Genomic DNA, 139,240 nt, shown 5'->3' on the forward strand with positions numbered 1-139,240 from the left:
AATTTATTAATTTATTTATTTGGTGGCGCCGCACATCTCGCGAGATCTCATTTACCCAACCAGGGATTGAACCCAGGCCACAGAAGTGAAAGCCCAAAATTCTAACCACTAGGCAACCAGGAAATTCCTTATTAATTTGTTTTCTCTCTCTCTCTTTTTTTTTTTTAGCCCACCGCCTGGCACGTGGGATCTTAATTCCCAAACCAGGGATGGAACCCGTGCTCCCTGCAGTGGAAGCACGGAGTTTGAACCACTGGACCGCCGGGGAAGTCCCCCTATTAAATTTAAATTGGTAACTGAGTGAATGAGTAACTGTTTAACTGATCGCAGCCTGCCTTGGTCGGGGGTGCTGGTGGCAAGAAGACAGTCTGAATGGAAAGTCTGAATGAGAGTTTTGGAAGAGAATCGTCATCTTTTTCCCCATCAAGTACAGCGTGGCACTGCCTTCATCTATGTTACCAAGCAGAGACCTTGCTGGAAGGCACATCAGTGAGGGGGAGACATCTGCTGTGCAGACAGGTGTGTGATGATGTGATGGATGACCAGACGGGCTTCTCCCAGCTCTGGCCGCCACCAGTGTCACTCACAACCCTTCAAAAACTGTTAGCTCTGGAGGTAAGTGAATAATCAGTCTCCCACAGGAGTAGGTAGGACCTATTTCTCTTCCTTAAAAATAACCCCCTCCCCTGTGTTCATCAGGCAGTTAAACTCTGCTGATTGCTGTAGAGGCAGCCGCTTGTTTGCATTCCTAGAAGCCCCTCTCAGGGCTGGGCATGCTTCGGTGAGTTTTGAGTGGTGAGAAGTGCTTTTCTCAAGAGTCTGCATTCCACAAGGGGCCTAACAAACAGATAAAACGCATCTGCAATTAGCGGCATCTCTTCACACACAAAGAATTAATGTGCTGAAGGCTGTTTGTTTATTCTCTTGCATGCATCAGATATGACCCACAATCCTGTTTTGGTCAAACCTTGGCTTAGAAAGCCCCCTTTTTCTGTTCCATGGAGAGATTAAATGCACTAATACAAAAAAAAAAAAAAAAAAAAAGAATTGAGCAACCGTATAGATAAATCTTAAAAGGTTTCGGATAAACAGCAAGTTATTAAAAGATTTTGGCAGTATGATTTGCAGAAATTTAGGCCACCAGATTCTGAATTTGCAGAGTTCCGATTAATGAAGCCGTTTTGTTCCTTCTCTGTACCCTGTAATTCAGTAATTCTGTAATTCATCTCAGATACAGAGAGTGCTGAGTGAGGCTGGGGCCTGCATTATGGCTGTTCCCTCCCAGCCTCCCCGGACTTGAGGGCTGGGGAAGAGTGTGTGGGGTGTGCCCTGGACTTGGGATTTGGCATGGGGAGACCTGACATTGAACTTTGGCTCCGACGATTTTACTGGCCAACTGATCTTTCATTCACCGACATTTGTTGAGTGCCAGGCACTAGATTGTCACCAGAAAGACAAAGATAAATAAGACACAATTCCCCCCCAACACACTTTTGTTTTCGTTTTTTAACGCTGAGGAGTACTTTTAAATATGTCAGGCAATCAGAAAAGTATAAAGGATACAGAATAATAAAATGAACACCCACGATAAGAACAACCTAGCTTCTGAAAGAAAGCTAGAAAAACATTTGAAGTCCCTTGTGCATAACTGAGTCCCCTGTCTCCCCCTAAAATGGAGCCTCTGTTCTGCATTTGGGGTTTATCATCCCCCTGCATGTCTGTTATTTGTACAGCCTGGGTATGTATGCTTAAACAAAATGTAGTGTTAGGTACTTTAAAAATTTCTATGAATCATACGACCCAAATCTTTTCATAATGTGGTCTTTGCACAAAAATGTTTTCAGATTTATTGATGTGATACAAGTAGCTCAATTCATTTGTCTTTTCTATCTTAGTGTATACTTTTTAGTGAAGTATAACATTTATTCAAACAGGTGCATAAATCATTTGTACAGCTTAATGAATTTTCATAAGGTCAATACACCTGTGTAACCACACCCAATAAAGAAACAGGACACTACCAGCACCCCAGATCTCCCCAAGCCTCGCTTTTTTTTTTTTTTCCAAGCCTCGCTTTTAATCACCAAGGGCAACCTCTATCCTGACCTCTAACATAGACAAGTTGGCTGTTTTGGGACCTTCTGTGAAAATAAACATGCTATATGTACCTTTTCTGTGCTCGGTTTCTTCCCACCAACATTATGTCCGTGAGATTTATCTAAGTTGCTATGAGGAGCAGGTGATCATTTTTCATTGCTGTATAGTATTCCATTGCATGAATATCCTAAAATGCATGAATTCATTCTGCTGCTGCTGTGCATTTGGGTTGTCTCCAGTTTTGCGTGGATTATGATGAGTGCTGCTATGGAAATTATCTTACATATCTTTTAGTGCCCGTGTGCACACATTCCTCTGGGGCATATATCTAGGAGTGAAAGTGCTGGGTCGTACTGTATGCATATAATTAGCTTTGACAGCACTGCTAAATGGTTTTCCACTTCTACCAACTGAGTATGAAAGTTCCTTTGCTCCACATCCTTGGCCAACACTTGGTGTCTGCTCTTTTCATTTTAGCCATTCTGGTGGGGAAGGGCTTCCTTTTTTAAGTTAAATTTACTGTGCTAAGCACTTTCTATGCATTTTCTTATTTTACTGTCACGTCAACCTCATGTGGAGGGTACTGCCATTAGCCCTGTTTTATAGATGAGAAAACTGAACTTGAAGAAATGAAGGAACTTCCTTAAGGCCACATAGTGAGGACTAGAGCAGGGCTCCCAGGTTTCACTGTCTCCCATCAAGTGGTCTGGAACCCGCTCTGGCACAGGTGGGGGGACCCAGGAAGACAACTGCAGTAACTGAGACATCATGTGAGGTGCAGGGGTCACCCCAAAGCTGAATGAGATCAACCCCACTGGGAGAGTCAGGAAGAGTCACAGTGGAGCACTGGATTGAAGTGGATCCCTGGACAAGCCAACTTAGAGTAATAGTGCCCGTCTCCAGTGGTCCTAGTGAGGATTTTTTTTTTTGGTTGTGAGGGCGGATTTAAAGTGCTGGCATTAGCTAAGACTCCTTGTACCTCGCACAGAGCTGGTGCTCAGTGAAGGGCTCTTGTAGGCCTTAGTGATCACACAGGATTCGGAGAACTTCACACAGTTAAATGGTCCTTCCTGCAGCCAGAGGGATGGACCAAATGACCTCTCTAGGCCCCTTTCACCCCGCGTCTGGGAGTGCCGGGGAAGAGTGGGAGTAAAGGGCCAGCTCCACCTCCCAGGCAGGGGAGACCTCTGAACGCCCACCCCAGCCCCCTCTACTGCAGAAGGGCTGTGAGAGCAACTCCCTTCCACACAGGAAAAAATAACCTCACTGGGCATCAGGGCATCTCTCCACCTGCCTCAGCACCCTGTCACCCCCTCTCCATCTCCATCCTGATCCCTGGACCCAGCAGAAGGAGCTGGAGTCTAGGAAAAACAACTCCTGGAGAAAGGCCCAGGGAGGCTGGGGGTGGGCTGACGGGGTGCACAAGTTTTGAAAGCCCTGGGGCCGCTCAATTGGGAAAAGGAGGAGGGGGAGGGGAGTGAAAGGGGGAGAAGAGGAGGAGGAGAGGGAGATGGGGCAGAGAAAAGGGGAGGATTAATTTGCTGCTCGGATTCTAGGGCCAAGGACTGAAGCCTGTTCCTGCTTATCCCCTCCCCTCCTCCACCGGGCGTCAACCAAGAGAATTGCCTTTAGGACATCCAAGGTGGGGGAGGGGGTGCGGGGAAGCTGAGGCCCCCGGAGTGGGAAGTGCAAGGATGTAGGGGAGCAAGGGTGTGCGAGGCTGTTTACAGACCCCAGTGGGCTGGGTTCTGGAAAACACCCCACGGCTGACCCTCTCCAGGTGCCGCCTGAGCCCCTGCCAGGTTCTGCCAGCGCTGGCTCAGCAGCGACACCTGCTGGCCGGGCCCCTCCCTGCGGGGCGGGGCTTCCCCTCCGCCCAGGGAGCCCAGCGGGTGAGTCACTCCTGGCTGGATTGGCGACCGAGCGCACCAGCTGTCGGATCAGAAAATGTCGCGGCCGAGGCGTGTCCCCCAGCGGCGGGCCTCGTCCCTTCGGGTCGTCGTCCCCGGCCCTAATGCTGCCCTGTACACCCAGGACACCGACCGAGGGTCCGCCCTGGGCCAGTCCAAGGTCAGCGTTGGAGCAAAAGAGCAGGATAATGGGCGCTAACCTCAGGAGGCTCCTGGTTTGGGTAGAGTTTTTTGGTTTTTTAAAAGTTTTTATTTGGAAAAATTTTAAGCTTACAGAAGAGCTGCAATAAGATACAAAGATCCGTCATATACGCCTTAACCCAGATTCACCAGTTGTTAAAATTTTGTCCCAATTGCTCCCTCTCTTATTCTCTGTGAAATATATATTTAATATTTGTTTATTTATTCCCTGAACCGAGAGAAGTGGCAGCCGTCATGCCCATTTACCTGTACATACTTTAGCGGGTATTTCCTAAGAACAAGGACATTCTCTTGCATAAGCACTCTTTTCAACTTTGGGAAATTTCAAGTTGATACAATACTTTCATCTAATTTACTGTTCATATTCCAATTTTACCAATTGATTCAATAGGGTCCTTTAGAGTATTTTTTTCCCTTTAGTGTACGATCCAAACCAGGATTACAGATTGCATACAACTGTCATGTTTCTTAAGCTTCTTTAATCTGGAACAATTCCTTATCTTTTTTCATCTTTTGTGACATTTTTTCAGAGTAGACCGCCCTGCCTTTTCTTCTTTTAATTGAGTGTTCCTCATTTGGGGTTCGTCTGCTGTTTCCTTAGGGGTAGATTCAGTCTACACACCCTGGGAGGGAATACTACGTAAGCAATATTTTATGTTCTTGAGGTGGGATTCTCCACCTTAAGGAGTTCGTGGAACTCCTGAACCTCTAAGGATTAACCCATGAGTTATCTGTAAAAACTTGAACCAGATTTTCAACACAGGTTAAGAATGGCACCATAAATTATGTGTGTGTGTTTTCTGTCTGCTGGTGGCTGGCTTAGATTTTTTTTTGCGGTACGCGGGCCTCTTACTGCTGTGACCCCTCCCGTTGCGGAGCACAGGCTCTGGACGCGCAGGCTCAGCGGCCATGGTTCACGGGCCCAGCCGCTCCGCGGCATGTGGGATCCTCCTGGACCGGGGCACGAACCCGTGTCCCCTGCATCGGCAGGCAGGCGGACTCTCAACCACTGCACCACCAGGGAAGCTCTGGCTTAGATTTTGACCCTCTCTTCTCCCCTCACCTCCCTCCTGCTGCCAAACTTGCCCTTGAAATTCAGAGCTCCCATGGAAAGCATTATTCTTTTTGAAGGCTACTAGGGACACCCTGATTGCTCAACTCAATCGTCTTCATAGTCCTTACCCTCTTGACCTCCTCCCAGGGCTGGAATCTAATCCTCCTCCCTGACACCTCCCAGGCCCTGCTTCCCAGTCTCTGCCCATCCTCCCTCCTCAACAAATGATGGAGTGCTGGCTGGGCCTGCTGGCTTCTCTGGGAGTCAGCCTTGCAAGTGTGGTTTATCCGGGGAAATCTGCAGGTCCTGGTCTTTTTGTAGCCTCCCCACACCCCAGTGGGGACATCCTCCCCGTTCTTGTCCTCAGATGGGTCTCTGGACTCATTCGCCTCCCTGTGAGAGCTCAGCCTTCTCACGGCGTCTACATCCCCTCTCTTCTTCACTAACATAGGAGGGCAGGACTGGTCCAGTGTCCACCCCCTGTCTGGCCCAGTGGATGCCCCTCAGATTCTAGGAATCCCAAATGGAACTGTTTATTTCTCTCCCCCTGTGACTCCTCCTTCGTCCTTGTCCCTGTTGTGACCCACCATCTCCCCATTATGTCCTCCCCAAACATGAGCTGTTTTTCACCCTTACATCAAAGCCATGTCTTCCCTCCCTCCCCACCCCTCTGCTTCTCTCTCCTGGTCTGTTGTTCTGTTTTGTTTTGAAATCCCTAACTGGTCTTCAGTTCTTCCTCCTCTTTCTGATGTGCCCAGCTGGCCGTGTCTCTCTTGCCCCTCCTGCCCCCATCAGCCACCAGCTCAAGTCTCATATCCTTAGCATGCCCTCCAGGACCTTGAGGATTGGGCCTGTGGATCCTTCCAGACTCCCACCCTCCCCCCTCTAATCCCATGCCCCTCATTCCAGTGGCCACTGGACCTTTGCATATGCACATGCTGTTCTCTCTGTTTGAATGGCCATTCACATTCCTTTTTCCACCCCCACCCACTAATTTGGTCAAGTGCTCAAATGACACCCTCTTTGTGAAGACTCCCTGACATCCTCAGGCTGTGCGGCCTTTACATCTGGGCAAGAGGGGTGCAGCTCTGACCTCTTCCAGGTGAGGAGCTCACTGGGAGGCCTGCCTCACCGTCTGGACCAGCGCTGTTCAGTAGAACTTTCTGCGGTAATAGAAATATTCTTTATCTGTGCTGTGGCCACCAGCCACATGTGGTTGTTGAGCACTTGATACGTAGTTCAGTGGGACTGAGAAATTTTATTTAATTTTAAATAGTTTAAATCAAAATGCAAGTAGCTACACGTGGCTAGTGGCTACCATATTGGATCACCCAGGGCTAGCACATGCCTTAGGGACCTGTTACCTCTGGTTCCCTACCCAGAGGGTCCCAAGCCTGCTTCCAGGGCCAACACAGGCCACCCTCCAGGTTTATTCTCCTGAGGGCAGACTGTACAGCTGGTGTGCACAGCTCTAGTTGTACAGGTGGGTCAGAGTGCTTGGAAGGGTGTGGGTGTGGAAGGGGCTTGGCTATGCAGCCTGAGGTGTGTGTGTGTGTGTGTGTGTGTGTGTGTGATTGTGGCTCCTCTTAGTGCAGGACAGAGCTGGGGGTGTTCCAGTGCAGAGCTCTAGTCTGAGGATTTATTTTTATAACTGGCTTTCCAGGTCCTCTTGAAGGTGTATTTACAAGGGTGAGAGGATAGAATGTATTCATCTGGGTTGGCTTGCTGTATTTATTTATTTAATATTTATTTATTTGGCTGGTTTGGGTCTTTTTTTTTTAAAGAATCATCTTTTTTTTTTTTTTAATTTATTTATTTTTGGCTGCGTTGGGTCTTTGTTGCTGCACGCGGACTTTCTCTAGTTGCGGTGAGCCGGGGCTACTCTTCGTTGCGGTGCGCGGGCTTCTCATTGCGGTGGCTTCTCTTGTTGCGGAGCACGGGCTCTAGGATGTGCGGGCTTCAGTATTTGTGGCACACAGGCTCAGTAGTTGTGGCTCGCGGGCTCTAGAGCGCAGGCTCAGTAGTTGTGGCGCACAGGCTTAGTTGCTTCGCTGCATGTGGGATCCTCCCGGACCAGGGCTCGAACCCGTGTCCCCCGCATTGGCAGGCGGATTCTTAACCACTGGGCCACCAGGGAAGTCCCCGGTTTGGGTCTTAGTTGAGGCATGCAGGATCTTCGTTGCCCCGTGCAGGATCTTTGTTGTGGCATGTGGGATCTTTAGTTGCGTCATGCGGGATCTTTAGTTGCGGCCTGTGAACTCTTAGTTGCGGCATGTGGGATCTAGTTCCCTGACCAGGGATTGAACCTGGGCCCCCTGCATTGGGAGCGTGGAGTCTTAGCCACTGGACCACCAGGGAAGTCCCTGGGCTGGCTTGCTTTATAACTGTTAAACATTTAGATGAATTGTAAGTGGGCTCCAGTTGACTTCTTGTCCTGGATCCACAAGCATCAGGAGTGGAGCTGGGGTTAGTTTCCTCTTCTGTGGCCCGTGGGGCACACAGAACCTCCCTCACGCCCCCCACTCTCAGCTGTGAGCTCTTCCGAGTCAGGCCCAGTGTTAATTCTTCTCTCTTCCCCGGTGCCCGGCAGGCTGTGGGCACACCAGACAGGCTGTTGGCCCACCAGAGATTGTTATCGAGTAAAGCGGTTCCGCTGCTTTGCCCAAGGCCTTGTCCTGATCTTGGCTTTCATCACAGTGACCTCTGGGTCGGCGGACTGGCTGAGAGGGAGACCTTTGAAAGCCAGCTGTCCCTGGATTGGGAAACACGGTAGGGAAAGCAGGGCCCCAAACCTGGATTCTTGTCTCCGCTCTGCCACTTTCTTGACCTTGGACAAGTCACATAATCTCTCTGAGCCCTAGTCCCCTCATCTGTAAAAAAATGGGGATAATAACACCAACCTTAGCATGTTACCATGAGAATCAAACTAAACTAAATAAGACCTTTTCACAGACGCTGTGCCTGTATGCAGCAGGTCTTCCATAAATGTCCCTCAGTCAGCATTCATTAAACATTTACTGTGTGCCAGGCAAAAGGCTTTGTTCCCATCATAGGTGAGGTGACCTCTAGCCTGGAGGGTGGGCCTGGGTGCTCCCTGTGGCTCCCCCAGGCCGCCCTCGCCTCTCAGCTGGGCAGCTCTGGGCACCTGTGTGCCCCGCTTCATTTGGCCGCTGGTCGAATGGGGCCCCATCTGCCCCAGTTTGTGTGGACTTCAGGGCCCGGCATGAAAGACCACGTTTTGCACTTCTGGCTGGGCTAGCAGAGCTGGTTGAGACAGACCAACCGACGGACAGACCTATGACGGCTGTGGTTTGTGGCCTCTCGGCTCAGCCAGACAGCTTGGAGCTTGAGACGCGAGCAAACGCCTCCTTGGCGGACTATTTCGAAGATGAAGACAGTTGATCTGAGATTAAGATTTATTGTTAACTGACAAGCCCGTCCCCGCCTCCCTCAGCCGTCCATTCGGGGCACTGTGAAAGCGAGAGGGCCAACCTGAGTCTGCGTCCCGGCTGTGCCGTTTTCTGACTAGGTGACGTGGGCTCCCTCACCATTAGCAGCCTCAGTGGCCTCATTAGGAAAATGGGACCAGAATAATCCCCAACTCACAGGGTTGTTGTTTGTAACTCATCCTTTGGGTCTTCCCTTCCCAGACTCAGTGATTACCTTCAAACTCAGCCTTTCACACTTTCTCCTCCTCCTCTGACCTCAAGACTGACTAATGGGGACTACCCTGGTGCCGCAGTGGTTAAGGATCTGCCTGCCAGTACAGGGGACACAGGTTTGAGCCCTGGTCCAGGAAGATCCCACATGCCGTGGAGCAACTAGGCCCGTGAGCCACAACTACTGAGCCCATGTGCCACAACTACTGAAGCCCGTGCGCCCTAGCTCTCATGCTCCCCAACAAAGACAAGCCACCACAATGAGAAGCCCGTGCACTGCAATGAAGAGTAGCCCCTGCTCGTGCAGCTAGAGAAAGCCCGCGCACAGCAATGAAGACCCAACGCAGCCAAAAAAAAAAAGACTGACTACTGCCAAGTTTGTTTTACAGAACCCCCCCAAACATTCTAGATAATTTCTAATTTCTTGTATGCGTTCTTCAACGCATAAATTATTTAGAAGTGCATTTTGACATTTTCAAATTCATGGGGTCGCCTTTGGTTCTTGATTTCCTTTTTTTTTGGCCGCCGTGGCTTGTGGCATCTTAGTTCCCCCACCAGGAATTGAACCTGGGCCCCCTGGAGTGGAAGCAGGGAGTCCTCACCACTGGACCACCAGGGAATTTCCAATTGACTTCTAATTTAATTATATTGCTGTCAGATAATGAGGTCTGAATGATTTTTTTGAATTAGTGGGGACTTGCCTTATGATCTGATATGTGGTCACTTTTGTAAATGTGTGACTGAAAGCAACAGTCTGTTCTCCAGTAGTCAACTGGAGTATTCAAAATATTCAATTAGGGACTTCCCTGGTGGCGCAGTGGTTAAGAATCTGCCTGCCAATGCAGGGGACACAGGTTTGAGCCTTGGTCCGGGAAGATCCCACATGCTGCAGAGCAACTAAGCCCGTGTGCCCCAGCTACTGAGCCTGCGCTCTAGAGCCGGTGAGCCACAACTACTGAAGCCCACGTGCTACAACTACTGAAGCCTGCACACCTAGAGCCCGTGCTCCGCAACAAGAGAAGCCACCGCAATGAGAAGGCCTTTCACCGCAATGAAGAGCAGCCCCTGCTTACCGCACCTAGAGAAAGCCCGCGCACAGCAATGAAGACCCAACGCAGCCAAAATAAAGAAAGAAAGAAAGAAAAAAAAGAAATGCATTGAGAAGTCTTGCTCCCACCTCTGCCCTGTCCACCCTGTTTCCCCAGAACCTTATAGATTGCCACTTTTATTACCTTCCCTACGTAAATTCAAGCAAAGGCAAACATTTATTCTTATTTCCACCTCCTTTTCTTATACAAAAGTTAACATACTATATATACTGTTCTGCATCATAGTTTTGCTTCAAAGTATATCCTGAGGATCTTTCCATATCAGTAATTCTCTCTCTTTTTTTTTTTTTTTTTACAGCGGCATAGTCTTCCACGGGGGGGATATACCATTTTACCACAGTTCATTAAACCCTTCGCCATCTAATATAGTAGCCACATGTGGCTATTTACACTGAAAATTGCAATTAAGTAAAATTTGAAATTCACTTCCTCAGTTGCACTTAGTAGCTACACGTAGCTAGTAGCTACCATATTGTACAGCACAGAGAACATCTCCATCGTCGCAGAAAGTTCTATTGAGTTGCTGGTTGAACTAATCCCCTATAGCTGAACATCTGACTTACTTCCAGTCTTTAAGAGCTGAGGGATGATGAGTCCCATCCCTGGGATGCAAGAGAGCTAAGTGAGAACTGCCTAGGGAATGCTGGACCTTCAACCTCAGACCTCGAAATCTTGGAGGCTCCTGCAAGAGAAGCACTTTTGGGTTTTTTTGGCCACACGGCGTGGCCTGAGGGGATCTTAGTTCCCTGACCAGGGATCAAACCTGTGCCCCCTGCAATGGAAGCACAGAGTCCTAACCACTGGACCGCCAGGGAATTCTCAAGATGAGGGCTTTTGGGTTTGAGGCAGAGGCTTGATCAGGGCCTGGAAACAAGAGTGACCCTTAAGGACAGGTTTCATGCTTAACCCTAACCCTCTACTTCCCTCTCCAGTCCTACCAAAATGCAGTCCTATTTTCTTTCATTTAATATTTAAGTCCTGTGCTGGGGAGACAGGTTCAGAAAAGACACAGTGTCTGTCTTGAAGAAAGAGAAAGATCATCACCTGCCTTGTGACAAAGACTTTCAAAGAGGCCTCGTCAAAACCCAAAAGGCCTGAAAATATCCTGTTAGTTAGGATGGTTGAAACAGGTGATCTCATCCATTGCTGGAGGTTGCAAATTGGTGCAAACTTTTTGGAAGTCAATTCCAAATCTATCCAAATTCTAGTGAAAACCTATCTGAAATTTAAAAGCACATAACCTTTGACCCAGCAATGTCATATCTATAAATTTGTCTTACAGATACACACATAAGTGCAAAACAATTATATGTACCAAGATATTTCCTGAAGGAGCCATTGTTTATAGTAACAAAAGGCTGACATGCCCTAAATGTCCACTAGGTAGAGAATAGCAAAATAAATTGGGACACAAGCAGCCTAAGTGTCCATCGACAGATGAATGGATAAAGAAGCTGTGGCACATATATACAATGGAATATTACTCAGCCATAAAAAGAAACAAAATTGAGTTATTTGTAGTGAGGTGCATGGACCTAGGGTCTGTCATACGGAGTGAAGTAGGTCAGAAAGAGAAAAACAAATACCGTATGCTAACACATATATATGGAATCTAAAAGAAAAAGGTTCTGATGAACCTAGGGGCAGGACAGGAATAAAGACTCAGATGTAGAGAATGGACTTGAGGACACGGGGAGGGGGAAGGGTAAGCTGGGACGAAGTGAGAGAGTGGCATGGACATACATACCCCACCAAATGTAAAACAGATAGCTAGTGGGAAGCAGCCGCATAACACAGGGAGATCAGCTCGGTGCTTTGTGATGCCCTAGAGGGGTGGGAGGGAGATGCAAGTGGGAGGAGATACGGTGATGTATGTATATATATAGCTGATTCACTTTGTTATACAGCAGAAGCTAACACAACATTGTAAAGCAACTATACTCTAATAAATATGTTAAAAAATTATTGAAAAAAATAATAAATTGTGACACATTCCATATGCTGGAAGACTAGATTTTGTGGAGGCAGATATATTATTAAGTGAAAATAGCAAGGTGTCATGCAGTGTGGAATGTGTGCTATCATTTGTGTCAAACACGCACACACACACAGAAAATACTGTTTGTATATATCTAAAATATCTCTGGAAAGATACATTAAAATTGTTTTTCTTTTAAACTGTACACATGTATTACTTTAAAAAAAAAAAAGAGGAACCAACTGAGTAACAGTGAGCAGGGATGGGGAGGGAGGATATTCCTGGGGAAACCTGCTCAGTCACCTGAGCTCCGAGTGTGCCCAGTGACTGCACAATCATTGCATCGGAGGTGACAAGGCGACAGCAATTCAGAAATGTCACCCATGCTGTGACTCCATCTCTATCACCTCTGAAGGCCTCGCCCTGTCTTGGCTGTCATACCACCTGTGCCCAGCAGGGGGAAGCACAGACCCACCAAAGTATTGGTCCCAAACTTCAAGCATCCCTTCTAGGATTTCCTCCTCTGTGGACCAGGATTGGAAAGACACTTCCTGCCAAGCCAACCAAATCTATTAGGTAATAATTGATTAAAATTCCTCCCCCCCCTTTCTTTGTACCTTACAGTTCTGATCAGCATGAGAGAGAGATAATGTAGGTTTGTTGGGCTGATCATTTTCCACACAACGGGTCCTCCTTAGCCCAGGCTTATTTCCATCAGGCCTTGGGTGGGCAGTGGTTGGCAATGGCCTGAGCAACCCCAGGGACCGAGGGTGCAGGCTGGCAGCTATTAAGTCATTAGAGGCTCCTCACCCCCCTGGGATTTTCAGCTGTGGGGCACAACTCCCACTCTTGTCCTACCCATTCAAAGAAGTAGTTCTAAGCAAGAGTAAGCATGAACACCTGCCACCACAGGTTGACTCTCCCAGTCACTCTCCCAGATGTGTTTAGAGTGTGTCCCAGGGACAGAGAGTCTTCTCATCTGCCACAGAATCTTCAGGAGTGAGCACAGTCCTGGGCACAGAGCTAGTGCTAAGTAAAGCCTTGTTAAATGGAAAGAGATAGTCATTGAGGAGAACAGGGACTAAATTCTTTAAATAAAAAAGAAAGAAAGAAAGGAAAGAAAGAAAGGGAGAGAGAGAGAGGTCTTAGCTAACCTCAAGGGCAAGAATCCAAGGGCAAGACTGTGGTCTGCTCTAGGCTGGAGGTGAGGGCAGTGGGCACAGAATGGATCACCTTCTCAGCACACCCAAGGAATATCCTGCTTTGTCTTACTTTGTGGGTCCCTGCCTGGGACATGAAATAAGTGATGACATCTCTCACCCACCAGAGGTGCTGGTGACCTTGGCAGAAGAAAGGCTTAAATCAGGTCAGCCTGGGGGAAGGGACTGGCTCATTCCAGGGCCTTCTTTAAGATTAGATAAATTCCCAGCTCCTGCTTAAACTTCGGTGGTTCTGAATTTGAGAGGGAGGGCAGAAGGAAGAGGAAGCTATAGTGGAGGGGATATTTATGGCCCCTGCCTGGCCTAGAGAAAATCCAGGGCTCATTACTGGGCCCCCGGTCCTCAATGCCTTGATGTTGCAAGGAACGACCAACTGGGGATCCCCACAAATTATAATAGATGGGGGCTTCCCTGGTGGCGCAGTGCTTGAGAGTCCACCTGCCGATGCAGGGGACACGGGTTCATGCCCCGGTCCGGGAAGATCCCACATGCTGCCGAGAGGCTGGGCCCATGAGCCATGGCCGCGGAGCCTGCGCATCCGGAGCCTGTGTTCCACAACGGGAGAGGCCACAACAGTGAGAGGCCCGCGTACCGCAAAAAAAAATAATAATACTAAAAAAATAATAATAATAGATGGGAGTGGGAAGAGCAACTGAAAGAGAAAAGCCTCAAATTCAGGCTGGAGATTGTGCCCAGACCTGGGGTTCCAACCCCCCCCTCACCCCGCCTCACCGCAATACTCTCTCATCCTCCGGTCCATCCTCAATGAGAGGGCCAAAGGGAGGAAGGGGCAGCAGCTCCAAGGCATTGTAGATTTTGGAGGTGGAGAGAAAGGAGGCCTGTTTCTGCCCTTTATTAGCTGTGTGCCCTTCGGCAAGTCACTTAACCACTCTGAGCCTCAATTTCCCCCTCTAAAATGAGGATATCAATACCTACCTTCCCTGGTCATTGTCAGGATGAATGAAAGAAGACCTCTGGAAGTATTTCTGTAATTGCCAGACATCAGAGATTGTTATACGTCAAGGCAAGCGAGAGGCCACCGTAGGTCTCTGGAGGTGACAGCTTCAAGATTTTTTCCCCCTCTGCGGTTCCTGCTCCTTTCCCAGCGTGGATGCTGGCTTTAATCCTCCCGTTCCCCAATACCCGCGCTTCCCCTTGAGACCGCCTTGGTGGCCCCCAGATTTTCGCAGCCTGCCTTTTTCCTTGGGCGCCCCCATTCTAAAAGCACTGGGGATGCCGGCGCAGGCGCAGAGTTGGTCCAGAGTGGACAGGTCGCAGGGGTCTCCGCTGGCCTGGATCTGCGCCCCCCGCCCTGCTTTGGGATTCTTATTTGCAGATGGTTCTCTGTGGTCTTCAGCTCGGTCCTGGGCTAAACAGAGGAGGGGAGAAACAAGGGGTGGGGGGCCTGGAAGGGGGTTCCCACCTTCTCCGGCGGGAACCCGAGAGGGGGACGCAGCCCTTGCGTCCCAACGCCGCACCGTCATGGGTCTCCAAGCCACTCTCATAAGTGGTGGCAGTCCTCGACTCCGATGATTGCCCCCTCAGTCCCCCAGGCCGTGACCCCCTTCACCCAGACCCCGCCAGTCGCCCGGCTCCTAGCGAGCGGGAGCCTGCGGTTCTAGGACCCCGAGGCGCGGCCGAGCGCGCCGCCGCCTCTGCCTCGCCTCGGTTGCTCCCGCTGCGGCAGGTGAAGCGGCGCCGGCCGCCCCCTCTGCGGCAGGTGAAGAGGGTCGGTAGCCCCCTCTCCGTCACGCCATGGCTGCGGCCGACCCCCGGCAGGCGCCCGGAGCCCTCCCCCTCCCTCCAGCCCGCCCCCCTGGGGCTGGGTGCGTAGCGGCGGCGGAGGCGAAATGCGGTTTGCGCGCACAGGGAGCGACAGCAGAAGTTAGAAGATCGCCGAGGGGGGAGCCCGTGCCGCAGCTTCCTGCCCCCGGCCCAGCCCTCTGGCCCCGGCGGCCTGCAGCCTGACTTCCTCCCCCGACCCCGCAGCTCGCCGCCCGGCTCCTCGGACGGGGCCGCCCCGATGGGACGCCGCGCCCCGGCCCTTGCGCGCCGCTGAGCCGAGCGCCCGCGTCGCCGAGCCCCCGCCGCCGCCGAGAGCCGCTGCCCTCCTCGCCCCCCAGGCCGGGAGCCTCATCCGCCCTCCCCGGGAAAGCTGGATTTCCGAGGCTGGAGGCGTCTGGCCGACTGGGTGGGGACCACCATGGGCAACGCGGCCGGCAGCGCGGAGCAGCCCGCGAGCCCCGCAGCGCTGTCCCCCAAGCATCCCGCGGTGCCCAAGCAGCCGATGCCCGCGGCCGGAGAGCTGGAGGAGAGGTTTAACCGGGTCTTGGTGAGTGTGGCCCGCTGTGCGCGGGGCGCGGGCGGGGGGCGGCAGGGGCTCGCCACGCGTCCCCGCCCCCGGGGGCTCAGGTACCGCTTGGAGATCTCCGGCAGCTTGGTGGCGGCCCCTCCAGGGGGTGGGAGTGACAGTGGTTTCTTAAAGAGTGACTTAGCACTCTCCCCCCAAAACTTTCTTCTGCAACCGTCCAGTCTCCCTCCCCAAGATACCCCCTCCCACAGCGCTTCTGGGTCTAAAGGTCTAAACAAAAATGTCCTGTGAGGAAGTTGGGAGCGCAGCACGCGGGTGGGGAGGTGTCCCGGAGCACCCCCTTCCCCACTGCATGCAGGCCCAGCCACAGGGTGCAATAGCATCTACTTGTGTCTCAGGGTCAAAGACATAAGGGGTTATATTTTAACCTCCTAGGAGCTGGAAACTGAGTAGAGGTGTTTGGTCCTGATCCGCTGGTGCCTGAGCTGCTGGGAGCTGGGTTGTCAGATCATTCAGTTGGGGGTGTCTGTGTTTCTCCCTCACTGCATGTCCGGGAGAGCTTGTCTGTGGGTCCTTATCTTGTGCGTCCCCACACACCCCCTGGAGGGATGAAGGTTAGGAAGGGCGGGGTCAGGATGGGTTGGTCACTCTGGCTTGGGGTGGAGCAAAAGTCTGGAAGCCCCTCTCCCTCACTGTCACCTGCTCCAGGGGATTGGGGGGCTTGGGGACTAGGCCACCAGGGAGGAAGCCATCCACTGAGCCTGGAGGCAGTTGGGATGGATTTGGTGGGTAGGGGCTCCAGAGCAAAGCCAGGTTCTCTAAGACCTGGTAGAAGAAGGGAGGGGAAATGGCCACTCATTCTCACTTCCCTCTCCCTATCTCAACCCTGTCCCAGGCTCCTTCCCTAACTAATTGCCTGGTGGCCTGTCTGCTGTCAGCTCCCTTGCCAGACCCTGGGTGACAGGCAAATAAGGCCGTGCTTTTCCCCAGAGGCACTTCCAAGTCCGAGCAGGCTAGCACTGCAGGTCTGAGGGTGGGGGCCCGAGGTAGAGGCAGGCAGCAGAGCCACGCAGGCTGGTGGCCCTGTTGATTCTTCGTCTTCTCCACCTCCTTGACATCATTTCCCCTCCCCTGGCCTGCCTTGAGGCCCTACTTGCCAGATCCCCTGTGTGGCCCCTCCTCCCAGTTCCAGGAAGTCTTGTCTGATGCCCCCTCCCAGGAGAAAGGCTGGGAGGGATTTGAAGGAGCTGTAGGGTGGGGCGGGGTCTGAGCTGTCCCCGTGAAGGCACCTTGTTTGATTCGGGGAGAGGGAGGGACACTGAGGGACACCTCACATCAGGCTAGTCCCCAAATACCCCACCTCTCCACCAGCTTCCCTTTCCCCAAATCCATGTCTTCACAAAGCTGAGTTGAGCGGAGCAGAAGGGGGAGGGGGAAGAATGACATAGACGGTTTCTGGGGGCCATCTGGGGAGCCTGAGTTGGTGGTGGATCCCTGGACCTTGGCCAGCCTGACTTTCCCCCTAAGTGTGTGTCTATGGACGGGGGGGATGGGCTCTCAGGGTGAAGTCCAGGTCCCAGTCCGTTCTCTGTTACACACACCTAAGGGGGAGGAGCTGGGTGAGTAATTCAGACCACCGGAAAATCCAAAAGTCAAGTGGTGAGGTTCTGATGCCTGTGTAGGACTTGACTGCCGCGACCACCGGAAAATCCAAAAGTCAAGTGGTGAGGTTCTGATGCCTGTGTAGGACTTGACTGCCGCGCTCGCGTGTGTTTTGGCCTTAGCTCCGATTGGCTGAGTCTGACGCTAAGTGCCGCTGGGAGTCCCTGAGAACCGGGGCATGGAGGGTGAAGGCCCAGAGAGGGGTCCGAAGGTGTCCCGGTGGAGAAAGCGGTGGTGGCTAGGCAGAAATCTAGGGCAGCAGCGCCCACTGGGGTTCACCGCCCCCCTCCCCAAGGAACCCCAGTGTGTTTACACCTCCCCCTTCTTCCTGGTGATGGGTCAGCCTGTCCCATGTCCTGTACTCACAGAAGGCACCCAACCCAAGGTCACTTGGCTAAGAACCTCGTTCCGCACTCCTCACCACCGTGCCCTGGGACTATACCCTTGGCCCCTGCCTGAGGCTGGCGGGGGGTGGGGTGGGGGAGGTGGGGGGTGGATGCAGATTTGGCTAAAACTATAGTCCCAGTGACGGGGATTACAGGGAGAGCCTCCATCTGAGCACTGCCTCCTGGGCCAGAGCTGAGCCCTGTCCTCAGTGAATGTCTAAAGAAGAGGGCTTCCCTGGTGGCGCAGTGGTTAAGAATCCGCCTGCCAATGCAGGGGACACGGGTTCGAGCCCTGGTCCAGGAAGATCCCACATGCCGCGCAGCTAAGTCCGTGCGCCACAACTACTGAGCCTGCGCTCTAGAGCCCGCGAGCCACAGCTACTGAAGCCCGAGCGCCTAGAGCCCGTGCTCTGCAGCAAGAGAAGCCACCGCAATGAGAAGCCCGCGCACCGCAATGAAAGAAAATGAAAGAAAGGGTAGCTCCCGCTCGCCACAACTAGAGAAAGCCCGTGCGCAGCAACGAAGACCCAACGCAGCCAAATAAATATAAAATCCTTAGGAAAAAAAATTAATAAAAGGAGAAGAACCTCAGACTGCTGAGTGGTGGGCCTCCCACCCCCAGGGATCCCCCAGTCTGGAAGGGGGAAGCATAGCCCTCCCCTTGGGATCTAGTCACATGGCCCCAGGGAACCTCTTCCTTTCACTGGAGCTCAGCCCTTTCATCCCTGGTGGGTGGTAGGATCCTGAAATCTAAAACCACTCCTTGGCTTCTGGCTGTGGAACTCCTCTTATGGGTTAGGGGTATCCCGACCGAGGCCCACTGCCAGACAGGAGACGAGGGTGCTCTTCTCCCTTTCCCCCTGGGCAGGCTTTTTCCCATGCAAGAATGGGTGGTGCGAGCTACTTTCCTGGGGAGGCTCTGAGAGAGAGGGGTGCCCTTGCTTAAATGGTGGTGCGGAGGAAGAGCAGGTTGATCCAGGGTTTCCACCTGCTGCCTTAGCAACAGTGGAGGAGTGACGGCTGCCTGCCGCGATGGTGGGAAAACCTGCGCACCGAGCTCCGTGCTCTCGCCTCTCCTACGCCACGCTGAGCGCTGGGCGTCTTCCAGCCTCTTCAGGCCTTCCCCTGCAGGGGTCAGGGTTTGGGGTGGCAGGGCACTCCTTCCAGGCCTGTTAGAACTGCCAGGCTTACGGCCTGGCCTAGGACACCCCCGATGTGTCTGGGCAGGGAGGCGCCTGTAACTCAGGGGCAAAGGGATCAAGGGAAGGCGCCGTGATGTGCTCGAGGCCAAGTGATGCCGCCATTCAAGAGGAGAGGAATTTGCCTGATGGGGGCTGGCGGCCTGGGGTGCCCTTAGCGTGTGCCCAGGCTGCGTGGGGAGGTCGGGGCAGTCCCCGGCAGGGCGTGGGTGCTGGGAGTCCTGCTCTTCGGGGGGCTCCTTCCCCGCTGGGGCTGGGACTGGGGGTGAAGGGCAGAGGGGGGCGTCTCCATTCTGTAGGCTGTGACCGAGGCGCTGCCCGCTCAGGCAGCTCCCTCCTCTGGGGTGGGGCAGATGGAGCTGTGGGTCGCTTAGGCCCCGTGCCTCCCGTCTCTGGGGCCTCACGTGGAGGATCCCAGTGGGGCTGTGGCCCCGTGTCAGAGGCTGGGCTGGGCAGAGGCCGTGGGGTGCCATTCCCAGCAGGCAGCGCTGGCACGTGCTGCCCCTGGAAACACAGGGATGTGGCAGCATGACTCACAGTGACATCTGGGACCAGTTGGCAAAGAGCTGGGGGAGACGGGCAGGAACAGGTGGGGCTGCTCTTGGGCCACCTCTAAGGTTTTCCTGGGAACATGGAGCCCCGGGAGGTGGCTCAGCCCTCCCTGCCTCTGAGAAGGGCAGGGGTTACTCACAGGAGAGGCTGAGTAGCTTCCTGGGCTTCGGGGTCATGAAGTTTGGCAGTTGAGTTTTGTCTTTGCCACTTACTACCTGTGTGACCTTGAACGAGTTACCCACCTTCTCCGAGCTTCAGTTTTCCTCCCGTGTAAAAAGATAATAAAAATGGTATATGCCAGGGACTTCCCTGGCGGTCCAGTGGTTAACACTCCACACTTCCAATGCGGGGGGCGTAGGTTCCATCCCTGGTTGGGGAATTAAGATCCCGTGGGCCGTGCAGTGCAGCCCCCAAAAAGAAAAGGGTATATGCCAGCCTGCTAGGATTGTTGAAGGGATTAACTAGAGTTGAGGGGATTAAATAGAGCGCTTAGCACAATGCCTGACACAGAACAAGTGCTCAGTTAACACTGTCCACTGTGAGGACAGGATGATGTTGAGGCTGATCTGGTCCTCTTCATCTTGGGGCCCTTCGAGGTGAAGGAGCCCAGACCCTGCCTCTTCCCTCCCCCCACCTCCGTTTCCAAGACCAACCAAGGGTGCCGTCTTTAGTCTTCAGCAGTCCCAGGTCAGGCTGCCCTCCCTGCCATCAAGCACGTAGGCCACAGAGGGGCCTAGATGAAAACTGCCTGGTGGCCGGAAACCACGAGAGGGAGGGCCCACCTCTCCTGGAGGGTGGGGCAGCGGTGGCACTAACGGTAGCTGTGTGCACATGGGGAGGGGTGGGGAGGCCTCCACTTCCCTCAGAGAGAGGGTGTGCTGGTGAGGGGGGGTTCCCCAGTGAGTAAGAGCTCAGTGTGGGCAACAACAGGAAATGTAGGGTGCTGGGTGGCAGGAAATGGGGCCGGCTGTTCCTGGTTCCTCAGACAGGCGCGGGGGCCAGGCTGTCTGCAGAAGACCCCTGGGAGGCCGGGACCCATGTTTCTCATTGCTCTGAGCGCTCCTTCTTCCGAGGAAACTGAGTCTTCTTACCAGCTTGCCAGCTAGGTCACCTTGGGCAAGCAGCTTAATGGCTCTGTGCCTCAGTTTCCCGTTTGTGGCAAGGGGATTATAATAGTGTCTACTGTGTAGGCTTGTTGTTGAGATTTAAATGAGTTAATAGATGTAAAGCCCTTAACATGGCATCTAGCATGGATTGAATGTTCGGGGGAATATTAATTATTGTTACTGTCGTTATTCTCCTACCAGCCTGGATTATAAGGGCAGTGCCTGCTGCCCTGACTCCTACCCTGCTTGCCCTTGTTCCTGCCATGGGGACTCTTCAACCCTGACGGGAGAAGCTGTTAACTTTTTGGGGTTCTTAGCACCCTAGGGCCGGGTTACCCCACACCCTCCTCTAAGCCTGGGATTGCTTATAAGAGCCCTAGAAAATCCATATACCAGAATTTTTAAAAGAGGATAACGCTGATTGTTTTTGGAGATGCCCTGAGAGCTCTAAAACCAAGCTTGAAGCCATGTAGAGGTGGGCAGGGGAGATGGATGGGGAAGTGGGGCCGGGTGACAGGGCTGGCTTCTGGATCCATCAGGCTGTGGAATGCCTGTGGGGCTGGTCTGAGATGGGCTGGTGCCTAAGTTCAAGGGCATCCTGGGGCTTGAAGGGCTGGGCTTCCTAGGGAGAGGGTGGGCGGGTGGGTTGGGACGTAGTCTCAGCTCAAACTAAAAGTGAAACTGGAGGGTGTGACTGTGTCCACATGTAGCTGGAGCCCCTTCAGTCTCCAGGGACACCTGCCCACATGTCAGTGTCGGGATGGGGGGCCGCTTGCAAGGGGCTGGCCTTGGGTGTGCAGGGCTGGAGGCCCTTCTGACACACAGAGAGGGGGCAGGGAAGCAGGGGAATGATCCCCACCCATTCTAATAGGAGGAGCAGGGAAACAGCTCCTTCTCTTGGCCACACCCTGAGAGGTGAACCCTATCTCCCTCTTCGAAAAGTGTGAAGGGCAGCAGCGGGTGGAAGCTGGAGGCTCAGTTCATTTCTGGCCAAGCCTTGGAGACAGGTCCGCTTCTCCGAATGTTTTCACCAACTTCTGTCCGCCACACAGCCCTCACCTTGGGGTCTTCAGTGGACTCCCCTGACCCCCCCCCCCAACCTGTGACATGTCTCTTCATAGTGGTACGTCCCTGAAGAGTATTATTACGTCAAAACACAGCTTCTAACCTAGGGGCAGGACAGGAATAAAGACACAGACATAGAGAATGAACTTGAGTACACAGGGAGGGGGAAGGGTAAGCTGGGATGAAGTGAGAGAGTGGCATGGACATATATACACTACCAAATGTAAAATAGATAGCTAGTGGGAAGCAGCCGCATAGCACAGGGAGATCAGCTCGGTGGTTTGTGTCCACCTAGAGGCATGGGATAGGGAGGGTGGGAGGGAGATGCAAGAGGGAGGAGATATGGGGATATATGCATATGTATAGCTGATTCACTTTGTTATATAGCAGAAGCTAACACACCTTTGTAAAGCAATTATACTCCAATAAAGATGTTAAAAAAAACAAAAACAAACGAACAAAAAAACCCCACACAGCTTCTCACTGAAGGGTTCCCGGGAGCCCTGTGAGTCTGAGGTAGGAGGGAAGTGTGCCCATTTTATGGAGGAGGAAGTTGAGGCTCAAGGAGACAAAGAAGCAGTCAGGCTAGGTGGGCCCAGAGCCTGGGTCCCCTGAATCCCGCTTGGGTTCCTCCACATCACAGCCGCCCCCACCCACAGGAGGCGGGTGTTCCCCCCGCCCGCCGCACGCGCCCCCCCAACCCCCCGCCACGCACACCTGGACTTCCTGGTCCTTTCCTGTCCCATCTAAGGGCCATCAGCCAACCTTCTGCTTGTCTCCCAGTCCCCAGTCTCCCAGTCCCCTGCCTCCTTGCTAAGGGCCCCGAGTCTGGGGGTCTGTCACTGTTTCCAGGATGGCCTCACCCCACTCTGAGTGAGTGGCATTGCTGGTCCCTCTCCTGCTTCCTCGGGTACCCGTCTCCTCTGTGGGCACAGCCGAGGAACAGCTGCTAATTAGTGCTCAGCGCTGTCAGAGCTATTTCTGATTTCCGAGCCTAAATTTAGCCCGTCTGGCAGGCTGGCATGTAGGCCCGGGGGCCTGAGGAGGCCCAGGTGGGGAAGGGGCAAAGGGGTGCCCGGCCCTCCACCACTGCTGGGACGGGGCGCTGGCCCAGCAGAGACCTCCCCCTCCCCAGTAATAACCGCGGGCTGAACTGGGGGAGTGGACCTGGGCGCTGGTTCTGGGTTGGCTCAGGGCTCAAAGTCAGCCTGGCTCCCCTCTTACTGGGTTCGTGACCTTGGGCAGGTGACTAGACTAATCTTTGCTGCACCTGTGGGATGGGACTAATAGCAGTGCCAGTAATGGTGGTGAGGGTGGAAGGCTGCCATGTGTGAGAAGGGCTGGTAAGCCTTCGGGCAAAGCTGGCACCGCAGTCGTTGGAGTCATTATGATGATTAGTTGCTGTCTCTAGAAGCGCCACTGGGGCCATTCCTGGAGCCAGCAAGTCCCCAGGGTGGGTGAGAGCCCAGAAGGACCCACGTCAGGAAGCGGCGATCCCCTCTAAGGCTCAGCTGCTGAGCCCTCCCCCTCACTCCTCTGCGCCCTCCTTCCCCCGCCACCACCTCCTCCTCCTCCGTGCACTCCTCTGCGCCCTCCTTCCCCCCACCCACCTCCTCCTCCGTGCTGGCCACGGTGGCATCGCCTGCCTTCTCTCTCTGCTTCCTCCACCCCCCTCAGCCTTGGCCCCCACCCCCACCTCGGCCCTGCCCCACCCTGGGTCTCTGTAGGGTGGGGATGGATCTGGAGGGACCAGGGAGAAAGAGAGTGAGACAGAGACAGAGAATGGCCCCAGGGAGGCCTCCCTGGCCAGGTACATCCTTCTCTGGGCTCCAGGGCCCCTTCCTGGGCAGTCCCTCCCATGGGGCAGGAGCTGTCCTGGCTGTTGGCAGGTTGGGGGAGGGCAGCCGATGAGACCGCAGGCGGTTTCCTCAATCTGGGCTCACTTTCGCAACGGGGGAGAGGAATGACGTATCGCCATGCCCAGCCGGCCCGGGGCGGGAGGGCCTGGTGGATGGGCAGTTTCACCTCTCAAGTGGGGCCCTGGCCGGAAAGCTTGGGCAACCGGGGCAGAGGGTACCAAGCTTCCTGTTGTCTGGGGCCGACCTAAGGCAGTGATTTTCGGGGTGAGGTCTGGCCAGAGACCCCGAATTAGGCTTAGCACCCGGGAGGGGAAGCTGGCTGAGAAGCCTTGGGTGGGTGTGGCCCCTTCTCTGCTCCAGCTGTGGCCTCCTCTCAGGGCCACGTGACTGAGGATGTGTAGTCTGAGCCATCAGAGCTGGTGACAGGGGCCTCTTCTACCCTGGGTTGGGGCTCCCTGGGGCTCCCACATCCCCAGTACAGACTAAGCTCCTCGAGGGCCAGAACTGTCTTTTGGAGCCTGACATATAGTAGACCCTCAATAAACCTGGGGTTTACTGAATCGGGGTGAATGGGCATCATCTGCTGGTTCTTTTAGGGACACACGCCAAGTCCTGGGGGTTCAGGGAGCTCCTAGCGCTGGTGGCACCTGGTGATTCCATAGCATCAGGAGAGACACTAAGCCTGTCCTGTGGGGAGAAGTTCGGCCGGCACATTGTACCCTTGTCATCTGTGGCTGGGGGAGGAGGACCCAGGCAGAGCAGTGCTGACCTTTCTTAGCTCTCGAGGGGAGTCCCAGCCTGGGCCACCAGCACCACAGACCCAGCGTGCTGGCTGCTCTCCCTGGTTCCTGTAACTGGGTGACCTTCCCCTGGAATCCACCTGGGCCCTGCAGCCACCATGCACGTGCTTGGAACTCCCTGCCCATCTGACCTCATCTCCCTCGGTCTGTCCTGAAGTGACCAAGTGGGAGGGGGCTGGAGAGGGCCGGGGGGGGGTGCTGGAGAGGGACGGGGGCTGCTGGCTGCTGTCCTTGCAGAGGCTTTGTGGTGTTTGTGAGACACTGGTGCCCTGGGCTGGGACCACGTACACGTGTTGTTTGGTGGCATGTGGGAACGGGGCACAGTCCACGCCTGGCCACACTTGGGACTGGCCAGAGACGGTCCCTGTTAGCTTCCCATGCAGATGGGAGAAGAGATGGTACCCCCTTATCACATGTGGGGAAACGAGCCCAGAGGTGCCTGAGGTGCCAGGAAGTTAGGCTGCGAACCCACGCTCCTGCCTCCGTGCCAGTTGTGCCCCGGGGGGGGGGGCGATTTAGGGGTGACGGAGCCCAGGCCCTGGCGTCAGGCAGATTTGGATTCAAATCCCAGTGTCACTTTCTAGCTGTTGGGCCTTCGGAAAGGTGCTCCATCTCTGGGCCTCGGTGTTCTCGTGGTCTAATGCTACTTATTTCCGGGGGTGAGGTGGTGACGGGACTCATGTGAATGACAGGCCTACTAGGGAGCTGGCCTCTAGTGGGTCCCCTGACAATGCCCATGGTCCTCTCCCCCTCGGGTTAGGGCCCCGGACTCAGCATCTTTATCTTGTCGTCTTTCTCCCCAGAACTGCATGAACTTGCCCCCGGACAAGGTCCAGCTGCTGAGCCAGTATGACAACGAGAAGAAATGGGAGCTCATCTGTGACCAGGTGGGCACAGGCCCATGCCGTCATCGGGGCACCCTGTCCTGGCCAGGCTGGGGCTGGCAGGAGAGGGGACACTGCCACGCTGCCGCAGGGCCAAGACCCTGCCCAGAGGCCAGCGTAACATCTGGGGAGGGTGCTGAGGGCATGTGCAGGACTCTGGAATCCCCCTGTGTTGGGCCTGGGCCTCCCCAGGGACCTTATGAGTCACGAGCAGGGCTGGGTCTGCCTTCTGAAGAGCTGACGGGGGCTGGTCCAGGGTACTGGCCGGGGCAGCCGGGGCCGTGTCCCCATCCTCCTTGCTGAGCTTCCCGGGGCAGGCTCTGTCCACCCTCCAGCTCTGGGCTGGGGAAGAGAGGGACAGCCCTAGGGCTGGACATCTTCATTCCACCCCATGGGAGGTGGGGAGGAGGGTCAGGAATTCCTGTCCTCCTTTGACCTTGGATCCAGAGGAGCTGTTCCCCAAGTCAGCCAGCTCCCGAGTGGCAGAGCAGGGACTAGAGGCCCCGTCTCCTGGTTCTCAGTCGCTGCCTGAACTTGCCACCTTTGTGGCTCTCTTGGCTGCCCCGGCCCCTCCAGCTGTGGGGCTGCTGTCTGAGGTAGCAGGGAGGATGCCTGCTGTGGCAGGGAGGGGCCTGGCTGCCACAGTGATTCAGAGAGGGAGGGAGGCGGGCCTGTGGCCCTGGAGGCTGGGGGTGGGGATTTGGGGAGCAGGGAGCCTCTCCTGGGAGCCAGGGCTGGGCCTTCGGCTTCTGCTAGTGGACCAGGACGGGATGAGCTGGCAGGGCGGGAGTCTGGGGGGTGAGGGCAGGGCTATGGGGAGAAGGTGGGGAGCTGGCTCCGGAGGCTTTGGGGCGGGGGTAGGGGTCCCTGCCCCTTTGGCCTGGCATCTCAGGTTGAGCTCACAGAGGCCTGGGAGAAGTGGGAGGTTGAGGGGGGTGGCTGGGCATATCTGAGGGGTCTGGACTGGGAAGGGTGGGAGCTCCTTTGGGTGGAGGCCCTCTAGTGGGGCCCCTGCCTCCTGTGTGAGTGGCTCCTGGAGCCCTGGATGGGGTGGGGGAGTTAAGGATTGTTTTGTTGAGCACAGGTCATGTGCTCGCGCGTGCGCACTCACACACACAGGTGAACACGAGACTGGGGCGGAGCCCTGCGGGAGGGGCCCCCATCCTGCTAGGAGCTGGGCGCTTCCTAAGGCCCTTCCAGAGTGTTCTTCCTCCTGGTACTCCCACTTCTGGGCTGGGATGTGGCCCAGGGAGGGCACAGGGCTGGGAGGGTGCCACTCACTGGCCTGCCTGTGTCTCCCCCTCCAGGGTGGGGTGTATAGTAGGACTGACCCCTCCACACTCCATCCAGGCTGTTCTAGGCCTGTGGCCATAGACCAAGGGATGGCCTGGCCGGGGACTGGGGTCTTTTCAAGTGGCAGGCCGAATGTTTGGGTTTATGCCTTTGGTATTCAGGGGGGTCTTAAGGCAGCCTGGGACCTTGGGTCGGAGCTGACAAAGGGACTCTGGGACAAGGGTTGGCCATTTGCCCCTTGTACATCCTATTCCATCTCCGCAGGAGCGGTTTCAGGTCAAGAACCCCCCTGAAGCCTATATCCAGAAGCTGAAGAGCTACCTGGAAATCGGTGGGGTCAGCCGCAAGGTAGCAGCAGATTGGATGTCCAACTTAGGGGTATATGTCGCCCGCTTTTTCTCTGTCCCTTTCCCCCTGCACTTTCCAAGCTCTGGGCAGCTGGAGTAACTGTGTGTATAGACTTTTCTTCAGGCTTCTGTGGGTGCGTGGACGCGTGTGTGTGCGTTTTCACAGGGGACTGAGCGTGCCCTGGGCGTGCGCTTTCACGGGTTCCTCTGCAGCTCCTATTTGTACTCAGATGTGTACACTTGTGTGTACTTGTGTAGTGTGTGTGCACGTGTGCACACTGTGTGCCCAGGCATGGATGTGCGTGTGTGTATTACGTACATCCTTCTGTGTCCACATATGGATGTATGTGTATCCTTGAGTCTTTGTATAGGGGTGTGTGTGTGTGTGCGTACCCCACGTGTCTGTGTGTGAATATGTGAGTGTCTTATGTCTGTGTACCCACTGTACTTGTGTATGGATATGCACGTGTGTGTGTACCCAGGGTGTTCATGTTTGAATGTGTGTGTACCCTTTGTCCTCATATATGGGTGTGTGTGTGTGTGCGCGCGCGTTGTGTGTCTGTGTCTAGAGACGTGTGTGCCTCTTTCGTGTCTGTGTGTGGCCGTGCTGCGCACCCTGTGTGTCTGTATGGGGGGGCGTATGTGGGGCCTGAGTATGCTTATTCCGCTGGGCAGGTGTGTGGAGGTGGTCTAGACTGCCGAGTGTGAAAGGCCAGCTGTCGGGGTGGGCAGGCACTGTGGGCTGAGGCCTGCGCTCCACCCATCAGACTCCCCTGTTCTTGGCTCCCAGTTTAAGAGGAGAGTCCAGGAGTCCACCCAGGTGCTACGGGAGTTGGAGACCTCCCTGAGGACCAACCACATTGGGTGAGCAAGGGCTCAGATTTCCCTGGGGAGATCGGGGGAGGGGGAGAGCTCTGGCAGCAGGCAGCCCCTGGGTTCCCCTTTTTATCCCCCCATCCCCCCCAGAGGCTGTGCCTATGGGCCCCCTCCAGGCTGGGTGTCCTCTCTTGCCCACCCTCTGCCTGCCCCTTGAGGCATGGCTGGGCCGTGGGTCCTGCCCGAGGCCTCCACCATCATCGCCTGGCGTCACTGGGTCTTACAAGGCCGTTGTCTTCCTGGGAAAGGGCAGCCCAGGGGCCCTTGCTGTGCCCGTTCTGTGCCAACACTGGGCAGGACATCCTTCCTGGGCGGCACTCAGGGAGCCCTGTGCCCTGCAGGTGGGTGCAGGAGTTCCTCAACGAGGAGAACCGTGGCCTGGATGTGCTGCTTGAGTACCTGGCCTTCGTGCAGTGCTCTGTCACGTAAGCCTGGCCCTGCCCTGGTGCCCACCCCCAGAGTCCGTGCCTTCCTGTGCCTCGCCCACTCCTCGGGCCGCTTCCAGGCAACTTAGCCTGGGTCCACCCTGGAGCCCTGCAGTTGGCTTGAGCAAGGCCCCTTCCTGATGGCCTGCCGTGGACGGGGAGGGAGGTGGCCTGCGGTGGCCAGCTGGGACCTGCTAGGCCCAGCACAGCGCCAAGAACACAGCCTCCTCCGCCCACCCCCAGTCTCTCCTGCAGCTCTGTCTCTCCCTGGGTTCCCCCCAGCCCCTCTGAGGTGCCCTGCAGTGTTGGCCTCCATCCCCAGTCTAACCCCCACAGGTACTACATGGAGAGCACAGACAATGGGGCCCCGGGCTCCGAGAAGAGCAAGCCGCTGGAGCAGTCGGTGGAAGATCTCAGCAAGGGCCCGCCCTCATCCTCGCTGCTCCAGCCCAAGAGCCGCCACCTGACCATCAAGTATGTGGGCCCCCTGGCGGGGTGGCAGGTGGCGGGGTGAATGGAGAATTCACCCCTGGACGGCTGTACCCAGCCTGCTCCACCAGGGCCCTGGGGGTGGTGAGAGGGGTAGCCTGGCATCGGGGATCAGAGTAAGGGCCTCACCCAGGGCTCGGGAAATGTGTGTGTTAAGAAGCCTCTGGAGTGCACCTAGAGGCTGGAACCTCAGTGGGATCTGAGATAAGAGGGGTGGTTTCAGGGTCGGTGGGACCCCTTTTGTATCATCTAACCCCCTGTTTTCTCCCATGCGGACTCCAGATGCCCCCCTTCTCCCCGGTACGTAGCCATCTAGGGGCAGGTGCATGCCTGGTCAGCTTCCAGGGTGGTGGTGGGGTTGGGTGAGGTGTTCAACTCAGGTGACACCCCTGGATTCAGCTGCTTCGGATACGTCAGCCCACCCTAACTTATGACATCCTGCTGGGAGGTGGGGAGAGGGAAGGAGATGGCCCTGGAGCCTCATGTGGACCCCAGGTACCTTCCTTCCCACTCTGGGTCTAGGAAACCAACTTCATCTTAAGTTCTAAACTCTCACAATATATTTCTTTGTTCATTCATTCAACAAACATTTTTTTTAGCATTTACTATGTACCAGGCATGGTGGTAGATTCTCAGGTGACAGATTACCCTGCCCTTGGGAGCCTTCCATCTAGTAGGAGACAGTGTGTGACAGGTTGTCATGGAAGTATGACTGGGAACTCTGAGTAGGGAGGTGGCCACTGCCTGGGGCATCAGGAAGGCTTCCCAGAAGAGATGACACTGGAACTGTGTCTTGCAGATGGATACAGGCTTTAGAAGCAGTGGTGGGAACAGGGAAGGGCATTCCAGGCAGAAGGAACAGCACAAGCAAAGAGTCAGAGGCACGTTTGAGCAATGACGGGAAAAGGGAGATGTGGCAGGAAGAGCGAGGAGTGGGGCCTTCCAGTATTGACTGGTGGTTCTGCGACAATGGAAAAAATCATGTTTCTTTTAGCGAAAAATCAGCAAAACCATTCATAGAGCACTTACGATGTGCCAGGCGCTGTTCTAAGCTCATTTCATAGTCCCAACAACCCTATCAGGAAGGCACTATTATTACCATTCCTATTTTACAAAAGAGGAAACTGAGGCCCGGGGAGATGAAGTAACATGCATGCCTAGTAATCAGTGAGCTGGGATTTGACCCATGGCTGTCTGAATTGTCAAGATGCAAGGTAAACTCACGTGGCTGTGAGCGCCACCTTGTGGAGAGTATTTTCATGGCCGTTCACAAGCTTTGGCGGTCTTTTCCCTCTATAAGCTCTCCATCCCCACAACACAGCAACTTTTTTTTTTTTTTGCCGTATTCGGGCCTCTCACTGTTGTGGCCTCTCCCGTTGCGGAGCACAGGCTCCAGACGCGCAGGCTCAGCGGCCATGGCCCACGGGCCCAGCCGCTCCGCGGCATGTGGGATCCTCCCGGAACGGGGCATGAACCCGTGTCCCCTGCATCGGCAGGCGGACTCTCAACCACTGCGCCACCAGGGAAGCCCCAGCAACTCTTTTTAATACCAAGTCGCTGTTAGGGGGTCTTTGCTTCCCTGACCCCCGCCTCTTCACCTCCGCCCCGGAAATGCCAGGCCCCAGGCCTAAGAACTGAGGAAGACTTCCGGCCCTCAGCTGGCCTCTCTGGTTGGGTGGACGGGAAGCAGACGTTTCCAGATGTGTCCCCTCTTACTCCAGTGGCCATCTGAGTGGTGGGGGGAATAGGAAGCTGGGTTTGGGACTCTGACCCCTGCTGCCTCCTCCCCACCTGCCCAGGCTGACCCCGGCCCATAGCAGGAAGGCCCTGAGGAATTCCCGCATCATCAGCCAGAAGGATGACGTCCACATCTGCATCATGTGTCTGCGTGCCATCATGAACTACCAGGTTGGTCAGTGGGCCCGGGGCATTGACACTGACTGTCCTCCCTGGGGGCTGCCTAAGCTGCCGAGGTTCTGGGACCAACTGTCCCCCACCCTGTCCCCGCTGGAGAACCCTGGGGATCTGGGCTGTTAGTTCAGGGTCTTGAGGCTGCTGAGTCTTGAGGGGAAGCCCAGATTTCTGCACCTTCCTGGTCAGGTCCCTTAGAATACCCTGGACATGGCTGGGGGCATGGCTATGCCTCACGTGGGGACTTAGGCACCCCACTAAGAAAGGCTGCACACCAGGGAGAGCAGCCTCTGGGTTATTTCATTTGGAGGGGTGATTGGTGAAGCCGTTCCTCCCTCACTCAGCTGGCCTTAAAGGACTCACTTTGTCCAAGGTACTGAGTCTTGACACTGGCTTTTGAGCAACAGCATTTATTTATTTATTATTATTTTTAAATTAATTAATTAATTAATTATTGGCTGTGTTGGGTCTTTGTTGCTGCGTGCAGGCTTTCTCTAGTTGTGGCGAGCGGGGCTACTGTTCGTCGCAGTGCGTGGGCTTCTCACTGCGGTGGTTTCTCTTGCTGCGGAGCACGGGTTCTAGGTGCGCGGGCTTCAGTAGTTGTGGCTCGTGGGCTCTAGAGCTCAGGCTCAGTAGTTGTGGCGCACGGTCTTAGTTGCTCTGCGGCATGTGGGATCTTCCCGGACTGAGGATCACACCCGTGTCCCCTGCATTGGCAGGTGGATTCTTAACCAGGGAAGCCCCAGACAAAGGTATTTAAAAAGAGGGACCAGGCTTTGGCTGCCACCCAGGAGGTCGTGGTTGGATATAAAGAACTTCCTGGGAATTCCCTGGTGGTCCAGTGGTTAGGAATCCACGCTCTCACTGCCGGGGGCCCTGGGTTCATGTAGCCAAAAAAAAAAAAAAAAAAAAGAACCCTGGGGGTCTGCCTGGAGGAGCTGACCTCTCCTTTCTCCCCAGTCTGGCTTCAGCCTCGTCATGAACCACCCAGCCTGTGTCAATGAGATTGCTCTGAGCCTCAACAACAAGAACCCTAGGTGATTTCCAGGCCCCTAACCTTTCTCCATGTCTAGTTTCTCCTCCTACTTCACCCCTTGCCTACTCTGTCCCCTCAGTTCTCAGGACCACTACCCAGGCTCATTCCCACCCCATCAGCTCCCCTGTCCTCCCCCCTAGCCAGGCCCACATCCGCCTTTGCTGTGGGGCCTGCCTGTTCGCAAGGGACAGCCTGCCCCTTCTCTCCCCAGAACCAAGGCTCTGGTGCTGGAGCTGCTGGCGGCAGTGTGCCTGGTTCGGGGAGGACACGATATCATCCTTTCCGCCTTTGACAACTTCAAGGAGGTAATGGAGCCCCCACCCAAACATGTACTTGCCCTCTAGTGTTGCTTGGAGCCCTGTTGCTGCCAATTGTGGCTTCTGCTGGGGACAGCTAGGGACGCTGGGTGGGTATTTGGGGAGTTTCCTCATCTGAAGGGAAGGTACAGGGTCACGCAGGGGCACTGCCTGGGGCGACAGGGACAGCTATGGAGATCTGCTGAACCTCTGCCCAAACTGGCCTTGATCCACACATCTCGGAGTTGCTGACTCTGGTTAACAGGCTCGCAAGAAGTAGCTGCATGAGAATATGATGCATAAGGCAGCACAGGATCAATGCATCCCTTTAATGAATATTCGTCAAGGGGCTACAATGTGTCAGGCACAGAGTGGGCACTTGGGATACATTAGTGAACAAAAGAAACAAAGAAGGCAGTAGAAGACAGATAATCAGCGATATAATAAATAAGCAAATTACACAGTCTATGAAGAAATCGTAAATGCTCTGGGGAAAAAAGTCAGGGAAGCTGTCAGGGGAGGGGGAACTGGTTGCCGGGTGGTTAGGAAGCCTCATTGAGAAGGTAAGATTTGAGCAAAGTTGTGAGGGAAGTGAGGGATTGATGTGGTGGCTGTCTTGAGTAAGGGCACATCAGGCAGGTGGAACAGCAGGTGCAAAGGCCCTGAGGTAGGAATGTGCCAGGACGCCAGTGTGGCCAGAATGGGTCAGTGTTGGGGAGGGCTGTGAGAGATCAAGAGGGAATTGAGGTTTTGAGCAGAAGAGTGACATGGCCCGACTTAGATTTAACTTGAGAGGCGCTCACAGAGGCATAAAGGGGGCAGCTGGAAGATAGCTTAGGAGGTGTGTCACTGGGACCTCAGTGACAGCCATTCCTCCTACCCAGGTATGTGGGGAGCAGCACCGCTTTGAAAAGCTGATGGAATATTTCCGGAACGAGGACAGCAACATTGACTTCATGGTGAGCTCAGGAGCCCAGCCTGGGCCAGGTCACCCTAGGGTGCCAGGAGCAGTTAGGAGCCTGGGTATCTGGGATCTGGGCTCAGCTCCTGCAGATATGAGGACTGAGTGGTTGGTGGGGGAGGGGCGGATGTCAGTGAGGGGGAGGCTGGGAGGAGGGTACGTGGGAGAGATATGGGTGGGACAAAGCTGGATCAGTGGGGTGAGAAATGTGGCAAGGGTGGGGGACTTGGGGTTAAACTGGGGGGGTGGAAGTCACTGAGAACCCCCCACCAAAAGGATCACAGACCTGCTCACTGCCCCGCCTCCCAGGTGGCCTGCATGCAATTCATCAACATTGTGGTACATTCGGTGGAGAACATGAACTTCCGCGTCTTCCTGCAATATGAGTTCACCCACCTGGGCCTGGACCTGTACTTGGAGGTGAGCCCTGCACTCCCCCCAGGACTTAACCACTTGCTTGCTGCAGAGTATGGCTCAGTGGTTAGCACAGATGCCGGGGTCAGGCAGACCTGGGTTCAAGGTTCAAATCCTGACTCTGCCACTTCCTAGCTCGTGTGACCTTAGATAGGTCTCTTCTCGCTAAGCCTCACTTTTCCCATCTGTAAGATAGGAGAATCGTAGAAATAATAAAGACTGTAACTGTATAGTGCCTGCCGCAAAATAGGCACTCAGACCATGGAGCTGTTGTCGCAGGTGCTAGAACGGGCTCTAGGTGGCCCTCGGTCTGGCTCTGGGAGCACCAGACTCAGATAGGCCTACACTGGGGAGCACAGAGATACTGGGCCAGAGCAGGAGCTGGCTCATGCCGTATGGGTCTGGGTCGTGGGGGAGTTCCTTGCTCTGGGGAAGATGGGCAGAGGGGCTTGGTACTTCGTGGCTCAGCCTGAGCAGAGAGGTTGTAGCTTTCTTCTGATTTCTTTGTGAGGCGTCCCAGAGGAGCAGGGCCTTCGGGATTGGATTTTTGAAAGCCAGGATCCACAAAAGGTGAAAAGCAGGCTAGGGTGATATGTCCATTCAATGGAATATTATTCAGCCACGAAAAGGAGCAAAGTAGTGATACATGGTAGAACGTGGATGGGCCTTGAAAACATTACGCTATTATGCTCAGTGAAAGAAGCCAGACACAGAGGCCATATATTGTACGCTTCCTTTATACGAAATGTCCGGAATAGGTAAGTCCGTAGAGACAGAAAGATTGGTGGTTGCCAGGGGCTGGGAGAGGAGAGGATGGGGAGTGACTGCTAACAGGTACAGGGTGTCTTTTTGGGGTGATGAAAATGTTCTGAAATTAGATAGTGGTGATGGTTTGCACAACCTTGTGAATATACTAAAAACTACTGAATTGTATGCTTTAAAATAGTGAATTTTATGGTATATGAATTATATCTCAATAAAAAATAAAGAAACAAAAGTGGGCTAGGGCTCAGGCCCCTTTGTCTGGGCTCTGGTGGTGATGGGGGTACTGGAAAGATCCCTCACACCAGGCCTCAACCTGAGCCTTCCATCTGGGGACAGAGGCTTCGGCTCACGGAGAGTGACAAGCTGCAGGTGCAGATTCAGGCCTACTTGGACAATGTTTTTGATGTGGGTGCGCTGCTGGAGGACACTGAGACCAAGAATGCTGTGCTGGAGCACGTGGAGGAGCTGCAGGAGCAGGTGGCCCTGGTGAGAGCTGCTCCTGAACTTGGCCCAGCACAGAGTAGGCCCACAGAGCCCCACACGGATATCGGCCACTGGTTCTAGGCGTGAGCTGGGGGCCCCTGAGTTTCACCTGAATCCTTTGGGTGCCTTTCTCCATGAATGAATATTCATTGAGCTCCTCCACTGGGCTGGACCTCTGAGGAAGGCAGGTCTCCTCTTCTCCAGGTGCTCGGACCCCAGGCCCTGGTTTGGGTGGAATTGGGTGCCTGGGGCCCCTGCCAGCTCCCTCCCTCATCGGTGGTGCCTTGGTTTCCCCTCCTGAGAGCACTTCAGTGCTCTCAGTACCTCACCTACTTGGGTTCAAGTGCCAGGCTCAGCTGCCCCGCGGCACCCCAGGGCTAAGCACATCCGGAAGCCTCCCCCTAGCCCTCCAGGCAGGCATGCCTGGTGCCGCCCCCTCGGTGCCCATGCCAATGCCCGGCTGCGGGTGGGAGCTCACCATGTGCTGGTGCCACAGCTGACAGAGCGGCTTCGGGACGCGGAGAACGAATCCATGGCCAAGATAGCAGAACTGGAAAAGCAGCTAAGCCAGACCCGAAAGGAGTTGGAGACCCTGCGGGTGAGGTTGGGGGGACGGGGGGTTGGGGGGTGGGTGGGCCGGGCCAGGGGTGGGACGGACTTCCAAGAACAGACCATTTGGGGCTTCTAGGCTTGACACCTCCCTCCACCCCGGCAAGAAAATGGGGGCTCTGTGCCAGGCTTGCCGGTGGTTACTAACCCCCCACCGGCGGCTCGCAGGAGCGCTTCAGCGAATCGACCCCCATGGGCACCTCCAGACGTCCCTCTGAGCCTGAGAAAGTGCCTGCCCCTGCCCCGGCGCGGCCCTCAGCGCTAGAGCTGAAGGTGGAGGAGCTGGAGGAAAAGGGGTTGATCCGTATCCTGAGGGGGCCCGGGGATGCCGTCTCCATCGAGATCCTCCCGGTCGCTGTGGCAACTCCGAGCGGCAGCGATGCCCCGACTCCGAGGGTGCCCATCGGCTCCCCCAGCCCAGGTGTGCAGGGGCTTCAAGCCGGGTGGGGTAGGAATGGCAGAACCGGGACGTGCATGAGGAGCCTGGGGACATCTCAGGCGGGGAGAGGTGGGAGGGGTAGGTTTGGATTGTGGGCGTGGCTCAGGCAGGTGCGGGTAGGTCGCAATGAGCCCAGTGCGCATGTGTAGGGCGGGGAGGCGGAGACATGACCCCTCAACCTAAGAAATTGACACGCCCTTCTCCCCGCCCCCTCCTCGGTTCTCGCTGGGCTCAGAACTCCCACCTGCAGCAGAGCCGGTTCCCGGAGCAGCAACCCCACCGCCGCCGCTGCCGCCCCCACTACCTGGTCTCCCCTCCCAGCAGGATGCCACGCCCCTGGCGCCCCCACCGGCCCCGCCCCTCCCAGGCAGTCCGGAGCCCCCGCCCCCGCCGCCGCTGCCGGGAGACCAGCCGCCCCCACCCCCGCCGCCACCGCTGCCTCCGGGCGCCGACGGTTCGGTGCCTCCACCGCCCCCACCGCCTGCGGGAGGTCCCTCTGCTGCTCTTGGAGGGCCTGGCTCAGAGATGGGCCCGGGTGAGTAGACTGCCCAGGGCATGGGGACGAGGCGGGGGTGCGGTGGGGGGTACTCTGGCTTCAGTATCCTCCAGGACCCTCTGTCTGTGGGCCTCCTACTGCCTCCAGTCTGCTCTGTGTGTCCTCACTGGGCCTGGGCCCCGGTTCCTTCCAGCCATGGCACCCACTACTGCCCCAGTGACCACTCCCTCTCTGTCCCAGGAATGATGGCCAAGAAACCCATCCAGACCAAGTTCAGAATGCCCCTCTTAAACTGGGTGGCCCTGAAACCCAATCAGATCACAGGCACTGTCTTCACTGAGCTCAATGACGAGAAGGTGCTGCAGGTGAGTGGTCCTGCCTTGCTGCCAGTGTGGGCACCAGAGAAGGGGGGGGACCTGCCTGGATCATGCTGGGCACTGGGGGTGGTCACCTCCTCTACCCCATTTTATGGAGGCCCAAGAATGGGGGTCAAACTAAACTGGACTAGTGCATCTCGTAGGCAGTGTGTCCTGACTCCCTTGGAGGCTTTCCCTCCATGCCTGCAGAGGGGCTCATCCCTCCCCTAAGTCTGGCCTCTCTCCTGCTTTCAGGCCCCTCTCCCACCACCTTCCCACAGACAACCAGGGCCTCAGCCCTTCTAATTACACTTTCAGTTTTCCAAAAGGTTGTGTTCTGTTGCCTCCAGGCCATTGTTCATGCTGTTCCTCTGCCTGGAATGCCCTTCCCTTTCCTCTTTTTAACCCTGGCCAGTTTGGCTCTTGCTTCAGCTGAAGCGGCTTGGAGTCTGGGTCCCCTGGATGGGGTGCTGTTCCTGCCCCTCCTTGGTGCTCCATGTGCTTCACCTGTATCCCCCATCAAGGTGCATGGTCAGGCTGCGTACTGGTTTGTTTCTCTGCTGGTGGCCTGGTCAGGGCTGGATAGATGGCTCTAGCTCCAAGCACGGAGCTCAGCCAGGAACGCACCAGCCCCTGGCCCCGCCCAGCCCCACCTCCTCTTTCTGCACCCTCAGGAGCTGGACATGAGTGACTTTGAGCAGCAGTTCAAGACAAAGTCCCAAGGCCCCAATGTAGACCTTAGCACCCTCAAGAGTAAGGCATCCCAGAAGGCCCCCAGCAAAGCCACGCTCATCGAGGCCAACCGGGCCAAGAACCTGGCCATCACCCTGCGCAAGGGCAACCTGGGGGCGGACCGCATCTGCCAGGCCATCGAGACGTGAGTACCTCTGCCCCAGGCTTAGAGGTAGCGCAGCCCCTCTGCTAGGCCGGGGTTGTTAGGCAGATAGTAAAAGAGCCCCAACTATGGAACAGAGTCCATCGAGTTTCATACCAGGGCTGGTCGGAGAGTAGGGCAGGGAACTGTGTTCCCATTTTCAGTTAAGAAAACTGAGGTCATACTGTGAGTCCGTGCCCGGATGGAGATGTTCCTTTTGCCTTCTTGCCTCCTTACACTGAGGCCCAAGCATTTACAGCCTGGACGCCGCCACTGATGTATGATTGGGACTCCGGGCTTCCTAGGTCCCAGCATCCCTTGACTGTTACCTCTTATTCCCTGAAGCTGTTGGCAATAGCAAATAGTTAAGTTCATTTATTCAATCAAGTAAGGGGGTAGGAGTGGTCCTGCTCTCAAGCACTGGTGAGTGTGGAGTGATACCGGCCCCTCCCCTCACAGGTACGACCTACAGACCCTTGGCCTGGACTTCCTGGAGTTGCTGACCCGCTTCCTGCCCACAGAGTATGAACATAGCCTCATTGCCCGTTTCGAGCGGGAGCAGCGACCCATAGAGGAGCTGTCAGAGGAGGACCGTTTCATGCTGCGCTTCAGCCGCATCCCCCGCCTGCCCGAGCGCATGAACACGCTCACCTTCCTGGGCAACTTCCCAGACACTGCCCAGCTGCTCATGCCGGTGTGCGCGGGCTGGCAGGGCGATGCGGCCTGGGCTGGGATTGGGGAGGAGGCAGCTTGCAGCCTGGTCTCCAAGAGGGCATCTGGGAGTACTTGAGCCTCCTATAGGCTTCCCCCCACTCTCGCCCCAACTTACCATGCCTCCCCCATCCCACCCCCAGCAACTGAATGCCATCATTGCAGCCTCAATGTCCATCAAGTCCTCGGACAAACTCCGCCAGATCCTGGAGGTGAGAGCCTAGGGCAAGGGTCTAGGAGGCGGGGCCAACCCATGATGCCTTGCCTGTTCTGGGTTGTGTGAGAGGGAGACCCAGGCCCTGCCCTAAGTCCCTGGGATGCAACAATTATAAGGTTCCCACTTCTAACATCCAGGCTCAGAAGGGCAAAGCTAAGGTGGGGATGGGGGCCATGTTACAACAGCGCACCTCACACCCTGCCTGAGGGTTCATTAGCAGAGCATCGTGTTGTCGGGGAACCAACAGATATGGCTGTGAGGGGGATGGTGACCCCACAGCCTTGGAGGAGGTGTTGGCAGCACAGTTTGGGGTAAGGTGACAGGTGACAAAATTGGGTGTGCCATGTTGTTGGCTGTGCACACGTGTCAGACACGCATATGCGTGCGTCATGGACCTGAGGCATCCATGCTGAGTGCAGGGCTTGCTCTTTACCACCTTTTCTCCTTGTGCAATTTACACTTCAGGGGGTTTCCTCAGCCCCAGCACCTGGCTGAGCTCTCCCTGCCACCCCCACCCCGCCTCTTGCAGATTGTCCTGGCTTTCGGCAACTACATGAACAGCAGCAGGCGTGGGGCAGCCTATGGCTTCCGGCTCCAGAGTCTGGATGCGGTGAGGGGGCGGGGCAAGGAGGGGGTCCCCTGGCCCGGGGGCTGGGGGATGGCTGGTGGCCTGGGGCTTACAGAAGGTCCTCGCTGCAGCTGCTGGAGATGAAGTCGACTGACCGCAAGCAGACGCTGCTGCACTACCTGGTGAAGGTCATTGCTGAGAAGTACCCACAGCTCACAGGTTTCCACAGCGACCTGCACTTTCTGGACAAGGCAGGCTCAGGTATGGGTGGGGGGAGGGGCTCAGCCCTGGGGACGGATACAGGTTGGGAGAAAGCAACGGGACCACAGGAGGTAACTGGACGGGAATGCTGCCTCTCTGAGTCCCTGCTTCTCTACTGCCCCACCTCCCACTCAGTGTCCCTGGACAGCGTGCTGGCCGACGTGCGCTCCCTGCAGCGAGGCCTGGAGTTGACCCAGCGGGAGTTTGTGCGGCAGGATGACTGCACAGTGCTCAAGGAGTTCCTGAGGGCCAACTCGCCCATCATGGATAAGCTGCTGGCAGACAGCAAGACGGCTCAGGTGGGCTGGGGCTGACCCGGCCCGGGAGGTGGGGAAGCTGGGGTGGGGGGTGAAGGACTACCTAGGTGGGGTTGTGTAGCCAAGGCTTGGAGCGCTGTGACCACAGCAGGGACGCCTTGGGGGGATGGGGCAGGAGGGAGCATCCGTCTGCCTGGAGGAGGAGAGATGAAGTGGCCAGTGTCTTAAGGGGGTACAGAGCAGTGGTCAGGCTCCGAGGGGTCTGTGCTGGTGGGGCTGACAGGCTGTGCCCGCAGGAAGCCTACGAGTCTGTGGTGGAGTACTTCGGAGAGAACCCCAAGACCACGTCCCCCTCCACGTTCTTTTCCCTCTTCAGTCGCTTCATCAAAGCCTATAAGGTATGTGTGTTTGGTGGGCAGGCTGGGACCCCTGCAGGGCATTGCAGCCTCTCCACCTGGGCAGTGGGAGTGGTAGGGGTTATTTCTGCTGGGGGGCTGGATAGGGAAGGGAGGACTCCCCTTACGCAGACCTGCCTTGGCCCCTCAGAGAGCCGAGCAGGAGGTGGAACAGTGGAAGAAAGCAGCAGCTACCCAGGAGGTGGGCAGCGACACCCCGGAAAAAGGGGAGCCCCCCGCACCCAAGGTAGGCAGCTGCCTCTGCGCTTGGTACTGGGATCCAATGATGCTTGGTATCCTCACCCCAAAGATCTGGCCCTCCTGCACACCCTTATTTTTATGGACTGACTCTGCCCAAGGCTAGGATGCCCCAGTAGCCTGGGGTGGAAATGGGTTCCTTTTCCTCAAGCCAGCTCCTCTTACCATGGGGGACCAGGCAGATGGTCTAGGGTTTAGTGGCACAGTGGGGGAAGGGGATCCTGGAGTTGGAGCTATATACCCTCGCCCTCCTCCCCAGTCCCCACCCAAGATCCGGCGGCAACAGATGGACCTCATCTCTGAGCTGAAACGGAAGCAGCAGAAGGAGCCACTCATCTACGAGAGTGACCGTGATGGGGCCATTGAAGATATCATCACAGGTGAGGACTTGGTGGGGCCTGTCCCGTCCTTGGTCTGTCCTATGCTGTCCTCCATCTGCCGCCCAACCCTGGGGGTCTGGCTGCCTCACTGCCTCTTTGCTACTTTTCTTTTTTTCCTTTTCCCTTTCTCTCCCCTCCTCCCTTCCAACCCTCAGTGCTCAAGACGGTGCCCTTCACTGCTCGCACCGGCAAGAGGACGTCCAGGCTCCTCTGTGAGGCCAGCCTGGGAGAGGAGATCCCCCTCTAGCCCCCAGGTACCCAGCGGCCTGGCCTCTGATCCCAGTGGCTGCCCACAGCCCTGGGGGTCCTTGGGGGGACTGAGTCATGCTGCCCTCCCCTGGACCATGCATGGCTGGGCTGTGTTGGAGGGAGGTCTGATAAACAAACAGGCTCCCTCCCACGTGCACACAACCTGTGTCCCTAGAGGGGTGAGGCCTGTGCCCTGGAGTGGTGTCCCAACCCTGGGCAGACTCCTGAAAAGGTAAATGTCTCTCCTCTCCGCCACCAGATCTGCGGAACCAGCCCTACATCCGCACAGACACAGGCCGTCGCAGCGCTCGTCGGCGCCCCCCCCGGACCCCCCGTTCAGGTCACCTCCGACCTCTCCCTGTAGCCACTATTTCTGCAGATGGACCGGGAGGCTGGGAGGGGGTGCAGGGAGGGTGGCAAGCCAGGACTCAAGGAAGGTGGTCCTCAGCTCTGCTGGGCGGGGCAGTCTCCTCCGCCGAGGTCCACACCATGCGCCCACCTCAGATAGGCGGGTGCACCCTCATCTGGCCACTGGGGGCAGCATCTCTGGCCCCTCCCCCCAAATGCTGCTTGCAGCACCCCTTTTCCCCCAATAGCCGTACTTAGCCTCAGCCGGAGCCTGGCCTGTAACTTATTAAGTGCAACCTCGCGCCCCCTCCACCCCCCCCCACCCCGCCCCAACTCCGGGGACTCCCCGTGGACCTTATTTTTATACAAGATTAATAAAGACGTTTGCAAAAGATCCGCGTCCGCTCCGTGCCCGCCCCCACACGTGCCCGCAACGTGTTTTCGCTCAGCAAACGCTTTACTTGTACAAGTTCTTCATAGCAGGTCTCTGCAAACAGGCTGGAGAGGGGGAGAAGGGCTGCTTCTGCACTAGAGTTGGGGGGGAGGGAGCCAGCTTCGAAGGGCGCGTATACCCTAGCGTCTGGCCCACGAACCCTGCGGAAGCTCGGAGGGGGCGTGCAGAGGGTCAAGCCTGCTGCTCGGGTTAGAGACGCAGGGTTAGCGCCACCTCAGTCCACCTTTCTGCCGGCCCCGCCCCATTTCCGTCAGTCCCGCCTCCTACCTGGGTCCCCGGCCTCGTTTTCTTATGCCCCGCCGTATCCTTAGTCGCGCCCTTGAGTGATTTATTGCATCTCCGCCAGTCAGGTCCCAATTTCTTGGAGTTCTTCCACTCTTCGCCTGCCCCGCCCCTCCCCGTCTGTCTGCCCCGCCCCTCACACGGCCCGCCCCTTATCTGCAGGACCCGGCCCCGCCCGCTGGCCCTGCCTCTTTCGTCTTTCACCTTGGCGGAGCCGCCCATGGTTGGGGCGGCGCTTGGGTTGGCTGGGCTGGTAGGACTTGGGAAGTCGGACGTCTGGGCGTGGGGTTCGGTTCCGCGTGTGGAATTCTGACTGCGTCCGCCCGTTCAGGTTAGGTATCTGGGAGTAGGCGCTGCGCGCACCTGGGGCGAGGAAGCCGGTAGGAGGAAAAGGAGCGGCCAGTTCTGAGAGCGGGTCCCGAGAAAGAGTCCCCAGTCCCGCAGGTCCCCGCCCAGCCTGGGGCGCACCCGCTTTGTGCAGTCCGTGCAGCGAGCACGCCAGCTCGGCACTGGAAAGGCCGCTAAGGTGCGCGGCCTGGCGGAAGATCGCGAGGCCCGCCTGAGAGCGCGAGGTGCGGCCGTGGCCGCCGGACCCGCCCTTCCGGTTCGAGTTCAGCCGCAGAGACCGCTGCTTCTTGGAGTAGTGGCTTGAAGGAGGAAAGTGGGTAGCCGCCTCAGACAGCGCCTCCCCCAGTCCTCTCCATCTCACCGGTGGGGAAACCAAAGCAGGACAGAAAGCCACTTTGGTCTGGGGGCAAGTTGGGACCCAGGAAACTGACCCAGAATTCAGGGCTCCCGTCTCTGGGCCAGGGACATCTGGGGACTCCTGCAGGGGCAGAGTCTGCTCCCCCCATCTTGCGCCCTGAAGCTGGGTCCAGTTGTGCCCACCTCATCACCTCCTGTACCGACTTGAAGGGCACGAAGCCCAGACTCAGCCTGAACAGCATCTCTAAGAAGAGCGTTTGCAAGCCCTGGGGATCACAGACCCGGCTGTTCCTCACCTTGCCTAGGGCCAGAGAACATGCGGACAGGTAAGGAAGAGCCTCCCCCTGGCCAGGTCCACTCCTGCCCCACCAGCCTTGCCCCTCACCCAAGCACTGAGCGAGTCGGTGGCTGTCAGGACAACCAGGAAGTCTTTGAAGCTTACGGTTCCATCACCTGGGAAGAGAGAGAGGAGGGGGTGCCGAAGGTGCCCACCCCGCCAAAGCCCTACTCTGCGTACGCGTTAGGGGCTTGCCAGCAGTTCGAGGCATAGAGCATCCAGTCCTGCCTCTGGCCAAGCGTTGTCCCAGGTTGAGTGGGGGAGAAATAGCCCTTGCCCTTGGGAGCCCCAAGTCAGGATGATTATCACAACAGGAATGTTTAGGGGCTCCGGGATAGGGATGTTGATCAGGGCAGGCTTCCTGGAAGAGGGAAATTTAGAATAGGACCAGGCCCAGGATTTTGTGGGCAAGGGAGGCGTTCTTCAGGGCTAGAGGTGGGAGAGGACAGGCGGGCAGGGACAGGGTCACCCACCATCCAAGTCTGCCTGCCGTAGAACCTCACACATCTCCTGCGGGCTTAGCTGGACACCCACATGGCACTGGGCAGCTTTCTGCTGCGCGTGTCCGTGGTGCCTGTCGGGCTGGAGCTGAACAGTTTGAAGACATCCTGGAATGCTGAGGGTGGGGAGGGGGGCAGGTGGGCAAGGTGAACCACAGGCACAGGAACCCTGAGATTCACCCACTCTAGCTCAGATGGGACTGAGGACTTGGGTTCACCAACCCCCTGTGCATTGTAACTTAATGGAGAACAGTGGCTGCTGTGTGTTGGCACTTGTTAAGTGTCCATTCAATTCTCATGTCCAAAAATTGAACTCAGGGCCCAGGTTCGATCTCTGGTCAGGGAACTAGATCCTGCATGCCGCAGCTAAAGATCCCGCATGCTGCAATGAAGATTCCCGTACGTGGCAACGAAGATCCCGCGTGCCGCGACTAAGACCCGGTGCAGCCAGATAAATAAATATTTTAAAAACAACGACAACATGCTCGCTTCGGCAGCACATATACTAAAATTGGAACGATACAGAGAAGATTAGCATGGCCCCTGTGCAAGGATGACACGCAAATTCATGAAGCGTTCCACATTTTTTATATGTACATACATGTAGCTGATTCACTTTGTTGTACAGCAGAAACTAACACAACATTGTAAAGCAATTATACTCCAATAAAGATGTTAAAAAATAAATAGATAAAATATATGTAACATAAAAAACATGTAATGACCATTCTCAGTTCACAGGCAGTACAAAAAGAGGCCAAATGCTGGACCTGGTCCAAGACTTGTAGCTTGCTAACCCCTATGTTACTGTATATCTGTTGCAATTCTAAGGATCTATAAATATTAAATCATTCTAGTGATCCTATGAAAAAAAAACCCAAACAACAACAGAAACAAACAACAAAATAACTCATGTCCAAGGCCACACCACCAGTAGGGGCACTGCTGGGCTCTGGACTCGGGCAGTCTGGCTCTGGAGCTACGATGCCGAGAGGCTCCAGGAGCCCTGCTGGCACCTGGCCTGTAGTAGGCACTGCAAATTATTATTATTATTATTTTAACATCTTTATTGGGGTATAATTGCTTTACAATGGTGTGTTAGTTTCTGCTTTATAACAAAGTGAATCAGTTATACATATACATATGTTCCCATATCTCTTCCCTCTTGCGTCTCCCTCCATCCCTCCCTATCCCACCCCTCCAGGCGGTCACAAAGCACCTAACCGATATCCCTGTGCCATGCGGCTGCTTCCCACTAGCTATCTATCTTACGTTTGTTAGTGTATATATGTCCATGCCTCTCTCTCGCCCTGTCACAGCTCACCCTTCCCCCTCCCCATATCCTCAAGTCCGTTCTCCAGTAGGTCTGTGTCTTTATTCCTGTCTTACCCCTAGGTTCTTCATGACATTTTTTTTCTTAAATTCCATATATATGTGTTAGCATACGGTATTTGTCTTTCTCGTTCTGACTGACTTCACTCTGTATGACAGACTCTGGGTCTACAATGGAATATTACTCAGCCATAAAAAGAAACGAAATTGAGCTATTTGTAATGAGGTGGATAGACCTAGAGGCACTGCAAATTATTGATGATGAATAGAATGATTCTGCTTGGAGGGGCCCCTGCCAGTATCAGGGCATGATCTTTGCAGGGACATTGGGTCCCCCAAATGTAGAAATGATTCCTTCTACCCCTACTCCCACAGCTCCAAACCCCAGCGGGGCAGGGACCTCAGATTCTTGTTTTCCATCCTTTCTCCCAGTTTCCCTTCTTCCTTTCATCCTGTTCGTCCATCCACCATCCATCCATCCACCATCCAAATACCTTGCTATCCACCAATCCCATCCCTCCTTCCCTCCTTCACACACACACACACACACACACACACACACACACACACACACACAGAGCAACAAGCCCTGGGATTGCAGAGATGAGCAAATTAGGCTGGCATGGAGAGGTTACAATACAATCACTGGTTTCTCACTGTGTCCCCAGCCTCTGGGCAGGCAACTCCATTGTATTCTGCTCCGAGCACCCCCTAGTTTTCCTCCCTGCTCCCAGCCCTGAGGCCCTCACCTGCCAGCTGCCCGGGTGTCAGGGGTAGCAGATTCTTGTCTGCAAAGCTGCCTCGTGGGAAGGAGGCTGGAAAGGCTTTTGTACCTGCTGCAGAGAGATGCCAGGGCCAGGCAGGCCTTTCCCCAAACCCAGCACCCCAGGCCTGGCCTCAGTCCCTGTTCTCACTTCTCAGACCCAGCGCTTGGGCCTGTCTGTATTGTACGGGTGGCCGCAAGGCCCTTGAACTCCCTCGCCACCTGGGAGGGCTGCTCAGCCCGTGGCTGTGGCCGCTGCTGCTTCTGTCTGGGTCAGCAGGGTACGCGCTGCTGCAGCCTCCTCCCCTGCGTCCTCCCGGCCTGCTCCTCTCCTGGGTCTCACGTGAGTAGTCTTTGAGGCTTCTGTGGAGGCCTTGGAGGCGGGGAGAAGACAGGGCCGAAGGGCCCAGCCCACTTGAGTGCCCGACTCCAGGGGACCTGAGACCAGACCTGTGGGTGCACAGCTTCCCCTCCCAGGACCCGCGCCGCCCCCGCCAGCCTGCAGCCACAGTCCTCTCCCTGGGGGATTCCGGGGGCAGTAGCTTGGAGGAGTGGCGGACCTTCCCCCTGCCCACGTCACCTGGACGTTCTCTTTGCCGATGGTGATATCTTGGTCTTCCATCCTCTGCTGCCTGAAGGGCAGTCACAGGCTCGGAGGCCGGTCCAGTGTCCCAGGTCCACAGTCCCCAAGCTGGCTTCCGGGTGGATCTTAACAACTTTTGGCAGGGGTGCCCTTCTCCCTCCCACTGGCCTGCGCCTCTCTGCTGGGGAACCTGCAGTTTTCGTCTTTTGTGTTTCTGCCTCCCTTAAGGCACGTAAATTTGTGACTCCACTTGGAAGCTAACAGGATGGCTGAGGCCCAGGGGAGAAGCAGGCCCCAGAGGCCCCAAGTCAAGGCGTGGGAGGGTGGGATCTAGCCAAGTTGGGGCTGTGGCCCACCTTACCCCAGGACCCCCGGGAGGGCAGGGACCCTTCCTCCAAACGACGCAAACCCACAAACCACATTAACAAAATACTTTGGGAAGATGCATCCCAACAGCCAGACACTCACCTCTGGGTCTCTTCATCCTTCCTTCCAGCCTCCTGACCCCCTTCTCTGGCCCTGGCCCATTCTTAACTGCTCACCCCTTCCTAATCCCATTCTCCCAGGCCCTGGGCACCTCCCTCCTCAGCCCCATCTCAAGGTGGGGCAGGATTCTGAGGACCTGCAAGGTGGAGATTTCACTGCATCGGGAGCCTTGGCCCAGGGTAGGTCTCAGGCTCACCAGGTCCCAAGCCTCGATGCTGCCTCCCCTTCTCTTCCTCCCCAACTTCCCTCTTCCTGCCCATGTCCATCCCCGCACTCCAAGTTCTCTTCCCTCCTTTGCTGCCCTCTCCTCTTCCAGAAGCTTCTCCACATTGCCTGTCCTCCCCTGCCGTGGGGAGGCTTGTGCGTTTGTGTGCATGTGTGTGAGTCACAGGTCCTGTGTGTGTGCACGGCACGTGTGGAACATGCTTCCTCGATCTGCATGTGGCTGTGTCATGCTGACCACGTGTGTAACATGCTGGTCAGCTGCTGGTGTGTGTGTGTGTGTGTGTGTGTGTGTGTGTGTGTGTGTGTCTGGGTTGCATGCAGAAGTGCATCATTACACATGGGCTCTCCCCTACGCTGGAGGTACCTCGGACTCAAGGCGGTGGCCCCTGGAGGACCAATCCTTTAGCTTCATTCTTGCCCTCCTTCAAGCCCTAGACACCACCCCTTTCCCATGCCAGGCCTTCCCCATGGAGAGAAGCAGGAAGAACTCCTTCCAGAAGCTGTCTCATCTGCCCAGCCCCACCCCCAGCAGGCTCTCGCCTCAGGCGATCCCAACGTGCCCCCCTTTTACATCTAAGAAACAGAAGCCTCAGAAAGGGCACCACTGAGGCCTCCCCTAGTCACGAGTCTGCTGCTGGCTGGGAGGTCCGGCTGGGTGCAGGGGAAGTGGGACCACCCATGGGGAGTGAGCAGGCACAAAACAGGGCTGGCAGAGCCCCCAGGGGGCAGGGGCTGCTGGGGTAGCTACAGTGGGGGTGGCGTCCCTAAAAAACTCGAGACCAGGATGCCGCAGCCAGAGGAGTTCACTGGTCCAGGAGCATTTGCACAAAATGTCTGAGCCGGGGGCCAGCACCGTAGGCTTTACTGGTTTTGTCTAGTCTTCTCTGGGGAAGTGGGGGACGACAGCTTAAAATGGATTTTCAGCAATAATGGACCCCCTCCCGAACTGCAACGCAAAAGAGAGAGAGAGAGAGTCACTTGGGCCTTGGTGGGAAGGTCAAAAGAGAGGGGTGAGCCCAGAGGCCTCTCGGAGGAAGGCCCTGGGTCTAAGAGGGCCTCCTCCTGCCATGCGGGTGGGCGGCTGGTGTTCTGTGGTGTTCATTCAACACCAGGAAGCACGGGGTGCTGGGGAACCCCGTTTCCTCATTCCTGGCTTGATGGAGGTGTCCTGGGCCCAGAGCTGGGGCCATCGGGTTCTCAGTAGGGAAGATACTAGCCTGAGCATTTCCAGTGAGGGTGAGGCTGTCTGTGCTCTGGGTGAGAAGCCCCCTAACGCTAGGACGACATTCTAGTTCCCTCTTTGAACCCAGGTCCTTGTCCCTGCCCTGAAGCAGGTTGAGGTCTTGAGGTTGAGACATCACAGCCCACCCATCCCCCAGCCAGTCCCTCATTCCACTGTCCCCACCCCCACCTGGCTGTGTGAGGAATGGGGCCATCTGCACATCATAACACAGCCCCCTCCCGGGGGAGCTTTGGGCCAGCCTCACTTACTCTTTCCCGGCTCCTTGCGGCTGAGGGGACATGTTTGGGGGCTGGAGAAACTTCACCTCCCCTTCAATGGTGGCCTTCTTGAACCCTAGCTTGCTGAAATCAAGGTAAGGGTGAGGGAAGTGCTTGTCTTCCTGCTTCGAAGCATCGTGCGGCTCCCTGGTTTCTCGTGGTTCCTCTGGTGGCTTCTCCAGCGCATCCTGAGGGAGGTTTTCCTGCTTCGAAGCATCGTGCGGCTCCCTGGTTTCTCGTGGTTCCTCTGGTGGCTTCTCCAGCGCATCCTGAGGGAGGTTTTCCTGCTCTGGCTCGTCCACAGTGGGCTGGGCAGTGTGATCCACAGTGGGCTCTGTGGAAAGCGTCATGTCCATCTGGAGTGGGGCTTTGATCACATGCCCCAAATTGGGCAAGTCCATCCTGCTGGAGGAGGCCATGGCCAGGGAAGATGCGAAGTCGATCAGCTCTGCCAGGCCGATGGTTTGTGTGGAGGCGGACGGCTGGGGGCTTGGAGGCTGCTGGGAGACTTCGTCTGGAAGAGCTGGCTGGGCACTGGGGGCCTGGCTCTGCTTCTCGGAGCACACAGTGTCCTTGGGGGCCGACGGCTGGTCTGGGTGGCAGGCGGTCTCTTTTGTGCTCTCCTTGATGGGCTGCATGCTGATCGCCTGTTGCAGGCTGTGTTCTGAGGCCTGGACGAACTTGTCTGCCCAGAAGAAGTGTTTGGAGGTCTGCACACAGATGGAGCGGTGGTCGGTGGATAGCGGGTCCTCCTCTGTGGTACTCGGGTAGCTGGAGATTGACCTCATACTCCATTGGCTGACGTCCTGCTGCATGAGCCCCTCCATGTAGGGGTGGAGTGACTCTGTCTTATACCCCTGCGGCTCAGGGTCTTCACTGAAGGGTTCCAAGTTAACCACCTTCATCTTGGGCTCTGTGTCCAGCTTGGCCTCGGGCTGGAGCATGACAACCGGGCGCACCTCTGGCTGCGGGAAAGGCTTGGGCTTCCGTTCCGGCTCCAGTTCTGGGTCTAGGCGCGGGACCTCTTTGTCTAGGGACTCCAGCTCTAGCAATTCTTTCTCCAGCTGAAAGGTTTCAACAGAAAGCTGAGGAGGCGCCTGCCCCCCAAGGTCCTCCCCGACACCCATTCCCTGCCCTGCCCCCCTCGTGCTTCTTCTCACTTCCTTTCCCACACTTGCCTCTTCCAAGTGACCTGCCTAGGGCAGGGAGGCGGTGTGGGCAGCTGGTGAGGGCGGGTGTGCGTGCTCGTGCTGACATTGGTGCCAGGGTCCCAGAATTGTCCAGGGTAGGGGCTGGTCGGGCTTTAGAGAAGACAGGCCCCAAAGAGCCCTGCCCCTGGACCCCCACCTCCCCATAAGATGTGACGCTGCCCATTGTTACCTCCATGTCATCTTCCTCTTGTACTGACTGGAACTGGTTTTGGTTTATGCCACCCCTAAGACAGAAGGAGACAGAGTGGGTGACAGGGCTCCGTGGGGTGGCTTCAGGGGACGGTGTCTGGAGCCCTTAAGACCCGAGCTGGCAAGATGCCCTCAGCTCACTCCCCTGTCTGTGCCCACTCCCACCAAAAATTCCAGACTCACTCTCAAACTTCAGTGAGTTCTGGAAGTGCCTAGAGAGCTGGCCAAGTTGCCCCCTGCCACCCGCAAAAGAGGGATACAGTTGGTTGGAGGTGAGGCCCAGGAATCTTCATTTTAATCCAGCATCCCAGTGAGCCAGTGCCCTTGAAAGCGGCTCCCCACAGAAAGAAAAGCCCAGAGCAACGCCCTCTCCGGGACCTGCCCGCTCTCAGCTTGGCAGATCTGAAATGCAGGGGTGTGTATGGAGGGTGCCCTTGGTTCCTGTTGGTATTTTGCCATCATCTTGGCCGTCCCCTTCAGTGCTCAGCCACTGTGACCCCTCTCCTTCCTTAGGCAACTGCCCACCCTTCCCTTGGACAGCTGTCCTCAGAGAAAGGCAGCTCTAAGGGGTCAGGTCCCATCCATGTCTTGGGTGCGCCCCACCACCCCTCAGTCCTCCTCCAACGTCAGGGGCTGGGGGCAGAAGCAGAGGAGGATATGACCCCCACCCCCTGCTGCCTTTTGGCCTGGATACTGCCCTTGGGGAGATTTTGGAAACGGGCAAGATAGAGGAAGATCTTGGGTGGGTACACATGAAAACCTCACAGCCATGGCAGCTGGTGAGGGCTGGTGATCTTGGAGGGTTGGGGAGAGGTCCTACGATGATGGGGGGGACTAGTTCTCACTGTGTATCCACAATGTCCACCGACTCCTTGTCACAGCAGGGAAATCCGTTGGCACCTGGCAGGGAGAAGGAGGTGAGGGCAGGGGAGCTGCAGGCGGGGACAGTCCCTGAGGGGTTCTGGAGTCCGGACTGAAGGTGCTGCTCCAGCCACCCCCTCCCTCCCTGTCCCTCACCTAAGCCCATGTGCCGTCCCCTCCTCCACGTCTGCTCCCTCCACCTTCCGTGATCCATGACTGTCCTCCATTAGGGCGAATACTAACCGCGGTCACTTCCCGTTCATTGAGGGCTTCTAGCCCAGGTATTGTGAGGAGCACTTTATATGCTTCAGTTCATTGAATCAACACAAAAAATGAGAAGAGGTTCATTTGCCCAAAGTCCCTCAGCTGATCATTCAGGAAGTCAGGACCTGATGCAGATTTCACTCAAGAAACTCTTTACTCCCCTGTCCCGCATGCCGTCCTACCCTGGAGCCTACAACTGTGTGGGGTTCCTCATCACACCCCAGATGAACTTCACCTTTCTCCATTCCTGCCCCTCTGCCCCCTTTCTCCACTCTCTCTGGCCATGCTTCAGATTTGCCACTCACTCTAACCCTGGCCTCTCCTGCCCTGAAATCTGTCCTCTCTTCCCCTGGCTTCTCACACCATCACACCCTGGGGTCATCCATCTCCAACTCTGGGCCAGAGTTCTCACCCCAGGTGCTTAATTTGAGGTGATGCTGACACCCATCTGGTTATTTATGAGCTCCAGTCATCCTCTGCAGGAGAGACTGACTCCCTGGGGGAGCCCCCCCACCCCGCCCCAGTCCCCTTCCTGGAAGCGTGTATCTTTTATTGCAGAAGCTTCTTTTTCACCTTTTGGGGATAGGAGCCACCAGGCTGTCCCATTCTCTGCTCCCTAGCATACTGGATAGAAGTTGTTGGTGGGGCCATCATGGCAATGGGCAAGCTGAGTCCCTACGAGCCTGGAGTGTGGCAGGAAGTGACAGCCTTGGCTCTGGCTGAGAAGAATTGCTCCCAGGATTAGACCAGAAGGATTAGAATGTGCTGTGGCCTCTCCCTAGAGATGTAGAGGCTGGAGAGTGTCCTTGAATGGCTGGTGGTGTTCCTGGGATTTGGCTTCCTCCATGTTCAGCCTGGGCCTGGGATCCAGAGTGCTGGGTTAAGAGTACACCAGGGACAGGCTCACAGTGGTGGGCTCAGTGGTCTCTTCGGAACCCATCACCTCCTTGACCACCATGCTTCCTTCGACCATCCCTTGGCTTTCTCCCCACGTCTCGCTTCCTCTGCAATTCTACCTGCCCCAAATGTTGCTGTTCCTCAGGCTTCTGACGTCAGAGCCTTCTTTTGCTTGCTTTACAAAGTTTCCCTGGGAAATTTAATCAACACCTTCAGCCTTAACCCTTCCATAAACAGCAACTGGATATGGATAGAAGGGGAGAAATTATTATGGTGTAAACCTCATTGCAGCACTGGGGGATGGAAGCAAAAGTCTAAGGTTGATTCAACTTGGGGCCTCTGTACCCAACTTGGGGATGTTCTATTAGGGATTCAAGTGACATTCTGTAGTGCGTGAAATCATTTCAGTGTCCAATTTTGGGTTGCTATTATATAGAAATGTATTGATCTCGTATCCTGTAACCATCCTAAAATCTTATTAGTTCTAGTAACTTTTTTTAGATTCCATAGGGTTTTCTATGTAAACAATAATGTTCGTGACTCAACAGTCTTACTTCTTCGTTCCCAACCTGGATGTCTCTAATTTCCTTCTCTTGCCTTATTGCACTGAGAATAATCTCCAGTAAAATGTTGAAGAGAATTGAGAGTGGACATCCTTGCTTTGCTCCTGAGCTTAGGGGGAAAGCATTCAGTATTTCACCATGAAGTACAATGTTATAATTTTTCTCATAGATGCCCTTTATCAGGTTGAGGAAGTTCCCTTCTATTCCTAGTTTACTTAATTTTTAAATAGGAAGGGATGTTGGATTTTATCTGATGCTTTTTCTGAATTTACTGAGATTATCATATGGTTTTTATTTTATATTCTGTTAATATATTATGTAAGTTATATATAGCATATATTATGTTAACATATGTTACATATTATTCTGTTAATAATTCTTTTATAATTTGTTTATGGTGAAATAAATAGATTAAAAAATTTATTTATTTATTTATTTATTTATGGCTGTGTTGGGTCTTCATTGCCGCATGTGGGCTTTCTCTAGTTGCGGTGAGTGGGGGCTACTCTTCGTTGTGGTGCGTGGGCTTCTCATTGCAGTGGCTTCTCTTGTTGCGGAGCACAGGCTCTAGGCGTGCGGGCTTCAGTAGTTGTGGCACGTGGGCTCAGTAGTTGTGGCGCATGGGCTGAGTTGCTCCGCGGCATGTGGGGTCTTCCCGGACCAGGGCTCAAATCCATGTCCCCTGCATTGGCAGGCGGATTCTTAACCACTGTGCCACCAGGGAAGCCCTAAATTGATTTTTTTAGATGTTAACTCAATCTTGCATTCCTGGGACAAATCTCATTTGATCATGATGTATTATCTTTTTATACATCGTTGAATTTGATTTGCTAGCTTTCAAAAAGGATTTTCACATACATGTTCACGAGGTATATTGGCGTGTAATTTTCTTTTCTTATTATGTCTTTGTTAGGTTTTGATACGCTGGCCTCATAGAATGAGTTGAGAAGTATCCCCTCTTCAATCTTCTGAAACAGATTGTGTAAAATTGATATTATTTCTTCTTATTTTTGGTAGAAATCACAAATGAAGCTTGTGGACCTGGGCTTGGAGTTTCCTTGTGTGAAGATTTTTAATTACAAATTCAACTTTCAAAAATAGATACAGGGCTATTTAGCCTATCTATTTCTTCTTTTTTATTGTGGTAAAATATACATAGCATAAATTGCCCTTTTAAAACTATTTTTAAGTTTACAGTTCAGTGGCATTAAGTACATTCACATTGTTATGCAACCAACACTATCCATCCCCAGAATATCTATTCTTCTTGAGTCAGCTTTTGGAGTTTGTAATGTTTTTTTTTTTTTTTTTTTTTTTTTTTTTTTTTTGGCGGTATGCGGGCCTCTCACTGTTGTGGCCTCTCCCGCCGCGGAGCACAGGCTCCGGACGCGCAGGCTCAGCGGCCATGGCTCACGGGCCCAGCCGCTCCGCGGCATGTGGGATCTTCCCAAACTGGGGCACGAACCCACATCCCCTGCATTGGCAGGCGGACTCTCAACCACTGCGCCACCAGGGAAGCCCTGTAATGTTTTTTTAAGGGAATTTATCCATTTCACCTAAGTTGTCAAATTTATTGGCACAATTTGTTCCTAATATTCCCTTGTTATCTTTTTCATATCTAAAGAATCTGTAGTGATGTCACCTCTTTCATCCCTCATGCTAGTAATTTTTGTCTTTCTTTTTTTCTTGTTCATTTTGTCTGGAGATTTATCAATTTTGTTGGTCTTCTTTTTTTTTTTTTTTTTTGTGGTACGCAGGCCTCTCACTGTTGTGGCCTCTCCCGTTGCGGAGCACAGGCTCCGGATGTGCAGGCTTAGCGGCCATGGCTCACGGGCCTGGCTGCTCCGCGGCATGTGGGATCTTCCTGGACTGGGGCACGAACCCGTGTCCCCTGCATCGGCAGGCAGACTCTCAACCACTGAGCCACCAGGGAAGCCCTGTTGGTCTTCTTGAACCAGCCAGAGATATGTCGGATCCCTGTCTGGTCACCCTAAAGTGACATCTGCCAGGCAATAGGCTCCTGAAGTCATAGGTTCCCAATCAGCTTTTTATGATTTCACTATTACACATGAACAACCAAGCATCACCAGGCATTTGAGAAAACTGCTAACATAGGAGTGACAGACCAAGAGAAAAAAGCACTCCAGAGTACGAGAGGTAATTTGAGAAACTGAAGGAAACTGAAAAATTCTGATCATCTTCAGAGATTCAGAAATGAAGATATTCAACAATATATATTGCATCCAGAAAACAAGAACAGGATACTATTTAAAAAGAATTAAGAAAAGAAAGAGCTTTTTGGCAAATAGAATTGGAAAATAAAATACAGAGAATATTCCTAGAAAGTAGAACCAAAATATCAAGACAATGTGAGAGAAAAGGATCAAAAGGAAATCTGGGGCTTCCCTGGTGGTGCAATGGTTAGGAATCTGCCTGCAAATGCAGGGGACACGGGCTTGAGCCCTGGTCTGGGAAGATCCCACATGCTGCAGAGCAACTAAGCCCGTGTGCCACAACTACTGAGCCTGTGCTCTAGAGCCTGCGAGCCACAACTACTGAAGCCCACGCACCTAGAGCCTGTGCTTCACTACAAGAGAAGCCACTGCAATGAGAAGCCCGCACACCACAATGAAGAGCAGCCCCCCACTCATCGCACCTAGAGAAAGCCCACGTGCAGCAATGAAGACCCAATGCAGCCAAAAATAAATAAATAAAATAAAGTTAAAAGGAAATCTAATTCTGGGTTATAGAAAGGGGATTCAGAAAGAATGGAGAACATGGAGAAGAAAAGAGAAATCAATATTTCCCTGAGCTGAAGGATGTCATTGGCTTAAAAGTGTTTACTGAATGCCCAGCACTACAGATGTCAAAAGATCTTTGTTGTAAAAGTTCATTGCACCAAGAACAAAGGATTCCTAAATGTTTCTAAGTGGAAAAACAAGTCACCTACAAGGGGAGGAGAATCATACTGGCAGCAGAGTTAGCAACAAAGCTTGTCTTTAAAATTTCTGAGGAAAATGGTTTTTAACCTAGAATTCTATATCCAGCCCAACTATCAATTCAGTCATGGAAAACTCAGAAAATTTACCTCCTCTTTTTTTTTTTTTGGGGGGGGGAAGTTATTTGAGGATGTGCTAAAGCAAAATAAAGGTGTAAAACAACAGAGTCAGGAATGAAATAGTGTGTCCACCCCCAGAAAGAAGCTAAGTCCCAGATGTTAACTGTATAGAGGCCTACAACCAGTACACATTTGTGCAGGAGAATAGAGGATCCTGGGCAGTAGGTCTCTGAAATAAAGAAGACCTGACAAGGTAGTTGGCTAGATGTAGAGGTTGAAGAAAACAAAGACTATAATAAAAGCAAAGAGTACAAGGAAAAGGCCACTAAAAACTCCAGGAAAAACAAAAAGCTGTGTGAGAAAGAAAAGGTAGTTGTGGTAACTTTTCTGGCCCTGCAGTGAACAGTTGTTATGTAGTCACAATAAGGTAAATCCTGTTTATTAACTTTCAACTTTTAGAATCAATATATAAACAAAATTTGGAAAACATAATTATGGTTATGGGACAATATGAATGTTACCAACCTTGATATTAAAAAAACCCAGAAATACAGGTTAGAGGCTTTGGGAGGTGTAAGGCAGGGAGGAAAGCTGAAGGGAAAGGTAGGGTCACTACAAACTTCATCTTACTATGTGTGGTGTCAAAAGGTATTCTCTAAAGTTGATGAAAAAAATAAAGATATAAGTATATTAAATTTACAAAAGTTATCAGCATATCTAAAAACAATTGAAGTTGGGAGGATGGGGGAGGGTGGCGCCATTAGAGCAAGAAAGTGGTAATGTCTAGAGCTGATAAACCAAGAAAAAGCCTGTGAGCTTGTAGAGAGATAAGAAGGTAACTAGGCAGAAAAACTGTTCACGTGAAACAAGAGTGGTTGCTCTGAGGAGTGAGGCTGGGGGTGTGTGGTATAGGGGATTCTTGTTTCTCATCACTGAATAAGCTCTTCAGTACTATTTAACCACATGCATATATTTCTATGATAAAGTTAAAAGAAAATGTTGAGCCCCAGGTACTGGCCAGGCACTGTGCTATGGGCGGAGGAGATAGTGATGAACATACACAGTCCCTGCCCCCTTGGAGCTTTCAAGCCTGTGGCTGTGACTGCAGGAGACCCTCCAATCTCTATTTCTTACTCTCACTTCTCCTGAGTTCTAGACTCAAACTGCAATCACTGATTACACATTTCTCCTTCAGGGGCCCTCAACTTCACCTTGTCCAAAACACTACGGATTCCTTGTCAAAGCCTGGAATTCCCCTGTTTCCTATTGTGACGTTGCTCAGGATTCGCCTCTTCCTGAAGACCTTCCAGATTCTACCTCGAGGTGCTGAGCTAGGGACTCCTCGTCCAGTTGCCCCCACCCCACCCCACCCCTGCAGACTTCTATCTAAGCACACAGCTTCTTTCTGACCCTCAGTTAGAGGTGGGTCGGGTGCGTGGGTTTCTCACTTTGAATCTCTGATCCTCTACACAGAGAGTCAGATATAACGTGGATGCTTAGCAAAGGTCTGTGCAAAAATATGGTTTCCTTATCCCTCTCACCCTGCCAAACCCTGCGGTGTATCCCCCATTTCTGACCTCAACTTCATACCCTGGTGTCCAGACTCTAGCCTGGCCAACACGGTTCTGCATGTCTGACCTGTCTTCCTTTCCAATCTCTCATCTCTCGATAACCTCTGCCTGATTCATCCTTCATCCTATCACCCCAATTAGAGACCTGGGTCATTTGTGACCCTCTCACTTCCCCAGCTTCTGGCCTTCCCACCACCGCTGTTGCTGACCTTCTCTTCTGACACCAAAGTCAACACAAACCCAGGACTCACTACCCCTCAAAACTGAGCTCTGAGTGCTTTGCACACATTCGATCCTCAGAGCCACTCTATGCACAGGTGGCCACGACTCTCCTCTTACAGATGAGGAAGCTTGCACAAGTCACACAGCTCTTAAGAGCAGTACCATGACCTGAACACAAGTCGGACTGGCTCCAAACCCTGTGGTGCTAACCATTGTGCTGTCTGAAATTTCTTTAGGCCTCTAGATGGACCACTGAACCATGTGCCCCCACCCCCATCCCCACTGGGCATCTCAATGACTGCAGAGTGAGCCTGCTGCATCACCCCTGCCTCTGCTCACGTCTAGACTCTAGGGTGGCCTCAAAGATCCTGCATGGTCTGACCTCTGCCTTCTTTTTTCATCTCCTGGTATCCAGTTCCTTGCCTTGCCCCAAGCCCAAGACACCCTGGAGCATGGCAGGGTCTTTTGTGCCCTAGTGCCTTTGCACATGCTATTTCTGATACTCAGAAAGTCTCTCTCCTGACAAAATCCTGCTCATGCCTGACAGCCCAAATCTCCATTGTCGTCGTCTCAGTGATAATCCTAGCTATCCAACCTACCTTTTAATTTTTAGTTAACTCATCAGACTCAGGGCCTAGCACAATGCTAAGCCCTTACAAATAATAAATGCTAGCGAGGGTGTGGAGAAAAAGAAACTGTCCTATACTGTTGGTGGGAATGTTCTCACTATGGAGAACAGTATGGAGGTCCCTTAAAAAACTAAAAATAGAGTTACCATATGATCCTGCAATCCCACTCCTGGGCATATATCTGGAGAAAACTCTAATTCAAAAAGATACATGCACCTCAATGTTCATTGCAGCACTATTTACAATAGCCAACGCATGGAAGCAACCTAAATATCCATGGACAGATGAATGGATAAAGAAGATGTGGTATATATATATATATATATATATATATATACACACACACACACAATGGAATATTACTCAGCCATTAAAAATGCTGAAATAATGCCACTTGCGCAACATAGATGGACCTAGAGATTATCATACTAAGTGAAATAAGAGAGACAAAGAAAGACAAATATCATATGATATTGCTTATATGTAGAATCTAAAAAAAAAAGATACAAACAAACTTATTTACAAACTAGAAAGAGACTCACAGGCACGGAAAACAAACTTATGGTTACCAAAGGGAAAGCGGGGGCGGGGGGGTAGGGATAACATATACACACTACTATATATTAAAATAGATAACCAACAAGGACTCACTGTATAGCACAGGGAAGTATACTCAACATTTTGTAATAGCCTATAAGGGAAAAGGACCTGAAAAAAAATATATAACAATTACTGTGCTGTACACCTGAAACTAATATGACATTGTAAATCAACTATACAATTAAAAACTAAAATAGGACTTCCCTGGTGGTGCAGTGGTTAAGAATCTGCCTGCCAGTGCAGGGAACACGGGTTTGAGCCCTGGTCTGGGAAGATCCCACATGCCGCGGAGCAACTGAGACCGTGAGCCATAACTACTGAGCTCGTGTGGGGGGGGAAGCTGCTCTCTGGTAGTTGGTTCTTGGCACATTTTGAAGGCTGGCCTATGTCCTCCTGGGAGAGAAGGTCTTGAGAAGAAATCTTCCATTTCGGGGGAGGGGGGGATCTGAGCCCCCATTATTAGAAACCTGGGAGATCCAGGGCCCTGAGGGGCAAACATCTTTGCTTGTTGGTACGGAGAAGAGTGCAAAGCACAACGGATGCGCTCAGTAAACATCTGTTGAAGCAGATTGCTTTTCCTTGCACAAGCTCCAAGCATCAACCAGGAACAACTTGATTTGATTTGGGGGTGGTTCTCGGCAGTTTGGGATAATTCATGTGTCGTTTCTGGGCACAGGGCCACTGCTCTTTCTGGGTACCCTGAAGCCCTCCAAGAACCCGCCGGGTCTGCAGCCTCCACCCCTCGGTGCGCACGTGTGTACACACACGCTTGTGCACCGCGCAGGGCCAACGCTGGGTGGGTGTGGTGGTCAGGGTAGCACCGCCCCTCATCCTCGCTGGGATCGTGAGGGTTTTGGCTGGGGTCGACCTTCCTTTCAGGCGCCAGGCAGGGGCCCCGGCCAATCCCCGCCCCCGGCGCCCCGCCCCTCACTTTAACTTTTCCCGCCCGGCCCCGCCCCGGCCGTCCCTCCGCGCCCGGCCCCGCCTCGCCGCGCGCCCGCCCGCTCCCACCTGTCACCCCCATGCTGACCGAGGCTCTGTCTGAGAGGCGGGGAGCGGGCTGGTGGCTGCTAACGCCTCCGCCTCCAGTGCGCTCTTTGGTGGCGGGCTGTGGAGGGCGGTGGAGATGCCGGGGGCGCCGGCGTCTGTGATGTCGCCGCCTCTGTGACATCCCTGCCGCGACCGCTGCGGGCAGGGAACAGCGCTCACGATCCCGGCGAGTGGGTGGGCTTGGCGGTTGGGGGGGGCATCTTCCGGAGTGGGCTGCCCCACCTCGCCCCGCAGCCAGCCGGATGCCCCTCTCCTGGAGACATGGGGCGGCCCTGCTCTCTGCAGCAGGCCCAGATTGGTGGAGGGCAGCGACCTGTAAGCCTGGGGTCTGCTAGGCTGAACTTTGCACCTGCCCTGGGCACACTGGCACAAGGCCGCTGCCCCTTCTGTGCGCCCAGGACCCTCCAAGAACCTGCTGAACCTGCCACCTTTACCCCAAGTTGTGCACGTGTGTCCAGTGCACACACACAGGGACACAGCTTTGGGGTGCAGAGCCAGATTAGATAAGGCACCCTGTGCGCTGGTGGCATCCATCCTCAGACAGGTCCTCTCCCACCACCAGGGAACCGACTTTGGGAAAGTCATCTCTGATCACCTGCAGACACTTGGGTGGCTGGAAGGGCTGGGAGTGCAGGCTCACTCCCAGTTCAGTTCCCAGGAAGCCAGGCCTCAGGGACAGAGGAGTGGCGGGGGGGGGGGGATGTCTTTGTTCTGGGCATGTGGTCTGCCCCCACCTAACCCTGCTGGGTCAGTGCCCAGGCTCGACACCCTCCTCCTCCTCCCCTCAGCCTGGCAGTGTTCTGCCAGGGACTTCCCTGCTGTCACCGGGTGGGGCATCTTGCCTAACTGGTCTGAATGGATAGCTCAGAGGCGGAACTGGAAGCACCAACCGGGAGGAGTGGTGGGAAAAGCAGCCCCATTCAAGGGCTGAGAACAGTCCTTGCCTACGGGGCAAGATTGGACAAGGTCCCAGCAAGAAGGCGCAAGGAGGCTGCTGTCAGGATGTGAGGTTCAGCACACAGGCAGGCGCGAGTGGAGACAACCGTGGCCCAAACACACTTATTACCTCAAACTTTATTGCCCACGAGGAGTTCTCTACCGTCTCAACTCTGCAGGACCAAGGCTGCAGTTCTTCATGCATGGGGGGGCCGGGGGTCTCTCCCTGGGGAGCAGCACGGCTCAATGTGGAGAGCTGGGCAGAGGCCACCTTGGCAAAACGTGGGGATGAGCTTCTCCCCAGATGGAACCTCAGGGGACATCCCCTCACCCCACAACAATTCACAGTTGATTAATGCTACATGAGTGCTGATCAGCTCCCCCGGAAAGAAGAGGCTGGGTTGGGGTGATGGTAGGGGGTGCTCACCTTAAAGAAACCTGAAGGAGGTTTGAGGGGTCACATGCATGGAGAAGGGTCAAGAGCTGAGTCCCTTCACCCCATCTCCTGGCCTGCTTGTGCTCATGCAGAACCGCTGGCCTGCCCTCCTGGAGGGCAGCCATGAAAGTGCTTGAGGTCATCAGAGTGCAAAGTGCAGCTGGCAGTGCCCCCAAGACCAGGGGCAGCAGGACCAGTGAGTGTCTCGGGAAGCTCACGTGAGGCTGTTGAGAGCCGTGGCCTGGGTAACAGTAGCACCTGCATCTGCCGCCTTCTCTCGAGTCTATCGTGCTCTGTCCTCAGACGGTTCCCGTCAGGTAGGTCTCATGTCGCCCTTCGCTACTACAGATGAGGGAGCTGAGTGCCAGCTGCGCAGGGGCGGTGCTGGGCCTGCGGTTGGGGCTCGGGGCCTGCTGCTCCGGGGAAGACTCGTGGCCAGCAGCGAAGGGGCATGTGCTTAGGGACTGAGAACCACGTCACTCGAACGCCTTCTCTGGTCCTTGCTGAAGCTGAGCTCAGCTCAGGGCCTGGGTTGCGGCTCCCTGAGAAGTGTGGTGTTTTCTCCCAGGAAGACCCCCAGTGTCAGGCATTCCTCCCTCCCTGACCTGGTCTGAAAAACACCTAGAGATAGAAGGGGGCCTGATGGCCAGGCAAGGCCGGCCAAGGGCGTCAGAGGGCCCCCTCCATTAACCCAAGGGTAGGCACACCTGCTGCCCCAGTCCTGTACTGGGCCTGGGGGTAGGTCATTAGATGCTCATACCTGCCTGGAACCCGAGGGAGGGGCTCACCCACCTCTCTGGGACCTGGGCCGGAAGCCACTCTCCCCTGACTGCCAGCAAGTGGTCACTGATCCTAATGGGTCAGGCCAGCTTGTCAGGACCAAGGCAGAGAAGACCCTCTTTGTTCCCCATGGGAAGAGGCCTCCTGTCTTCCTCCTCCTCCTCCTCATGTGGGCTCAGGAAGGACACAGGTGGGAGATCCTGGGAGGTGTTCTGCTAGCCCCACCTCACTGCTGCCAGCCCCTGGTCCCACCGCTGAGCCACAAGCTGGCAGGCCCCTGGGAGCAGGCAGGCTGAGCCTGTGTCTCGGGGGCAGCGCTGAGCACCGAGAAGGAAGGTCACTTCTGGCCAAGTGGAGCCAGTGGTGGAAGGCTGGTTAGGGCCTGTTCTCCAGCTGGCCATGCTTGACCCTCCAGCTCCAGGCGAAGCTGCCGTCAGGGGCCAGGGTGCACTGCAGGTCGATGCCCGAGTCCGGCACCTCCATGTCGTAGCGCACGGGCTGCCCGTCCTTGGTCACCAAGCTGAAGGCTGAGGCTGGGATCTGCGGGCAGAGCAAACGAATGGGTCTGAGAGCGGCAAGGGGCACCGAAGGTTCCTAGAAGTGTGGTGCTGACGGCCTCCTGCCGTGCTGGCAGACACCTCCCTCCAGCCGAGTAGGCAGCCCTGAGGTATCAGCTGCCTTTCCTTCTGGAACACTTGCAGAACCTCTCCTGGCCCAAGTGTGGATCCTGAGGACCCTTCAATCACCACGGCCAGTCTTGCCCTGGGACCCCAGGGGACATCTGGGGCCAGCTATTTCCTCTGGTGCCATTTCTACTTATTCAAAAGCCTCCTTCCTGGAGGACTGGGCTAGGTGCACTGGGTTCTGGGGCTCTGCCCCTAAGCGTGCACCTGCCCCCTTACCTGGCTGCTGATGCCGGTTGCGATGTCTCCCACCTTGACCCGGTGGAATTCCCGGATGTGCAGGTGTTCGCCATTGAGAGACTGTATTTGGACTTTCACACCTAGAAGGCAGGTAAGGTGACCGTCAGGGGAGTGGCTGCTAGCTCCCTAAGGCGCCCCGTGTAGGGGGAAGCAGGGTGGCTGTGGGGAAGCTGCAGAGATGACATGGAGGATGGAGTGGCTGCAATGTTATACCCCTGCTAGCTCTTACTGGCCATTTCCTGTCAACACCAGGAATTTGGCCTGCACAGTGCAAATATCTAGGGTTGGCTCCTGTGGGGAAGTAGTATTTCAACTTACAAAGCAGAAAGGAACTGGAAACAAAGATTCTTAAATTAGATTGTGGGCAAATTAGATTTTAAGTCCCTGAGGTGGAGCGGCCTGTGGCCAGGCATGGGGGCTTGATGCCATGAGTCTCACTGTCCCCAGGGAACCGTAAGCTGATGAAACCCTCATTCTATCAAAATCACAACATGACCTCTGCAACCATGCTTGAAAACAGAGTTCTACATATGTTGTCCTTCTCATCTTCTGACTTCAAATGTCAGAGGAGGATCTCAGCAAACCTACTACTGAGTTTTTTTTTTTTAATATTTATTTATTTTTGGCTGCGTTGGGTCTTTGTAGCTGTGCACGGGCTTTCTCTAGTTGCGGAGAGCAGCGGCTACTCTTCGTTGCAGTGCGCAGGCTTCTCATTGCGGTGGCTTCTCTTGCTGCGGAGCACGGGCTCTTGGTGCATGGGCTTCAGTAGTTGTGGCTCATGGGCTCTAGAGCTCAGACTCAGTAGTTGTGGCGCACGGGCTTTGTTGCTCTGTGGCATGTGGGATCTTCCCGGACCAGGGCTCAAACCCGTGTCCCCTGCACTGGCAGGCGGATTCTTAACCACTGTACCACGAGGGAAGCCCCTATTGCTGACCTCTTGATTAAAACGCTCATGGGGTCCCATTCTTCCTTTTCCCTTTAGAAGACATTAATCGCTCAGCTTTGGGACTCCAGGCCAGGAAAGACTGCTCTCTGCCCCAAGCTAGAGGCCTTCTGGGACTCTATCAACTGCTCACAAGGGGCAATGGTCCTTGACTGCCCCATGAGGAAAGGCTCTGGGTGATCAGGGCCTTTACTCTAAACCAACTTAATGGCCAGGTACCTCAGATTCTGGGTGCCAGGTGCCTTCCTCTCCCTTCCCCACTGTGCCCCACTCTCAGACTCCCCAGTCCCAGGCGGATCAGGGGACTGTACCGTTGAAATAGCTCGGCGTGTCGGTGGGCCGCCCCCGGGCCAGCACCATGTTCCAGCTGGAGCTGCGGGCCTCCGCCTGGCTGCCCCACGAGTGCACGCCGGAACTCAGGGTGTCCCGCGAGCTCTGAGAGGCCTTGGACGGGTTCTGAAACAGAAGGGGGCACAGACTCAGGCCCCCGGGCTCAGGGAACCATCTCTGGCCTTGGTCTGATTTGGCGAGGAAGTGCCCATGTCCTAGGCTGGAGCGTGGCTCTCCTGAGCATTGGGGCTCAGCACAGGGCTGAGCTCCTGAGGGGTCCTTGGGCTGGAGGAGGGTGAACAGTAATTCTATGGGCACCAAAGCCAAGCCTTTCCCCTCACTATCCTAGTAGCCAAACCAGTCCCTAATTCCCGGGTGTGTTGGAGATGGACCGTCTCATTCTGAGAAACCAGGACCCCTGCCCCAGTGAGGACCCCTCCCAGAAGGAACGGGCACCCCTGTCACCTGCCCTTTACCCACTACTTGCACATGGCCCCTTCACTGGCCGGACACAGAGCCACCTGCCCTGTGCCCCGGCTCCTGGCCCACGGCCGACTCACCTTCTCACTGTCATCTGACAGGGAGAGGCTGTCGACGCTGAGGCATGACAGGATTTGCTCCTGTTCCTCCAAAGAAAACGGCTGCGACAGGCTGTTCAGAAATAATTCTGCAGAGAAAGGCAGAAGACCTTGTGAAAGACTGGGAGGGTCCGGCTGTGCCGTTGGCGTTCTTCTGCACAGATTGCTGACCCTGGGGAAGAGGACGAAGCCCAGGCCTTGGTGCAGGGCCCAGGCCAGTGCTCAGGGACCTGGATGCCGTGGCTGCCCGTACCTATTTCCAGCTGTTGCAGCTCTTGCTCGGGGAAGGTTGCCTTCCGCTCTGGTGAGCTGGAGTTCTTGGCTGGGGCCGGATCCAGGGAGGACAGAGCCAGTGGTTCCCACGTCCTGGACTCTTCTTTGCCCCAGTGCAGGCTGGGAGACTTGTTCTGCTCTGGGGGCTCTGGGGGTGGAGGAGGCTGGAGCTTAGGGGCCCCGCCTGCTGCATCCTCAGCTGGCTGGGGCCCCGGGTCCCCTGGTGAGAGCTCCCCTGGCGACAGCTCCACTGGCGGGGCACGTAGGGTCTGGTGAGGGTGCCCTTGGCTTGACGGTGGGTGGGCTTGGAGTGGCGGCGGATGTCTTGGTTCTTTGTACTCTCCCCTCCAAGGGCTCCTCAGACCTCCCACTACAAAACAGAGAGCACACATGGTGAGGTGGAAATGGGCCAGGCCAGGTGGCCTTTCCTGAGCAGAAGAGGGCCAGAAGCGGGCAGTGAGAGTGGCCTTTTGCCCGGCCAGGACATGACTTCGGAGGGCAGTGTGTGGTCTCCAGAGGAGGCCTCTTCCGTAAGATGGCCCTGATGATGGGACTACGACAGTATTTCTTTTATTCCATTTTCCTCCTAGGTAACAACTGCAAATTTAAAAATTACAGAATTGGCTCCAGAGAAGGACTTTGTTAATATTAATAGTAAAGAGAAGATTTAAAAATAGCTCTGGGGTAATGCCAACTCACAGTTCCCAGGCGAATGGGCCTCGCTGACCCTCCGTCTCTCTTACCCCTCCCTTCCCGATAGTCAGTGCTTCCTGAAGACACCATTCCTCTGGAGTGGAAGGCAATTCAGCCCTGGGGCCATTACAACTACCATCTAGGTTTGGCGTCAGGGGGCTCTGCAAGGTCTCTCTTCTGTTTTACTTATTCCCTTTTGTTCCCATAACCACTGTCTCTCCCTTGCCACCCCCTACCCCGCCCCCGGCTGATGTTCTCTTATGTTCAACATGTCATTTTCGGTTTGATCGAATTCTTGCAAAGCATGTGTTATTTTTACTTATCAATTTTTTTTAATACATTTATTTTATTTTTGGCTGCATTGGGTCTTTGTTGCTGCGCGTGGGCCTTTTCTCTAGTTGTGGCGAGCGGGGGCTACGCTCCGTTGCGGTGTGCGGGCTTCTCATTGCGGTGGCTTCTCTTGTTGCGGAGCACGGGCTCTAGGCGTGTGGGCTTCAGTAGGTGTGGCACGCGGGCTCAGCCGTTGTGGCTCGCAGGCTCTAGAGCGCAGGCTCAGTAGTTGTGGCACGCGGGCTCTAGAGTGCGGGCTCAGTAGTTGTGGCGCACGGGCTTAGATGCTCCGCGGCATGTGGGATCTTCCCGGACCAGGGCTCAAACCCACGTCCCCCGCATTGGCAGGTGGATTCTTAACCACTGCGCCACCAGGGAAGCCCTATTTATCAATTTTTAATTTCCAGAAAAGGCACTGTGTTCTAGGCCTTGCTCTGTTGGTCCTCTTTGCAGCCAGCACTGCGGCTTGAAGATCCAGCCAGGTTGCCCCGTGAGCAGAGTTGCTTTAATTGCTGTGAGCGCTGCGTGGAGCATCCTCCACCCCCCACCCCCACCTTTGGCCTCTCCAAGCTCCCAGGGAGGGACACCCGACTCCCCTCCCACAAACGACACTGCAGCTTGCATCCGCAGGCGTGTCCCCTTATGGATCTGGGCAGAGTTTCTTTGGCGGTGCGCCCTGGAGTGGGGTGCTGGGTCCCGGGTCTGCAGACGTCTGCCGGAGTGCTGCCAGGTGCTCTCCAGCAGAGCGCAAAGGCCACTGTCCCTCATCCCCACCAACACTTGGCGTGACACCAACTTCCTGATTTTCCCCACACAAATGGCTAGAAAGTGATACCTGGCTTTATTTCACATTCTCTGATACTGAGTTCAAGCCTCCTTTTATACGTTGTAACCCCTTGCCCCATCTCTGAGCACAGCCTCTGCATCAAGACACAGTACTAAGCACAGTACAAGGCACAGTACTAAGCACTTCGACTCACGTGACCTCAGTCTCCCTAACAAGCCTGAGGTTGGTGTCAGGCCCATGCTCTAGACGGGGGAACCAAGGCTCTGAGAGGCTGAGTACCTTGCTCTTGGCCACTACACGACCCCGCCGCCTCTCTCGCCCCCTGCAGCCAGCATGGGGCTCTTACCATGCTGCAGTGCCAGGCTGACCTTCCCCCCCAGCTCTGCGGCAGACGCTCGGTGGACAGGCTCTTTCCTGAGCCCTTCCTGGATGGCCTGGGCTGTGAGGGGGGCACAGGAGGGCGGGATCTCCCTCACAGGCGGAGGCTCGCTGGCAATCTAGGGGTCAAAAGGCAACATATGAGGCCCGCCTCCCCGTCACTTCCTGGCCCCCGGCTTTCTGTTCTTGCTCCTCCCCACTCTCCCCTGCCCTGCTGTGCTGGGGTCGGTCACAAGGACCAGAGTGGCCTGGTCTAGAGTGAGGGCTGGGACTGTTCCAAGAAAAGGTAGGACAGCACAGAGCCGGGGGGTGAGGCACCCATGACCCCCAGGCCCAGCCTGTCAGGAGGCAGGCAGAGGTGGCCCGGGGTGTGGACGCAAGAGAGCCCTGAACCATGGACCCAAGAAGACCCCTCACCTAGGATCTGCCCTTGGACCCTCAGATTCCAGTAGCCAAGTATTTTAGTCAGGATCCCACACTTATGATGAGGCCTCTGCTTGCTCCCATCTGCCACTGAAGAGCGGCCCAAACGGGAGGCCACATCAAGCCTGCAGCCCGGGCCCCGTGGCCCTGCTGGCGGCCCCAGGCGCTGTCACGGACCTTGAGGCACAGCGGCCCTCGGAAGTACTGGGTCCAAGGGTGGCAGCCATTGAGCATGTGCAGCATCATGCAGCAGCTGCTCCAGACGTCCACCTTGGCGTCACAGGGCTTGCCCATCACCACCTCTGGCGCCATGTGGGTCTCTGTCCCGGGGATGTAGTCCCCTGAGAAGGTGAGGAGAGACAGAAGAGGCAACTGTGAACTCTGACGGGCAGAAGCCTCGGCAATGACCACCCGAGTCAATTCCTGAAACACCCTGACTGTCTCAGAGTACTTTAAACAGAGATAGAGCCTCCAGATCAAACTTGCTGGGGCTGGGCCAAGTCGGGGATTGTGCTGGGGACTAGGACAAAGAATATATCATCCAAAACACGGGCTCTGCCCGTGGACCAAACCCTTAAAGTGCTTTCCCAAAAGCGGGGAGGGGCCTAGACACTGGAAATTCGGTTGTAGGAGACTGATTAGTGGTATGATGTTCCTAAAATGTAGGTTAAAAAAAAAACAAAAAGGAAAAAGAAAACTTATATGCATAAAAGACTAGAAAGATTGATGCCAGATGTGAACAGTATTTTTTTCCAGCGGTTTGTAGTTTTGCTTAGCTTGACTTTCTGCAAAAGATATTAGAAAAGATATTTTTGTAATAAGAAGAAAACACTAGAGTTATTTCAAAGTGGAGGGCAGGTGTCCATGTGCAATTTACATCTTCAGAATTACCAACAGTCCTTTAACAACAAAGAATCACTTCTAAAAGACTGTTTTTCCTTTGGTCAAAATGAAATAATTTTATGCTAATGCTATAAATAAAAAAGCAGGGCACAAAATCGTGTTATAATGGCCTTAACTATGTACGGAAAAAAAAAAAGACCTGGAGGGAATTATCTAAAATATTCATGATTATCTCTCTGGGCAAGAGGAATGGTGAGAATTCTTTTTTCCTCCCCTTCCATACCACTTAACACTGTAGTCACCAAATATTTTACAGTGGGTATGGATTATTTTGATAACCAGAAGAATGTAAGTTAAAAACAGGGATTTCTTCAGCTACTGAGCCCTAGCCCCTTGGTCAGCCTTCCCATTTTGCTTTCAGAAACTGTGCTCTCAGAGACACAGGAGGGCTGAGGTCGCAGGCTGGGAGCACAGCTCCCCAGGAAAGGCTGGACGAGAGGGGTGGAGCTCTGGGGGCTCTGAGGTAGGAGACCTGGGGACCTCGGGCGAGGCACCCAGCCTTTCTGTTCCCCTCCCTGTATAACAGGAACAGCAGAAACACGCACCTGATGTGCATCATTGCATTTAAGCCTAACAACAAAAGCCTCATAACCTAGGGCTGCTGTGGGGCTGAAGCATCCTGGTGGACCTAAAGTGCTCACATTTCTGATTGCCATTGAGGAAGTACAGAAGGCACATGGCTAATGCGTAGTAAAGGCTACTGGCTATTATCATTGTGGGGAGCAGTGGCGGGGAGGGGCGTACCTGTGAGCAAAGACTTCCCCAGGCCATCAGGTTGAAGGCACACAGCATGGCCAAAGTCGCAGAGGGCTGCGTGGCTCCCATCGCTGGACAGGAGCACATTGTCGGCTGCCAGGCCACCCCCGGGAAGAAGAGGAACAGGTGAGTCACCAAGGGCCCCAGCCCAATCTGCGCCTCCGGCGAGGCGACTTTCTGGCTGACCCTGCATGGCACCTGCTGCTTCTGATTAGTTTCATTAGTCATGGAGGGAGGGAGGAGGGAATCAGTTCAGCCTGGAGGCAGGCAGCAGGCAGGATCTCTGAGGGTGAGGGGACAGTGCCACTCAGCTCTGCTGTCCCCACCCTCCCCCAGTGGTCACCAGTGCGGTAGGAGCTTGATCTGCTGTTCTCTGTGGGCATCGCCCACTGGAAACTACAGTGCCAGGCTGAGGGCTGGGAGAACACACTTCCCCTTCCTACTGGAGCAGGCCCAGAAGACCTGGGAGGAAACCAGGCAGGGTGGGGTGAGGAAGGAGCCCCACGGGGACCAGGGCCACAGGCGCCCTGAGCCTTACCTTTCACATCTCCGTGTAGAATCCTTCGGGTATGGAGGTATTCCAGCCCTTCCAGAGCCTGGCCCAGGTAATAAAGGGCCCGGTCCTCCGGCAGGCAGCCCCTCTGCTTTATGAGCTGGCCCAGCGAGCCACCTAGGAGACCAATGGCTAGTCTTTACATGGGGCTTTTCCAGGCCTGCAAGCCAGCCAAGGGCAAGGGCCTCCGAAGGGCAGGTGGTAGAAAGCAGGCCTTTCTTGCTCATGTCACAGGGTCAAGAGAGTAAAAACGGATTGACTGGGCTTCCCTGGTGGCGCAGTGGTTGGGAGTCCGCCTGCCGATGCAGGGGACGCGGGTTCGTGCCCCGGTCCGGGAGGATCCCACATGCCGCGGAGCGGCTGGGCCCATGAGCCATGGCCGCTAAGCCTGCGCGTCCGGAGCCTGTGCTCCGCAGCGGGAGAGGCCACGACAGTGAGAGGCTCACGTACCGCAAAAAACCGGACTGACTGGGGACGAGGGTCAACCTGGGCAAGACTCGGGGAAACCCTTGGCTCTGAATGTGGAGGGAGAAGGAGCGGCGGCTGGCTCCTTACCTTCTAGAAGCTCCATGAAGATGTTGACCCAAGGACCTTCCTTCACAGCTCCATACAAAGGGACGATTCTGGGTGAGGTCAATCCCGCACATGCCATCAACTCCTCAGCCCGAAACACTTCAACTCGCACCTGGAAGGGCCCAGAGGTGGGTGTGAATCAGGGTGACGGACCAGGGCTGTTTCCCTGGCATCCTGTCAGGACCCTTGAAGCTCCCTGCACAGAGGCCGCTGATGTTCCCGGTGACGATTCTGAGGCCAGGCAGGGGCCCTAGTGGGCCTACTGGACCCTTAGAGACTAAACTGTGCCCCCTGGGGGTCGGGGTCAACGCCTAGCACTTGATTAAAGTTCTTCAGTGCTGATGCCTATGGAAATATAGTCACAAAAACTACAATCCTTATCCAGGCCCCTGGCATGCTGCCCACCCTCAGAGATCTGCCAAACACAGAACTTTCTTTTCCCCAGCCCAAATGTCTGGACAGTTTCTAGGTCATGGGACATTTTCTGTATCAACATCCACTTCTACTCCTAAGATGCTGGGCTTCTGTAGCCAGAGTGGATGCGGCCAAGATTCTGCCTCTGTCAGTGCCCCTGGACCCTCAGCATCCTTCTCAGCACTTACTATTTGCTCATAATTATCTGCCTTTTCCCCTGAGGGCTAAAGTGTCCATGTGGATGGGGTAGTGCTTGTTTACTCTGTTTGCAGCTGTTTCCCCAGAATCTGGGCATAGGAGAGGATTCTCCTGTGGGGAGGGGTTTGGCCAAGGCCCCTCTTACAGGGGACTGGCAGGCCAGGGACCACCCACTCCTTTCTGCAGGGACCAGCATGACATGGAGGGAAGAAATAGGCCTTGGATACAAACATCCTGGGCTGAGACCCTGGCTCGGCCATTTCCAGAGGTAGATCACTTCCCCCAAGCTATGTGCCTCCACATGTGAACGGTGGGGACAGTGGCATCTGCTCCAGGGTGGGTCGAGTGGGGGTCTGGAGGGGTGATAACCAGCACCAGGCCTGGCAACTAGTGGGTGCTCAGGAAATGCCAGTTCCCCGCCTCCTCCCTCCAGCTCAAATAAGAGCAGCTTACTAAATGCTTACACTTGCTAACAGAGACTTGTCCTTTCCGGCTGCAGCTGGTTCTCATGTCAGCCCTGAGAAGCGCCACCAGGGGGCACGAGTGGTAACAAAACCAGCCTGGAAGCCGTCAGTCAGGGCCTCTGGCAGTTTTCTTCTGAGACCTGCGGACTTGTGCAGCTTTTGGACTTTAGCCTATCAGTGGAAAATGTCCCTCTTCTGGTTACTTGCAGAATATCTGGTTTGGTTAATCAACTCACATGAACTTTGACTCCCTGTCAGTGTTTCCAGCTCTGAACCTGAGTTGGAACTAATTCGCCAACCGGACTGGTATTAGCAAACGTCTTTAACCCTACTGTTCCCGAACTGTGGGGTGAAGCGCCCTGGGGCACCGCAGAGAACTTGGAAGGGGGCTACAGGGTATTCTGTATTTGAGGGAAACAGCAACGATTGACATCTGGGGACACCACACAAACTACTAGCGTGAGACAGTTCAGTTTCAACGATCGAACTGCATTCTTTTGATGATATATCTTTATGAAGCTAGGTTTTTGGAGGTTGTTGTGACAGAAAGGTACTTCAGGGGGATGATGTGGAGCAGGAAATGAAAGTGACGGTGTCCAATGATTTCTGAGTTGGAGAAGTTGTGCCTGCCCAACAAGGCATGCATCCCGTTAGTAAATAACGCTTGTTCAAGAGCAAAATTTATCTCTCAGTTTATGTGTGTTGTTATTCAAATGGCTACTAGGTTATTAGGATAAAGACTTATTATTTGACCCAATTATTTAATAAATGGAACTGGTCAGTACTTGTTTTGGCCTGGAGCACCTTGAAAAAATGACTGAGACATTAAGGGTTGTGAACCAAGAAAGTCTGGGAGCCTCGGCTTTAACTGTGAAGAAATCCATAAGTCCTCTGGAGTGTCCCAGGAATATTAAAACCCTTCCCAACCACCCAGATCAGAGGGGGTTGGAAGGGACACTTCAAAACACAAGGCGCGTTAGAAGTCTGGGCCAGCCCCAGGGAGAGCAGGCTGAAAGGGCGGTCCCAAGGGAGAAATGACGGCCTCCTGGTCCAGGCCAGCTGCCGTCCGGCCACCTCTCCTCCCTGGACTTCAGTGTCTGCGTCTGTCAAGTGAGGGCTGGACTCTGATGAGGATGTTAATTAATAAGGACTAATATTTAATGCCCACTTAACACGTGCCAGGTACCGTGCTCAGCACTTCATAAGCATTAGTCGTTTACATCTTACGATAGCCTAGGAGGTGATATCATCTCATTTTACAGACAAGGAAGCTGAAGACTGGACCAGTAATCTGCTCAAGGTCACTGGATATAAAGTAGCAAAGCTGGGATTTTGGTGGGGGAAGCCTGACTCCAGAGCTCCCAGCTACCCCACCTCGCTGAAGGCCCTTCCAGGTATATTAGCTTTTACATCTGGGACGTTTTTACCTACGTTCAGGCACACGCCTACCCAGGTGGAAACATGGTCAGCAATCACCTAACTGCCAAATCCACAAGCCCCTTCCCTCTGCTTAACTGCCTGCACGCTTTACACTGCGGATCGCTTTTTCCTTCTTGAAACTTTCCCTCTTGTTTTCTTTAGTATTCGTATCCATTTTATTTCATCGGTAAAAAAGGGAGTAACAGCAACTCTAATAAGTTCTTTTAAAGATCCCAGGAACATAAATATGTGAAGGTGACTCACACAGTATTTGGCACCTAGCTTTCCGCCTTATTTCGCCATCACCATCGAGATATTCTCCCCTCGGTCCTTGTTCTGATTTCCTTCTCAACACTTGTCCCGGCTGACTTCACCATGTCCCCGGCTGATGGCTGCTTCTACCACCGTTACACCATGTAAGTGTCCACCCCCCATTACAATCTGAGCTCCTTCAGGTCAGGCGTGTGGATTCCACACCTCTGTCTCCCTGGCACAGCGTCTGGCACACAACAGGTGCTTGGTAACAACAGCTGGCTGGACTTGGCCAAGGCCACACTACCCCAGATCAGGGCAGAGGCAAAAGGAGGCTCCCAGAACTCCATGCTCGAGCCAGATGTTCTCAAACGCACAGTTCTTAACCCTCTTTGAGCCACAGACCCCTTTGAAAATCTAATAAATAAAAAATGTGTGTGTGTCCACACTTGCCACACACATACACACTTTAGAATAAAGTTCCAGGAATTCATGGATCTTATGACTTCATCCACTGACTAGGTTAAGAACTTACACACTGGCTGTTAAAAAGCACTGGACAGGGCTTCCCTGGTGGCGCAGTGGTTGAGAGTCCGCCTGCCGATGCAGGGGACGCGGGTTCGTGCCCCGGTCCCGGAGGATCCCACATGCTGCGAAGCGGCTGGGCCCGTGAGCCATGGCCGCTGAGCCTGCGCGTCCGGAGCCTGTGCTCCGCAATGGGAGAGGCCACAACGGTGAGAGGCCCGCGTACCGCAAAAAAAAAAAAAAAAAAAAAAAAAAACAACAAAGCACTGGACAGATGTATATGTACCGATAAGGAAATCTATCCATGATACACTATTACATGAAAAAACATGGTACAGAACAACAAATGAGTGCAATCTCATTTCAATAAAAGAAACAACTACATGTTTATATATGCATAACAAGTCTAAAAAAGATTTATGTCAAAGGCTGGTTACCTCAGAAGGGGACTGGGCAACAGAGGGACTTCTGCTTTTTGGGTATCATTCTTTTACAATGAGCCTCAATTAATTTGAAATTAAAAGTAAGCTCAAACAAAACCCTAACCCCACCCCCACCCCCACCCCCAAACCCTACATTAAGCCCTGGACTTGTGACCAATCAACATCTGACCAGGGGCCATGAATGTTCTAGAAGGAGGGCCAATGGGGTGCTGATGTCACCACAGGATACTCCACATCCTGGATCCTCCCTAGGGAGCGTCAGAGGGTGTGCAGACTTGCTCTGACCCCCTGTGCGGCTTGACCTCTGATCCTTGGTCCCCACCCTCCACCCCTACCCGCTAGCAGGGAACTGTTTCTGAGATCTTCCAGCTGAAATCGCTAAAGGACACTACTGCCTCCCCTACCCCGCTGCCCTGGAGAGAAAGGAGGGGTGGTCTGCCCGACCAAAGGCAGCTGTGTGAGCTGCCAAAAGCCAGCCCCGCTAAGATCCTGGATGGGGGAGGCGGAGCTCTGAGAAGGGCTGGCTCTGGGGGGCTGGGGCAGCAGCTCTGGGCTGGCAAGTCTGTGCCTTGTGCTTGGAGCTTGTCCGACTGCCTTGGGGAGGTGAGAAATGGAGTCTCTGTCCTCTTCTACTATATTAGGGTTGTTTACCTTGTTGCCTGGGACTCTGAGAACCTCAGCAGGGGAACAGCTGAGGAGCCTGGTGACTAAGCTCCCCAGCATGGGAGCTCATCTCCAGGACACTTCACACTCTCTTGCCCTCCTCCCACCCGCCTCTCAGGAGGAACAGCTGAGCCTTCTCCGGTGGCCTGGGGAGGGGACTGCAGCTGAGGAGGTCAGGCACGTGGCCTTGGCATCCCAGCGCAAGATGATGACCCGTGCTGGCAAGAACTAAGCACGTGTTTTGGCCGGTGGGGGTGGGCAGGGGTGGAGCTGGCTTATTTGACACAGTAGGTCTGAAGCTTGGGGTAATACCTACGGATAGTCCCCTCTCTCATCCCATCACCCCGAGGCCCAAACTTTAGAACTCTAACACCTGGTCACACACAAGCCAGGGAAGCCAGGTTTACTCACAACACAATCTGTACCATCGCCCCTTAAAGTCACAGGCACCCAAGACAGTGGCGGCAGCAGTGTCTACTCTGCGTGGGATGCACCTGCCTGGGCTGGCTGTTTGGTCCCTTTCCTTTTGGGGATCAGAGTGTCCTTGACAAAAGCCATTTGAAAGCAAGGTCCATCTTTGAATTAGCTTATTTCACGCTGCCCAAGGGCCAAGGAAATGGCCCATGGAAATGTTTCTGATTTCCACCTTAGGAAGTCCTTGGTGCTAGCCCTCAGGCTGAGTTGGGGTCAAGGACAAGGTGGCTTCTAGTCAAGGTGAGAGGAGAGGAGGAGAAATGGTATCTGAAGGAGAGCACGACTGACACCCTCAAGGACTGCTAGGCCTGGGCAGTGTGATCTGACAGAAGGAGGCCTCAGTTCCAGGCCCAGCTGTGCAGCTGTGGGCAAGGTGCAGACCCTCTCTGGTCTCCAGTTCTAACATCAGTGAGACGAGGGAGTGGGAGAGGTGACTCAGGCCTCTGCCTCTAATCAAAATCCTAGAAGCATGAGTCTTCCTCCCCTGTCCCTTCCCGAAGAGAGGTTCAAAGCCAAACTCTACAGTCGGACAAGCCTGGGGCTTCTTGCTAAGTCTCGTTTCCTCATGTCCATCTCGCAGGACCTAGCACCTCCGGCCGACAGGGGGCAGAGCCCAAACTCAAGTCAGATCTGACTCCCAAGGTGCACGGCCTCCGTCGGGAAGCACCTGTTAGGTGGAAGCTATGCTCTTGCTATTACCTTCTGGTCCACTATGTAGTTTAGGGGTTTCAGCTCAACATGAATTTCATGACAATCCAACCATCTTCCAGGTTTTGATGTGCTCTAGGGGCCTGGCATCAGGAGTGGCCCAGGCTGCGTGCACACTCTCATGCTCCCTCACATACACACACACCAAGTGTGGCACCCAGGCGGGGACACATGACCTGGACTGTCCCCTTCCAGCTCCAGCTGACCCAGGGCAGCCAGGATAGCCAGACGCCGTTAAAGAGTCAGGCCCACGGCCTCCCTGTGCTAACCCTGAAAGGAAGCAGAGGGAACGCGACAGGGCTCCTGTCCGCCTTCCTTCCTCAGCCCCGGAGCCCGGCATACCTTTTTGACGGCACACTGGAAGCCGGTTTGCTTGTCCTCCATCCTGTGGACCTCTCCGAAGGAGCCTCTGCCCAGGCAGGGCTGGCGCGTGGCCCAATGGATGTCCTCTCGGTACTCATAATCCACCGGCTTGAGTTTCTGGGGTTGGCGGGAGACAGAGGCCGGTTTCAGTGGCCAGGGCAGTGGAGGGACGAAGGGTTACAGTGAGGAAGGCTCTCCAACTGGTGGCCCTTGCCAGGCTGCTGGGCTGAGCCCTCGCATCCAAGAACACCAGCAGGTCTGAGGCAGGGCTCGGGGTCGGGGTGTGGGGACGGACCCAGAGAGGGGGTTGCAGGAGTCAGGCGAAGGCAAGGGAGAGCTTCACGGGCAGAGGCAAGCCGACCCTTGCGATGAAGAAACCTCCTCCCCAGACTTGTGATTGTGGGACAGAAACGGAATTGTCAACCGCCTTGACCATGAGAAAAAGTGCCTCAGGAGCTAAGTGGTAGAGGAAAGGGAAGGACAGTGAAGAGGGGCGGGGGACAAGGGACAGTGTGTCAGAGATGGACGGGATAACACCCAGAAATCTAAGTTTGGGAAAATCACATAACATTACACAGTGACCCAGGAAGAGAACTAGAGGAAAAGGGGAAGGGAAGCGGGGTAGTGAAGGTGGACGGCCCTGGAGGTGGAGGCGGTGGTAGGTGTACGTGTGTTTGGGGACTACTCGCCTCAATAAGCAGGACCCCCTCACTGTCCTCGGTTTCAGGGCTGGGCTCCCGAGGCTTGGAGCCCCCCACCAACCAGGTCTTGGCCAGGCTGGCCAGGCTGCGGGCCTGGCCGGAGCTCACGCTGCCTTGCAGAGCGTGCACGAGGTACTCCTCCATGGACAGCTTGTCACTCGAGCCATGAGACGGGCAGCTGGGCTTCACATGTGGGCCAGGCAGGGGCTTCTGGCCGTCTACACAGGCCAGTCTGCCCAGGGGAGGGCCGGGCAGGGGCTGCTGGCTGTCTACACAGTTTGCCAGTTTGCCTAGGAAGAAGGACTCTAAGGGGTGAGGTTTCCAGGGCTGGAGAGGGTGGAACGGGAAGGGGTGGGGCCGTCTGCTGTAGGGGAAGGGGTGCGCGGGCTGGGGCAGGGGGCCTACGTCCTGGGGGTGGTGGAGTTTCCACACGTGGTTTAGGCACTGCAGGGGGCTGATCAGTTTGTGGAGTTCCGGTCGAGGCAGCGCTGGCCGCAGGCCCTCCCCGAGCTTCTTAAACCAGAGATGGCCAAGGCCTGGCTCCTTCAGAGGCTTGGAGAACTGGGGGGTGTTTCTAACATACGGGGTGCCTAGCGGAGACTCATCCTCCTGCGGGGGAAACACAGCTGTTAGGACATGGGGCTGGGGCCAAGGCACAGGTGCTGTTCCGAAGGCCCATGAGCCCAGGGGGCGCCCGGCACAGGGGTCTGGGCTTAGGGGCGGGTCTCACCTGAACCGGGACCGTGCAGCTCTCCTGCTCAGGGGTTCTGGGGAGGGGTCTGGCCAAGGCCACTCCTGCCTGAGCCAGGGACTTGGAGCTCTTCTTCTTGCGTTTCCTCCGGGCTTTGCTGCGACGCTTCCCCTTCCAACACACGCGGGCCATTTTGCCCTCGGTCGAGTGGGCCACATTGTTGGGGATTTGATCAAGACTCTCGGACTGGCTGTCAGCAAGGGGACACAGACACGCATTCTGAGTGTGAGGGGGCAGGGAGACAGAACGGCTCAGGTAGCTGCGGCTGGAGTCATACAGACCCGAGGTCAAATCCCAGCTTGGTCGGGACTTGTGTGAACGTGGGAAAGTTCCTAAGCCCCAAAGACCTTTAGGCTCCTCACTGATAAAATGGAGGTGGCGTTTCCTGCCGGGCAGGGCGAAGATGGGGTTTAAATGAAATAGCTCATTTAAAAAGCCTGCCTCAGTGTCGGGCCCCACGGCAAGCTTCCGATCAACAGTGGTTGTTACTAAAGTGAGGGTGCACCGCTCTTCTGGGTGGAGGGGGAGACATGGTTCTCTCCCTGCTCTCCAAGGGGGGCTTGCCCTTGAGAGGTCCCGGAAGCGGGGCATGTGGCTCAGAGGGCCACAGCCCATGGCAGGCATTCTCGGCTCTGAGTTGGCTTCTGTTGCTCCAAAGCAGGGGCAGCTGAGGTTGGTCACTTTCCCGCTAGCAGTTCCCAAATTCCAACGATAAAGAAGTCCACCTGGTGGCAGGGGAGGAACTGTTTCCAGGTTCAACCTCCAGCTGCCAAAAATCTTCTTTGGGGCTGGGGAGGCTGGGAACAGGCCGAGCCTCACTTGGCCTCCTTTCTACAGGGCCACCGAGCTGCAAGTCTGTCCCTGCCTGTTTCCAAGCCCTCATCCCTCCTTGGGTGTGTCTCACAGAAGGAAAGACACAGCAGGTTTCTCCCCGAGTTAGAGCGGCTTCTCTGGGCCTGCACTCGTGGTCACGCACCAGCGGCAAAGTGCCTCCTGTTCCCAGCATCCTCCCTACTGATGGGAACCGAAGGGGAGCAGCAAGGACTCCGAGGAGGAGAATAAAAATAAAACGTCAAGCTGATGTGACCCTGATGTGACCCAGAGGCAGTCACCCACACGCTGGGAAAAGCTTTTGAAAAGCTTATTTGGCTGCGAGAGCAGCTCAGCGAGGAAGCCTGGGTGGGTTCCAGGAGCCAAACCACAGGTGCTGAAGGAAGGAGCCAGGGGTCACTTGCGAGCGGCCTGGGCAAGCAGCTGGGGTGGGGACGCCCCCGCGGCAGCTCCCTGCCACCCCACTCAAGCTGACCTTACCTGTACTGTTTCGAGCCAGCGATGAAGATCCGTTCTGAGAAGGTGGGGCTGAACTCTTGGCTATTCTCACCTTTTAAGTAAAGGCAAAGGGGTTGGATGAGCAGAAAGGAGAGAGAAAGAACAGGGGAGAGGCACTTGCAGGAGAGGCACTTTGCAGATACCCTCCCGGCCACTCCTCCTTCCCAGACCCCTTCTGCCTGGCGGCTCACCTCCTCTCACTGGCAGCCTCACCCCTCCCTCCCAGCCTGAGGGTCAAGGCACAGGGCGTGCCTACAATATGGGATCACAGGGTGCCCACCTCACTTCACGTACTGTGAGGTGTGAGATGATCTATATAAAACACTCAACTCAGTGCCTGGCACACGGTAACAGCTCAACAAATATACACTATTACATATAACGCGTGTGTGCGCGCACGCGTGTGCAGTACTACCATCACCATGTCACTCACTCCACTTTAATTTTTATTCTCTCATCTCTCGTCAAAGGCCAGCCAGAAGGAAGCGGAAGATGAGGGGAAGGATGTGTGTATGTGAGAAAATACCATTATGAGCTGTAGGTCTCGCCAGGCTCCACCCAAGGAAACCTCCTGGGGTGGAGGGTAGGTGTCGGGTAGAGAGGGGATTCCTGGCCCTCCCCACGCCCCTGGGAGTTTCTCAGGCTCCGGTGGCAGCCACTGCTCCAAGCCATCTTGAGGTATTGTGAGTGGAAGCAGAAAGGATCAGCCCGGGATGCCCCGCAGACCCTGCATCGGCCTTGCAGGCCCGAGGGCAGGCGTTCATTCTTTGCGGGGGTTGGGGGGCGGCAAGCACCGGCGTGGAAGGAGGTGAAGGGCCCAGGGCCCAGGGCCCAGAGAGGCTTTCCGGGACACCTGGCCTTTCCTGCCTGGGCCTCTCCAGAGATGCTCAGGCTGCCCAAGGTCCCAGCAGAAGGCCTGCCTGATGGCCCTGCAGAGAGGGCCCAGGACCTTGGAGCCCAAGCATTCCTGTCTCCCAGCTCCCTTCCCCTGCTCTGGTCATGAGCAAGGCCTCTGTCTGCCACTTCTCCCTTCTTGCGCTTCACTCCCCTGCACTGTTCGAGCTCCCACTTCACACTGATCCTTGGCTTAATTCCCAGGTGTGTCTTGCAAGTCTTCTATGGTGGTCACCTTGACTTCCCTCTTCCACAGGGGGACCCTGAGTCCAGCCCCATCGGTGCCCAACCACCCTTGCACAAGCGCTGCACCCACTGCAGGCTCCCCACCTGCCCTCTCTGCCAACACTCCCAGCCCAGGGCTCCTTACATTCGGCCTGGGCGATGATGGAGATGGCAGCCGGCCCGCCCTCGGAGCCTTCCTTGGCTGTGCCTTTGGTAATCACGTCGTTCAGGATCTCCCACTTCCCGCAGAACATGGGGCTCTTCTCCACGGCCTCGAGCTTGTGGACGGAGCTCTGCTTCGTCTCTGTTGCCTGTGTCTTCTCCTTGGCTTTGGCGAACTCCTTCTGCTGTCCGACCGCGGAGCCGGGGGCGCCTGGGCAGGCCATTTCCATCACTGCCATCTCCCAGGCTCACGCTCACCCTGTGAGAGACCACACACAGAGCAGGTCACCCCCAGACCCCGAGGCGCCCAGGTGTCAGGCTTGGGTGGGAGGAGAAAAGCAGGGGGCAAAGGGTCTCTACTTCCTCATGCCACACATAGCTATCCCTCCAAATGTTCCAAATGGCAACCTCACCATTGTTCCACGTGGGGTGAGCCCCCCAGCCCTACTGGCCCCTCCACAGTAAATGGCCCCTCTCTCCACCCCACAAGGGGAACTCCAGCCCGCCTCCTCCAGGAGAGATGTGGACCAACATCTGGGTTGGTTCTTTCTTGCCTTTATGAAAAATGGCTGAATCTTTTTCTGTTGTTTGTTTTGTGGTGAACTTTGCTTCCCCAGAACAGGGTGGTGGATCCTATACTCCAAAACCATCAGTCACATCACTGATTCCGCAGAAGCCTTGCTTCGTAGAGGACATGCCTGCACCATCCATGATGGCTCTTCTCCAAGTGGAGAGAACCAAGGTTTTGTTTTGTTCCCTAGCTAGAAGTAGATACATGTATGTATATGTGTGTGTGCACACGTGTGTGTACATAGGCATCCAGATGTGTGTGTTTGTATATATATAGAGAGAGATTTGTGTGTATATTTATATAAACATTACATGCATACACATAAATGAAATCTTGTAAATTGAAAAACCAGCATGCAAATGGCAATACCAGCACTTGGCTCCTTTCACGAGATGCATCTGTTTGCGGCTCTCCAGAAGGAACTGACATGCTTCCTTCTGTAATGTCCAAACTCATTTGCTGAAAACCTCTCCTAAGTATCAGTTTTCTTTCAGGCAACATTAGTAGTGGAATTTATATTAGAGCCCTGGACACCAACCGACACCTCTAGAAATATGAGGACAAAGCGCAAGACGTCACCTCTCTCTGGGCTCCATCTCTACCAGCTCTGCGTTCCCGTAGAGCCAGAGGGGAGAGAGAGCCCACTGTTGTGACAATCTGTGCAAGCAGCACGTGGGCTACGGTTGTCACGGAAGAGAATGGCACCACCCTGAGGTTGTTACCATTTGGGAGCCTTTTTAAAGACTGGGGCGTGGGCTCCCAAGGGCAGGGCGCTTCTGGGTCGTGACTTGCTTGAGACAAAGCCTGAGAAGGCATCAGCTGCAGACAGGCCTTTAATAAGTGCTCTCTGATGGCAGCCTGGTCCTAAGGCTGTTACTAACAGATGCGGTCTTCCCTGCGGTAGCTCCATTCATCCCGGATCACTCCTCCATCTGCTCTTGCGCGAGAAAGGCAGACCGTGGGAAGCCGACCCTCCAACACCTCTGACCTTCTGCCGGATCAGGCTGGAAGCTTACAAGAGACAGTGGGATGCTGGGAAACACTAGGCTGAAACCTCCTTCCTACTGCGTCTGCCTCACCACAGTGGCTACGAAAGGCTGAGTCAGCTTGACTGGGGTGTGGGTGTGGGGGTGCCTTCAAGGGCCTTCTAGCTTTGAACTCAGCAGCTCCAGCTTTCAGCCTGGATGCCTGGGTGTGGTCCTGCAGGCCCGATGCTCAGGAGGCTGAATGGGTGGCCTCATTGTTTCTTGATGACCTTAAGAAGTCTAAGGGGTGTTCTGACTTCAATTAGGTGAAAGCCCTGCAAGGCAGGCTGTTTCACTTGTAACCATACTGTCATCCCACCCCACACCTCCACAGCCCCTTCCATCTCCAAAAAGGACTTGATCCAGGGCCTAGAGTAGGGCCCACCTCTCTCAGCCTCTTTATAAGGGAAATGAGATCTTAAAAACAGACCCCAAGGCCTTCAAACCTAATAGTATTAGAAGCGTGCCTGTAGGGACATTGCTTTAATCTCCTCATTAAAAAATTTTTTTTGTTTATTTGGCTGCACTGGGTCTTAGTTGCAGCATGCGGGCTCCTTTAGTTGTGGCATGCATGTGGGATCTAGTTCCCTGACCCTGCATTGAGAGCACGGAGACTTAACCGCTGGACCACCAGGGAAGTCCCTCTCCTCACTTTTATTTGAAGAATTGCAGGCTTAATTAGGCGGAGACTTGCCCCAGATCACCCAGCCTGTGTGGGGCAGTGCGGGGCCAGACCTAGTGGGCTGTGCTGCCCACTCCCCAGTCCCCTGGGCTGCAGGCAAACACAAGGAGGAAAGTCGTGGTCCTCCCCAGGCAGAAGGCTTCTGTGGGTGAGAGGTGGTGTTGCCGGTGTAGAGCAGAGTGGGGCATAGACGAAACAGCCGGTGCTGGCTGCATGGCGGAATCAAAGGGTGATGCTGAGCACCGGGGAGGAAGAGAGAGTTTCATCTGACGGTGAGAGAAATGAGGCCAGCAGTCAATCTTGCTCCGAGGGCAAGATCTTAAACCCAGATGTTTAGAGGTCTACAGAGCTGCACTCAGGCTCAAGTGGCCTGTCCTGCCTGACACGGCTCATCCTGAGCTGGAGCTCCTCCAGACAGGCTGTGGGGCACCCCCTCCCCCAGAAGCTGCCCTTTCACCTTGGTGGCTAGGTAGGCTCCTGATCCTCCTTCCAGGAGCACTCCAGGCTCCCTTGTCCCAGAGAAGCCGAGGCTGAGGCAGCTGAGCTTGGGGCCTCCTCCTCTGTAGTTCCCTGATGACTCATCCGGCAGCCTATCAGGCAGAGAGAGGAAGAAGGCGGCCTGAGAAGCTAACCCAGCAGCTGGCAGCTGAATCTGTGAAGGGCACGGGGAAAACAGGGCTGACCCTCACCTCCCAGGGGCACGAAATCTCGGCCCGGGAGCTGTACAGCTTCTCCTGTGTCTGGCTTTCCTGTGCCACATGACCATGACTCAGACCCTCACCGACAGTCTCCAAGTTCAAGAGGCTATTTTCAGGACACTTTGGCCTGACAGCAGCTCTCCGACACATACACACGCTTGCTTCCTCACTCTTCCCCACTTCTACATGGGTTCTGATCTACAAAAAATGGGGTTCTGCACTAAGCCTGGGGCTGCTGATTGGGTGGCCTGCCCAGCTCTGGGCTTCGGTCCCTGGCTCGTTGCCCCAGCCCAGAGCCCCGCAGCTTTGCCCCTTCTCTCTCACTCCTGCAGCTTGTGGGAAGTGAGGACTAAGTGGGAGCCCGTTGTGTCTCTGCCTCTGAAGGCAAGTCAAAATCCTGATCCATTACTCAGCTGGACTCTCTCCACAGCTCCACTCGGGCCCCAGATGCATTCTTCCCTCTGCTCTCTGTATCGGAGCCGAGGACATGAGCAGTGACAATAGCCACACCCTCTCAGCTCACCCACAAGGCTATGAAAATACAAGGGGAAAGGAAAGGGGCAGAACTCATTCAGTATTCTTTCAGGGCCTGATCCACATACACTGCCTATTCTCTCTTCTGTGGTGCCTCTATGACCCCCTGGAGGGATCTGGGGGTAGGAATGAGCGGGATGGTACCAGATTAACCCTGGGCTCAAGCTCAACTCCCTCACCAGCTAGTAAAGATCTTCTGTCCAAGTTGAGGTGTTCTTAATGTGGGTTCAAGGAGGTCTGGGAGCCCTAAACACTATTTTTGTTTTTTTCCACGGAAGAGGTCCATAGCTTTCATCATATCCTCCAAGGGTCTGACATTCCTCAGAAAGTTGTTCTAGTCTCCCCAGAAGATCAAGGCCAGGGCAAAATGCTTGCTCTGCCTCCACATTTTTACACCGAGGGAAAGCTCACTAATGTAGTGCCTTCCTACCTGAGTGCAAGTTAGAATGACCACCTCAGATGCACTCGCCCTAGGTCTACTGAATCAGCCACTGGGCACTAGGCCCAGGATCTGTGCTTTTGACAAGTTCTCTGGATGATTCCCATGCCCAGAGGCCAGGGACTGCCATCTGACCCCCGCTCTATACTGTAAGGCTGTGCTGTCCAACATGGCAGCCACTAGCCACATGGCTATTTACATTTAAATCAATTCATTTAAAATAAAATTTAAAAGTCAGTTCCTCAGTTACACTAGCTACCGTATATGACAGGGCACAGAGAGGACATTTCCATCACTGCAGAAGGTTCTATTAGACAGTTCTCATCTGAGGCTATGATAGCAATGCTTTCTCTGACAGCAAAATTTCTGTTCCTAGGATTCTGGGACAGGAATGGGGTTTAGACTAAATGAGTGCTTGATTAACTGGAAGGTACGAGAATAATGTTTAAAATTTTGATGACAACCTTTCTAAAATGTATCATATTTCAGTTCCCTGTTTTAGTAAGGTCAGTAAAAACACTAGATTAGGAACCACGAGATATGAGGTCAAGCCTTGGAAGCTTTTTTTAAAAAGCAGCAGGACCATTTTTATTAAATGAAATCCACCTCAACCCCCACAATATAAAAGAGCAAGAAATGTGCAACTGCTACGTAATTCACATTAGAAACAGCTGCTCTGCTGAAGAAGGTGGGCAAGGGCCACACATACTCAGCTTCCCTTCATCCACCACAGACCTCCCCAGAATCCTAGGTCTCCAAGAAAAAGAGTCTGAAAACTAGTGGCCTAGGAAACCTTTTGAGGTTCCTTCTAGTTTCCCAAATGCCACTGATCTGTCAGGATTATTTGAGGGCTGGATGACTCCAATTCAGAATGATAATTGTCAATATCTACTAAGCACGGCCATTATTAATGTCAATTTCAGATGTGAAAACGGAGGCTTTAGAGAAGTCCAGTAGCCTGTCAGAACAGTCACACAGGGACAAGTTGCAGAAGTGGGGCTGAACGTGCACTGCTGCCTCCCCAGCCTTCATGCTAAACCTTGAGCAGGCCACTGAGTTTCTTCTCATAGCTTCTTCAGAGCTGCATTGAGGGCTGAAGGAGGTAGAGTACATGAAATGCCAATCACCTTGCCTGGCCAATAGAAGCTCATAAACGCCCTCACTGAGACAATGGGACTTCTTTGTTTCAGCATCATACAGCCAAGGTGTCAAGCCTTACCTAAAGCACTCAACACCTTCAGCCCTGATTCTCTGTATATCAAAGAGAAATATAGGGCCATCTTGAAAATGTCCACTGAGGGGCCAGGGCAGACCAGGGCAAATCCCTCTCATGATATTTCATCTGGAAATAAAAACTTGTCCTTCTCTGAATGCCCAGAGGGGACAAATAACAGAAGTAGAGGAACTCAACTTCCTTAATAAGATACTAGTTGAAAACCAATCTCATTCTGACGCTTCCTCTTTTAAGCCTTCAGCTTGCCCGGCTACTAGGCCACATTGGGCCAGCCTCTGCCTATCAAGAACAAGGGGTGTGCAGGAAGGGGAACCAAGGGCAAGCGCTGGGCAGAGTAACCTGGCCAGGCAAAACGGCTCTCTGGCCAGGCAGACCCAGAGATCCCCATGTGTTCTCAATCCCAGCTCCCTTTTCTGCCCTGCCTATCCTCCCCAAGCCCCTACCCTCAGCCTCTGTTCCAGCCACACTGCTCCTTTCACTTCCCTGAGCAGGGCAGCAACGGGTGAGCCTGATTCTTTTCCTCTGCTCATCCCGTTCCCTGTAAAGAGTGTCTTCTTCCTTTATTACTATCTGTCCAGATCTCACCTATCCTTTATAACCTATCTCCTCAATGAAACCGTTTCCGGTAGGCTCCCGCATTCACCCAACAGGTATTAAATGACAGTCTCCTAAGTGCCAGGGACTGTCACAGTCACTACCATTCATTAAACATCTTCTGTGTGTTGGGCATGTGCTAGGGGCTTTATCCATGTTATTGATGAACCTCACAGCAACACTGCAAGGTTGGTAATATTTTTACAGATGAAGAAAATAAGGCTCTGAGAGGTAAACTGCCTGCAGAAACTAATAAGGCCCAATTTATACAACTAGAGCATCTAACATGGGGTTAGGGCTAAAGGCAGGACACTCCTGGCCCTTTCCCCTGGGACCCAAGGATCCTTAGTTCCTTTCTAGGATAAAAGTTGTTGGCAAGGGTACCTGGAACTTCGGGAACTGAGCAATATTACTACCCATGTGCACATTACTACCCCTATTTTACCCGCAGGATCTGCCCACTGTTGGTAATAATTTCTTAGCCTGTGTAGGCAGGAAGGACAAGAACTAAAAATGAGGGGTCTCATCAGTAAGGGCTGGATCACCAATAAATTGGTCAGACTTCTAGTGGAGTTACTCCAGTACGTGTTCCTGGGATGTTACCAGTTTTCACTTGATTAGTTTTAACAGGTCATTTCATTTTCTTAATACAATTAAAAAAAAATCCACACAATACACAAACACAGCAACAAGAGTTCCAGGAAAGATGGTACTATCTTCAGGGAAAGAAGCACTGAAGGCTGTGCTTTGGCAAGCAGAAAAGTAAACCAGAGAAGAAATGGGATGCAAGAAACAATGGTAGGCATAGGAATCGATACGATATGTTGGTCAATTTAATTAACAATTGAATGTAAAAAAAATTAGTTTCACCCTGAGAAAACCATAATTCAAAAAGAGACATGTACAACAATGTTCACTGCAGCACTATTTACAATAGCCTAGACATGGAACCAACCTAAATGTCCACTGACAGATGAATGCATAAAGAAGATGTGGCACATATATACAATGGAATATTACTCAGCCATAAAAAGGAACGAAATTGAGTTATTTGTAGTGAGGTGGATGGACCTAGAGTCTGTCACACAGAGTGAAGTTAGTCAGAAAGAGAAAAACAAATACCATATGCTAACGCATATATGTGGAGTCTAAAAAAAAAAAGGAAAATGGTGATGAACTGATGAACCTAGTTGCAGGGCAGGAATAAAGATGTAGACATAGAGAATGGACCTGAGGACAGGGCGTGGAAGGGGGAAGCTGGAGCGAAGTGAGAATAGCATCAACATATATACACAGCCGAATGTAAAATAGCTAGTGGGAAGCAGCAGCACAGCACAGGGAGATAAGTTTGGTGCTTTGCAATGACCTAGAGGGGTGGGATAGGGAGGATGGGAGGGAGGCTCAAGAGGGAGGGGATATGGGGACATATGTATGCATATGGCTGATCCACTTTGGTGTAAAACAGAAACTAACACAGTATTGTGAAGCAATTATACTCCAATAAAGATCTATTAAAAAAAAAGAATTTAATCTACATAAGCACATATGGTCTACATTAAAAAAATTATTTTATAATGTAAAAGAGAAACAGAAATAACTTGCTCATTTTACCACTAAAAACAAAAACTACATTTGATAGCCATGAACATTTCGCCAAATAGAAAATGTCCAAGAACAGATAGATGAAACAAACAAATCAATGGAAAGTATTTCTCAAACAGACTAAAATTATATGTGATTAAATGAGGAAACTTTTAGATTGAACAATATGAAGTCATCATTTTTATAAGTCAAAAATAGTAAACAATCCAGTAGTTTTATATTTTTCTATCAAATATATAGGATGGTTTCTACATTATACAAGCCTTTGGGAAAATAGCAAAAATAAAGAAATTTTAAAATCTCAAAAAAAAATTAGTTTAGGGCTTCCCTGGTGGCGCAGTGGTTGAGAGTCCGCCTGCCGATGCAGGGGACACGGGTTCGTGCCCCGGTCCGGGAAGATCCCACATGCCGCGGAGCAGCTGGGCCCGTGAGCCATGGCCACTGAGCCTGTGCGTCCGGAGCCTGTGCTCCGCAATGGGAGAGGCCACAACAGTGAGAGGCCCGCGTACCGCAAAAAAAAAAAAAAAAAAAAATTAGTTTAAAGCACTTTAAAACATTAAGTTTTCAAGTCAGACAATCAGGATTTTAAAAGATCCCTCTAGATGCTAACTAAAAGAGACAAAACAAAATTATACAGAAAGATTGAGAACAAAGGATGCAAAGAGATATGCCAGGCCAATACTAACCAAAAACATTTAATGTTAATATCAGACCAAATACTTAAGACAAAAAGATATAACAATCACTTATATGCATGCAACAAGTAGCCTCTAAATCCAGAGACTTGTGGCAGGTTGAGGCTTTCTGGATGAGTAAGGTCTTGCTTTCGGAGTGTCCTGTCACACTGCAGAGAACTGCAGGATCTTAGAACACAGAATTCTTTGAACATGTATTGGTCTGCTGGGTATAGGGGCTTTGCTGAGCACTGGGTGTACGCTGAGGGAGAAGATGCAGCAGCCCATTGAAGAGCTTACAGTCTACTGGGGAAAGAGACAAGTAGTCTCTTACCACACAGAGATGCAATGACAGCACAGACACATAGCAGATGCAGTGGGAACACATGGAGGGACAGCTAGCCCAGCCTGGTGGGGATCAGGAAAGGCTTCTTAAAGCAGGTGACACCTGGGCTGAGTCTCAAGGGGTGAGTGAGAAGTTCCCAAGAAAAAAGGAGAGGGTATTCCAAGTAGAGGGGATGGCAAAAGTTAAGGAACAGGGGTGAATCTATGTAGGAATCACAAACAGCTTGAAGTTGTTGGTGAGCAAAGCTTGTCGAGAGCTGCAGGAGATGAGGTTGCCTGTGGAGTTCAGGTACCAGATCATGGAATTGTGCTTGGTCCTGATACACCCCCAGGGGTGAAATACTCAGAAGAGCGAGAGGCGTCTAATTCAGGGGCAGAGTTCCAGATGGAGGAACCTACAGCGTAAGGACAGATGGTGGATGCTGGGCATTAAATGAAAATCCTGCCATTGGGACAGAACTCTCCACCACCTGCCCAGCCTGGGCTGATAAAAATCACAAGTTACAGGCCTCTGGAAGGCTTGCTAATTTCCCCTTCGGCAGAGAAAGGGAGTGAGCACTGGGACCTAGAAACAGACATCGGAAGAAGGAGCACCCTGAGTGAAACGCAGCTGGAGGAATCTCAACACCTGCCTCCTCGCCAGCTTGAGGCCTGCTTCCCAGGAGAGCAAGTTCTGCATAAGCATTTCCCATTAAAGAGGATATGAAATGTGAATGTAATACATTAATCATTAAAATCTTACAGGTCAGTTATAAAAAAGAAACCTGTCACGCCCACAAAACTCAATCTCACTGCCAGTTCCATAGGTCAAACTGCCAGGTAGATGAAATGTATGGAATAAAATTTATGACCATCCCTAATTCCCACCACACATCAAGGGTAACCAGCTCTGTCTGTCATACAGAGTGAAGTAAGTCAGAAAGAGAAAAACAAATATCATATGCTAACACATATATATGGAATCTAAAAAAAAAAATGGGGCTTCCCTGGTGGCGCAGTGGTTGAGAGTCCGCCTGCCGATGCAGGGGACACGGGTTCGTGTCCCGGGCCCGGAAGATCCCACATGCCGCGGAGCGGCTGGGCCCGTGAGCCATGGCCGCTGAGCCTGCGCGTCTGGAGCCTGTGCTCCGCAACGGGAGAGACCACAACAGTGAGAGGCCCGCGTACCACAAAAAAAAAAAAAAAAAAAAAAAATGGTTCTGATGAACTTAGGGGCAGGACAGGGATAAAGACGCAGATGTAGAGAATGGACTTGAGGACACGGGGAGGGGGAAGGGTAAGCTGGGACGAAGTGAGAGAGTGGCATGGACATATATACACTACCAAATGTAAAACAGATAGCTAGTGGGAAGCAGCCGCACAGCACAGGGAGATCAGCTCGATGCTCTGTGACCATCTAGAGGGGTGGGATAGGGAGGGTGGGAGGGAGACACAAGAGGGAGGAGATATGGGGATACATGTATATGTATAGCTGATTCACTTTGTTATACAGCAGAAACTAACACAACATTGTAAAGCAATTATACTCCAATAAAGACATTAAAAAAAAAAAAGGTTAACCAGCCCCACATGTGCAGGAACACCGCTGTCTACAGGCCCTTTCAAATGTTTAAGACACGAAGTCACCTCACTATTCTATTAGCACAGGCCTTACCCACTTCCAGCTTCTCCCTGACCCCTCCCATCTCACAATGAGGCCACGCTAATCTTAAATCATGATGTCCTTAAGATAACCTCAAGCTCAAAGACATCTGTTGGCTGTTCACTGCTTATGGGTCTGGTCCCAACTCTGTGGTCCATAATCTGTCTTACCACTGTTTCCCTAAACACAGGGTTTGGCTCTGGCCAGTCTGATCTCTCAACACCCCGCTGGCTACTCAGATCTACAGGTCTCCGTGTGTGCTTCGTCCTTGTGTGGGCCATGCTGCACCTCCTGCTTGTCCTTCCCAGGCGAAGCTCAGGCCTTCCACCTCCAGGAAGTCCCCGCTGATAGCACCTGGTCTCCTTACTCTCCTCACCCTCACTCCCTTTACTCGTTAAATAAAATAATGTAGGTGAAAGAACTCTAAATGTGATAAATCATCATACACCAAGGGAAGGTAGCCATTTCTTGTGCGCACAACTCCATAATTGCAATCTAGGAGGTATGGAGCAGATAGAAATATGGGAAAAGATGTACAAAGACGTTCAGTGTATTTTTATAATAGTAAAACACTGAAACAAAAATGTCTAATTACACGGGGAGGATAATTATTAAATAAGTCATAGTACATCCATTAAAAATGCTTACAAATAATATTTAACTATATGGAAAAATGCTTATGGGATACAAAGTTAACAGAAAAAGGATACAGAATTATATCTAAGGTATGATCCCACCTAGCATGTGTCTGTATATTTTATCAACATTTATAAAAATGCAGACACCTAGCACAGACATGCAGCAATGGTTCTCCCTTGGTGGTGGTAATATTCTTTATACTTCTCTAATTTTTCCACATTTTTTGCAGTGAGGAAGTACTACTTTTCCCAGTCTTCATTTTTCAACAGATGTTTCCAAATGGTAAAAATAAAATACAGAAAGGATAAACAATGAGAAATATAAGTCCCTCCCACCACTCCCCCATTCTTCTGAGGGGATCCCCATTACCAGTTTCTTACATATCCCTCCAGAGATGTTCTCTGCGAGGTATTACTTTTACAGTGAAAACAAGCTATAACTAAAATAAGGTCTCTTGGTATGGGATGAGAACTTAGGAGGCGTCTGGTCCACATCTGTGACTGGGGCTTCATAAATACGTGACGACTGCTTCCTCACCCCGCACACACACACCACACACACAGGAAACCTTGCCAGAAACTTGGGGGCTGTTCAGTGAGTTCTGGCAGCAGGGCCGCTAAAACAGAAGCTGGAGATGGGTAAGCTTGTCCCTCCTGGTTTTGGTTTTCATTTCACTCTCTTTCTAGTTTTCCCTGGGGGACTGTGAGTTTCATCCGTTGGGACTCAAGAAGCAGGAAGGTGCTCAGCGATTGCTGTGCCAGCCGTCCTCAACTCTGATGGCCAGTGCTTCCCTGCTTTTACTTTATAACCATCCAATGACAAGTGTATGCAGCGGTGAAGATGCTGGGTAAGACATGCTCGTGGGCACAAGTGGCCCCATAAAGAGTGGGAAACAGCAGAACTGGACCTGAGAGAAAACCACTGGCCCCTCGGTGGCTGCTGATGTCAAGGGGTAGGATCTGAGGGCTGGTCCCAACCCGGGGAACCTGAAAGAGGCAAGGGTTTCAGGCTAGTATATCTGACACTGCTTCCTTGTATATCTGACACTGCTCTTTCTTTTAAAAAAAAAAGAAAAAAAATTATTTTGTTTTCAAGTACAAATATACTACTTGTTCATTATCAAAAATTAAACAATACAAAAAGTGTATATATTAAAAAAAATCCCTGCACCATTCCCTTCTCCCTGAAATGTTAGAAACAGGTTTGGTGTAAACCCCTCTAGTTCCATTACTGTACATATACGAACATAGAGTTTGGGACTTTTTTTTTTTTTTTTTTTGCAGTACGCGGGCCTCTCACTGTTGTGGCCTCTCCCATTGCGGAGCACAGGCTCTGGAAGCGCAGGCTCAGCGGCCATGGCTCACGGGCCCAGCCGCTCCACGGCATGTGGGATCTTCCCGGACTGGGGCACGAACCCGCGTCCCCTGCATCGGCAGGCAGACTCTCAACCACTGCGCCACCAGGGAAGCCCTGGGACCATTTTTAAAATAAACATAGGATTATACATACATAATATTCTATACGTTGCTTCTTTCACTTAACAATGAATTATGAATACTGTTCCATTTCAGTGTATGTAGATCTATCTCATTCTTTTTAATGGTTCCATAAGATTTTATGGTACAGATGTACTATCATTTTCCCACTTTTTCTTCTATGGGTGGATTTTCAAATTGTTTCCATTTTTTATTCTTGTAAGTAATATTGCAAAACAACACCTTTATTCACTTCTTTGTGCGCTTTTCTTTCTTTTTTTTTTCAGCCGTGCCGCACGGCTTGCGGCTTGTGGGATCTTAGTTCCCTGACCAGGGACTGAACCCATGCCCTCGGCAGTGAAAATGCAGAGTCCTAACCACTGGACCACCAGGGAATTCCCTCTTTGTGCACTCTTACAAGTAACTCTAGGTGGTAAATTGCTGGGATCAGAATTCCTGGGTAACCCTTTTCTTAGTGGGTTAGTGGCCCTTTCTTCTCTCCTGTTTCTATGTGTCAGGGAAGTAGGCAGCATCCATCAGTTAAGCACAGGTGGTTACCAAACACTACACTAGTTATTTGCTAGAAAGACTATCCTTGCCCTCAAGGTGCTTATCTAGTCGGTGCAAATGGGTGGATGGATAAATAGATGATCAAGGAATCTCAAAACGACCTTGAGATCAGAAGGGCCCTGGACGTCATTTATTCCAACATAGCACTCAATGATCCTGAGGGATGGCCATCCAGCTACTTAACAGGATGGTCTTGCCATCAAAAGATCTGAGTTTGGGGGCTTCCCTGGTGGCGCAGTGGTTGAGAGTCCGCCTGCCGATGCAGGGGACGCGGGTTCGTGCCCCGGTCCGGGAGGATCCCACATGCCGCGGAGCGGCTAGGCCCGTGAGCCATGGCCGCTGAGCCTGCGCGTCCGGAGCCTGTGCTCCGCAACGGGAGAGGCCACAACAGTGAGAGGCCCACGTACAGCAAAAAAAGAAAAAAAAAGATCTGAGTTTGAATCTGGTGTATAACCATGGGCAGATAACTTAATCTGAGACTCAGGTATCTCATCTGTTAAATAAGGATCCTCAAACGTACATAACAGGATTTTACAGGACAATTAAACACAAGAAACAATGTTTAAATGCCCAGCAGGGTGCCTGGCACACAGGGGATGCTCTAGAAACATTAGCAGAACCTCCAGTGAGAGGGAAGCTGTTACAAGATGAGCAGTCCTTTCCGGGACTGGAAGTGCCAGTTGTTTGACAGTCCTTGCCTGTGCAGAGTTGAAACCACCAGCCAGCAGCCCTAGCGTTGGAAGGAAAGTCTGGAACGGGCACAGTCAAAGGAGGAGGGGAGCATCCCAAGAGCAGGGAGGCAGGAGCGGCCAGCAGGAAAAGGACCACCCATGACAGGGGTGTTGTTTGTTTGTTTGGGTTTTTTTTGGCTTCGCCTTGCATGTGGGATCTTAGTTCCCTGACCAGGGCTTGAACCTGTGTCCCCTGCAGTGGAAGCACAGAGCCCTAACCACTGGACTGCCAGGGAATTCCTGAGGGGGTTGTTCTTTGAAGAGCATTCTGCACACGCCATCCAGCCTCTCTCTCCTGGCAGTGCCTCAGCTCTGAATGGACTCGAGTGACCCACCAGTGCACAATGAACAAGGACCCAGAGCTCCTCGGCACCTAGAGCCGAAATCAGTTGTCCTGTGGACATCTTTGGGTGTTTTCAACAACCTGCTGCTATATGTATACACAGAATTACATGCCGGTTGTCAATAATAATAAAAATAATAATGACAGCTGTTATTATTTGCTATGTATTAGGTATATTAGGCAATGCTTGCTATGTATTACATGTGTATTACTTCTTGAATCCTCACAATAACTCTAGTATCATTCCCCTTAGATGGAGGAATAAATTGAGGCTCAGTAGGTCAAGTAATTTTCCCATGGTCACACTGCAAGGAAGTGGCAGAAGCAGGATTTGCATGTGGGACTCTTTTATGTCAAAGTCCATACTCTTAACCATGACACTGAATCCATTTTCAAACGATTCAAGCTTTAAAAATTGGGACCCAAATGCAGAAGCTGCCACAAGCCAAAGGTTTGTTAATGAGAAACCCAGGGACTGACCCAGGAGGAAGCATCTCAGTTAGGAGGCATAAACACAGCCAGCCTGTTTTGGAAAAGGCAACTTTAAAATGGCAATAGGGATCAGAGACTCCAAGCATGTGGCAGGCCTGTGTTCCTTAGCCCACCCATGCCCAGCACAGCTGGACCCATCCCAGGGACCAACAGTATGAAAACGCTCAAATTCACCATTCATTTTATATATAAAGCCTGGCTCCAGGCTTCTTGAGCCTATTTTACTGTTTTTTGTTTTTGTTTTTAATAGCAAAGCCTCGAGCATCAGTTACTAAATTCATAAACACGGTTATTACTTTGTCTCCAGGCCCTGATATAGGGTATTGTATACACTTTAAAAGTAAAGTATTACAACGACATTTTCAATTCAACTTTCAAATCCTTTGCATGAGGAGAGCCAACAGTATATAGAAAAGATGCCACTGGGGCATCACTGATCCACAGAGGCAGTTACGCAGGAGAATGGGGGGCGGGGTAGTATTGAGAAAAACCTCAACCACTTCATTTTCTACAATACACAGCAAGGAATTTTTAATGTATGTTATATACAAAAGTTTCATAGGATCACTGAAATCTGTAGGTTGGGGTATTTTGTGTAACTGAATATTCTGATTAAGTGGGGGCTGCAGCATGTACCACTCAATAACGATCAGTTTCCGAAGATTATAGTGCAGTTAACTGCCCTCAACACTAAAATCGTGCCAAACACAACCAGCTTTCTTTGATGAGTCAAAATGTACTTCTGGATCTTGCCAAGCCTTGAGGTCATCATTGCAAGCAAGGTCTGCTTGTGAAAAACTTTTCCTTATTTAACTTTTCGGATTGGATTCTGAGCAAGGAGCAGTTCCCTGGGCTATGGTCAATCCTGCTGCAACACAACCACTTCCCTCCTCTGTTGGTTGGTAATTCTGCTTTTCACAGGTGGGACTGGCTTCAAGCAGGGTCTACCTGTTTTCGGAGATGGAGAAAGACGGGCTCAGCCTCTTTGGAAGGGAAGAGGCTTCAAGTTCATTGTAGTTATTAGTGACTGGTCCTGAAATTGAGGAACTAGTTTGAGGAACTTCAGAATAAACAAGAAACCCAAACAACTTGGCTTTCCACAGAAGGCTTCCAACATATAGGGGTAAATGGAAGGAAGTACACAGTCCAGCTCCGCCCTTTAGCAGTGGCACCCTATTCATGGCCTCGTTTCAGATGCTGCCCTACACATCCTTTGACAGACTGGCCTGAGTGAGCAGCTTGAGGACATGTCCCTTTCAACACAGGGTCACATTCTTGTCCTCCCCCAGAAAGGGAGGAAAGGGTTTGGGACCTGTGGTATGACAGGGAATGTTCGCAGATGATCTCTGGAAGGCAGACTCTTTATTTATATTTTTATTATTATTTTTAAAAAGTTTTATTTTTGGCTGCGCTGGGTCTTCATTGCTGCGTGCGGGCTTTCTCTAGTCGTGGTGAGCGGGGGCTACTCTTCGTTGCGGTGGGCGGGCTTCTCATTGCGGTGGCTTCTCTTGTTGCGGAGCACGGGCTCTAGGCGTGCGGGCTTCAGTAGTTGTGGCACGTGGGCTCAGTAGTTGTGGCTCGTGGGCTCTAGAGCGCAGGCTCAGTAGTTGTGGTGCGTGGGCTTAGTTGCTCCGCAGCATGTGGGATCTTCCCGGACTAGGGCTTGAACCCGTGTCTCCTGCATTGGCAGGAGGATTCTTAACCACTGTGCCACCAGGGAAGTACCTCCATTTCTAATCTTAATTGGCAATAGCATCCTCATTTGAGGCTGGCAAAGCCCCCTTCCTCCCAAGCCTCCCACCTATCCCTAGTATTGACCAGGACTAATTCCGTTCTGATAAAAGGAAATGTCGCAGTCAGCAGAAGGTGGGTGGTGGATCTCAGATACAACAGCTCTTTGCACTTATGGGGGCCACCATCTAGATGTGACATCAAGCTTTGCCCACAGGAAAGAGCCTCTTCACTGAGAGGAGCTGGACGGATCCCGAGGGAATGATGCCCAACTATTCTGGGTCTTCTGGCTACCTGCACACCACAGGTAACACAACAGGAGAAAGATGCAGAGGAGCTTCTTGGTGCCCAGTGGGTTTGTAGCCTCACAATCAATCATTCATAGCTACTAAAGACCCACTTTGGGTACGATACTGCCTGGTGAGGTAGGACAGTGACCTACAGGTGTAGGCAACCTTTGAGACTTCCGGGTAACCCTGCCCAGAATTGTGTTTTCTTATCAACCTTCACCTCCTTTTGGTTACACGAACCTCATGGTACAAGAGAGTGTCAAGTAAATAGATTTCCGTTTACTTTTTCTTAGACTCAGAGCAGCTGCCGCTTTGGCTCCACCCTCCCCAGGTCTGGCAAAGCTTTCAAGGCCGGGAGTGATGGGATTGGGTGTGGATATAGAGGAGAAGCTAGTTAAAAAATACAATTCCTACTCCAGGAGTAGTTCTTTTGTTCAAGGAGCTGCACAGCACAGTGCAAAGAGCCTGGACTTTAGTTCAGATTCTGCAATTAACTAGCCGTGTGGCCTTGGGCAACTCAGCTTCTTGGGGTCACCATTTTCTCGTTTGTAAAACAGAGCACACAAACGGTTATGATCATTTCCAGGCTATAACTCAAAGAGTTCTTTCTTGACAGAGTGGTTCAGGCCTAAGGTCACTTAGCCATGCCCACCCAAAGTGACTGCTGGCTAGTCCAGATGGATGAGGTGTGGGTAGGGGGCCTGGAGGGGAGCCTGCAACAGATAAAGGAAACAAGGTAATACTAGCTCTTCCCTGTGGCTTCAGTGAAGTCAAGCCCACCTGGTGGGGTGATCTGGACATTGCTTAGAGGTCCTTGACCCTCAGCAGTCAAGTTCAACACCAACTGCACTGGTCTAGAACACAGACTCAGAACAAACTCTTTGCCTTGAAGGATACCTGGTCACGGCTTTAGTGGTAAGAGGGTCAGAAGGCACAGCACCCAGAAACCAGGTGGAAGAGATGGCTCAGGAGTTCCCTCTGCCGCTTCTTTCTTTTCTTTTTTTTTTTGTGGTACGTGGGCCTCTCACTGTTGTGGCCTCTCCCATTGCGGAGCACAGGCTCCGGACGCGCAGGCTCAGCGGCCATGGCTCACGGGCCCAGCCGCTCCGCGGCATGTGGGATCTTCCCGGACCGGAGCACGAACCCGTGTCTCCTGCATCGGCAGGCAGACTCTCAACCACTGCGCCACCAGGGAAGCCCTCTTTCTTTTCTTTTTAAATAAATATATTTATTTTATTTTTGGCTGTGTTGGGTCTTCATTGCTGCGCGTAGGCTTTTCTCTAGTTGTGGTGAGTGGGGGCTACTCTTCGTTGTGGTGCGCGGGGCTTCTCATTGCAGTGGCTTCTCTTGTTGCAGAGCACGGGCTCTAGGCGTGTGGGCTTCAGTAGTTGTGGCACGTGGGCTCAGTAGTTGTGGCTCGCAGACTCTAGAGCACAGGCTCAGTAGTTGTGGCACACGGGCTTAGTTGCTCCGTGTCATGTGGGATCTTCCCAGACCAGGGCTCGAACCCGTGTTCCCTGCATTGGCAGGCGGATTCTAAACCGCTGTGCCACCAGGGAAGCCCTGTGCCTTCTTTCTGAGTCCAAACACTGGCTCCAGAAGTATGGCAGGCTCAGAATTCCAAAGTCTCCTGAAAGCCAGGGTTGAATCTAGCCTTCCTAATCACTGGAACTCTTCAGAGCCTCCAACTCAGGTGGCGAAAAGGAAAGCAGGTAGAAAAGGGTTCCCCAAAAGGCCTTTTACACCAAAGTATGGTATGTATCTCTCTGCTTTTTGCCAAGGGGTTTCCCAGCTCCCTAGAGCCAAAGCTCCCCTCCTGCTTCTTTGCTGACTCTCACTGCAAGTGGGCTATTTTCCACCCTCAAGGTGGCTGGACTCAAGAGTGCAGTGACACTGCTGATCTGGGCTCTGTGCCGGGTCCACATGAACCCCCTGCCGGGGGATCCATCTCTCTGTCAGTCCACAAGCCCCGGGAGCCTTCGGTTTGCTTCCTTACCCCTGCCTCCAAAGCCCTTGGACCGAAATGAACATGATCTTTGGCAGAGGGCTTCTCAACAAGGTCTGTTCAAGGCTTCCTCTGCGACTGAGCTGGGGAATAAATCGCCTGTCACCTACACCCCTGCAAGGGTGACTCACCTTCCAGAGAAAGTGCTCTGCTCACCTAAGCAAAGCTGCCTGGAAAATGACTAAGGCGCCTATCAAATGCACCCTGTGGGGCCGACCGGTTACCGAGCTGGGCCCAGACACACTCTGCCTCTCACCTCCAGCCTGAAGTGAAGTGTGGAGCTGCCACTCCAGATCTGCTGGTTTCATTTTCATCTGAACTGAGCTCCACACGAGGCTTGACATCCGGTAATCTATTTTTTCTAAAAACTAAGTTCACTTTAGAAATGACTCTTTGGCCACGAAGGCAGCTTCCCCAAGAGAAAACAAAATGTTATTTAAAGGCAACGTCAGCCTGGTGGGAGCCTGTATTTTTGTTTTGTATTAAGAAGGGGAAAAAAAAGAATTTAAAATATAATGTGAAACTGGTTTTTTTCTTGGGTGATTTAAAGGGAAATCTGCAAGTCCCTGACTGCGGATCCAGGGCCCCCAGACTGGCAATAAGTCGACAAAGCGTAGTGAGCTGAGGCTGCCACATGGTGGTGGGAACCTTGCCCCACAGAACCCAGGTTTCCCTCCTGGTCTCCCAAACAGAGAAGAATGAGTCCTTGCTGACTTATATTCTACACAGTGTTTTCCTTTTGTTCCCCTCCAGAGTTAAGGCTAGGACTTCGCTGCACGGGGGACACAGGACGGCCCTAGAGAGGCTCAGCTCTGCCTCTTGCTCAGAGTCCTGGGAGGGCCGAGGGTGGCCAAGGGTTAGGTTCGCCAACTCTGACCAGGCGGAGCCGGAGCTTTTTTAGACTCGTTTGGAGGGTGGTAAGGGCAGGAAAACCTGACAGCTAAACCCTCTAGACAGAAGAAATGTCCCCCAGGAGGTCCTGCTGAGAAAATGACTGCCCTTATCAGGCAGTGTGACCCTTCCTGACGTCATCTTACAGAAAACAGGTCTAGTCAAAGTGTTAATCGGCAACTACTAGTACTGCGATTACTACTACAACCACCATCAGCAGTTATAGCCATTGTGTCCTATGACTTATTCTGTGCCAGGCACCAAGCTCAGCACTTTACATACATTCTCTCCTTTTCTACTGAAAACAACACCACGAAGTATTTACAGACGAGGCACCCAATGCTTAGAGAAGAGAAGTGATTTGCCACAGGCAGACAGTGGCAGACCTGGACCTGACCCGACAGCCTAAACCCCCAAGTTGGATACGAAGATGCCATGGACTTGCTCTACCGCTCCTGGCAAATCACTTGACCACTCTGCTTTAATTTCTGCATCTGTAAAATGGGGATAAGCAGACTCGCCCAGAGGATGCTCTATTCATCTTTTTGACTTTTGTTAATAATAATTATTATGGACAATCAATATCAACTAATAATTAATTGTTAACACTTATTAATTAATACTTGTTAACATAAATAGATAAATAAAGCAGCTACCCTGGTTTAGTTATATTCAAAACTGACCTGTTTTGGAAAAAAAAAAAAAGAAAACAACTTACCCTTTCATGAGTAAGTTAGTAGAAGAGGCAGTGAACTAGATATCAAGAAACGTGGGTTTAGCTTCTAGGCATGACACTGATTTCCTGAGTAATCTCATCCCCTTTATTTCCTTACTAGGCCTCACATTCCTGATCTTTGTCTCTGCCTCTCTTTACGGGAGTATTGTGAGAAAATACAGAAAATAGCCACTAAGTACCATTACTCTGGATGCCATACAATTTCAAGGGATTTATGTCAGGAGGATAAGAGAGGGTATAAGAGAGGGTATAAAATAGCAAGGGAAAGGGGATCTTAGTTTTTTTTTAATTCAAGTATAGTTGATTTACAATGTGTTAATTTCTGGTGTATAGAAAAGCGATTCAGTTATACGTATATATATTCTTTTTCATATTCTTTTCCATTATGGTTTATCACAGGATATTGAATATAGTTCCCTGTGCTATACAATGGGACCTTGTTGTTTATCCATTCTATATGTAATAGCTTGCATCTGCTCACCCCAAACTCCCAATCCAATCCCACCCCCCACCTTGGCAACCACAGGAAGGGGATCTTTTAAACTACTGATAGAGTACAAAGAAGGGTGCACAGGCTTCTGAGAAAAAGTGACTTTTCTCTGCATTGTCACTCAGGCAGTAAGACAAGGCCAGAACTGAAGACCTCAAATGCAACATACTTCAGTGTCTCGCTCAGCTCAACTGAAATGTTCTACCACACGATCTGCCCTATGTTTGGCCTTCCATTTCTAATCTACTGCTTTCAACATTTCAGTCAGCATCACCAAGCAAATGCAAAGCCTTCACACGTGCATCACTCTAAACGCTCACCTAGTCCTTGAAGGTGCTCAACCCCCGTTCCTTTCCCTGCTGAAGGATCTCAGGCATGCGGCGGCCAGAGAGGCTGGCTTATCCTTAAAGCTCCCTAAATCCACTGACAGGGAACTGTCCCCCTTCCCGCCAATTTCACGCTGGTGCCATCAAAAGTGCCCATAAGGCTCAGATGTTTCCAGTTTAACTGAAATACTAAAATGGGGCAAACAGGAAGCATCAGACACAACTGCGGTAGTGACTTATTAATCATGAAAGCAGAATTTTAGTTGCATTTTAACCTTTTGCCAGGAAAAAAAAAAAAACACCTCTGAGATGATGGAAGCCATTGGTACAAAAGATGCTGCCTATGTGTGTATCAAGCTGACTTACACTTTTGATTTAGGACTGAATTTGGTTTTAAGATTTCTTAATTACTCTCCCAGAAAAAAACGTGTCAGGTCAACCAACATGAATCTCTCAGCTCTTCATCAAGGCAGGCAGGCCTGTTAGGAAAGCTCATGTGCTGCCCATAGAGACAGGAAAAAAATAGGAAATTAAAAGTGACTTTGCAGGCCAAAGTGATAGGACACTCTTAAGAGGGTGCCAACAATGAGGAAAACAGCTCTGAATCGGGCTTTACCTCTTTCACGTATCTACAGGTCTCTCACCAGACCCTGGTCAGGGTGAACTGTTACCACGCACCAAACAAAATCACAACAGCTGCCTGGAGTTGGACAACCAATCAGGGCAGGCCTGCTTCTCAACATTAAGTGATATACAAACACTCCAGGCAGATCACAATGGAGTCAGTGTTCAACAGGAGAACCAAAATGAGGAACCAAACCTCTGTCTGTTGAGGCGAAATGGCCAACCAGACATTTTTGTTTAATAGATGAAGGCTCATTTGGCAGGGTCTCTGTGGTGCCGCTCCCACAAACTCTAACTGACAATACCAGGGGCGAAAAACCCCCTTCAGAGCTAACTGCTCCTTATACTCTGAAAACAGTCAGAAGGCGAACTAAAGCTTGGCGGCTTCCCGCTGTCTGATTTCACAAAAGTGCTGGAACATATACCTGGGTATATATTTCTAAAATTAAAGTCAGAGACTAGTACTTTTACTTTGAGGCCTTCTGAGAAGTTCACCACACCCTTCAAAATAAACGAGGATGTCCTCAAGGTGTCTCAAAATCTCACATGTCTGGCATTGCTGCACCAAAGGAACTGACTTTGACATCACTTAAAAAACAGCAAGAGTAAATCCAAACACTTTGTAAGACAAGCACCTGTTCTCTCATGTTAAAAGCATAAATACCCCAGCGAACACTTCTCCCTCTGTCCTGCATCTTAAGTCCCATAATGTGGTCCTGCTCCAGGGTAAGGAGCCTGGGAAAGACCCCAGTGGCCCAGGTTCAAGTCTTCACCCTGAGTCCTAGCTATGAGGCATTAGGCAAGATCTATTTACACCCCCGCCCCCAACAAACACACACCTGCCTCAGGTGCCTCACCTCTAAAGCAGGACAATACTATCTTATCACACAGACATCTGAAGGAAAAAGGAGGTTGCAGGTATGAAGATACTAAGTAAAAAAACACATCACTAATGTTAAGATACTATCTCCCTCTCATCTTTCAGAAAGACCATGTTTCTAGTCAAGGGGTTTTCAACATTTTTCCTGGAATAAACTTCAGACTTCTATTTTGTATTAGGCCCCACCTCTCATCATTTAGCTTCATCTGCTTTTCAAGTTCTTAATCAAGGGACAGGTACTCACTGTCCCCCAGTTAAAAAATAATAATTTTACCATTTACACCACTGATTTCTGTCTCTTTTCTCCATTCATCCCCTAGTCCACCCTTAGGACTGAGAGCAATATTTTAACTTCAATTAGGAAAAATCGGCTTTTTCTGAAGTTACCCAGCACCGAGGAGGTTCCCGGGCAGGTGGGGCTCTCTGTGCCTCACAAGTGGCCTCCTTCTGCCTGGTGCCCGGTGGCTGCAGGATGCCAGGGCCACGATGGGCTTCCAAGATGGGATATTTTATCTGAGCCGACAGATAAAGTCCTGAGTGGAGTGGACAGAAGAACTACAGAGGGGTCAGGGAGAGAAAGAGGATATGCTGCGAGTAGCCTGCACTGCCCCGCTGGGTGGCAAGGGCAGGTTCTGCCTCTTCTCCCAGGCTCGGGGTGTGACCCCAGAACTTCCCAGGAAAGGCCTGAGGTTTTCACTGCCCGGACAGGTGGTAGGGCTCACGGACCCGGCGCACCTGGGCGTTAGGCACCTTCCGCCCGGTGCCGAGGTGAGCCCTCATCCTGGGGGGCATCCAGGGAACAGAGCAGGAGGGGCAGGCCCGGCGGTGGGGCAGCTTGGCGCGGAGGAACAAGGATGTTGGAGAAGGGGAAGCGAGGCGTCCCTGCGCGCGCTTCGGGCGAGCGTGTGGCCTGCGGGTGTGCTGGTTGAGCACGGCGTGAGACCGTGGCCCCGGCAGCGTGCGTGAGGGAGCGCCGGCGGCCGGCCGCCAGGGCCGAGGGCCCGCGCGCGAGTGGGTCCCCCGGCCGCGTCGCTGACCCCCACCATTCCGGGGCGGCGGGCCAGGCCGCAGCCCGGCCCCGGGTTGAGAAGCGACCCATCCCCTCTGCCCCTCGCCCCGGGACTCGCTCAGGTCACCTACCGGCCAAGCGCCGATCTCCCCCACCAGCGAGTGTCACGCTCCGCTCGTCCACGATCTCCCGCCGCCGGTCGCCGACCGCTGCTCTCAGGGCCCACGGTCGCCCCGCCCCGCCCCGCCTCGGACCCCGCCCCCTCACCGCCTTCCCGGCCATCCCCGGGGCCACGCCTCCGCCGGCGGCAGCAAATTTGCCTCGCTTCGCGCCTCCTTGCTTTGGCCTCACCTAGACCCTTGGCCCCGCCCACTCCTCCAATCTAACCAATGAGACAGCGCGTCCCAGCCAGTTCTGTCCTACTGCCCCAAGCAACGATTGGTTAACGAGGCCTCGTTTCCAGGAATGGGCACTATTTCCGGACAGTGTTTATAGAGAAGAGATTGCTGGGCTGACGGATCGACAGAAGGCGGAGGCGGTAGGGGTGTTGGTGTAACTACACATGCGCGCTCGGCTTCTGGCAGTCTTCAGGGTTGCTTTCTTCTGGAGGTTACGGGAAGGAAGGGTGAGCGTGCGCATGCGTGGGCCCCCCTCCCCAACCTAGGACCTGGTTACCTAGGAGACGGCGAGGCGTGCTCTCTCTCCAGGCTTTGGTTGTGTTTCCTCTTTGCTCCGGGCCGTAGCGGCTGAGGCAGGTGTGTTGGTTGTGGAGGGAGCGGGGCGGGGCAGGGGTGTGTATTTAGAAACACTTATATTGAGCACTGGCTGTGAGCCTGGTGCTGTAGAGGCTCTGAGGATAAGATAGGTTCTAGTGCCTGCCCTCGAGGAGGTTGGGGGGCTAAAGGCCTACGCAGGTCAGACCTGTGTGTTGAAACCCAGGTCTGGTGAGAGCGTGCGGCTGGCGTGGTGCAATCCCTTTCCACAGCCAGAGAAGCAACGTGGTGTGAGCGCTGCGTGAAGCATCTCCTCGCTGGGTTTACAGGTTATGGAGCCAGAAAGAAGATTAGAGCTTTACTTATTTAAAAAAAGGACTTGGAGTCTGGATATGCACCAAGGTGTCAACAATGCTTTTCTCTGAATGGTGGGTGGGGGTGGGCGTTGGGGAAGGGGTAGGGGAGGTGCTTAAGGGAGGTATGGATATTTTTTCTTTTCTAACTTTTGCTTTTCCATATTTTCCAGCGTTACCACAGTGAGCTTGTATTTTATTTATAATAAAGAAAATATTTCCACGCTTAAAAAAAGTTTGCAAAATAAAAGATATGCCCCTACCTGGGCACCCCACCCCAATAAGTGGTCTACAACAGGCAGGTGTGGTAAGTGGCTCTAATGGTACGGGTAAGCAGGCCCCATTCAAGGCTGTCTGGGGAAGTAAGGATCACCCAATCTCTGGAAGTGTTGGAGCAAAGACCTGCTCAGGACCACTTTGCAGACAGTGGTTCATAGCTTGAAGTCTGTTTCTGGAGATCTGCATCCAACAGACATCTTGGTTGTCAGGGGATACGGAAGACCATTTAGGCAGAAAACTTAACCATCTAGAGGCCTCACCCACTCACTCAGGCTATAGATAAGTTTTGTTTGGCTGGCCCAATGTTTTTTTTCAATTGAATTTGAATGCCTTCGAGCAGAGCCTGCAGTTCCTCACAGCCCCAGCCCCCATTGTCTTACACCCAACCACTTAACCTATGTCATTTGCCTGGCCACTAAAGTGTTTGCGCTCATGGTCCAGATAGAGCCCATACTTTGGAGCTGGACAGTCTCTGTTGCATAAACTGGCTCTGCTACTGACTGACGTGGGAAATGATGGGTAAGAAAGAAGCTGGGGGCCCTTAAAGCTGCTTCCAACCACAGGGTTTTCATTTCTGTGACTCAGGGAGAGGTAGAGCTTGGCCAGATGGTGGGTTACAGGTCAGTATCAGCAAGCCTGGATGCAGGGCTTGCCTCTTCCACCACCTGTTTGCCTCTGGGCACACCGCTTCTCAGGAAAGATGTGGGCACAGGGCCAGAGTCTGCAGACATTCCCTGGCCTGCCTTTGCCTTCTCCCTCTTTCACCATTCCTTCTTTACGACACCCAGTGCCCATGTACTTTACCCAGCTTCCCTCGACACTTCTCTCGGTCCCCGCGACGACCCACCCACCCTATCAATATTATCTGTCTTTAAATCTATCCACTAACACTAATGTGTATTACTGGGAGAGAGTGAACCTGTTGACCCAAAGTTGCAACTCCCAAGAAGGAATTTCACATCAGGTTGCAGGAGAGGAACAAACCTCTACAGACTAGTGAGGACAAGATTTGGGACTCCTGGTTTCAGCTACTTTCCCCAGGCCTTTCCAAGCCCAACTGTGTGTGAGGTGAGGTAAGAAACAACATGATACTCACTGCAAGTGAGCACTGAGCACTTCTGAGCCTTGAAATGCTGGCATCTTCTGGAAGGAGAGCTTCAGGGTAAAATTAGTTCCCTCCAGCCCAGCTAGTTGAGTCACGACAACCTGGGAAGGCTTCTAGCCCTGAGTCAGTTGTGCAGCCTCAGCTCTGCTTTAAATAAAATAAGTTGGTATTTATGGGATGACTCACACCTGGAGCAGTGAGCTGGGTTCTCAGCACTCAAGGATTTCCGCATCCCACTCCCATGGTTCAAGTCCGGCAATGGAAGGGCAAGACTATGCTCTTCCACAAAGAATAGTAGCTTCTGTTTTTTGAGAGCTTATAAAAAATAAACCAGATGTTTCTAAGTGCTTTGTATGCATAATAACCTCGCTAAATATTCACTCCTGTCTAGGGTTTCCCAACCTGGCACCACTGACATTTTGGATTGGATAGTTCTTTGTTGTGGGGAGGCTATCATATATATTATACGATGTTTAAGAGCATTCCTGCCCTCTGCCCACTTGATGCCAGTAACACCACCCTCCTACACCCAGTTGTGACAAGAAAAAAAATGTCTTCAGACATTGACAGGTGTCCCAAAGGGAGCAAAAGTGCCCCCAGTTGAGAACCTTTGCAGTCTAACCTCACAGAATAATAACTATTATTATCATCCCCACTTCACAGATGAGGAAACTGAGGCTCAGAGAAAAGTGACTTGCCCAAGGTCACTTCACTGTAATAGAAGATCTGGGATTTAAACCAGGTGTGACCCAGAGCCCCTGCTCTCCTGCATGCAGGACTCTGCAAAGAGACTGTGGGCTTCAAGGAGCAAATTGCCCAATCACTTCTGTAGAAGAGTGATGAAGAGTGAGTGAATTCTGTGCATCAGTGAGAGAATGCCATTCTTGGATCATTTCTCCTTTTCTGTTTGCTTTGGAAGAAAGGCAATTATATTCTGGTTTTTATTGCCTTGGTCAGCGCAGTTCATGGTGTCCAGCAATGTCTAGTGGGAAAGTAGCTAGTGAATCATCTCTGTGTCCGTGGGTCTTAGGCCCCACTTTCCTGGGAGATCCTGAAGTTATGCTTGAAAAGAACTCGGATGTGAGGCTGAGATCAGAGAGGACTGGGGGTTGGGAATGGATGTTCCTGAAGGAGAAGCAGCTTTCTTTCTCCATCAGGGACCTGGCCGAGGCTGCAGCTGTAGTGCTGTTGCTGCCCTCCCGGGCTTGGACCTGCCCCGTTGCTGCCACCCAGTCCAGAGGTATTGGTGGGACTAGGGAGGCAGGAGAGGGAATGGGTTCAGGCAGTGGTGTGCTGGGGCTCTCTTCCTATCCTGCCGCCAGGAACTCATGTTGCTTGAAATCAGACATGTTGGGAGTATTTACACCATAGAAATTAGCAAACAATATAAACCAGGCCTACCTACCCGCAAGCTGGTTGTTCAGCATTTACCAGCGCACCATTGCATGCAGGTTCTGGATCCTGATTGACTCTCACTAATTCTGCTTAACAGGGGGAGATGGAAGGGGGCATGGCGAGCCACAGAGCTATGGGACAAGAGGAGGAGCCCCGGTGACGTGGCTGAGGAGAGACGTGTTCATCTCCACAAAGGATGGAGCTGCCTGGGTGGGGGTCTCTGGAACACTGGGCAAAATTGACCTTACCAAGAGGTCATCTCCTGGGCGTACCTGAGACCCCTCCTGACCTTGGAGCCCTCTTAGGCTTCTTAGGGAGCCCTGGGTTAAGGCTTGACTCAAATTCTTCTCACTTCCTGATGGGTTATCCCCTGCTAGCTCACCTCCCTGCCTCCAGTCTCCTCTCAACGTCATTCTCAACCCTTCTGGTGGATTTCATCCTCCTAAGAGACCACTTAGGTCATGTGTTCTAGCCCCAGTGTCTCCACATCTCTTGCCTTTCAATTCCTCACCTTTACCTTTTTCTTCTCAACCTCCAAATGTTATCGAGTCTCCCCAGCCAAAAAACAGACCAGTAAAGAAAAAAAAACCCTTCCCCTGTCTCGACTTTCCCCTCTCAACTCCCAAACTTCTTGGTACTCCTGGTGTCTGCTTCATCTCCCACTTGTGTGTAACCCCGGCGGTCTGTTTTTTGCCCACTATCCCTTCTCTCCATGGATACCCCACTAACCGCCTCTGAGTCAGATGACCTTGTCTTAGCTCCCATATGCAGCCAGCTACAGATGTGATGCTCCGGGCACCTACTGTGTCAGGCCCTGGGGAGGGAGTGCGGGACCTCCAGACCAGTCCCTGCCCTGCCCTTAGGGAACACCCTTCCCAAGGGTGGACAGACCTTGAAAGGTGACTACAGATGAGGACCGAAATCATTCCAGGTGATGAGGATGTTGAGAGGATGGACAGAGTGTACTGTATCATGCAGGGCCCAACCAGGGAAACAGAACTCATTCCGAGTTTTTAAACATGGAATTTCACACAAGGAATTGGTTACACAGAGGTTGGAAGAGCTGAGAAACCCAGGAGGAGATGGCAAGGTAACCAGGAATCCACTATTAGTCCTGGGTTGGGGGGAAAACAGTGTAATCAGTGGCGGGGGGGCCAGGGTCACTTGGAAGAAGTTGGAACCACAGAGAAGATACAATCCACTTCCATAGATACCACTCAGGACTGAGCGGGATGAAGATTCTCCTCTCCTTCCACGTTCCACCCTCTGGTCTCCTGCCAGAGCCTCTCATTGGTCCGGAGCCTGCAGGGGTCAGTCACCTGCAGTGCAGAGCAGAGAAGGTGAGGACCAGATGGGAGGGCAACAGCCCAGGACCACCACCAGGATGGGATGGGAGAGGATGAGGGGGCGACTGACTTAGCGGAGGGGGCTCAGAGAAGGCTTCCCTGAGGAACTAAGCTGAGACCTGCAAGGTGAAGGGGAATTGGAGGAGAAAACGTTCCGAGCAATAACTGACATTTTAAAAAGACTAATTTTTTTAGAGCATGAGGTTCCCAGCAAAATTGAGCAGAAGGTGCAGAGATTTGCTATCTACCCCCTGCCCCCGCACACGCACAGCCTTCCCACTATCAGCATCACACACCAGAGTGGTACCTTTGTTACAGTCGATGAACCTACATTGACACGTTGTAATCACCCAAAGTCCACAGTTTATATTAGGGTTCACTTTTGCTTGTATGGTCTATAATACAGTCTATGGGTTTGGACAAGTGTATGATGACATGTATTCATTATTATAATACCATACAGAGTATTTTCACTGCCCTAAAAATCCTCTGTGCTCTGCATGTTCATTCCTCCCTCCTCCCACCCCACCACCCCAAACCCTGGCAGCCACTGATATTTTTACTATCTCCATAGTAATAAATAAATAAATTGTGATACATCCAACCAATGAAATACTATTCAGCGCTAAAACGGAATGAGCTATCCAACATGAAATGACTTAAATGCATATTACTTAAAAGACTTCTATGCGTATTACTAAGGGAAAGAGGACAATATGAAAAGATTCCATATTGTATGATTCCAACTATATGACATTCTGGAAAAGGCAAAAGTATGGAGACAGTAAGAAGGTCAGTGGTATTTTTTTGCCCATTCTCTTCCTGAGGCTTCACGGATACTGTACTTTCTGTCTCTGTTTCTTTCTCCAGTTCTTTTTTTTTGTTTTTTCGGCCGTGCTGCGCGGCTTGTGGGATCCTAGTTCCCTGGCATTCCCTCTTTCTCCCATTCTTAAAGACTGAGGCACACCCCAAGTTTCAGTCCCAAGCCCCCCACTTCTCTGCACTTTCTCCTTTGGAGTTCTCATCCACTCCTAACTTCACTTAATCATTCTACAAACATTAATTGAGCACCTGGTGTGTGCCAGACACTTGAGTTGGCCCCTGGTGACAGTGAGAGATGAATGAGTCATGAGGCCCGCCCTCCAAGAGGAGATGGACAATGTGGCAATACAATGTGGACGGTAGTAGGAAGTCCTGGGTGAGGTAAGAACACATAGAAGAGATCAAAGAAGGCTTCCTGGAGGAGGTGACCCTTGAGCCGATTGCTGCCAGGTACGCTAGCAGTGAGCCAGGTGAATGAGGCGGGAAGAACATTCAGGTGGAAGGAATAACATGTGCACAGGCAGACAAGGGGCCTGTCAAGGCACATTGTGGACTTGGGTGTGGAATGCAAGGGATGCGGGGAGAGAGAGAGCCTCAGGCTGGCCCCGCAGGCTTTGATCTGGATTGCAGAGGGCCTTATATACTTAGTAGGTTGGGCTGGGGAAAAGACAACATTTCTAGAACACAATTTCATTAAAAAATTTTTTTTCTTTTTTCATCTTTATTGGAGTATAATTGCTTTACAATGATATGTTAGTTTCTGCTGTACAACAAAGTGAATCAGCTATGTGTATACATATATCCCCATATCCCCTTCCTCTTGAGCCTCCCTCCCACCCTCCCTATCCCACCCCTCTAGGTGGTCACAGAGCACCGAGCTGATCTCCCTGTGCAATGCAGCAGCTTCCCACTAGCCATCCATTTTACACTTGGTAGTGTAAATGTGTTGTTGCTACTCTCTCACTTCGTCCTAGCTTCCCTTCCCCCCCCCCCGCCCCCACCCCCCCACCCCGTGTCCTCAAGTCCGTAGAGCACATTTTTAGAGACACTTCTCTGTCTGCAGTGTGAAAGGGTCGGGGTGGTGGTGGAGCACGTTACAAACTAGGAGGTTAGTCGGGGGGCTTTGTAGTAAACCAGGTGAGAGACAGTGGGGGCTGGACTCGGGCAGTGCAAGGGGATGGGGAGCCAGGACAGTCTAGCAGAATATGGAGAGATTCAGAATTGAGAAAAGAAGTCAGCTGGTAGGGTGTGGACCAAGGGTGGGAGCGGTGAGTCTGGGCTGATACTGCTGAGGTCAGGACCCATAGGAGGAGACAGGTTCTGGGAAGAAGAGGAGTATCGGCTTTGGACATATTGTAGCTGAGGTACATCTGGTCCCATCAATTGTCCTTCTTGACTGTTCACTTCCAAATTAACACCTTCAGCTCTGACCTCGATCCTGAGCTCCAGACCGGAATTTCCAGGGGCCCGTAGAGCATTTCCACCTTCTAGCCAGTCGCCTGTCATCTCTACCTCTACGTAGTCCCCCAAACCTGTGCCTCGCCCATCTCCTTCTGTTAGTGACGTCACCACCGTCCCCGGGAGTGTCATCGCCTTCTCTCGCCGACTCACCCCGAGCCACACGGATTCTGCCTGCATAACGCCCTTTGAGTCTGTGGCCTCTCTTTGGCTCTTCTTTCTGCCAGTGCCCCTGTGATGTCCCACCGTTTCCTCTTGCTTCTGTCATTTCCATTCCGATCCTTCCTACTGTCTGTCTGACACTCCCTTGCTCAAAATTTTCAGTGCCTGCCCATTGCCTACTGGTAAAGTACATGCTTGTTCTCTGGCTCTCAAGGTCCTCACAGTCCAGCCCCCACTTACCTTTTTGGCTCTTAATTTTCACAACTTCCTGGCAGACACCCTTACCATCGCCCCAAACCACGCCACGTCTTGTGCGTCCAGACCACAGGCCGTCCTGCAGACTGCAATGCGTCTTCTCCTGCCTCTGCCTGTCAAATCACACCCATCCCTCAAGGCCCCGATGAAATGCTTCCTCTCCACACACCATTTTTCCCAGGTAATTGTCTGCCTCATCTCTCTTAACAGACAGCACCTTAAGGGCAGCTTTTCATCACCGTATGAGGAGTTGGTATTCACTAAATGTGTGTTGAACTGAATTGGCTCAAAAAACGTTCCTCAGATCAAGAACCTGTTGTGGTTCCTCATATTGTCCACCACTTCAAACCTGTTCCTAGTGGCTTCCCAGGCTCCGTCTTAGGTATCTAACCTTATTCCCCCACGGTTCCCCCAAATATGTCCCTTGTTCAATTTCAACTCTATGCTAGAAGTGTGAAAGATAGAAAAATGAATAAAATACACCTTCCCTGCCTTCCCTTCCCGTATCTACCAGGGTGGATAAACTATGCCTACTAATAACTACTATCAGTTTAAAATAATATCTTTCACTCCTGAGTTATCCTGCCTCTCCTTCTTTAAGATTGAAATTCTAATTTTGTTCGTATTGGTGACCTGCTCCTTTTTAAATGCTTCCTGGACTCCCTTGAAGCTAGGATGGCCATGTGACAAAATTCTGGCCAGTGAGATGTACGTGGAAGTCTCTGGGTGGGGCTTCTGGGAAAACTTCCTAAAGGGGACCAACCCAGCTGGCACACACCCTTTGTCTTTTGTCCTTTGTCTTATTATCCTTCTTTAGTCTAGAATGTAGACCCACTGCCAGGAGGTATAGCAGCCAGTATTTGAGCATAAGCATGGAAACTTCATCCTCTGATGGCAGAGCAGAAAGCTAGATGGGCTTTGAGTCCCTGACGGTTCCTTCAGTAGTTGCGGCACGTGGACTCAGTAGCTGCGGCTAGAGGGCTCTAGAGCGCAGGCTCAGTAGTTGTGGCTCATGGGCTTAGTTGCTCCTCGCCATGTGGGATTTTCCTGGACCAGGGCTTGAACCCATGTCCCCTGCATTGTCAGGCAGATTCTTAACCACTGTGCCACTGGGGAAGTCCTCCAGTTCATTTTTCAAACCTCCAGTCCTCCAGGTTTGTCTATTCCTTGAATAGTGGATGTGTGCACTTTGTACAAATTTCAAAAGAGTGTGCTTCTCCCACCTCTGGCCCCAGGTTTCCCTCTTTTGAAGCAACCATTCAAAAATATAGTTTCTTGTGTATTTTTCAGACGTGTTTCGTGCATCTACAAACACATAAATTCAGGTAGCCTCTTTTTTAAAAAGTAATGCAAGTGGACTTCCCTGGTGGTGCAGTGGTTAAGAATCCGCCTGCCAATGCAGGGGACACGGGTTTGAGCCCTTGTCCGGGAAGATCCAGCTAAGACGCAGCTAAGCCCGTGCATCACAACTACTGAGCCTGTGCTTTAGAGCCCGCGAGCCACAACCAATGAGCCTGCGTGCCAGAACTACTGAAGCCCACGTGCCTAGAGCCCGTGCTCCGCAACAAGAGAAGCCACCGCAATGAGAAGCCTGCCCGCCGCAACAAAGAGTGGCCCCCGCTCGCTGCAACTAGAGAAAACCCGTGCGCATCAACAAAGACCCAACACAGCCAAAAATAAATAAATTTATATATATAAAAAAAAAGTAACGGAAGCATGCTATACACAACAGCTCTGTACTTTATTTCACTTTACATATCAGTGAGTTCCACATCGTACATGCTTCATTCTACCCCATTGTATGTCTGGTATGTAATTTACCTGGTCCCCTATTGATGGAGTTACCTGTTTCCAACCCATTTCCTACTATAAGAATTGTTGCAGTAAATATCTTTGTACCTATTTCATTTTGCATATTAATTCATCCATGCATTCCACAAATGTTATTGAGCACTTGCTATGCACCAGGCCAGCTCTAGGCACGGTGTGTGTGTGTGCGTATGTGTGTGTGTGTGTGTGTGCAGAGTAGTGAGCACAACAGGCCCAGTCCTTGCATCATGGAGCTGACAATCTATAGTGGAGAAAGCTACAGGATAGATTCCTAGAAGTGGGTCACACTTTCTTTCAATCCTTCTAATGATGTCAGGAAGAATCTCACTTGGGTAAGAAAGTCTCACTAGTGCCAAAATGTCTTTAATATTATCTTTCTCTAATACTTGCTAATCTCTTCAAGACAGAGTGTTGGTCTCCGATTAGAGTCTTTGGCCAGAGCCTAGCTAGAGTTTCATAACAATGTTTGGTTTTTATTGGATATAGCTTTACATAGATTTTCCATCTACAATCAAAATATGAAGGTTCCTTCCAAAATAATTTAAGTTAAAAAACAAGGTGAGTCAATTTAGAGAAGAATGCTGAGTAAATAATAACATAGGTGGGAATTCAGAGGTGGAAAAAACCCGCAAAACCCGCGAAGGTGTTATTCAAATGACTGAGGTGGGGAAATCACTGATGGAAACGAAGCAAGGAGAAAAGGTGAGGCTCTTTCTACTGTATTTGGTGTTTATTTTTGTATCCTCACTCATCTTTGGTGTTGAAATGGACTTGCATCCGTATTTCTTCATAGGCAGCTTATTTGTTTATCATTTACTATTTGCTTGGTAATTCTTATGCTTAAATTGCACTGAGCTTCTGGTCATGAAAGGGTTTTTTGGTTTTGTTTTGTTTTGTTTTTTGGTTGAACTGTTCCAATTTGCATTCTCTCACAAAATCTCTTCCACTTGGGTTCCCCAGACGCCCTAGCCTCTATTGCCGCCCCTGGAGATATTTGGAAACGCCTCTGCCAGGGGCGTTCATGCAGCACCCTTAGTCAGATTTTCTTAATCTGGTTGAGGCTTGCTCAATAATGCTCTTCAAATATAAGATGATGAAACAACCAAACCCAAGTAGGCCTTTGAGGAGATCTCAAAGCCAGAACCTTCTGAACAATCCCCACAGCTTTTTAGCTAAAGACACAATTAGCTGGGTTGTTGCCAATGTAAACAAGAGTACCTTTCACAAATGGGCTCTTTATGCCCAGTAGGTGGTAGAAAGCCTCTGGCAGAGGTTGCTGGCTATGGTCAGAGGGTGGATGGTGCCTCAAGGCCCTGGAGCAGAGAAACTTTCTGGTGGGAGCTAAGAGGGGCCGCCGTCAAATGGAGGGGTGAGGTTGCAGGTGAGAGCAAGGAGCATCTGGGGACTTGGAAAATGAAAAACAAAAAATAAGGCCCTCCATTAATGACTAAATCCTTGAACTTTGAAATGTGGTGGAGATTAATTATTGAAAATTACTGAGGAACTACCTCATACTAGGCATTGATTTAAGTATTTTGTGAGTACTTAACTCAGTGGTTCTCAAACTTTTTTGGCTGCCTCAAAAATTCTTGAAAACCCCCAAAGAGCTTTTATTTCTGTGGATTATATCTGGTGGTGTGATGCTTAATAACTGGTTCTCTGGGAGAAAAATTCTGATGTGTAACATTTGCCAGTTCCCATGGTGTAAATACTTCCACTGTGACCCATTTTAAGATTCCCCCTGACATAACTGAATGTGAAATGGGGAGAGATGTGCACAATCAACTCTCCCAAGCCAGGGCAAGCTGACTCCAGCACCCTGCTGGGATGTTTATCAATATCTAAGGTATTAGAAATTAAAATTGAGAACAAGTTAAACTATGCATCCATTAGAAATACTAATCACAAACCCGTTGCATGTCAGTATAAATAACATTTTTTGCAAAAATAACTGTTATTTTCCAAAATAAAAAATATTTAGTGAAGAGGGTGACATTTTTTTAAAAAATATTTTTACAATTCCCTGTAACGTCTAGTTCAATCAAAGACAGTTTGATTCACACATCTTCTGCATTCAATCTGTTGTGATGTCATACATCATATGGTCTCTGGAAAACACTGGAGAGCAATGAAGGTAAATAATATTTTACTATTACTATGAAAATAGTTTTGACCTTTTGGACCCCCAGACAAAATCCTGAGGACATCCAAGGGTCCCTGGACCACACTTTAAAAGCATGTACTGAATCAGGGACATAGTGATTAAACTGGTGGTTGCCAAGGGGGAGGGGGGTGGGAGAGTGTTGGAGTGGGAGTTTGGGGTTAGCAGATGCAAACTGGTATATGTAGAATGGATAAACAACAAGGTCAGGCTTCCCTGGTGGAGCAGTGGTTAAGAATCTGCCTGCCATTGCAGGGGACACGAGTTCAAGCCCCGGTCCGGAAAGATCCCACATGCCACGGAACAACTAAGCCCATGGGCCACAGCTACTGAAGCTCGTGCACCTAGAGCCCGTGCTCCGCAACAAGAGAAGCCACCGCAATGAGAAGCCCGCGCACTGCAATGAAGAGTAGCCCCTGCTCGCTGCAACTGGAGAAAGCCCACGTGCAGCAGCAAAGACCCAACGCACCCAAAAATAAAATTAATTAATTAAAAAACAACAACAAGGTCCTACTGTATAGCACAGGGAACTATATTCAATGTCCTGTGATAAGGCATAATGGAAAAGAATATGAAAAAGAATATATATATATTATATATAATATATATATAATATATATAACCGAGTCACCTGCAGTACAGCAATAATTAACACCACATTGTAATTCAACTATACTTCAATAAAAAATAAATTAAAAAAAAAACAAGAAATGGGCTTCCCTGGTGGCACAGTTGTTGAGAGTCTGCCTGCCAATGCAGGGGACACGGGTTCATGCCCCGGTCTGGTAGTGTCCCACATGCCGCAGAGCGGCTGGGCCCGTGAGCCATGGCCGCTGAGCCTGCGTGTCCAGAGCCTGTGCTCCGCAGTGGGAGAGGCCACAACAGTGAGAGGTCCACATACCACAAAAAAAACCCCTCAAAAAACAAGAATTGCTGTACTAATACGTTTACTTTTTCCAAACAGCCCAATGAGGCAGGTTTCTTATTATCCCGATTTAACAGATGGGGAAACTGAGGCACAGAGAAGTTGAGTAACTTACCCAAGGACACTTCGCTAGAAAGTGGCAGAGTTAGGATTCAAAGTCAGTTTATAGAGATGAGATTCAGTTGGTGACTGTCACTAGATGTGTGATCTTGGAGACAATTAGTCTCTGAGTCTGAGGCATTGTCATTTGATTAACCCGTTGTCATGAGGGAGGAGACGACTTCCTCCCGCACACAGGTCTCACTGAGGGGTCCCTCATCTGTGCTTCTTTAGCTTTCTCACTTTTTTCTGCCCACATAGCACTTTACCCCACATTATTGTGGAATCATTTAATTGTCCCTTTGGACTGTACACTCCATGAGGGCAGACACTGCATCTACCTTGATTACAATGGTTTTATCAGGGTCTGGACCAGGTGCTTGAAAATCTTTGCTGAAGAAAGAAATGAATAAATAAATGCATAGACATTTTATGTGAAGGCAGGATGAGTCCCTCCTACCCAGAATTCCCCTCTGTGGCCCCAAAGAGGGAGGAGTGAGGATAGGGGAGGGGAAGGGGGTTCTAATGCACTTATATACACTTATCCAAAACTGTTGCATCACCAGAATCACAGGATGAATCACAGGCTAGAAATGTCTCTTCCTAAAAACTCCAAAGCAATTCAGATCATCCTCTGTTTTGCCTGGAGTTACCTCTACTCAATCTTCCCATCACTTGGCTCTCAGACATTCCATTTAGCAGTCCTTCCAGCTAGTCTTCATCCTTCTGGAAAAATTCTGCATCTCCCCCTGTTCTGCTTGGTGGGATGGGGAGCTCTCTGCCTTTTCCTTTCACATCGCAGGCTTGGTATGTTATCAGCAACCCCCGTACCCTTTTCTGTTCCACCTTTTTATTTCATCACCTGTGGAAAGGGTCAGGCATTCAAGTGTGAAGGTGTTATTGTTCCAGTGCTCCATACCTCTTGGTACCTAATTAGTGGCTGCATTTCTGGAGGCTGGGGACCCTGGGGAGATGCAGCCTGGCAGGTGGGAACCAGCTAGATGGAGGCCACCTCCTTAGGCTGGAGCCTCTCAGCTTCCTCTTTCGCTATCTATATACGGTCCTTTCCAGCAGTGTGACCTTCTAGGATTCTCAGAAGCCTCTGAAGAGAAGTGTAATTGTGGGGGAAGGAGGGAGGCGGCACGGAGACCATCAACCAGGATTCTGCCTGGAAGGTCATGGGGCTGAGCTCCGGCACCAGAGACCTTTAAGAAAAGCAACAAGGAACTGAGAAAACAGCCAGGAGTCTGCTCAGCCTGGAGTTTCTGGAATTCTGCTTTGTGTGTGTTTCCCTCAGCTGCCAACGCTCCTCTGACTAACAAGAGATGAGAATGGGAAGCGAGAGGGCGGGTGGAGAGGTAGCTTGGCCTGGCGGCTCTCCTGGGCACTGCCCGCTCTGCAGACCGGCTCCAGGTTTCCTCCAGGAGCTGACCTGGGTCTCCCAAGAACCTCACCCATGAGGGTGGGTGGCTGCCTGCTGTGTAAGGTGTGGGGCAAGTCTACAAGTCAGGTTCTCTTCCCACCCAGGATCCAGCTCTCTGCCCACCTGGTCTAGAGCAGGCCACCAATCTGAGGCCACTGTCTCTAGAAGGCCAGCTTTACAACATGACCTCTACCCAGGAAGGGAGATATGACCCCAGGGCCATTTTTAGGATTCGGTACTTGTCATCTTAGAAGGCACCTAACCTGGCCTGGGCCGCAGGACTGATGGATTTCAGGAGGAGGCGGGAGGGGGAGGGAGTAGAGCAGCAGTGGTGTCGGGGTCGGGGGCAGTTCTTAGGGATATGGGTACAACTGGGATCAGAGCCATTCCTGGGGTTGCAGACAAACCCAAGGATCCTTTTTCCTCCCTCCGCCCAACATTAGTGCAAGTGAAATCTTGCTAAAATAAAAATCAAGGGTAGCCTTGGTGTACTATCGCCTTCTCATACTATATCACAAGAGCCCTTCCCACATCTGTCTCTTCCTCTGACCTGTGAGCTCCTGGAAGACAGAGGGCTGGTTGCATTCACCTCTATATCCCAGTGTCCTGTCCTGGGCCTGGCACACAGGGAGGGCTCCGCAGGTCCTCCATGAGTGAATGAACAAATGAATGAAGCCATAAACAAGAAGAACTATAGTCAGGGATGGGATGTTGTTGGGAGGAGGCAATAAAGCCAGGAGGAGCTACAAGCAAAGGCAGACTGGGGAGGATGGTTGTAGACGCCTGTGTCTTTCTGCTACTTGGCGTTTTAGGGGCTCAGAGCAGCCTCCTCCTCCTCCTCCCCCCCTGCCCTCCAGCTCACCTGGGCTCTAAACTCTCAGATAAGGTGCTTAATCCATCCATTCAACCAATATTTATTCAGCACTGCTGTGACAAGCACTGGGTTCTGCATGATTGGGAATGAGACCTCCACGTTGCCTGCCTCAGGGGGCTCCCAGTCTAGTGTCACTAAATGAGTCATTGCAATGAGCTGTGCCAAGTGCTGTGACCTGGTAGGTCTCATGGAGCTAGGGTGACCGTGCCGTTTAGTATTCTAACTAGGACACTATTGAGAGTAAAAGTGATTGTTGCAGGTTAAGTTCCCCAGGAAGCAGATTTTAAGATGACGACGGGAGGTGGGAGTGGGATTTGCATGCAGAAAGATTATTAGGAGTGCTTTTGGGGTCAATACATGTGGAAAGGAAGGGACAGAAGCCAGACGGGGCAGAGGGAGAAGTTGAGATGCGACACAGTCTGAGTGAAGGTCTCAGCTAAGCCCACAGGGAGCCCAGAGCTAAGATGGCCCTTCAGTATCATCTCCAGCTGGGGCCGGGGGCGGGGGGGCCTGGCTTGTATAACATCATGTATAACAATGAGCAGTCACTGGATACTTGTGGCCTCTGGAAGGAGGTGTGACCTCGGGGGAGGCTGTTTGTTTTCGTTAGCCGAGGCAACGCCCAAAGAGGGCTGACAGCTGAAGGCAGCTTGGGTAGCCAGCCCAACAGCTGGGGATTTGGATGGTGCCTCACAGCATCTGCCACAGGGGCATGATGACGACCATGTCCAGGCAATAGGTGTAACCCAGGAGCGCCTGCTGGATGTTTCAGCTGGAACCCTGTATCAGTGCGGGATGGCGTGAAGCTCCAGGCAACAGGAAGAGCATCAGGGCTGGTTCAGTCGGCAACCTCTTCGTTGCTAGCTCTCCTCCTTTCCTTCGTCTGTTTCCTTTGCTTTAGGGGATCATCGGTGGCTTTTGCATGCACTATATCATTCACTTCACATGCATTGTATCACTTGACTTGCAGCGAGAAGGGTGTCATTTTTATTCTCACCCCCGCATCCAAACTATCAGGAAGTCCTTCGACTGTGACCTCCAGAACAGAGCTCCAGACTATTCCCTCTCTCCATCTCCACTTCTTTCCTAACTGCTGACAGTGTTCTGATTTTGAGCCAAGATGGCCAACAGTATGGAGCTGCTGAAAAGACAGGTAACAATGTGAACAACAAAAAAAATAAGACAACGGAAGGAGCCTCAAGTAGAGCATATGAACTAAACAAACTTTAGGAAAGCCACGAACACGATGCTTGATCTGGAAAGTCAGCACATTACCTGAAACTTGAGGCTATTCCCTCTCCAGAGTAAATTGAGAGGCAGGAGAGCACAATGGTTAGCGACACGGCCACTGAGGTCAGAGTGCCTGGGTTCGTGTAACCTCGAGCCAGCTTCTTGATTTCTCTGGGCCTCAGTTACCTTGTCTGTAAGACAGAGGTGATGATAACAGAACTATGGGTAAGACATTTAGAACAGTGCTTGGGGCACACAGGAAGTGCTTCTCCAGGGTCAGCTACTGGTATTATCCTGTGAGCTGCCATGTTGGTCCACGTTCTGCATGGCAGATGTGGCTGTTGGTACCCTTATTGGTCCCCACCTTCCTTCTGCTCCTGTTTCCAACACACCCTACCCCACTCCCACATGGAGTCATTTATCCATTCAACAAATATTTCTTGAGTGCCTACCCATGGTACTGGCCACTAAACTCTTGTTTTAGTCTTCTGCATCTCACAAATCCTTGAGCATCCCACAAGTCCTGCCTTGGGTTTGCTTTTGCTGGAGATGGGAGGCCCTGTCCCCGCCACTCCCATTTCCTGTACACGCTCAGGGTCACCCAGATGTAAAGCCAGTCTCCATGTGACCCAACTACCTCTTGTCCTCCCTTCTAGACCTTCAGCTGCTGGCTGAGAGCATCACAAATGATCCCACGGATCCTTCCTCTTGGACCCCAGAGGGCTCAGTGGGAGGGAAGGCCCTTTGCAGCATGGAGCCCTGCTCTTTCATGTGACCGCATCCTACCTTGTCCTTGGCCTTGTGTACTCTTGGCCTGTGTTTTCTTTTCCTGGATGTCTCTCCTGATGTCAGGAAAGGCCCTGGAAGAGATGAGGGAGGGGTAAACCAGAGAGAGCAGTGGGCAGAGCAAGTGGAAGAAAGAAGTGAGGCCAAGCGAGGAAAGGAGGCTGAAACGGAAGGAGGGAGGGAGGATGCTGATGCAACATGTGACATGAATTTAACACATTGATGCCTTCCTTAATCCACATAATAGCCCTGTGAGGTCAGTACGATTGTCATCCCCATTTTACAGGGGAGGAGGTAGATGGGTTATGAAACTTGCCCAAAGCCTTATGGCTTGTAAGTGGCAGTGCTGGAATTTGAACTCAGAGTCTGTCTCCACTCCCTGGAGGCGGGAGGGTGCAGAAGTCCCAACAGGGCACCCTGAGGAGGAGGGCGTGCACCTGGCATACAGCTGGCACTCGATGAATAGTGTTGAATGGATGGGGATTCAGGCGGGTTGAGGCTGAACTGACTATATAAATCCCTGGTGTCTGTCGGCACCGGCTAGTGAAGCATCTTAGCTTCCCCACCCCGTAATTCCTCAGCCACCTTGATCAGGGCCCTGAAATCCACCAGCCAGAAGGAGACCTGGATTTACCAGTTCTCAGTTCCCACAGCCCACGCCGGCTGTGTGAGGAGTGGGGAGGCTGTGGTGTGGGCACAGCTTGACGTCGGTCATTTCCTGCCCCTGGGGCCAGAGTTGAGGCACTTAGGCTCACTTTCCTCCATCAGAAAATAGGAATAGTTGGTCCATCCTCATAGGGTCTTCGTGGAGATGAAATTGCACAGGGACAGACCCCACAAGGGGCAGAGAGGCAATAAATAGACGCTGTTACACTGCAGCTCCTGGTCACTAGCCCTACTGTGCGGGTGGCCAATGGGGTCTTTACGGTTGACAAAGCCCTTTCTGCTCCCATCTCAGCCTGACTTGGATCCTCTTAGCAGGCAGGCAGGCACTGTAGAACCTCCCTGTCTGTTTCGCAGATGAACAAATTGAAGCCCAGGAAGTCAGAGAGGACGAGGAGGCCTCGCAGAGGTCTGTGGGGGGTCCGAGGGGGTGTCAGGAAGAGAGGGCCCCTCTGGGTCCTGGAGCCCAGTGTGCCTGCCTGCCGGCCCCTCCTCCCTCAGCTGCCGAGCCCATCAGCGTGGCCGGGATCTGCTGGCCCATAACTGGTCCCCGTGTCCCTTTCCAGCAGCAGCCTGACCTCGTCTACTTGAAGAAAAACAGGAAGCTGGGCTCTGCCAGGAATTGGAACACACCCTTCCTCAGCCCTGGGCTGGAGGACACTGTGATGGTGTTGGGGACAGGACACGGGACAGCGTGTGGGGTTGGCGCTCTGCAGCACAAGCCAGGGTGGCTTGGACCCCGCTGCCTCGCTGAGGGGCTGGGCTTAATAGGCTGGGCTTGCTCTGGCCTGGCCTTGCTGAGCGCCCCCAAGGGACCAGGAGCATGCGGGAAGGTGGGGTGTCAGGAGGAGGAGCTCCTGACCTTCCTCTCCCAGGTGGGGACATAATTATGGGGCACCAGGGCCACTTATGACTTTTGCCTTTGTGGGCCCCTTCCTTCATTAAAAATACTAAACAGTATATGATACAACTGCCTCGGTATAAAGACGAATAGAATCCAAGCTGGATTCATGATTATATATTCATTATTTTATTCAACTTATCTTTTGATTTTAAAATAAATTAAAATGAAAACATTTGCACGGGTCCCTGAAAGTATTGTGGGCCCCGTGCCTAAAAGATAAGGCAGCTCCGTGGGGGAAGCTTCTTGGGCCTTCCTGTTCTGCAGAAGCTGTGCTTCCCACACATGGCCCCATGACACAGGGATTAGCACTCAGACATTAGAGGGGAATGCCTGGCTCAGCCTAGAAATAGAACCTCGCTGAGCCTCAGTTTTCTCTTCTGTAGAATGGGGCCGTGAGAACATCTGATCTTGTGAAAAGTGTCTGCCCAGGACCTGCTCGGAGGGGCCCCCCCTGCTGTTTTCACAGTGTCTGTGAATTTCAGAGCCCAGGGGGAGACCACAGCAGCTGCAAGGTGCCTGCCTGGCCTTGGGATTGGCGGACAGTCCCAGAGTTCCAACCTCTTTAACTTCTCCCTCCTTTCCTGTCTGTCCCTCTTTGACCTCTGCTTCAGAGTCAGACCCAAGGTAACAATGAATCTAATGAATCGTGTGGGTCCAGCTCACACACCACTTCACCCTATAACCCCATCAGTCCTCACAACAACCCCACGAAGAATGTCTTATGTGTTTATTCCTCCCATTTCCCCAGAGATGATACTGACCAACAGAGAGGTTAGGTACCTTGTCTAAGGTCACACAGCTGGCAGGGACAGAGCTGGGACAAGAGTTTAGATCTGTCAACCCTGACCTCAGTTGACTCTGTTAAACCTGACACCCCAAGGTGTTCACGGCAACCAGTGTGTGTATGTGTGTGTATTGGTTCTTGTGACCAAGGAGGTGTCAAGGATTGGAGTGACTGTGGAAGGGCTCAGGACCTTGCTGGGATGTGTTGACAGGGGGTTCATAGATGTAACATGTCTCTTGTTGTCCCCCACGGGGTCCCTGAGGATCTGGACTTTTGTCTTTGCCCTGCTCGGGGCCTGGGCCAGGACCAGCTTCTTGCTGTGCTGCTGCAGACGCACCCCTGCCCCCTCCTTTCTGTGCTCCCGCTGCTCTTCACGCACTGTGTCCTTAGTAGCAACATAGTTAGGCACCTACTGGATACAGAACCCAGGGGAGAAAGTGGCTTAAGAGAACGGCCACTTTTTTTTTTTTTTTTTCTCGGTACGCGAGCCTCTCACTGTTGTGGCCTCTCCCGTTGCGGAGCACGGGCTCCGGACACGCAGGCTCAGCGGCCATGGCTCACGGGCCCAGCCGCTCCACGGCATGGGGGATCTTCCCGGACCGGGGCACGAACCCGCGTCGCCTGCATCGGCAGGCGGACTCTCAACCACTGCGCCACCAGGGAAGCCCAAACGGCCACTATTTTATGTTAGAGCTCCAGAGTCATCTTTAATTTTTTAACTTTTTATTGGACAATAATTTCTTATCTTCAAATATACCTAATTTCACAAATAGAAATATATTGAAAAGCTGGTATTCATGTTAGATTTCAGTAAAGAAGTCTTAGCCCCAGGATGAAGAAGAATTCCCAGCTCATAAATATTGTTTAAGTACAAAAACTGATCACTGGGTAGTGTAAAGCAAACTCTTTTTAAAGACCTTTAAAGAGAGACTGAATTTCCATCTGGTGGGGCTGGTTTGGATTAAGGTTTTTATTTCTGTGATGTTTCTAATTAAAGCCTCCCAGCTCTTCTAGCTGAATTAGGCCACGCTGGTCTCTCGTTATTTTGGTATTTCCTAAGAATCTGAGCTGGGGCCGGATGACAAATGTGCTCCTCAGCCCTTTACCCGTGGACTCTGTGGCTTGGTGGCCTGAGGTACCACTGGTCTTGCCCCTCCTTTGCCAGAGGAGGGAGAGGGTAGGGGTGGGGAGGACAGGTCACCCAGCTGATCGGTTTTGAAATGGAAGGGGAATCCATTTGCTGGGGGTGGTCTCTTAATGACCCAGATCTGATCCTGCCACTGTTCTACCTGAAACCCTGAGGGGCCCCTCTGGCTTGTACCCTGCCCCAGCCCAGCAGGACCGTGCCCCTGCCCGCTGGAACCAGCTGGTCCCTTCTCCACATCTCACTTCCTGTCCCTCCGGTTGACACAGGCCCATCATTACTCCCCGTTCCAGCCTCCCGGTGGCCTTCTTCACAGCCTTCAGCATCTGGAATGACCTGTTTATGGGCATGAGTGTTGGCGTGGAGTCTTTAAATTGAGGGCATCTGCCCCGCTGGCCCATAAACTCCCCGAGGGCCAGGACTTGTTCGGTGCCGCTCGCCACTCTACGCCCAGCGCTAGCTCAGTGCCCAGCCCTCAAGAGGCACACGGGACATATTTCTTGATGCCATTATTATGTCTAAGCATATAGTATTAATCCATAGAATAATGACTTCAACCACTATTTACGGGAAGGTAAGCTTAGGAGTCACACAGACTTGGGCTCAGGTGCCGTCTCAGCCAGCCTCAGGTTCATCATCTTCAAAGTGTGGGTAATAATTGCATCCGGATCACCGGGCAACTGTGGGGAAAGTGAGGCAACGCCCATAAAGCACTTAGCAGAACGCCTGTTGGGGCAGAGCGCGCACTGAACAAATGCAAGCGGAGCAGGCTGCTATGATGGGGATTCTCTGGAGACAGGGGTGGGTGAGGGTGAGGGCCCAGGACACACTGACTTTGTCTACATCAATGGTGAACATCCACCACAGCTGTTCCACTCCGACGTTGGCTTCATCTGATTTAGAATGGCGTTACTGCTGTGGTTCCCAAACTTGGCTGTATGTTGGAATCAAAGGGGAGTTAAAAAAAAAATCCTAATGCCTGAGCTCAGCTCCAGAGGATTCTGATGTAATTGATCTGGGGCATGGCCTGGACATTGGGACTTTTGCAATGGCCCCAGGCGATTCTATCACGCAGCAAAGGGTGAGACCTGCTGCCATACCCCACGTGTGACTTCGGTGGCCTCCTACCTCTACACTGCCTTCTTCCCACCTGCCTGAAGTTCGTATTTGACACAGCGCAAAGACTTTCATGGCACAATAAAAAGTAATGGCTTAAAATGCAGAGGACGAATTGAGGAGAGAAAATGGCTGCATTTCTTTCCTACACATGCTCTCAGTCAGCTGTCAGATTCTTTTCTGCTTTCTTAGCAGGAAGGGGATTAGAGCAGAGCGGCTGGGCCCTGGGAGTTGGCAGGGAAAGGAGAGAGAGGGTCTGGTGTCTGGAGACCCACGTCTTAACCTCAGCTTTGCCACCATGTAAAGAGAGACAAGTCACCCCTTTCCCTCAACCTGGGTCTCAGTAACTCCTCTCTGAGATGACATTCCTTTGAAAGCCATCATCCTAGAGCCAGGGCCAATTCCACAATCCCTAAGAACCAGCTTTCCAGCCATCCTAAACCCTGCTCATCCACACAGATTCCCTGGACTCTAGCTTGCCCTGCTTCCTGAAATTTTTATTTCTTATTTTATTTTATTTTTAAAATTTATTTACTTTTGCCTGCGCTGGGTCTTCGTTGCTGCACATGGGCTTTCTCTAGTTGCGTCGAGCGGGGGCTACTCTTCATCGCAGTGCACAGGCTTCTCATTGTGGTGGCTTCTCTTCTTGTGGAGCACGGGCTCTAGGCACGTGGGCTTCAGTAGTTGTGGCACATGGGCTCAGTAGTTGTGGCTCACAGGCTTAGTTGCTCCGCGGCATGTGGGATCTTCCTGGACCAGGGCTTGAACCCGTGTTCCCTGCATTCGCAGGAGGACTCCCAACCACTGCACCACCAGGGAAGTCTCCCTGAAGCTTATTTAACACAATAGAGTTACTATAAAGCTTAGTTCCCAGAAGACATCACTGTACCCTTGAGGTTATGAAGCAACCCATAGTAAACTTATGAGGTGTTGATAAGTAGAGGTCATGGGGAATCAGCTTTGTATGGCATAGAGGAGAATCTTCTAGAATCAGCTGGAGGCTTATTTACAGTTAGATGTTGCCTAAGAGAGTGAACATGTTTCCTCTCTTGAGCAGGTCAACATGGAGCCACTGTAATAATTTTTACACAAGTTATTTAAAGGGAACCCTGTTCTTATTCCTTGTTGTCCAATTAATTGATGAGATTTTAGGTCTATAAAGCAGCTTTTTGTTTTCTAAAAAATTAATTAATTAATTTTTACTTGTGTTGGGTCTTCGTTGCTGCGCGTGGGCTTTTCTCTAGTTGCAGCTAGCAGGGGCAGCTGTTCGTTGCGGTGTAGGGGCTTCACATTGTGGGGGCTGCTGCGTGGGCTCTAGGTGTGCGGGCGTCAGTAGTTGTGGCACACGGGCTTCAGTAGTTGTGGCTCGCGGGCTCTAGAGCGCAGGCTCAGTAGTTGTGGCGCACGGGCTTAGCTGCTCCGCGGCATGTGGGATCTTCCCAGACCAGGCCTCAAGCCCGTGTCTCCTGCATTGGCAGGCAGATTCTTAACAGCTGCGCCACCAGAGAAGGCCCTAAAGCAGTTTTAATGAGGCAAAGAATGGGTAGGGTTGAGGCACGGAAATGCCCTGGAACCAGCCTGAAGGGTGGGCCCAGGAAGGTACCCCTGGGCAACCACTCTTGGCTTTCAGATTTTTTTCCAAGGTCAGGGCTGAGGGCCTCCTAGTCATAGAGCCCAATCAGGCCATGATGACTGCACAAATCACAAATATCTAGCGGCAGCCCAATCAGCCCAACTTTTATGAATGTTAGAGCTTTCACATTTGAGGTCAAGCGCTGTTGGACACAGAGAGGAAGGGTATTTGGGAAAGGACAGACTTTTCCCAGAAATTCTCTGGCGCCCAGCCCCCCCTCTTCCCAATTCAGATTTGGGAGCACATCCAAAGCCAGGCGCCATCATGCAGACGGCTCAGATACCCTGGGGAAGCTTTCTAGAGGAAATCCATTCAGTCACTTCAAAATAGGAATTGGCTGAGTCTCCTTGTGTCCAGCACTGGGTTTGAGGCTCAGGTAGGAGTTGGGAGGTAAGAAAATGTGGCGTTATTCCCATGAGGGTGTGGAACCAGTCTGTGCTCCAGGCACTGTGGATTCAGACTGGGGGTTCAGAGGTGAGAAAGACCCGCCTCTACTCTGGAGAGGGTCCCAGTCCATGGGGGAGGCAAACAACAGACCTGGCTCAACCACCCTGCTGCTCCAGGGCTTGACCCCGCCTGGACAGACCGTGGTTCTTGGTCCCCCACACAGTAATCATTAAGCTCCCTTTACACTATTATACCCTCCTTTATCCCACTGGCTGCCTGATGGGCTATCTGGTTGACTCATCCTCCAAATAATAATTTATCTTGATAACTGAGTTCCTTGGCACTTCCTGAAATTTTGCTCTTGAGGCAAACGCCTAACTTATCCAACCCTAACTGAAGCCTGGACAGATGTCTGACACAGCCACACATATATAAGCAGCTGCAGGCCAAAGGGCTCAGTGCTTAGAACAAAGCCCCGTGAAAGTTCAGAGGGACGTTTGAATAATTCTGGGGGCAGTGTTTCCCAGAGTATGCTCTGTGGAACATCAGTCCTCCACAAATAAAAGATTTTGTGGACAAATAAGTCTGGGAAACAGTACTTAGTTGAGCTTCCCCTTTAGATATTCATGAGGGACATGAACACACTGAAGCCTCTGAGACTCCTATATGAAGAAACAATACTTTCTTAGGCCATCCTCTGAGGCTACTTAACTGGGTCAGCTTGGGCAAGTCTACCAATGTTTTTTAAAGTGAAATGAGAGAGACATCTCAGAATCTCTTGGGGAGCGCTTGTTAGAAATACAGGGTCACCAGTCTCTCTGCAAAGTCTCTGAGTCAAGAGTGTATGGAGCCAGGACCCAGGACCCTGCTTTGAACGAGCTCCCAGTTGATCGTGATGCACGCTCAACTTGAGAACCCCAGAGAAACCTTCCCAGGCCTTGGCTTTTTTCTCAGAATGTTGTAAAGATCAAGAGATAAGCTTGACCAAAACATGAGTGAAAAAGAAACCTAGACACTTCCAACTCATTCTATGAGGCTAATATTGCCCTAATAACAAAACCAGGCAAAGACACCACAAGAAGAGAAAACTGCAGACCCATATATATCATGAATATACATGAAAAAATCCTCAACCAAGTACTAGCAAACCAAATCCAGCAATGTATCAAAAGGATTACACACCATGACCAAGTGGGATTTACCCCAGAAGTGCAAGGTTGGTTGAACATCCCCAAATCTATTTATAATATATCACATCAACAGAATTAAAGACCTAAACCATATGATTATCTCAAAGCATACAGAAAAAGCATTTGACAAAATCCAACACCTCTTTGTGATAAAGATACTCAAGCTAGGAATAGTAAAGAACTTCCTCAACTTGATAAAAGGCACCTACAAAAACCCCACAGTAGGTTTTTTAACGGTGAAAGACTGAATGGTTCCCCTCTAAGATTAGGAACAAAACAAGGATGATCACTCTTGCCTTTTCTATTCAATACTGTACTCAGCAAAGTGTAGAATGGTGGTTGCCAGGGGGCTGAGGGAGGGGAAAATAGGGAGCTGTTGTTCAATGAGCATAAAGTTTCAGTTATGCAAGATGACTAATTTCTAGAGATCTGCTGTACAACGTGGTGACTACAGTTAACAATACTGTATTGTGCACTTAAAATCTTTGTTAAGAAGGTAGATTTCTTTCATGTTCAGTGTCCTTACCACAAAAAACAAGACAAAACAAGGGGACAAGAGGGAACTTTTTGGAGATTTATTACCTTGACTGTAGTGATGGTTTCATGGGTGTATGGAATTCATCAAATGTGTCCAAATTGTATGCATTAAATATCTGCCGTTTTTTGTATATCAATTATACCTCAATAAAGCTGTTTAAAAAAAACCCCAGAGAGGTACTTCCCTGGTGGCGCAGTGGTTAAGAATAGCCTGCCAATACAGGGGACAGGGGTTTGAGTCCTGGTCTGGGAGGATCCCACATGCCACAAAGCAACTAAACCCTAGAGTCACAACTACTGGGGCTGCGTGCTGCAACTACTGAAGCTCGTGCGCCTAGAGCCCGTGCTCCGCAACAAGAGAAGCCACCGCAATGAGAAGCCTGCACACTGCAATGAAGAGTAGACCCCGCTAGCCGCAACTAGAGAAAGCCCTCACGCAGCAGCAAAGACCCAACGCAGCCAAAAATAAAATCCATAAATAAAATAAATAGATAAATTAACTATATTTGAAAAAAAAAACACCCCATAGAATTGGAGGTTCTAGCCAGGGCAATTAGGGAAGAAAATGAAATAAAAGGCATCCATGTTGGAAAAGAAGGAGTAAAATATCTATATTCTCAGATACCGTGATCTTTTATATAGAAAATCCTAAAGAATCCACTAAATAACTATTAGAACTAATAAGCAAGAACAAAACGATTTCAGAATACAAAAATCAGTTGTACTTCTATACACTTGTAACGAACAATGGGAAAATAAAGAAAATAATTCCATTTACAATAGCATAAAAAAGAATAAAATACTTAGGAATAAATTTAACAAAAGAAGTGAAACTTTATACTTCTGAAAACTACAAAACATTGCTGAAAGATGTTAAAGAAGATCTAGCTTCTTTAATAAATGAAAAGATATCCCATATTTGTAGATTAGAAGACTTAATACTGTTGAGATGATAAATTGGCTTTTTAGATTCAATGCAGTTCTTATTGAAGTCTCAGCTGTCTTATTTCCAGAAATTGAGTCTAAAATTCATATACACATTCAAGGGATTCCGAAGTCAAAACTATTTAGAAAAAGAACAATGTTGAAGAACTCGCCCTTCCGAATTTCAAAACTTACTACAAAGCTACATAATAAAGACAGTGTGGTACTGGCATAAAGATAGATATAGAGATCAATGGAATAGAATCGAGAGTCCAGAAATAAACCCTCACATTTATGGTCAATTGATTTTTGGCATGGGTAAAGCAATTCAGTGGGGAAAGAATTTCAATAAGTGGTGCTGGAACAAATGGATATCCACATATAAAAGAATGAAGTTGGATCCCTACCTCACACAATATATAAGAATGAATTAGGGCTTCCCTGGTGGCACAGTGGTTGAGAATCTGTCTGCCAATGCAGGGGACACGGGTTCAAGCCCTGGGCCGGGAGGATCCCACATGCCGCGGAGCAACTGGGCCCGTGAGCCACAACTACTGAGCCTGCGCGTCTGGAGCCTGTGCTCCGCAACAAGAGAGGCCGCGATACTGAGAGGCCCGCGCACCGCGATGAAGAGTGGCCCCTGCTCGCCGCAACTAGAGAAAGCCCTCGCACAGAAACAAAGACCCAGCACAGCCATAAAAAAAAAAAAAAAAAAAAAAAGAATGAATTAAAAATGGATCAAAGGCCTAAATGTAAGAGCTAAAACTGTAAAACTCTTAGAACATAGTACAGGGATAAATCTTCGTGACCCCAGCTTAGGCACTGGTTTCTTAAATATGGCACAAAAGCACGAGCAACAAAAGAAAAAAATAGGTAAATTGGACTTCATCAAAATTAAAAACTTTTGTGCTTTAAAAAATACCATCAAGAAAGTGAAAGACAACCCATAGATTGGGAGAAAAAAATAGGCAAAGGATCTGAATAGACATTTCCCCCCAAAAGATACACAAATGGTCAGTAAACGCATGAAAATTTGCTCACATCATAGTCTTAAGGGAAATAAATGCAAATCAAAGCCATAATGAGATGCTACTTCTCACCCATTAGGATACTAACAACAACAATAGATAATAACAACTATTGGTGAGGGTGTGGAGAAATACACTCCTGGTGGGAACATAGGTGGTGCAGACACTTTGGAAAACAACTGAAAACTCATCTAACCCTAATGGAGGCCCCGACAGACCTCTGACTGGGGGCAGTACAAGCACAAGCAGCTGTAGGCCAGAGGGGTGAGTTCCTCAAAAGGTTAAACACAGGGTTACCATATGATCCAGCAATTCCACTTCTAGGTATGTACCTGAGAGAATTAAAAACATACATTCACACAAAAACTCGAATGAATGTTCATAGAAGTATTATTCGTAATAACCCCAAAGTGGAAACAACCTAATGTCCGTCAACTAATGAATGAATAAATAAAATGTGGCATATCCATGCAATGGACTTTACAATGGAATATTATTCAGCAATAAAAAGGAATGAAGTCCGGATTGATGCTACAAGATGGATGAACCTTGAAAACATTATGCTAAGGGAAGGGACCAGACACAAAGTGTCACATGTTGTATGATCCCATTTACATGAAATTTCCAGAATAAACACATCTATAGAGACAGAAAATAGATTCGTTGTTGCTTAGGGTTGGGGTGGGGTGGAGGAATGGGGAACAACTGCTAAAGGGTATGGGGTTTCTTTTTGAGGTGATGAAGATGTCCTAAAATTGACTGTGGTGATGGTTGCACAAGTCTGTGAATATACTGAAATCCACTGAGTTGTACACTCTAAATGCGTGAAGAGTACGGTATGCGAATTATTTCTCAATAAAGCTGTTACAGAAAGAAAAGAAACCTAGAAGTGGAACTTCATCGCACCCTCTGACTGATAAAGTTCATCAGCTTAGACACAAACAGAACGAAACCAAGTATGAATCATTCATTACCTTCAGCCTCTCTCACTTCCTCAGTATGTTTTCCCTTGCCTCGCTCAACCCCTCCTTGACCACAAACTTGTGGACCTAGCAGAGGAAACCTGGTTGCAAACCTTAGGCTGGTGCTCCACGTGGTCCTCTGTTTTGATGCCTCTGCCTAATTTTCCAGATCTCATTTACCCCAGGAAGCATTTATTTAGAATCTATGTTCTGCAAAGCACTTTGAAGAAAAGAAATATAGCCATTGCCTTCCATTTTTCGCAGAATCATAGGAGAGATAAGACCTATCATTTAGGATTCACTTTGTTGATACAAGATAAAAACCCAAAATACCAATGGCTTAAACAAGACAGAATTTATTTCACTCACACTAAATAGAAGCCTGGAGGGACTTCCCTGGTGGCGCAGTGGTTAAGAATCCACCTGCCAATGCAGGGGACATGGGTTCGAGCCCTGGTCCGGGAAGATCCCACATGCTGCAGAGAAACTAAGCCCGTGAGCCACAGCTACTGAGGTTGCGTGCTGCAACTACTGAAGCCCGCGTGCCTAGAGCCCGTGCTCCGCAACAAGAGAAGCCACCGCAGTGAGAAGCCCGCGCACTGCAATGAAGAGTAGCCCCCGCTCGCCGCTCCTAGAGAAAGCCCATGGGCAGCAGTGAAGACCCAACACAGCCAAAAAAAAAAAGAAGCCTGGAGGTGGGTAGTCCAGGGTTGGTACCGTCTTTCCTCAGCGTCACTGGGAACCCAGGCTCTTTTATGTTTTTCCGTTTTGTCCTGGCACATGATTTCCCATCCCAAGCTTCACTTCCTGGGCTGAGACGGCTGCTGAAGCAGGTTGAGAATGAATGGGGACTGAGGCAGAAGGAGCAAAGAGATGAATGGCACAGTAGTTGGATGCGCATATGAGGTCAAGAGATGAATTTGAAAAGATGGGAGACAATAGAGGCAAGTGAAATAATGTCATTCAGAAGGAGAATTTACAGGTGGCAGAGGGGGTAGAATAGCTCAGGAGTCCGGTTCTTGAGAAGGTGAGACGAGACGGCATCTAGAGCCCATGTGGAGCGAATGGTCTTGGAGAGGAGCAGGGACCCTCTTCCACTTGTCACGAGGAGTAGGAGAACATGGTACGGATGGGGACATGGGAAGGTGAGGGTGCTCCTGAGGGATCGCTTCTATTTTCTAATTGAAGCTGTCTCCCCCTTGGCCCTCTTTATTTCTTTATTTTTTCCTTTCTTTTTACAAGCATTTATTGAGCTCCTACTGCATGCCGTAGCACTGTTCTAGGTTACAGCAGTGATTAAACAGACAACACCACCTCATGGAGCATACATTCTCCCGGGTGGAGTCAACTAATAAAATGAATAAGTAGGTTTTATTGATGTTAGAAGGTAGTAAATGCTACAGGGAAAACTAAAGCAGAAAAAGGAGACAGGATATTTTGGTGGGAAGAAAGGAAGGAAATAAGAAAGGAGGCTGTGGGGAAAAATGTTGGGGTGATTGGATCGGAGATGTTGGAGCACTGGTGCAGTGAGAGAGAGAGCTGGAGGGAAGGGGGATGTTATCTGAGGGTGGGACAAAGTCTAGCATGTTCTGGGGCAATGGGTGGCTGAGATGGTGTGAGGGCAAATAGCTTTGGAGGTGCAGAGGTCAAGTAACTGAGAGGCCAGCGTCTTGAAAAGTCATTCCTGTGGACGGCGAGGTCACAAGAATATCGACGGGGTGTGGGAGTGACGCATGGACCGTGCCTGGAGCGAAAGTTCCCAGTGAATTAGGAGGTTGGTCAGGAGGCAGGTGGACGCACTGGGGAGAGGCACAGAGGTTTAGCCAGTTGGTGCAGACTTCGAAGGAACTAGAGGGTTTTTTTTTTTTTTTTTTTTTGTGGTACACGGGCCTCTCACTGTTGTGGCCCCTCCCGTTGCTGAGCACAGGCTCCGGACGCGCAGGCTCAGCGGCCATGGCTCGTGGGCCCAGCCGCTCCGCGGCATGTGGGATCTTCCCGGACTGGGGCACGAACCCGTGTCCCCTGCATCGGCAGGCGGACTCTCAACCACTGCGCCACCAGGGAAGCCCAGAACTAGAATTTTTAAGGGAGGAAGGAAGAGAAATGACTTTGAAGGAGCTGTGGGGAGTAAGGCAAACATCTGCCCCACCCCCGGCTCTAAGGCACTTGGAATATGAGAGAAAAAATAGCTTCCTCTTGAGCAGGAGGCAGTGTCTCAGGGGAGAGCTTGGTTTCCATTAGGGCCAGGAGGTAGGGGAAATTTCCAGAAGAGGTAGAGTGGGAGTTCCAGAGAGCCCAGGGGGAGGTTTTGGAAAGGGGAGGAGAGGGATCGGGTAGCTTGGAATGAGCGTCTGAGTGATGATGGATCAACAATGACTTGCAGCGAGTGATGTGAACAAGGGTGTGGGGCCTGATGGGATAGTCTCAGTGGTCTCACAGAAGGAGAGAAATTAGTCCAGACTGTGTTGATGAAGATTTGTTTGTTTTGCCCTTTTTTCCAAAATGTTTTATTATGAAAAATTTCAAACATACAGAAAATTTAAAAAAGAATTGCATTTGAGCACTCACATACCTACCACTGAGGTTCTACAATTAAGATTTTGTTCTGCTTAATCACATGTCTATGCATCTCTCTTTCTTTCCCCATCCATCCATCCATCCACCTACCCACCCATCCATTCACCTATACCTCCATTTAAAAAAATCTTTGAGGGAATTCCCTGGAGGTCCAGTGGTTAGTGCTTTCACTGCCAAAGGCCTGGGTTCAATCCCTGGTCAGGGAACTAAGATCCTGTAAGCCACACAGTGTGGCAAAACAAAAACAAAAACTAAAAAAACAAAAACAAAAAACAAAAAGAATTTTTGAACCATTTCAAAGAAAATTGCAGACATTAACATATTTTACCCCTAAACACTTCAGGAGGTATATAATTAACTAAAGTTCAACATTTGTTCATCTTGTTCAGGTACAATTTACATACAAGAAAGGCACGGATCTTAATTATACATTAGGTGAATTTTGACAGGTGCCTGTACCTATATAATTCAAACCTCCATCAAGATATAGTACATTACCATCACCTCAGGAAGTCCCCCATGCTCCTTCCTAGTCAGTCCCTTCCTCCCCCGACCCAGGCAGCCACTATTCCGATATTTTCACCATAGATTAGTTTTGCCTGTTCTAGGACTTCATAGAAATCAAATCATACTACATGTACTCTTCTGTGTCTAATTTTTTTCTCTTGGCATAATGGGTGATTCATTCATGATGTTGCATGTATTGGTAGTTAATTCCTTTTTATTGCTAAGTAATGTCCCATTGTATGATTATACCAGAAGAATTATTTATTCTTCTGTTGATAGTCACTGGAGCTGTTTCTAGTTTTTAGAGATTATGAATAAAGTGGCTCTGAACATTCTTGTATGAGTCTTCTTGAGGACATATACTGTCCTTTCTCTTAGGTAAATAGCTAGAAGTGGAATTGCTGGATCATAGGTAGCTTTTGTTTTAAGAAACTACCAGATCTTTATCCAAAGTGGTTGTACCATTTTACATTCTTACCAACAATGTATGAGAGTTCTGATTGCTCCACATCTTTGCCAACATTTGATGTTGTCATTCTTTAATTTTAGTTGTTCTGGTAGGTGTATATTGGTGTCTTGTTGTGGGTTTTATTTTGTATTTTCCTGATGATTAATGACGTTAAGCAGTTTTTCATGTGCTTCTTGGCCATCTGTATATTTTCCTTTGTGAAGTTTTTATTTAAATCTTTTGTCTATTTAAAACATTGGGTTCTTCTTATTTATTATTATTGAGTTGTAGGGATTCCTTATATATTCTGCATACAAGTCCTTTGTCAGATATATATATATATATATATATATATTTAAAATTTATTTATTTATTTTTGGCTGCGTTGGGTCTTCGTTGCTGCACACAGGCTTTCTCTAGTTGCGGCGAGCTGGGGCTACTCTTCGTTGCGGTGCATGGGCTTCTCATTGTGGTAGCTTCTCTTGCTGTGGAGCACGGGCTCTAGGCACGCAGGCTCAGTAGTTGTGGCACTCAGGCTCAGTAGTTGTGGCGCACGGGCTTAGTTGCTCCACAGCATGCAGGATCTTCCTGAACCAGGGCTCGAACCCGTGTCCCTTGCATTGGCAGATGGATTCTTAACCACTGCACCACCAGGGAAGTCCCTGTCAGATATATTTTGCAAATATTTTCTCACAACCTAAGGCTTGTCTATACTACACCTAATAGTGTATTTTTAAAATAAATTTATTTATTTATTTTTGGCTGTGTTCGATCTTCATTGCTGCGTGCGGACTTTCTTTAGTTGCGGTGAGCGGAGGCTACTCTTTATCGTGGTGCGTGGGCTTCTCTTGTTGTGGAGCACAGGCACTAGGTGCGCGGGCTTCAGTAGTTGTGGTGTGTGGGCTCAGTAGTTGTGGCTCGTGGGCTCTAGAGCACAGTCTCAGTAGTTGTGGCGCACAGGCTTAGTTGCTCTGTGGCATGTGGGATCTTCCCGGACGAGGGGTCAAAACCCTGGTCCCTGCACTGGCAGGCGGATTCTTAACCACTGTGCCACCAGGGAAGCCCCACCTAATAGTGTATTTTGATGAGCAGAATTTTTAAATTTTTATGAAGTCTAATTTTTCAACTATGATCTATTTTAAGATACTTTGCCTCCAAGTCCCAAAGATATTCTCCTACATTTTCTTCTAGAATTTCAGCTTTTGACTGAGGTCTGTGATCCATCTCAAATCAACTTTTGTGAGGGAGGGAATGAAGTTTATTTTTTTCTATATGAATTTTCAGTTGTTCTAACACTATTCGTTGAAAAGACTTCCCTTTTCCCTTTGGATTGCTTTGGTGTCTTTATTTATTCTAAAAAATAAATTTATTTTATTTTTTATTTATTTTTGGCTGTGTTGGGTCTTCGTTGCTGTGCGTGGGCTTTCTCTAGTTGCGGTGAGCAGGGGCTACTCTTCGTTGCGGTGCGTGGGCTTCTCATTGCAGTGGCTTCTCTTGTTGCGGAGCAGGGGCTCTAGGTGCACGGGCTTCAGTAGTTGTGGCACGTGAGCTTCAGTAGTTGTAGTTCGTGGGCTCTAGAGCACAGGTTCAGTAGTTGTGGCACACGGGCTTAGTTGCTCAGTGGCATGTAGGATCTTCCCAGACCAGGGCTAGAACCCATGTTACCTACATTGGCAGGCGGATTCTTAACCACTGCACCACCAGGGAAGTCCCTGCTTTGGTGACTTTATGAAAAAAATCAAATGACTGTTTAATTGTGGGTCTATTTCTGGTTTCTCTTCTATTCCATTGTCATTTATCCTTATGACAGTGCTGCAATATCTCAATTACTGTAGCCTTATAAGTCATGATGACAGGTAGGATACATTCTCCATTTTGTTCTTCTTTTTCAAGGTGATTTGGATATTCTAGGTCCTTTGCATTTCCATAAAAATTTTAGAATCAACATGTCAATTTCTACAAAAGAGTCTGCTGGGGGCTTCCCTGGTGGCGCAGTGGTTGAGAGTCCGCCTGCCGATGAAGGGGACACAGGTTCGTGCCCCGGTCCGGGAGGATCCCACGTGCCGCGGAGCCGCTGGGCCCGTGAGCCATGGCCACTGGGCCTGCGCGTCCGGAGCCTGTACTCCGCAATGGGAGAGGCCATGGCAGTGAGAGGCCCATGTACCCTTAAAAAAAAAAAAAAAAAGAGTCTGCTGGGATTATGATTGAAATTGAGCTGCATCTAATAATCGTTTTGGAGAGAACTGACCTCACAACAATATTGAGTCTTCCAATCCATGAACATATCTCTCCATTTCTTTAGGTCTTCTGGAATTTCTCTCAGCGATACTTTGTAGTCTTCAGTGCAGAGGTCTTACACATAATTTGTGAACTTTTTTCCTAAATATTTCATGTTGTTTTAAAAAAATGTTATTGCAAATGGAATATTTTCAAACTTCATTTTCTATCGTTGGCAGCAGAGCTGAATGCCAGAACAGTGACAGAAAAGACAGCCCATCAGGAGATCCTAGGTTTGGGAAGTGGGAGTGGGGAAGTACCATTTGTTTACAGGCAATTGTAGAAGGTCTAGGAAGGTTAAGAATATTGCGGCCATGTGATGGGAGGGAGAAAGAGGCACAATACGGTGTGGAAGACTGAATTCCTTTCTCTATCCTGTTCCTGAGAAGGGATGTCCCTCCTTAACACCCTTCTGGGAAGGGAAGGCAGGGCAGTGCCAAGGGGCCTTGGGAAAGTGCTCTCATGTCTCTCCTCCCCAACCTTCTGGGCCACATCATTCAACTAGCCCTCTGGTGGGGCTGCTGCCACCATGGCCTGGGACGAGTGTGGCCCTCTGTGGACAGGTAAGCTGGCGTCGGTATAAGTGAGTATAGGTGACCTATTCTGCCCACTCTGTGAGAAGCTGCCACAGCCTCTGGTCCTTTGCTGGCCCAGCCTGCAGGGAGGAGAGAGAGGCTGAAATACCTGGGATTTAATCTGCTCAAAATAGCCAAACTCCTGGGCTGGCTTTTCCAGGGCCCCCGCTGACTGCCACCCTCAATGGATTTTCCAGCCCCATTTCTTCATGTCGTCCCGCCCAGTTACAGAGTCAGCTGCCCAGACCTCTCACAAGGGCCAAAACTTCAACTCATGCTCCGAGGAACGACTTTCAAGGAGAAAACTGGGCAAGCCCAAACTCCACCCATCCTGGATCTTGTCTGTTTCATGGGGAAGGGCGTGGGAGGGGAGGAAGGGAGGAGAGTAAGGCACGGGAGCTGCCCTGTTGCAAGGCAAAAGGGCTGTTGGTGGGGGCACAGTGGCAGTGCCGAGGAGGGGGACTGTCACCCCTCTGTACTCCCCACGGTGCTCCCAAACCCCCTTCAAAGAAAGGTATACTGACCATGCTTTAAGACAGTGCTAGTTGCTGTAACAAGTAACCCCCCCACATATAGTATGTTTCTTTCTCACTCGTGCACCAGTTTATAGCAACGGTTCCTGGTTTGCATTTCTTCCACGCAGCGATTTAGAGACCTGGATATTTGCACATTTGAGGCTCTACCATCCCCTGGTCTAGCTGTCATCCTTGGCACCCATCTAGTTGGAAGGAAAGAGGCATCACCGCTTCTCAAAAGCTTTGATTCTATTGGCAAGAATCTGTCTTAGGGCCACATTTAGATGCAAGGGAGCCTGGCTCCGCAGCTGTTTCCCGGTGACAAAGTGACACTGGCAGAGCTTGAATTGTGCTGGCCCTGCCACTGAGTCCCACTGCAGTTTAACCAGTCTTGTGACCTTGCTTTGTAAACTGTAGAGGGCTGTTTGTATGTGAAGGGTTGTCCCCCACCCCATCCCCAAGCTGGGCTCCTCACAGCTTCCTCTGTCTGACGTTGCTTTCCACCTCACTCAGCTACCCCAAGGTCCCCCTCTTTCTAAGACATTTGCCTAAATCTGACCTCCTCCACGAAGCTTTTCAGGGACTTTAATATCCACACTGAAGTCTTCCATTGTCTGGGGACCTCGTTTGCCATAAACATGAGCAGGAGAAACATTTAGGGGCACGTCTCCCCCTTTCTCACCTGCTTCTAAGGTTTGGAATTCCTTCAACTGAGGACCAAGACTTTCTGTCCACAACCAACACTAAGGCTTCAGATATGCGTACCCCTGGGAAAGGGGGCAGAATTCTCACCCCTGTAGGTCCTTATAGGCTCTTCTAGAGGGGAGGGAAGGAGAGCAAGGGGACCCTGGACTGAGAGGAGAAAGGGGCCAGCTGGGGAAAGGGAGATGTCAGGCCTGATGCAAGCTTTGATGACATCTCAGCTATATATATATATATATATATATATATAT

The 139,240-nt window shown here is 51.8% G+C and overlaps 3 protein-coding genes, 1 long non-coding RNA gene and 1 other non-coding gene across 10 annotated transcripts; 3 read left to right on the forward strand and 2 right to left on the reverse strand.

Annotated features, from left to right (window-relative positions):
* Positions 1–15,167: 15,167 nt before the first annotated feature.
* On the forward strand, positions 15,168–41,160 carry FMNL1 (formin like 1). 3 transcript variants are annotated; one of them, XM_027098931.1, is made up of 27 exons: positions 15,168–15,560; positions 24,972–25,055; positions 26,610–26,693; positions 27,483–27,556; positions 27,910–27,993; positions 28,330–28,467; positions 28,765–28,782; positions 30,282–30,390; positions 31,354–31,430; positions 31,641–31,734; positions 32,610–32,684; positions 32,996–33,106; positions 34,202–34,351; positions 34,845–34,946; positions 35,126–35,378; positions 35,632–35,931; positions 36,133–36,257; positions 36,923–37,125; positions 37,582–37,816; positions 37,977–38,045; positions 38,580–38,660; positions 38,750–38,879; positions 39,015–39,178; positions 39,433–39,534; positions 39,683–39,778; positions 40,049–40,169; positions 40,678–41,160. In XM_027098931.1, the coding sequence occupies exons 1-27, from the start codon at positions 15,432–15,434 to the stop codon at positions 41,022–41,024; spliced, it is 3,555 nt and encodes a 1,184-aa protein (XP_026954732.1). In that variant the 5' UTR covers positions 15,168–15,431; the 3' UTR covers positions 41,025–41,160. The 3 variants fall into 3 exon arrangements, with proteins under 3 accessions (XP_026954732.1, XP_026954731.1, XP_026954733.1); XM_027098930.1 differs by lacking the exon at positions 28,765–28,782 and having other exon boundaries at positions 15,235–15,560; positions 26,610–26,723; XM_027098932.1 differs by lacking the exons at positions 15,168–15,560; positions 24,972–25,055 and having other exon boundaries at positions 26,640–26,693; positions 27,460–27,556.
* A 2,365-nt stretch (positions 41,161–43,525) lies between these two features.
* On the forward strand, positions 43,526–43,632 carry LOC113615952 (U6 spliceosomal RNA). The gene has a single exon (XR_003431167.1). It is a non-coding gene; the product is annotated as a U6 spliceosomal RNA (small nuclear RNA).
* Positions 43,633–47,294: 3,662 nt separating this feature from the next.
* SPATA32 (spermatogenesis associated 32) lies at positions 47,295–59,981 on the reverse strand. The gene is made up of 5 exons (XM_027098944.1): positions 58,776–59,981; positions 49,314–49,438; positions 48,200–48,997; positions 47,925–48,121; positions 47,295–47,379 (listed from the first exon to the last, which is right to left on the reverse strand). Exons 1-5 carry the CDS (start codon positions 59,167–59,169, stop codon positions 47,295–47,297), a joined length of 1,599 nt encoding a protein of 532 aa, XP_026954745.1. The 5' UTR covers positions 59,170–59,981.
* Positions 59,982–60,113: 132 nt separating this feature from the next.
* MAP3K14 (mitogen-activated protein kinase kinase kinase 14) lies at positions 60,114–103,136 on the reverse strand. Of its 3 annotated transcripts, XM_027098933.1 has the most exons (17): positions 103,032–103,136; positions 82,364–82,496; positions 79,612–79,887; positions 78,330–78,399; positions 76,998–77,208; positions 76,256–76,876; positions 75,546–75,683; positions 69,626–69,755; positions 69,056–69,187; positions 68,506–68,610; positions 67,036–67,199; positions 66,404–66,554; positions 64,228–64,617; positions 63,957–64,063; positions 63,378–63,522; positions 62,103–62,203; positions 60,114–61,740 (listed from the first exon to the last, which is right to left on the reverse strand). In XM_027098933.1, the coding sequence occupies exons 3-17, from the start codon at positions 79,865–79,867 to the stop codon at positions 61,576–61,578; spliced, it is 2,886 nt and encodes a 961-aa protein (XP_026954734.1). In that variant the 5' UTR covers positions 79,868–79,887; positions 82,364–82,496; positions 103,032–103,136; the 3' UTR covers positions 60,114–61,575. The 3 variants fall into 3 exon arrangements, with proteins under 3 accessions (XP_026954734.1, XP_026954735.1, XP_026954736.1); XM_027098934.1 differs by lacking the exon at positions 82,364–82,496 and having other exon boundaries at positions 103,032–103,119; XM_027098935.1 differs by lacking the exons at positions 79,612–79,887; positions 82,364–82,496; positions 103,032–103,136 and having other exon boundaries at positions 76,998–77,237; positions 78,330–78,395.
* A 210-nt stretch (positions 103,137–103,346) lies between these two features.
* On the forward strand, positions 103,347–109,626 carry LOC113615903 (uncharacterized). Of its 2 annotated transcripts, XR_003431156.1 has the most exons (3): positions 103,348–106,196; positions 106,508–106,590; positions 106,843–109,626. It is a non-coding gene; the product is annotated as an uncharacterized LOC113615903 (long non-coding RNA). The 2 variants fall into 2 exon arrangements; XR_003431155.1 differs by having other exon boundaries at positions 103,347–106,590.
* Positions 109,627–139,240: the final 29,614 nt, after the last annotated feature.

This window comes from Aethalodelphis obliquidens, unplaced genomic scaffold (genome assembly GCF_003676395.1).
Source record: "Aethalodelphis obliquidens isolate GAN/ISIS:26980383/991018 unplaced genomic scaffold, ASM367639v1 scaffold126, whole genome shotgun sequence".
In the NCBI taxonomy this organism is placed as follows: Eukaryota; Metazoa; Chordata; class Mammalia; order Artiodactyla; family Delphinidae; genus Aethalodelphis; species Aethalodelphis obliquidens.

Excerpts from the sequence above, each read along its gene's own strand:
- SPATA32 (XM_027098944.1), bottom strand. The coding sequence starts at position 59,169 with ATGTCACAGAGGCGGCGACATCACAGACGCCGGCGCCCCCGGCATCTC. Across the intron at positions 49,439-58,775 it reads CCCAGCGTTGGCCCTGCGCG|GGCTCCAGACACCGTCCCCT; the intron begins GTGCACAAGCGT and ends TCGGGTCTTAAG. Across the intron at positions 47,380-47,924 it reads CCGCAAGGAGCCGGGAAAGA|TTCGGGAGGGGGTCCATTAT; the intron begins GTAAGTGAGGCT and ends TTTGCGTTGCAG.
- MAP3K14 (XM_027098933.1), bottom strand. The coding sequence starts at position 79,867 with ATGGCAGTGATGGAAATGGCCTGCCCAGGCGCCCCCGGCTCCGCGGTC. Across the intron at positions 69,188-69,625 it reads CTTCATGGAGCTTCTAGAAG|GTGGCTCGCTGGGCCAGCTC; the intron begins GTAAGGAGCCAG and ends TTGGTCTCCTAG. Across the intron at positions 63,523-63,956 it reads TGTCAGATGACAGTGAGAAG|AACCCGTCCAAGGCCTCTCA; the intron begins GTGAGTCGGCCG and ends CTTCTGTTTCAG.
- FMNL1 (XM_027098930.1), top strand. The coding sequence starts at position 15,432 with ATGGGCAACGCGGCCGGCAGCGCGGAGCAGCCCGCGAGCCCCGCAGCG. Across the intron at positions 33,107-34,201 it reads GCCTGGACCTGTACTTGGAG|AGGCTTCGGCTCACGGAGAG; the intron begins GTGAGCCCTGCA and ends ATCTGGGGACAG. Across the intron at positions 37,817-37,976 it reads CTGCCCAGCTGCTCATGCCG|CAACTGAATGCCATCATTGC; the intron begins GTGTGCGCGGGC and ends TCCCACCCCCAG.